Raw genomic sequence first — 144,179 nt, forward strand, 5'->3', positions numbered from 1 at the left:
ACAAAGTTCTATTTTGTTTGTGATAATGAGTAACTTGTTCAGGAAGAAGAGCGTTACCGCTGGCGGTGACTGTTCTGATGTTGTTATTCCAGGCTGGACTAAGAGTCCATATGATAAGTTGGCTCAGGCGTGGGCATGTGGTGCCGGTTTAAGTGAAACATGGGATCAAGGATTGGGAGATGCCGATCCGGCTGATGTAATGGCATGCTTGCAACAAGTTCCAGTAGAACGTGGCAAAGAATGTGCGGCATTAGGTAGACGAGGTTGGATTCTTTTGCATGCTTATAGGAAAATACATCAAATGAAGGTGGAAATGAAAAATGAGGTCTTGCAATTAGAAAGAGAGCTAGCTGCAGAACGGCAGACTGCGTTAATGCAGCAGATTGAAATTAAACTGTTTAAAGATAAGGCCGACACATATCAGGCGGTGGCCGAGAGGGCAGCAGTCAGAGTAGCCCGGTATAAGTATAGGAAAAGACGGGGAGGGGTCAACAAAAGAAAGGTGGCAACTGTAATCGCTACCGCTGGCGTAGACTGGGATCCGGATAAGTGGGATGGTGATATTTTTGATTCAACCAGTCTAGAAAGTAGTTCTGCAGATGAGTCTGACCCCAAAACAGAGGCGAAACAGAAAACAGTGATGGCTAAGCCCGTTAGAAGACGGCGAGCCGGACCCCACTGGCAGAATCCTGCTAGCGGAATGGTGGATTTAACCACGCTGGAGGATTACACACAACAGGAGGTTGGGGAAATTATTACCCGTTTGAGGCAAAAATCAGGGGAAGCTTTACTGACATGGATGGTGAGATTACTAGATGGGGGTGCTGCAGGATTGTTGGTAGATTCTACGGATTCACCGCGTTTTTTACCCCTGTCAATTGACACCAATGTACAGGTGGTCTGAAGAGCAGGACCGCCTCCTGATGCAAATGGTCAAGATACGCAGGTGTCTTTGTTGCACCTGGTAACCCAAGCATGTAACCGTAAATACCCTATTACCACAGATTGGCCCAGTGAAGAAACAAAGTGGTATACGTTGAGAGAAGCAATTCAAAAAGTCAGAGAACATGCTATGAAAGAGGCTATTCACATAGATGCTCCTGATCACATGGGAGCCGTGCCGCTCTCAGTTTCAACTCGAAACATGGGGATTAGAACTGCGCCACCCGCATACAAAAGTGTCATTATGACTTTGCTCATAGGTATGACGGGCAAGGCTACAGATGAGGTAGCAGATGCCATTCGGCAACTTGCAGATTTGGGAGAGTAGGATAAGAGTGATAACAAGCCACGGGAGAGAGAGGGGCGTAGTGAGAGAAGAACCGAAGGCAGGCGGCAAGATAGCAGAGACTCCCGAGTGTCCCGAAAAGACATGTTTTTGGCTTTGTTAAAAGATGGTGTGCCACACGAAGAAATTGATGGCATTGAAACCAGAGTAATGTATGAATTATACAAAAAACAAAGACTTGCAGCCAAAGAGCGCTATAAACAGGTTAAGAAACAAGTAGTCACCACGCCACAGGGGGACACCTCACCTTCTGCTCCCCCTGTGGAAGAACAAGACAAAGGGTCTATGGGGACACCTTCCCCGTACCAGCCAACATACTCTGATTTGAGAAAGGTGGTGAGTGTGATGCTAGAGGCGGAGTTGAGTCACACTCATTCAAAGTTTGACTAGGGCTTCGGCCAAGCTCCGGCAGCATCTGCCCGCATAAAAGTGGATAGGCGGCCTCATGTTGATGTTAAGATTTCTTGGGAGCCAGTAAATACACAAGGGGTGCGAGCATTGATAGACACCGGGCGGAGGCCTCTTTGATTCATGGTAATCCAACACGATTTAAAGGCAAACAGTTTACTATTACAGGTCTAGGGGGAAAGGAGACCCCCGCAGTACAAACGAGAGTGGAGATGAAAATAGGCAATTTGAATAGGCAGAAATACCAAGTGTTGATTGTCCCGATACCTGAATATATAATTGGCTTTGACATTTTGGAAGGGTTAACCTTGAGACTTGGCGGTAAAATGTACCAGTTTGGGGTGAGTGCATTAATCTGTACACCCATTACCGTAGGCAAATTGAAGATGCCCCCAGTGCAAGTGACAGTGGCAACCAAGCGGGTAGCAATGAAACAATACCGCATTCCTGGGGGGCACAAGGAAATTTCAGACACCATCAAAGAATACGTGGAGGCGGGTGTATTACGCCCTATTACCACCTCATGGAACAATTCTCTCTGGATTATCAAAAAGGGAGATGGGTCGTGGAGGATGACGGTGGATTACAGGGAGTTGAATAAACACACTCCTCCCTTAGTGCCCGCAGTCCCAGATGCTATTACATTGATTGAAAATGTCCAAAAGTTTGAGGGGACTTGGTATGCAGTGATCGATTTAGCTAATGCATTTTTCTCCGTGTCAATTGCTGACGAGTATCAAGAACAGTTTGCATTTTCGTGGAGTGGACGTCAGTACACTTTCACAAGGCTATCTATGGGGTATATACACAGCCCGACGATCTGTCACCGGCTGGTGGCAGAGCACTTAGACAAGCTACTGTGTAAACCTGACATACAAATCTCTCATTACATTGATGATATTTTGATCCAAGGTAAGGATGAGCACAGTGTGCAAAGCCAGTTAGATGTCCTTATGGAAGGGTTGAAAAAGGAAGGGTGGGAGATTAACCTGAGTAAAATTCAAGGTCCAGCTGAAACAGTGATATTTCTAGGGATTCAGTGGCATCGAGAAATGGTGCCAAAAGCCCGACAGAAAATACTTGAATTCACCACTCCAACGAACAAAGAGCAAGCTCAGCAGTTTATATGACTGTTTGGGTTCTGGAGACAGCACATTCCTCATTTAGGGCAGATATTGGCCCCCCTCTACAAGGTGACACAAAAGAAATACGAGTTTCAGTGGGGGGAAGAGCAGCAAAAAGCCTTTGAGATGGCAAAAGACACCGTGCAGCAGGTGCTTGATTTATGGCCTTTGAAGGAAGGAGAAGTGGAATTAAATGTGTCTGTACAAGACAATTATGCTAACTGGAGTGTGTGGCAGAAACAAAACAGGAAACGTGTGCCATTGGGATTTTGGAGTTGTAAGTTGCCTGACGCTGGTAACTCATACACTCCATTTGAGAAGCAATTGCTGGCGTGTTATTGGGCTCTTGTTGATACCGAGCAGATGACGGTGGGCCATGATGTATTCATGAGACCAGAAATACCAATCATGCAATGGGTACTGAGCTCTCCTAAAACGCATTGAATAGGACATGCTCAAGAAGCCAGCATAATTAAGTGGAAATGGTATATTCAAGACAGAGCCAAATCAGGAAAGGGTGGAGTGACAAAATTACATGAGCAAGTAGCCAACATAACTTCACCATCCTGAGACAAGACCGACCTAAATCTAGAGGATGTGGTGTAGCCATCATTCATAAATGTAGCCTTCCTATAAGAGTAGCTACCACCATTAGTGTCCCTTCTTGCGAACTACTCTCAGTCAAAGTTCCCATTACCAATGCCCAAACCCTCAACATCCATGTGATCTATCGCCCTCCAGGCCCATTAGGCACATTCGATGAGGATCTTAACACCATCCTATCCACTAACCTAAAAAACACCACACAGGTGCTCGCCCTTGGAGACTTTAACATGGGTTTCAACGACCCCGAAGACCAAGCCGCCATCACCACGCTTAACACCCTCACCAAATTAGGATTTACTCAAAGAAGCCTGAAACCCACCCATGACAAGGGCAGAATACTTGACTGGGTGGCTGACTATAACTGCTTAGCTAACATTACCGACATCTCACCACTAGCCTGGACTGACCACCACCTGGTATTGTTCTCCCTGTCCACCACTAGACCTCCTCCTATGCAGCCCAGTAGGGCCGCACCCACACTCACCAGAAACAAAAAGAGCATCACGGTGGAGAGACTCATCCCTAACCTACTCCCCACACTCAATACACTCCCTGACAACCTGGATCCTGAGACCCTGGTTGAGGAATATAATAAAATGATGTCCACTTCCCTGGACTCAATTGCCCCTCTCAAACTCAGGCCAAGCAAGCCCAAAACGCACTTGAACAAGTGGTACACACCATTCCTCAAATATTTAAGACAACAAAAAAGAAACTGTGAAACAACCTGGAAAAGAGACCCATCAGTAGCCAATAAAATAAATTCACCAAACTAGTGGTCCTGTATAAAAAATAAATCCTCCTAGCAAAACGCACCTCCTTTGACTCCCGTATCTCCCAAGCCAGTTCAAACATGAAGGAACTATTCTCTATTCTGAAAGAAGTAGAAACCCCCATAGCGCCACCAGACACCTGCATTAAAGACAAGAACTGGTGCACTGAAATCCAAAATGCCTTAGCCAACAAAATCGCTACTCTACAAAATAAAATCTCTTGTACAAAAGCATCCTTGAACAACCCTGTCTTGTCCAAGCTACCCGAGAAGCAGGCTACAAGTGAATATACCCAATTCAATTTCACCATAGTGACCATACTCGAAGTTGAAAAAACTATCTTGTCCTTGAAGCCTTCTAACTGTCAGGGAGACCTGTGTCCAGCACAGCTCATAAAAGACGCTGCCTGCGACCTCGCCCCATTTATCACAAAGCTAATCAATGCCTCCTTTTCTACTGGTTCTATCCCAACTAATCTAAAACAATCCTGGGTATTACCATTGCTAAAAAAAAACTACACTTGACCCAGCTACCCCTACTAATTACAGACCCATAACAACTGTACTATTCCTCCTAAAAATCCTAAAAATCCTGGACAAGGTCGCCTATGCTCAAATACAGAAGCATTTGGAAGAACACCACCTGTTAGGAGCCAGACAATCAGGCTTCCGACCCCAACATGGGACTGAGACAGCTATTATCGACCTTAAAACACAGATCGATCTGCTCAGAGATAGCGGCCAAGCAGCCTTACTCCTCCTCAACCTCTCTGCAGCATTTGACCTGGTCGACCACTCGGTCCTACGCACTCACCTACACACGGCCGCCAACTTTTCCCTTGAGGCCATTACATGGATTAGATCCTTTCTCGATGGCAGAACCATGAGGGTTTTCTCGCCTACAGATGCTGCAGACCCCATACCCATCACCTGTGGCGTACCACAGGGTTCTTGTGTCTCCCCTACACTGAACAACATATTTACCAAGCCCCTTTTCGATGATCTGGATCATCTCGGTATCACCTACACTAACTATGCAGATGATACCCAGATCCTCCTTCCGCTTTCTGGAGATTATGGAAAGGATTTGGCCTTGGTGAATAGGGTTTACATCATCATCCAGGCATGGATGGTCACTCATGGACTATGCCTGAATGATGATAAAGCTGAACTCATCACCTTGGGTACCACTGCCAGCCTAAAGAAATTAAGCCCAGCCTACTCATCCTTCATGATCGATGGCAACGCTATCAGAGTGGGACATGAAGTCAAAACATTAGGCTTCTACCTGGATTCCAACTTCTCCTTTAATAGACAGGTAAACTCACTAACCACCTGTCAAGCTGAGATGTTCGTGATGATTGTGTACCTGTTTTCCTTGATGTGGATCTTGTTGAGGCCGCCAGACTGCAGTCTTCCGAACGATGAGTGTGTGACTCGGGGAACCCGCCTCTCCACCACCCAAATGGCACAGGGTGGAGGATGGGCAGACTCCCAGCGCCACGGAAAGCACTCTCCCGATTAACGTGACGATGGGACTGTGCAAGCACAGACAGGAGAGGCTACAATCAGTCTGAAGTGTCGTAACAAGGCGAGATCCAAGTAGAAGGTCGATGCACCAAGCTGCAGGCTGACTTCGGATAGCTGGTAAGAAGATGGAGCACCAATGCACCAGGCTGAGACTGACTGGAAAAGGGGAACCAGATTGGGAACGAGCCAAAGGTCCCAGGGGAATTCAGGGGGGACCCTTGAACCCGCAAGGCGCAGGGCAGAGCAAGGAACCGAGGTACTGAAACAGGGACCAGAGAGACCCAAAAGACCTAGAGCTAACTGGACCCCTCAAGCAGACAAAAGGGTAAGTAAGCAATAAGGCCCTAAGTGGAATAGGGTACCAGCAGGACAAGTAGGACAGGATACCCAGGAAGGCAGTAGGCAAGGCAAGTAGGACAGGCAGGGCAAGTAGGTCAGACAGGGCAAGTAGGTCAGGCAGGGCAAGTAGGTCAGGCAGGGCAAGTAGGTCAGGCAGGGCAAGTAGGCAGGGTGCCCAGGTTGGCAGTAGGCTGGGCAAGTAGGTCTGGCAGGGCAAGTAGATCAGGCAGGGCAAGTAGGTCAGGATTCCCAGACAGGCTGTAGACAGGGCAGGATAGCAGGAAGCTAGTTTTACAAGAAAACCAGGAGCGAGCAACACGAACGAAGCTTCCGCGTTGAGACGCGATTTGCTTCTGTTGCCGCTTCCTTTTATGGGCCGCCGGCGCCCGCGAGGCCTGAAACGCAAGCCGTTTCACCCTCGAGCGCCGGCGGACCCAAAACGAGGCTTGGAAGGCGAACCCTTCCCGATGCACTAGCCTGATCTACGGCGCATGCGCGAGACCGAGACAGTGGTCTCCCGCGCATGCGCCGTAGCCCACCAACAGCGGTTCCTGACGCTCTCCTCCTGGCGGCTCCCCAGACGCGAAAGCGCGGGTAGATCCGCCAGGAAGGAGAAGGAAGAGCGGTCGCCCTGGACCTCGGTCTCCCCCGAAGTGGCGTGACACTATGTTCCCTCCCCGGAAGACCCGGAGCCCCGGGTTTCCAAGGAAACCGATCATAGAACTTCCGCACTAAGCGGGAGGCATGCACATGCTGATGAGGCTCCCAAGTGCGATCACAAGCTGGATACCCCTTCCAATCCACCAAGAATTGGAGCACCCCCCTATGATAGCGGGCATCGCAAATCTCTTGTACCTCAAATTCTGGAACCCCTTGGACTATGACAGAGGCAGGGCGAGGACAGGACCGACCATAGGAATCTGCTACATAGGGTTTCAAAAGGGAGACATGAAAAACAGGGTGTACATGCCAAGAGGGAGGTAACTGAAGACGGAAAGCCACAGAGGATAGCCGTTCGGTTATCGTGAAAGGACCAAAATACCGGGGGGCCAGTTTAACCGGTAAATTGCGTAAAGGCAGATTTTTGGAGGACAGCCACACCTTATGCCCTACTTGTAAATCTGGTTCCGGACTCCTTTTCCTGTCAGCCTGGGCCTTCATCCGTTCCTTCGCTCTCTTCAGGATATCATATGCCAATTCTTGTTGTCGTTGTATATTGGAGACCAAGGCATCAGCAGATGGTACGGTACTAGTGGGCACAGGATGGAACGGCACCAATTTGGGATGTTGACCAGTAGAACAAAAGAATGGACTGATTCCGATGGAGGCATGAATGGTGTTGTTGTAGGATACTTCAGCGAGATCCAAGCATGCCTTCCAGTTGGACTGAGTGGCGTTGGAAAAACAACGGAGGTACTCCTCCAAGGTCTGATTAGTCCTTTCTGTAAGACCGTTGGTCTGTGGATGATAACCAGAACTCAACGCTCTACGTACACCTAGATGATTACACACCTTGTTCCAAAAGGCAGAAAGGTATTGAGAACCACGATCCGAGATTATCTTTTCTGGAAGGCCATGTAATCAATAGATTTCGTGGAGAAAGACGGAAGCCATCTGAGCAGCCGTAGGGATTCTGTGGAATGGAATGAAGTGGGCATATTTAGTAAAACTGTCGACCACAACCATGATGCAAGTGTACCCGTCAGAGGGAGGTAGTTCAACCACGAAATCAGTGGCGATAGTATGCCATGGGTATGGTGCCAATTCAGTGGGTACCAGTAAACCCAGAGGTCGTCTTCTTGGAACTTTACATTGAGCACAGACGGGACAACTCTCGATGAATCCCTTAACCTCGGTAGCCCACCTTGGCCACCAGTATTGTCGAGAAATCAGTTCACATGTTGCTCTCACCCCTCGATGCCCACCAATGGGAGAGCCATGTAACCCATGTAATATGCCTTCACGAACCGAACCCTCGGGAATGTAAAGCCTCTTCCGAAAAAACAGGAGTCCATCATGTTCCGATACGAACTTGCGCCGAAGAATGACCGGTCTTTCAGGATCCGTCCTGGTGGCGTCAGCGATGGTTTGTAGGTGAGAGGACAAGGTCAATAAGAAATGTTGTGGGGAAAGCAGATGCGGATCCACACTAGGCGTTTCTTCCCCTTTCTCCAGGGATCGTGAGAGAGCATCCGCTTTCAGGTTAGCTGTTCCCGGAATGTAAGTGACGTGAAATACAAAAGGGGAGAAAAAGAAGGCCCACCTAGCCTGTCGGGGTGTTCGGCATTGCAGGGAGCGTAGATACTGCAAATTGCGATGATCGGTACGTACTTCCACCGAAAAACGGGCTCCGAGTAGATGATGCCTCCATTCCTCGAACGCGGTTTTTATAGCCAACAGTTCTAACTCGATAACGGCATAGTTTCTTTCACTGGGACTCAGCTTGCGCGAGAAGTAGGCCACCGGATGTTCAACTGAGGTTTCTGGATCTTTCTGCAGAAGAACTGCACCCACAGCAAAGTTCGATGCGTCCGCTTCTACGATGAAAGGTAGATCGTCCTGAGGATGGCGCAGAATGGGGGCGACCAAAAAGGCCGACTTCAAGGTGTCGAATGCCTGGGAAGCGAGAGAATCCCACCTGAAAGTGATCTTACTGCTGGTCAGACGGGTAAGGGGCGCTGAAATTTGAGAGAACAGTGGTATAAAGCGCCTGTAGAAGTTTGCGAATCCCAAAAAGCGTTGCAGAGATTTTACATCATGGGGTTGAGTCCACTCCTGTATGGCTTGTAATTTCTTGGGGTCCATTTCAATCCCATCCTGATTGATCACAAATCCCAAAAACTCAATGCTGGACAAGTGAAAACTGCATTTCTCAGCCTTTGCGAATAGGTGATTGGAAGATAGGCGTAGAAGGACCTCACGAACATGTTTTACATGGTCTTCAATGGATCTGGAAAAAACCAGGATATCGTCCAGATATATCCAGACCGACAGACCAATGAGATCGCTAAAGATGTTGTCCATTAACCGTTGGAAAACGGCCGGGGCGTTGCACAAACCGAACGGCATGACTTTATACTCGAAATGGCCAAATGATGTCTTGAAAGCCGTTTTCCATTCGTCCCCGTTCTTGATACGTACCAGATGGTACGCTCCACGTAAATCCAGTTTAGTGAAGATCCGGGCAGTATGTAAAGTATCCAGGATGGTGCGTATCAAAGGGAGAGGATACCGATCTTTAGCTGTTATTTCGTTGAGTTCGCGATAATCAACACAAGGTCTCAAGGTGCCTTCCTTCTTCTTCACAAAAAATAAAGGAAACCCCGCAGGAGACTTAGACGGAACAATGTACCCTTTTCGTAAGCAATCCGATAAGTAATCCCGTAGCACTTGTTTCTCCTCCCGTGTTAAAGCGTATAGTTTCCCATGAGGCACCACGCAGTCAGGTAACAACTCGATTGAACAATCAAACGGGCGATGCGGTGGTAGAGGTATATCGCCCGGTTCAGAAAACACATGGCCAAACTCGGCGTAGTCCTGAGGAACATGAGAGACAGAACACACACGGACCCCGTTTCCGTTAGGATTCAAGGGGGTCGATGGAGCCCGAGTTGGCGTAGGCACACAGCATTTCTGAGTGCAGACAGCAGAGGAAAAGGTCAGTGTGTGCTTTCTCCAGTCGATCACAGGGTTATGGTATTGTAGCCAAGGTAATCCCAAAACCACTTTGTAGGTAGGAGACTTTATGACGTCCAAAGCGAGTTCCTCAAGATGGTTGGCGATCCGAAGAGATAGACCCACTGTGGATTGCAGGACAGGGCCCGAGGACAGAGGATTTCCGTCGATGACTTGCACGGACAGAGCAGTGGCTCTGGACAGGAGCGGAATCTGATTCACAGAAGCAAAAGTTTCATCTATATAATTGCCGGAAGCCCCGCTATCCAGCAGAGCAAACACCTCCACACTTCTGCCGGGTAACTTAATTCGAATCTTCAGAGTCTGTAGTACCGCAGGTTGCATAGGATGTAGAACCGAACAAAACGCGGAAAGGACTGAAGAGAGAGAGGGACCTGTCGCAGCCTTCCCAACACACGACAGGTCCTCTAGTTTTCCGCCTTTTTCTTCTGAGACCGTAGAGGGCATGTACCCAGGAAATGCCCAGCAGCTCCACAATAGAGACATAGACGTAAAGTTCTTCTCCGTCTTCTCTCTTCCTCTGATAAAGGACCCCTCATAGCCCCTAGTTGCATAGGTTCTGGTCCAGGTTCAGTAGACCCGAAGGATCCGGCAGGTAAACCGGTTGTCCTGGAACTGCCCCTCTCGAACCGACGTCTCTCTGCCTTCCGTTCCGCCAGTCTCTGATCAATACGAAGCACCTGCTCAATTAGTAGTTGAAGAGTCTCGGGTTCGGGTATATGGAGTAACTCGTCCTTATACTCTTCCCTCAGCCCACGGCGAAACAGTGTCTTTTGTGTGATTTCCGGCCATTGGGAATCGGTTGCCAGCAGACGGAATCGACTGATGTATGTAATTACGTCGACGTTCCCCTGTTTTAGATCCATCAACTGGTTCTGCGCAGCGGAGGCCAGGTTGGGGGTCTGAAAAACCTCAAGAAATGCTTTTTCGAAAGCTGCAAAGTCGTTCAGGATTGGGCTATTGGTAACCACAAACGGAGTTGCCCAGGCCAGAGCATTGCCCGTCAAATTACCCAAGATATAACCAATCTTGGCCTTGTCGTTATTGAAATGCGTCGATCTAAAAAGAAAATGGATTCGACAATGATTACAGAATTCTGCTACTCGTCGTGGGTCTCCGTCGAACTTGATAGGCGTTGTGTGTGCCAATGATCCTTCCACCTGTGAGGTACTTGGAACCCCTTGGGTTATCATCTGGCGTAGGGTCTGGTTCTCCTGGCGTAAGGCGATCATCTCTGCCCTGAGTGCTTGTAACTCATTCCGCACTTCTTGCGAATCTTCCATCTCAAGGTCTGAAGGCAGGCGTCTCAATCTGTCAAGCTGAGATGTTCGTGATGATTGTGTACCTGTTTTCCTTGATGTGGATCTTGTTGAGGCCGCCAGACTGCAGTCTTCCGAACGATGAGTGTGTGACTCGGGGAACCCGCCTCTCCACCACCCAAATGGCACAGGGTGGAGGATGGGCAGACTCCCAGCGCCACGGAAAGCACTCTCCCGATTAACGTGACGATGGGACTGTGCAAGCACAGACAGGAGAGGCTACGATCAGTCTGAAGTGTCGTAACAAGGCGAGATCCAAGTAGAAGGTCGATGCACCAAGCTGCAGGCTGACTTCGGATAGCTGGTAAGAAGATGGAGCACCAATGCACCAGGCTGAGACTGACTGGAAAAGGGGAACCAGATTGGGAACGAGCCAAAGGTCCCAGGGGAATTCAGGGGGGACCCTTGAACCCGCAAGGCGCAGGGCAGAGCAAGGAACCGAGGTACTGAAACAGGGACCAGAGAGACCCAAAAGACCTAGAGCTAACTGGACCCCTCAAGCAGACAAAAGGGTAAGTAAGCAATAAGGCCCTAAGTGGAATAGGGTACCAGCAGGACAAGTAGGACAGGATACCCAGGAAGGCAGTAGGCAAGGCAAGTAGGACAGGCAGGGCAAGTAGGTCAGACAGGGCAAGTAGGTCAGGCAGGGCAAGTAGGTCAGGCAGGGCAAGTAGGCAGGGTGCCCAGGTTGGCAGTAGGCTGGGCAAGTAGGTCTGGCAGGGCAAGTAGATCAGGCAGGGCAAGTAGGTCAGGATTCCCAGACAGGCTGTAGACAGGGCAGGATAGCAGGAAGCTAGTTTTACAAGAAAACCAGGAGCGAGCAACACGAACGAAGCTTCCGCGTTGAGACGCGATTTGCTTCTGTTGCCGCTTCCTTTTATGGGCCGCCGGCGCCCGCGAGGCCTGAAACGCAAGCCGTTTCACCCTCGAGCGCCGGCGGACCCAAAACGAGGCTTGGAAGGCGAACCCTTCCCGATGCACTAGCCTGATCTACGGCGCATGCGCGAGACCGAGACAGTGGTCTCCCGCGCATGCGCCGTAGCCCACCAACAGCGGTTCCTGACGCTCTCCTCCTGGCGGCTCCCCAGACGCGAAAGCGCGGGTAGATCCGCCAGGAAGGAGAAGGAAGAGCGGTCGCCCTGGACCTCGGTCTCCCCCGAAGTGGCGTGACACCACCTCCACAGCTCACACGTGTAAATTGATCCGTGCAGCCAAACCTTTTCCATCCGAAACCAGTTGCCTGACCCTGGCCAGAGCCCTCATACTATCCCGCTTAGACTACTGTAACGCGCTTTATGTTGGGTCCTCCAAAGCCACCAATAGCAAATTACAAATCCTCCAGAATAATGCACTCACAGCGGCCCTGGGTATCTCCAGAAGAGACCACATCACAGTACACAGCCAACAGAACAACTGGACCCCTATCATAGACAAACTCTCCCTAAAAATTGCCTCACTCACCCACCAGTCCCTCAATAACGCGGCCCCCATCTACCTGATCGACAGATTTCACAGACAGACATCGTTGAGACCGACAAGGACAGCATACAGAAACTGCCTCTCCGTCCCCAACTACAAACGCTCTACCATAGGAGGTAACAGCTTCCCAGTGAAAGCGGCTAGACTGTGGAACTCCCTACCACCCACTCTTAGAATGGATTTACCCTACCAAAATTTCCGTTCCAAGATGATGTATTGGCTGAAGACAGCCGTTGTCTAAACATACTGAGCCATGATCTGCGTCTCCCTTTTGCCACTTGGACTTACCGTACACACAACTGTTTACTGTATATATGTATATACTCCTTGCTTTTCCTTCATTATTACTGTGTATATTCCATCGACATACCGTACACGCAATTGTTAACTGTATATATGTATATAGTCCCGCTTTTCTTCATTATTACTGTGTATATGCCATGTATATATTTCATTGTCTGCAACTAAGCTTCGCAAATCCTTGTATCTGCTGTGCCTTGTTACCCTAGGGTATTACGGCGCATTACAAATAATAAACAAACAAACAAACATTTGCGAGCCTCACAGTTTCTTCTACTTTTGCACTATGTGGGATGCGCTTCCCTTCGTTTTCCAATTACTTGTAGGTCAAAGCATTTCGACTGTACCAGGGGTTTTGCTAGACCCCTGTATGACCACTTTCACCTTTTCCTTGCGGCTCTCCTAAGGCCTTCTGGTATCGGTAGTGTCAACAATAGGGGAATCAACCAGAGTCTCTCGAGGTAGCTCCCATGTGGTGCCGGACCTCTCTGCAGATGGTTTTCCCCTGAGGTGTTAACAGTTCTTTGATTTTCCCTTATTTTGCCATTCGCTACTTTCGTTCAACACAGTTTGGTTTCTTATCGCTACTCCTTTTGACTCACCGGCTGTGATGAACCGCTTGGCTTTTCTTGTCTTCGGAGTCAAAGATGGTACCACAGTACAAGCATCTCTCCCTGTCCTGGTTATCAGTGTAGGAGGACTTTGTGTCCGTTGACGTCTGCTGTAACACACGCTGGCTATTGTTCACAGTCTTATGATTCCTTTCACGCAGGCTTCGTGGGTCTGGCACAAAAAGGCCAGTTTTGCTTCTCTCCTGGAAGCCCCTTCAGTTTTCGCCACCTTTCTCCTCCTCTTGAACTGCCGCCCTGGGATAGCTATCTCATTGTGCGGTATACCTTGCTCATAGTGTGCTCTTGTGCTCCATCTTTTATCCCTGTAGGGAAGGGAAAGGGCTGTCAGGTGTCTGTGATTCTGGTCAATTGCATGACTCTGCCTGACCTTTGTGTTGGGACATGTCAGGTTAACGGCTCTGGTGTTAGTCCGTTGTCTTTCGTGTCCTGGGAAAGCGTTTGTGTCGGGAAAGGGGGGGTAGAGTTTCTGAGTATCCTATGTGGTAGGATGGGAAAAAGGTGTTATAAGAAAGGGAATACCAAGTCTCACCCGTCAGTGTCCCACTTCCACTCCCTGAGGACCCCCTCATCCTGGTGTTCCCCCTGCACTGTTACACCCCCAGGAACTGGATCCAATAGCGATGGTCGTGCCCTGGCCACAGGGATGACAGATCCCCGGGAACTAATCAGGGAGACACATTAATGTTTCTCACAGTTGTAACATGCATCGTCCTCATCAGTCCAATGAATCTTCTGGGGTTCAGCATTCTATAATTTGTCTGTTAACCTGGCAGTTAACCTATCTGAGAAATGTGGGATAAACCTGTGGTAATAATCAATCAATCCTAGGAATGGCCGGAGGTCACTCTTGATCTTGGACGTGGGCGCATCTAGGATGGATTTCATTTTTTCTTGCTGGGGCTGGACACTGCCATTCCCCACAAATAAGCAGAGGTATTTCACAGCCGATTGAGCGAGCTTACATTTGGATAGATTGGCAGTTAAACCTGCTTCTCTGAGGGTTCTCATAATAGTATAAAGATGAAAAGATGGTATTCCCAAGTTTTACTATAAATGACTAGGTCTTCAATATAGGCCCCACTGAAATCGGAGTAGGGCTGTAATATCCTGTTGTCATGGTCATGAAGTAAGGGGCACAGGCATGCAGTAGTCCCATGCACAGGAGACCTGGGTGGACACTGTTCTGGCGTCTTTGGCGCCATGCTCATGAACAAAAGTAAATAAGAACATCCATTTAACACCAAAAAGCTTTTATTATGGACATAGCACTTCAGATGCATTAACCTTGAACAATCCATCCATTAAGCAGGATGCATTAACCTTGAACATTCCATCCATTAAGCAGCCCCAAGTGTATTCTTGGGTGTGGCTGCTAATGGATTGCCTTCGCACATGCTCACTCTCTAGGAGTGGCAGGGTGTGGCTGGTAAGCCGGCCCTAATGGGCGTGCCCACAATCTCAGCTATATAAGCTGCCCCAATCCTCAAGACAGACGCCTCGCGTTATTCTGCACTTGCAAGCAGCATAAGGCTCACCGTCGCCTGAGGTCAGACTTACCTTTGAAGATACTGCTTCCTGCCAGCATACTTACCAACTGGGGGAAGCTGTTCTTACCTGTACATCTCTTCGGCGAACCAGTATTCATCTTTACACTTTCCGGAACACTGAAATCTTCATCTTGGCACTGCAGCATGACACGCTCCATCGTCGACAGCAGCGCCTGCAAGGAAAAATAGAAGACAAGGTTAGACATTGAAAAAACAGTCAGTTTAAGGTTGTGCTTCAACTTAATTCACGCTTTTCCTTAAACCATGACTTACCTGCTGTCGAACATTGCGGTAGCATCCATCTTCCATCCGGCCGCATCTCGCATCTCACAGCTGCATTGAGGCCGCATTTCCATCTAAGGGAAGAAAACAGAAGAGAGACATTATTGCGGGCATAAATAGGAGCAACATATAAAGACATTAAACAGAATGAACACCATCACAAGAGCTCAAGAAAGACTTACCAATCATAAGGAGAAGCATAGTCACAGCTGGACTGGACTAATCCTTATCAGGGATCAGTGAAGGAACTAGATCCCATTCGACGCGCCCCTGCCAGAAGCAGCAGGACGGAGACCTTATCTTCCATAATTCACAGGTGAGCTTTATGGGCTGGCGTATGCTCACAGAAACCGTACTTTGGGGCGAAGGGTTTGAGAGGTACAACAATCACAGACAGGCACACTCACACACTGTTATCTCCACGCAGGAGCAGTATCACCACGTACCACCGCTCGCAGCTTTTCTACTGAGGGAGAGGCCTGAAGGGGGGATTCAAGTTCAGGGAGGGCTGCAACCGTGCCTCAATGCCTCCGCAGAGACCAGGTGAGCGTAACAGAACGTGAAGCCTCTAATATTCTCTGCCTGGGCATTATGGAAACTTCAGAAACAGATCAGTTAGCCCTCTTACTAGGGGAATTACGGGCTGAAGTACATGCTTCAAGACAGGAAACCAATGCATAACGGAGGGATCTTATTGTAACTCGAGAAAGAACTGACAAATTGGCAAGACAAATGCTACAAGCACAAGAAGGACAGGTTCCACTGCCTGGAGTGACCCATTCTTCTCATTCTTCCACACCACAACAATCAACACCGGTTCAGGTGGTTCTTCCAGGAGCAGTGCCTCTAGCCCCTCCAGAACGCTTCATCAGTGACCCAAACTAGTTTGCTGTATTTATGAACCAATGTCGCCTTCATTTCTTGTGCAGACAAGGAGCCTTTCCCAATGACCAAGCCAAAGTGGCGTTTGTACTCTTGTATTTAGAAGGTAGTGCGGCGGACTGGTCTATACCTTTGGTAAATCAAGATGACCCTTTACTCCGGAACTTTGGGAATTTCCAACATGAGAGGGAGAAATTGTTTGCCTGTCATACTCAAGCTCAGGACAACGAGTTGTTGTCATTCAGAAAAGGGAGTCAAGATCTTAACCTATATTGCAACCTTCAATCGTCTCTTAGCCCAGACCAACTGGCCAGAAGAGAAGAGGACTACACTCTTTAACCGAGGGTTACATGGAGAACTTAAGGATGTGTTGGCGCAAGTGGTGAATCCCCCTGAGAGGTGTGCGGACTACATAATCCTGACAGTGCAACTCGATCATAGGTGGCAGAATCGGAAAATGGATCGAGCTAGATCAAAGGGATGGTCAGTTTACATACGACCTCGTGAGAATCAGACTAAACCACATGAACAGTCTGATCCAATGCAAATTGGTGGATTACAAAGTCCCCTTACCAAAGCAGAAAGGGAAAAAGGAAGACAACAACAGCTTTGCTTATATTGTGGACAAGCAGGTCTCTTCCTCCGTGACTGCCCGGTAAAACCACCTAAGAAAACGGTTGGGGCAACAGATAAAACTGATGAAGAAGAAGAACAGAACTCGGGAAACGCCAATGCCCGGCAAGTGTAGGAGTCCGCTTATCGAGCATGAAAAAGGAATCCGTACAGACCTCACATCTAGTCCTTCAGTGCTTTTGGTGAATCACAAGCAACCATCAAAAATACATGCGTTGGAGGCATATATTGATTGTGGAGCTGTGGGTAACTACATTGACCAAGATCTGGCTCTCCGAATAGGCCTTCCTCTCCAACAGAAGCAGAAATCGTCACTGCTGTGGATGGTTCTCATCTATCATCGGGCCCGGTGGCACAATACACCGAGAAAGTCAAGCTTCTGTGTCAGGACGGGTATCAAGAGGACATTACTTTCGATCTCTTCGGTGCTCCACAGTTCCAGATGATATTGGGAATGCCCTGGCTGGAGACCCACAATCATAGGATTGACAGGCGAAAACAAGTTCTGACATTTCCTCACGATTGTGCCGACACATGTTACAAAAAAGATGACACCAATCTGAAACCGAAGAAAGGAATCATGTTGGGCCTCATCAGCTCCTTACCGCTTGAATACCAAGATTACCAGGATGTCTTCAAAAATGAGCAAACCAATGTTCTGCCCCCGCACAGACCCTACGATTGACAAATAGATCTTGTACCCAAGCCCAGATCCCTTGCAGACGAATTTACGCTCTGACAGAACAGGAAAATCAGCATCTTAGAATTACCTGGACCAGTACCTGGCGAAAGGTTTCATTCGCCCGTCCAAGTCACCTGCCTCCTCGCCCTTATTCTTCATGCCTAAAAAGGAGGGGGACTTAAGAACTTGCATCGACTATAGAGCCATCAATCAGATCACAGTAAAAAATCGATATCCTTTACCACTTATAGCAGAGCTCCTGCACCAAGTGAAAAATGCTCAAATCTACACAAAACTGGATTTAAGAGTAAAAGAGCGAGGTGAGTGGAAAACGGCCTTCCGCACGAAGTACGGCCTCTTTGAATACCAGGTCATGCCCTTCGGGCTATGCAATACCCCCGGGGTGTTCTAATCCAATTCTTTATGAATGATGTATTCCGTGAACTACTGGACGTTTGCGCTCTTGTTTACATTGACGACATTCTTATCTACTCAAATTCAGTGGAAGAACCAGTAGGCCATGCTCAGGCAGTCTTAGAGAAGCTTGAACAACACCAATTGTATGCCAAGTTGGAAAAATGTTTTTTCCATGTAACCGAGGTCGAGTTTCTCGGTTTCATGCTCACACCACAAGGCGTACATATGGATACACGAAAGGTGGAAGCAATCCTCCAATGGCCCTCACCAACATCCACGAAAGGAGTGCAAAGCATGCTCGGATTCGCCAACTTTTACCGTCGGTTTATACCTGGGGTTTCACAAATTGTACATCCGATTACCTCCTTGTTAAAGAAAAATCAAAAGTTCCATTGGTCGACAGAAGCTGAAGAAGCCTTCCAGAAGTTGAAAGTAGCATTCACTACAGCACCAGTCCTTCGACACCCACGACCAGACCTACCTTACATAGTTGAGACAGATGTTTCAAAAATAGCCATGGAAGCAGTATTGTCACAACGAGACCCTGAAACAGGACAACTACACCCTGTCGCATTCTGATCCCGCAAATTTTCAGACCCTGAGTTGAACTACGCAATCACAGATAAGGAATTACTGGCAATTAAAGCAGCATTCAAGGCCTGGAGACATTACCTTCTTGGGGCGAGAGATAAGGTCACTGTCATCACGGACCACCGTAACTTGCAATACTTGAAAACCGCCAAAGCACAATCCTTGCGTCAACTTCGTTGGGCTCTCTTTTTTGCGGAATACTATTTTATTATCACTTATAAACCTGGAGTACGCAATGGGAAAGCAGACGCTTTATCACGCATGAGTGAAGAAAAAGAGGCTTTTACAGCATCCAACCCATGGCCATACTTCCTGAGGAAAGGATTCAAACCAGAATAGCTGCCACCACGTGTGTGGATGACCAAAGAACCAGTTTGCAATCCCCGATGGATCAATCAACACAACAGGAATGGCTGTTAAAAGGTGAACAGTACACCATCGAAAACAATCTACTGTATTTCCAAGGACGATTATATGTCCAAGACCAAGAACTGCAAAAGCAAATCATCACAAATAACCACGATTCATTAGTGGAAGGACACCCAGGAATAGCCAAAACTCAGGCTAAGGTAAAACAAAAACAGGAGCCGATCTGCTTTTTGACAAACGTCGTGACTGAAAGCGTGTCTTTATAGAGGATTTGACAGGACGATGCGGTGGAGGGCAATTTTCAGTTACGGTTTCCACACATCACTAAGGGAAGGTAGAACATTCATGTTAAAACCATTGCCTTGCAAGCCACGCCCAGCAAGGACAACATTATCAGCAGAGGAGTTGCTGCAGAGTTTCTGCAGTCGGAGCAGCAGCAGGATAGAGTCTGTCCTTTGTGCTCTCTAAACATAGGTGGAGCCTTTAAAACCCCCTACGAGGCCGCGGAGCGGCCGCGGAGTTGCTGCAGAGTTTCTGCAGTCGGAACAGTCATAGCAGCGATGGTGGCGAGGGCTGCCAACACACACGCCGATCCACAGCTACAGCGTCAACTACAACCTGAGGACGATTCACAAAGCAGACTGAGGAGTGGTCGTCTAAGACAAGAACTTTTGTCACAAGCAGCCACAAGTTCGAATGCACAAAGTACACACCATAAGCAAGCACAAACATATGCACGAGAAGCTGAGACCAGATTTCCATTTGAAGCGGACAACGATCTAAAGCCAGGAGGCCCATGCAGGTCCCCGGGACAGAGTCGGGTACTGGAGGGAAAGTGGCAGAGAAAGAAAACGAAACCTCACCAAGATCAAACCCGATGGCAAACGAAGGCGGAGACACGGGATCACCCGTTGGAAAAACCTCTCTACCCAGGGAAAAAAGAAGGACGGGAAATACAGTTCACAATAACGATCCCGCCCAAACCCACGAAAGTGAGTACAAGTATGCAGCACTCGAAAGAATCAGAGCGCAAGAGCCCCACCTCTGCTCCTCCGAAGAACCCATATGGGAGAGGAGGGCAAAGGCCAACGGAAATTGCAGAACAGCAGGATCGTGGGCTCGACACCCACTCGATACGAACAATGTCAGACCTAAACATCTTACCAGATGAGTCGGCCTGGTCGGATTCCTCATGTATGATATGAGCACTTCATACACATCAGAAGATGTGACCGACAGCCCACCAACACAAAACGCGGCTCAAACCACAGTCCTCAAACACGAAAATACTGTGAAAATGGGGACACAGGGGACAACGACCCAAAAAGGCCAGAAAGAAGGAAGACAATCAAAAAGAAAAAGGAAAGACAATTCAAGACTGCCGAAACCCATAAGACAGCGAGCAAAACTAAGCAAAGACACAGTGCCGAGTAGATCAAACACCAACACTATCAAGAGCACGAACAATGGAACAGAGCCACTAACAGACAACAAAGTAGGAGGGACAAAAGGGAAGAAACCCACTGGCTTCACATTTGGCCCATTAGACAACTTCTTCCAAAAACAAATGAAAAACACACCCACGCCAACTAAAATGTCGGACGCAGAAATCCTAGAAGGAGCCGAGCTACCCACTTGGAAACTATCATGGACGACACAGGCAGCGGACGGAACCAAATCCAAAGATAGCGAACAACATAAGGAAAGACAGACACCAAACACAGCCACCCAAACTAGATGGCATTTAGGAAAACGAAACGACCTAACCACTGCTAACATCAGTGAAGAGACAAACAAAAGGGAACCACAAAAAAAGCCTCAGACCATATGAAAATACAAGAACAAGGTAGTACACCCAGTAATCTATGCAAAGACCTCAAATTGACACAGATCAACTATCAAGAGACCGGGCTCCCTAAAACAACATTGGAGGAGCCAGATGAACCAAACAAGAGAGAGACGCAAACAAAAACGCCAACAAACAACAAAACCATACAGACCGACAAGAGAGTCTGGAACACAGATACCGCATCAATAGACTCAAAGAAGTCTAGGGAGCAACGCGAAGCAAAGGGGCAGCAAGACAAATCAACATCAACCAACACAGGAGAATTCTACTCAACACCGCTAAAAAACAAAAGACTCAGCGTGATACAGCAATCTCCAAGCCAAGAATCAGCGGGCAAAAGAGCGGACCTGCTCTCAATAATATCCACCGTAGCCATCGCACTGGTCCTTTTCAGCAAATTATATGAGTCGATAAATGACACACTTAAGGGCCATACAACAATGGTGGCCTACATGCAAACGAAAATCACCTATTTAGAAGGTTACCTCACGTCACTAGAAGCGTACAAACAAAATACCAGAGACTGGGGAATCCAAACAGAAGATAACGAGGAAAAAAACCAGGGCAGAGACAACAAACCGAGAGACCCAAACAAAAAATGAGACGGCGGTAGAGTAACAAGAAACGCCAACATCCATCCCTAGCGTAGACATGACCAAAGAAAGCAAAAAGGATCCAAAAAGGAAACTTCCAAAAGACAAAGAAACACAAGAAGAAGCACCAAGTCAAAAGAATTTTTAAAAACGCACCTTGAAAGAAATTCCAACTCTCAAACTAGCCAAGGGGACCAGTCAACGACAAACAAACGAGAGCCTCCAGGTACAACAAGAGAAGAAACAACAAACATTAAAATGGAACATAACACAGAAAGTAAATACGGAACACTCACACCAAACTGAACTTCGACTTCACAACAAACCTAACCATAAAGAGGGGCCTGCTACATCACGAGAGGAAACCCATGAGAAAGCGGAACCAGAAGACAGTGCTGAAGAGTAAAAGGACGCATCGATCACAGACCTACTGAATGTCAGCCAATACCCGATGGAAGAGCCAGAATGGACGCCTGCGGATAACAACCACAAAGAAAACAACGCGGCGACACTGGAAGCAACCAACAACAATGCCCCGAGGGAAAAAAAAACGCCAGCAGTGACATTCGAATCCCCAACTTTTCTAACTTTAGAACAGAAAAGAAATAAAACAAAGCCCCAAGAGAAGCGAGACAATCAATCCCAGCCCAGACACCAAGTAGAGCACAGAAGGAGCACCGAAAGAAGCACCTACAAAAGGGTACACTAACCCCGGACCACACCCACTGCAAACTGCAGACGGGAAGTCACCTACAACAACACCAGAAGGGCAAGACTACCGGTAATATGCACAAGGGACCATAGAGGGTCATATTCCCGCAGCAACAACAGAAGAGAAGTAGGACACCACAGAAGATCGACATCAAACAAAGATCGATATCAAGACAAGTCCCAAGATAACCTAAGACAAGACAAGAGAAGACCATTTTAACAAGCGTTGACCGGAACAACAAAGAAGCAAGAAACAAAGAGAGAAGAAACACAATACACTTCGAGAGAACAAAAAAGATCGCAAATGACGCGAAACAAGGGTTCTACAAATACAAGATTCCTTCAAGCTGGAAATGCTGCTCGAAGAAGGAGGAGAAGTGATCCTGAACAGGAAAACCATGTTAAAGCTCCTAAACCATACTGAAAACTTGAAAAACATCAAAACAGATGATATAGACATCATCGAATTCGTGGACAACAATCATACGGACAAAGTATACCTACACATATCATCTCAGTGGGCGAGAAAAAGACTGGCAGCATCCACAGATCAATTATGTGCCATGGGCTACGACCTAAGACCCACAATGCCCACAAGAACCAGAGGGGACGGACCACAAGACAGAGACGAAAGAAGAAGGTACAAAGACACAACTCGCCCACAAGAGCAAGGAAGGGACCACATAAGCGTCCCCAACGTCCACACAAACAACAACAGACATGTTGACCAAAAGCTACACAGAATGAGGAAATGCTCGGACAGCAGGGCTCATGACAACAACACTAGGCCAACTCACAGACACCGAAGAGAAAGTGAGAGAGAAGAAGTATACAAAGAACATCGAAGAGTCCTCACTCCATCAAGAGAAACAGAATACAAGAAAAAATACACCTCACGAATGGAAAATCAACGAAGGCAAGATGATCACAAAAACCGAAACTGCAGAGAGTACGAAAATCTGAACAATGAAGAAGAGCGCCTGCCAAAAGGACGGCTCCAAAACTGGAACATCACAATCAGCAGTGAATCACACAGGAGAACTCCACCTGCTGAAACCAACTGAAATGAAGCGAGCGAAAGGAAAGGAGAACTAAACAGCTGGGATTGGCTCCCAAAAGTGCTTGCAGAGCCCACAAGATCCTAGCAACGAAAAAAGCTCCGTGAACCAAGACGAATTCAGGCGGAGCAACTAATCACAGAAAAAAGGCAAGAAGTAACAACTCTAGGATCATGGAATACATGTGGTTTCTCCCACCTCATGGAGCCTGGAGAAGTAAACCTGGGAAGCTTTGACCTCCTATGTCTTCAAGAGACTTGGTTGTTAGATCAACCTACTCTGGATGGCTACGAAATAATAGCATCGCCAGCCACCAAAGGCACGAAGGGAAGACCAACAACAGGTTTGCTAATAGGAATAAGATCAGGCAGCGGATACAAGCTGGAGACCATTGAAAGGAAAGACACATTCTTCTTAGCGGTAACAATCTCCGGAAACCAACCGCACACAGCAGAGATGGAAAGGACTAACAACCTCCTACTGTTAATAACGACTTATTGGAATCCAATAGCCCAACCGGACAAACATTACCTAAAAAAACTAGAACGCACCATTGACGAAGCTGCAACTAATAACTGTATTGGTCAAACGGTAATATGCGGTGACATGAACGCAACCAGCGCAGGCTCTCTCAACAACTTGACCAGAAACAAGATCAAGAGCAAAGCGGCTGCCCAGAGGGGAACCAAGCTAGACCGCCTCCTACTCTCCCGAGACCTCCACAACCTTCAAACCACAAGATCAAAAGAGAACCAGGAAATCTCAACCTGGGAAAAAGATGAGATTAAATCTAACACAGACCATATCTATGTTTCAAGATCTATACTGGCACTAATCAAAAACCTAGAGGTCCGAAGAACCGCGAAAAGCGACCACAACTTATTACAAACTAGTTGGGAGATACCATCAACACCGGCCCCCGCATTTTATGAACCAACAAATAGAACCGACCCACCAGGGCAGAAGCCTGAAATTGACTACCCCAGCAATAGAAAATATCGCCGCAAACTATCACAGATTAAAAGGAGCACTAACATCAAATCTGGCGCTAGGTAAGCTGGACTACAGACCACTACTGCATCCATACATGCGAGCAAAAAAGAACAACATACAACCTAAAAACTGTGCACACCTCAGAAATGAGAAACTGGCGAAGACAGGAAAGACCATGAGATATGCAATCAGAACTGCGAAGAAAAGACCGACTAAAAAAACCATAACTGCAGCAACCATGGCCAAAAAAATCTACGAATCCTGGTTGAAACACCACAGATATACGCTGTACCAAGAGGATGCAGAAAAAATGTTAATCAGTCTCAGTGGCAAGAGAACAAAATATTTCTGGTCTCTGATCGACTTCACAAAGCACTGCACACAAGACACACTACTGAATAACGTAGGAGAACAAAAATGGATCGATCACTTCTCCAAGCTATTCCGTAAGCCAGAAACAGAAACCCAGTATAAACAGCCACAGACAACTACACCATGGCACTTAGACTACGACAGAGACTCTATCGAGGAAAAAATAAAAGAATTGAAACCGTCACCTGCGCCGGGGCCGGACGGAATCACAAACCAAGATCGTAAAAAGAATAGAGACCTGGATCCCACCGATAACAGATATTTTTGACACGTGTATCAGATCAAAAAGCTTACCACCTTCATGGACAACAGCCAATGTAGTCCCTATCTTCAAGAAAAACGACAAAAGGAACCCTGAGAACTATCGGCCGATAGCACTCCTAGATGTGCTGGGTATGCTATTCGGATCCTTTCTCCTAGACAGCTTTCAACTTTGGGCAACAGCCTCGGAATGCCGAGATCCCTTTCAGTCAGGGTTCATTAAAAACTCAGGGACACTGGCAAACATCTTCGCCCTGAGTGTAATGAAGGCCAAAATCTTGGAGGGGAGCCCGAGAATATTCTTGGCGTTTGTGGACCTAAGTCAAGCCTTTGACAGAGTAAACAGAGACGGTGTCCATTTTGGTCGACCTAAAACTGGTCGAATGACATTTGGTCGACGCAATTTGGTGGAAAACCAAATGGTCGAATTTTTTTTTTAATTATATATTTTATTTTTCGGGTTTTCGTTTTTTAAAATAAAAAGGGTTTTCAGGAAAAAAAGGGGGTTGGGGGGGGACCCCCCCCGGGGGGGACACCCCCAAAAAAAAAAAAGGGGTGAAAATAAAAAAAATAAAAAAATCGACCATTTGGTTTTCGACCAAATTGGTTCGACCATTTGTCTGGTCGACCAATTTTTTTCGACCAAATGTCTGGTAACCAACAGAGACATACTCTGGCACAAACTTACAACATGGAACTGTCCCAATACCATCTTAGCCCCAATCAAAAGCCTATACTCAGAAACCACCACGCGAGTGTGATTCAGCGGCACAGGCTAGCTCTCAAAAGAAATCAGCACGGCAAGAGGAGTAAAGCAGGGCTGCCCACTTGCACCAGCACTGTACAATGCCTACACTGGAGACATAAGACACCACAAGCAGAATATAAGGATCTTCCCCCCACAACTAGGAAAGGAGAAAATCTTTTGCCCACTGTACGCAGAAGACATAATATTGCTCGATCAAACGGCAATAGGTCTACAATGTAGACTAGACGGGCTACTGGCATTCACAAAGGAAAACGAGCTGGAAATCAACACGCAAAAAACGAAAGTGCTAATTCTGGAAAAACGTCACAAGCCAAAGGAGAGCTTAAAGTGGTCAATTGCTGGACAGAGGGTGGAGCAAGTCACCTCCTTTGCATACTTAGGAGTGACTTTTAACTGCAACAGACAAGAAACACAAATGCAAGAAACACTGTGGGAAAAAACAAAAATGGTGACAGCACAAACTAAGAAAGTAGACAGAAAATACGGCAAGTTCACGCTACAAGCTACAATCAACTTCTACAAGTGGAAAGCAGTCCCGACCATCTTGTATGGCACAGAAGCGATGCCCGAGATACTAGACATGATCTGGTCGAAACTGGACGGTTTCCTCTGGATAAAAACACTAAATCTACCGCAATCAACCTCAATCGTGGCTCTAAGAAGAGAACTCACGCTGGTATCGCTGAAAGCGACAGTTGCACTAAACGGCATGATGCTGTACCAGAAAATCAAAATCTCCAACTTCAAAACTTTTGAACTGATCAGAGAAGAAATGGAGAAGAAAAAAAACAAGATGCTAACAACCTGGGCCAAAAAAAAACTACGATCTCCTCACAGAAATAGGAAGCTCAGAAAAAGAACTGGAAGAAAACCCAAACAAAACAAAAGCAAGACTAAAAACCTGGGATTGGATTAACACCTTAGAAGGTGCAGCAAAAAACAAACTTACCCTGCACCTCCCGCCGAATTCACAAAAAATCAATGAGACGATCGACTACTTGAAAAGATTTCCGGACAAAAGAACGCAAACTGCTTTCCTAAGAATCCGTTTAAACCTCCTGAAAACAAACGAAATACTGGCCATTCGAGGCAAATCACTCAACAACAACTGTCGCTTCTGCAAGACTGAAGAAACGGTGGAAACCCTAAGACATTTACTCCTAACATGTAAGGGAACAGCAAACAACAGAGAATCCCACATCGGCCACCTATTCCAAGACACCCGGATACTAGAAGAGCAATACTGGTGGGACCACTTAATGAGTGGCAAAATGACAAAAGGAGTCATCACAGTAGTCCAATTCTTTGACAGCCTACAACTCGACACACTCACAACAAACTCACAGGAACAAGAATAAACTTCAGAAAAGAATTCCAAACAACCAAACCTAAAGGAATAAAACAAACCTCAGATACTTAAGGACAATTAAAATCTTGTGAAAACTGCAACGTTCAGTTAAACCAAGAATAGAAAAATAAAAAAAATGTTTTAAAACTACTGGTGGCCAACCTGGCGAAAAGATATTGCCCAATGTATTGAAACCTGCGGAGTCTGTGCACAACAGAAGTCTCAGAAACAGAACCCTGCTGGCTTGCTACATCCCCTAACAGTACCGCCAGCACCTTGGCATACCCTGTTGATGGACTTCATTACGGATCTTCCACCCTGCAATGGATACAACACCATATTAGTTGTTGTGGATTTATTCTCCAAAATGGCCCATTTCATCCCTCTGAAGGGACTCCGAAGTGCGTCAACTCTCGCTTCTGTTTTCCTAGAGAAAATTGTTCGATTGCATGGATTTCCATCAATATTAGTATCTGATCGCAGAACTCAATTTGTTTCAGCCTTTTGGAGAAAGTGTTGTACGATTGCCAAAATCGATCTCCGGTTGTCCACAAGCCATCACCATCAAACTGATGGGCAAACTGAACGAACCAACCAAACTTTAGAGCAATATCTCAGGTATATGTTGCAACAGTCCGAGGATTCTTGGAAAAATATACACTGGATAGCTGAGTATGCATACAACAACTCACTTCACACAAGCACAGGGCAAACTCCATTCTACACTGTGCACAGAAGACATCCGAGGACATCAGTATTTGATCCACCCGATATCCTGGAAATGCCAGCCATAAAAAACGTGCATAAAACCATCACTCAGGTTCTTAAGGAGGCGACAGAGCATCTGTACAAGGCTAAGGAAAGATAAAAACTGTTTGCAGATCGACATCGGAAGGAAGCTCCCGCCTACCAGATTGGAGAAAAAGTGTGATTAGCATCCAAATATATTCCTCTGAAGGGGCCAAGAGCTTTCCGCCCAAGATACCTGGACCCCTATACTATAAAGTCCATAATCAATACCATACTGTCGCCATGAAATTTGAGTTACCATCTCACATGAAAATTCACCCCGTATTTCATGTCTCTCTCCTCAAACCAATGAAATCCAATACACGGCTTAGTTCTCCGCCAGAGCCCGAAGTAATAGATGGAGAACCAGAATATGAAGTCAAATCCATTCTGGACTCCAAGGTGGTTCGTTCAAAATTGTATTACCTAATTGACTGGAAAGGTTACGGACCTCAAGACCGAACTTGGGAACCCAGTGCACATGTCCATGCTCCACGTTCAATCAGACAGTTCCATCGCAATAATCCCACCAAACCAGGACCGGTAGGAGAACCACCCTTGAGAGGGGCCTTGAGGGGGAGTGCTGTCATGGTCATGAAGTCAGGGGCACAGGCATGCAGGAGTCACATGCACAGGAGACCTGGGTGGACAATGTCCTGGCGCCTTTGGCGCCAGGCTCATGAACAAAAGTAAACAAGAACATCCATTTAACACCAAAAAGCTTTTATTATGGACATAGCACTTCAGGTGCATTAACCTTGAACATTCCATCCATTAAGCAGGATGCATTAACCTTGAACATTCCATCCATTAAGCAGCCCCAAGTGTATCCTGCTTCCTGCCAGCATACTTACCAACTGGGGGAAGCTGTTCCTACCTGTACATCTCTTCGGCGAACCAAGTATTCATCTTTACACTTTCCAGAGCGCCGAAATCTTCATCTTGGCACCGCAGCACGACACACTCCATCGTCTACAGCAGCGCCTGCAAGGAAAAACACAATACAAGGTTAGACATCGAAAAAACAGTCAGTTTAAGGTTGCGCTTTGCTATACTTCACGCTTTTCCTTAAACCATGACTTACCTGCTGTCGAACATTGCGGTAGCATCAAACTTCCATCCGGCCACGTCTCGCGTCTCACAGCTGCATTGAAGCCGCATTTCCATCTAAGGGAAGAAAACAGAAGAGAGACATTATTGCGGGCATAAATAGGAGCAACATATAAAGACATTAAACAGAACGGATAGCATCACAAGAGCTCAAGAAAGACTTACCAATCATAAGGAGAAGCATAGTCACAGCTGGACTGTACTAATCCTTATTAGGGATCAGTGAAGAAACTAGATCCCATTTGAAGTGCCCCTGCCAGAAGTAGCAGGACGGAGAGCTTATCTTCCATAATTCACAGGTGAGCTTTATAGGCCGGCGTATGCTCATAGAAACCGTACTTTGGGGTGAAGGGTTCGAGAGGTACAACAATCACAGGTTGGCGCACTCACACACTGTTATCTCCATGCAGGAGCAGTATCACCATGTACCACCGCTCACAGCTTTTCTACTGAGAGAGAAGCCTGAAGGGGGTGATTCAAGTTCAGGGAGGGCTGCAACCATGCCCCAACACCTCCGCAGAGACCAGGTGAGCGTAACACATGTCCATAGGTCATTGGAAAGTGGCTGGGACCCCATGCAAGCCAAAAGGGAGGAATTTTAACTTGAATAGTCCCATGGGTGTCGAGAAAGCTGTCTTTTCTTTATCAGGTCCATGTTCTGGGACCTGGCAATATCCCTTGGTTAAATCTAGGGTTTATAGGAATGCGGCATTTCCAAGTTTATCTATTAACTCATCGATGTACAGCATAGGATAGGCATCGAAGGCGGAGATGGCGTTGACCTGCCTGAAGTCTATGCAAAACCTCCAAAAATGATCGAGTTTAGTTACCAACATAATAGGGGAGGATCATGGACTTGAAGAGTGCCCGATAATGTTGGCCTTCAGCATTTCTTTCACTTTCTCAACCACTATTTGTTTTTGGGCTTCTGGAGTCTATATGGTTTCAAATGGACCACCTTTCCCTTTGGAGTTCTGATATAATGATAAGTACCATGTACTCTCCTTGGTTTCTCACAGAATAAATCGGGGAATGCCATAACAAGGTTGTTCAAATGTTCTTGTTTCGGTCTTGACAGAAAAACCATACAATCTAGTGATGGGGGCAATGGGTCACTTGACTCACTTATGTCCCTTTGGGACCTATAAACACAGGGGCCTTGGCTTGACTCAGTCCTAGCGCCTTTGGTGCCAGGCTCAAATAGAGATGTGAGCAGGAACACTTTATTTCAGTGCAGGAGTGCTTTTACTTTAGTTCAGTGCAGGAGTGCTTTTATTTTACAAGAACTGTCCAGGAGCTGAAAGCCTTTATTCCAGAGAACATCCTCATGTGCTGACTCATCGGGTGTGGTTCCCTAGGCCTGGTCTTCATGTGCTGACTCATTGGGTGTGGCAGGATGTGGCAGGCAGGCTGAACCTGCTGGGCGTGGCTTCAGAAGCTCAGCTTTATAAGCTGCTCCATCCTTAAGGCCGGTGCTTCGTGTTACTGTGCACTCAGCATTACTGTGCACTCGCGAGCAACGTGACGCTCACCGCCGCTTGGTGCAGTTTATTTACCTTTGGAAACCAGGCGTTCTCCTGCATACTCACCTCCTTGAAACCGGTGCTTCATCTGCAGACCCATCTTCTGACATCCAGTGATCTTGACCCGGATGCCGTAGCACCGCACTTCGCATCCACAAACTCGGACTCTGTGAAGAAGAAGAAAGACAAGTTTCGCTCCTCATTCCCTCCGGCTGTCTCCTCGAGCTCCGCAGCTTCTGCCAGGCCGGCAACATCATCTGCAAGGAAAGAAAGCAAAAGAACAAACATCAAAAGTGGAACGGACAGCAATACAAGACAATGAACTTTACAATACAACAAAAACAGACGTGGAAAGACAAAGGCAAACAGGAACACTTACCTGAAGTATAGTGTGTTAGTTGCAGCAGGGCTGGACTACCACGTGCAAGGGACCAGTGATGGAACTCGGTCCAGATCATACAAGAGCCCCTGCCAGAAGCAGCAGGACGGAGTGCTCACAAAAACTAATCAACAGGTGAGCTTTACAGGGACAGCACATCCACGGATACCATGGTTTGGGAGGAGGGGTCTGGAAGGGGATCAGGCGCACAAGCTGGAATACTCACACCCCCTATTCTCCACGCAGGATCAGTCCCGAGCAGCATCACCTATTACCACCAGTCACCACATAAGCATAGAGGGTGAAGTCGGACCCGAGCGACCTCACCCCCGGGAGGGCTGCAACCGAGCCCCAACGCCTCCGCAGAGACCAGGTGAGCGTAACAGGTCTAGATAGTTCTTGGGGAATAAACTCAGAGTTGTCTATCTCCTCCGGTACCAAACAAGACCATATAGAGGCGGGGGCAGCGGAAGGATTTTCTTTCCACTTTAAGAGATTTACGTGGTAAGGCTGGGTCTTTTGCTTCCTATCAGGTTGGCTATTTTATATGTACATGTCCCTGTTTGCTCTAGTACTTCATATGGCCCATGCCACTTGGAGACAAGTTTATTTTCAGAGGTAGGTAAGAGGACTAATACCTTTTGTCCTACTGAAGAAGATCTTAAATTCACCTTCTTGTCATAGGTTGACTTCTGTTGGGCTTGAGCTTTTTCCATGTGAGTGTGGACTAGATTCAAACAGGTTTTATGTGCTCTCACAATTGGTTAGCTGTTTGTGAGAGGGGCATAGGTGCCTCCTCTCTCTCTTCCCAGGTCTCCTGCAGCATGTCTAAGACATCTCTTGGTTCTCTACCGTAAAGTAGTTCAAAAGGAGAGCATCCAGTGTATGCCTGAGGGGTCTTTCGTACTGCAAATAGGACCCAGGGGATCATGCAATCCCAGTCCTTCCCATCCTTATCTACCACCATGAACAGTGGTAATGTGTAGCAATTCCTTGACTTCCCCCATGAGTTTACTTATAAAATTGGATACCTGATCTGTTAGAATTTCCTTGGAGAAACCAACCCTAGAAAATAATGGTAGTAGGTGTTTTCAAATTTGCTGGGTTGTATTGTTCCGCATGGGAAAAGCCTCTGGGTACCGAGTAGCGTAATCAACGATTACGAGAATATATTTATTACCCAGTCTAGAAGTTTCAAATGGTCCAATGATATCCATCCCAATTCGAGAGAAAGGGACTTCTATTATTGGTAAGGGGTTTAGAGGGGCAGGTAAGGGAATATGTGCACTGGTTTTCTGACATATTTCATGTGTCTGAATGAAGGTCTTTATGTCAGCATGGATGCCTAGCCAGTAGAATTTCCCACTGATGTGAGCTTGGGTTTTAGATTGTCCTAAATGTTCCCCTGTCAAATGACAATGTGCAATCACTAGCACGATTTTGCGATGAGTTTTGGGAATTACTAACTGAGTTTTACTTACGCCTTCTCTGGAGGTTTCCTTTCTATTTGTCTCAGGAGGATAGCTCAGGGACAATGTGCTTGCCTTGGAAGCAAGACAACACGGTGCAACGCAGGTTCGATCCCTGGGTCCGCGCTTAGAAACCTCTGGGGATTAAGCGCTTTATAAATAACCTATCATATCATATCATTTAGTAATCTTTTCAGTCCTTCCCCCTTGGGAATCACTTGTAAGAAAGCCTCTGCGAGTGCTGGGCCATTTCGCTGGTCTAGATCAGGAAGGAAGGTAGGTTCTTCTTCCCTCTTTGCATCACTGATAGGTGTCTCATCGGCCTCTCCAAAGCCTAAGTTACCTCTCTCAGTTTCCCCTGATTCACTTTCTTCCTTAAAGCACGGAAATAGAGCCTTCTCAAGAATTCCCTGTGCAATTTTGTCCCCACAGTGTATTTCAAATGGAGTTTCACCATGGTTCTGTCGGAGAACCTTTATGTCACCCCGGAAGTTCTGATCTATGACGCCTACTAGGACATCTAGATCAAACTTCCAGGCCAGGCCAGATTTTGGGGCCAATCTTATATAACAACCCACAGGGGGTATTAGGACTAAGTCCGTGGGAATCATCCCGCTTTTCCTTGGAGGGATAGTAGCTTCACTGCAGCTACAAATATCAAAGCCTATGGAGTCTCGTGGCAATAGAAGGATCTGAAGCTGTGTGACAAAGCTTCTGGAATTTTAGGGTCCCCCAATTTGTCTCAATTGAGTCATATCCCACTATTGACAGCACATGTAAGTAAGGCGTGGTATCAAACAGTGAGGACAGACACAAGTAATCACAGTTCAAGGGTGTTTATTGAACTTGATTGGGTTGGATGAATGCCAAGCTACAACCATCAAAGTAAAAATAACACAGTCCTAGTGGAGTCTTGTTAAAAAAAGGGCCTATACTAAAAAACCTATTGCCAATCCTTACTTCTAAATACAAATGGTGTGGGAAAATGATGTATGCAAAAGAAAGAGGCTCGGACCCTCTTCTTAAACAATGTCTCAATGGGTCTGCCTCGATCGGGCTCGGACCCACTTGTGACTTACAACCCAAATAGGCCTCCCTCAGCTGGCCTCCGGCCTTGGTAGGGTTCACTTTAATGAGTAGTTCACTTATATCGAAGACGTTCGATTGTGCAAAGGATCTTTCTCAGACCCTCGCATGACCACTTCGATTTTCTCATATTGGATTTTCATTTGCATTGTCGCTATTCAAATATCAAAGTTTTGCTGCTATGTTTCTTTGTAAGACACCCTTCACCAAAGACCTTCGATTGAGCAGCCACGCAGTGCCAGACCACTCTGCAAACTTGTATCTTTTGTTTGTTTCATAAAACACACTTATCAGCTTTCCGTATTTTACTCGTGTCTTTCATCAACCGAAACTTGTACCTCTTGTGTCAGTGTCATACTTGATATACCATGCCTCCCTTACACCGCGCAGCTCTGCAGGGCCGAGTCTCCCTCGGCCCTGCTGCGCATCGTTCACCTCAACCTCACCGGAGTTCCTCTTCTCCCCACGCCGCCAATCTGCTACAGGCAGACGTTCCCTGTTCTCCCCACCGCTCTTCTCTGTGGGTTTGCCTCTGCCACTGGTCTCGCTTCCTTCCCCGCTCCCTCTGCAGCCTTTCTCCTCTCTCCTTCTCCGATCCTCCAGCTGCAGATAACCTCCAGATGTCCCACTCAGCTGACTTGGTTCCTGACAACTAGACTGCACATTAAACTTAATGTCACATCCCCTTCTCATTGACACCTTGTGCCTGTTCCTCGTCTAAGTACTTGAGGCTTTCTGGTACTTGTATTCCAAGGAAGTTCCAAATGATCTAAAGTTACATTGTTGGACAGTTTTATGCAAACAACAATCACTATAAACATTAGATGTTAGATATGTTCTAGGCTTATTATGCAAGCATGAAAACGGAAATAGGTTTTTGTTTGACCAAAGTAGTTTTCAGAGTTTTATAATTAGATGGTTCTGGATGAAATGACAAAATGCCATTAAAAACTTGGGAATTGGATTCCAAGATGGCCACTGAGACTGCAACATCGTGAGGGGAAGGGCTCCCACCACGTGTCCCTGGTTTTGCCTAAAATACAGCTGTCAACCACCTAAAGGCATCCAGTAATGATGATCAGGACCCCAGGAAGGCTGTGAGAAGATAACATTAAAAGTAGGCGGATGCACCTATAATTCAACCATGATCGGATTGAGGCCCAAGCTGGAGCATGGAAATTCCCACAAAGGATACTGTGTATGAGAGAAGGACTGGGCAACTACACAAACCCCAAAGAATCTTCGGGATCCCGTGGCATTCAAAGGGAGGAGCTGTGATCCCCAGGAAAAAGTGAAGAGGTGACGTCTGCTCTGCTTGTCTGAAGACAGCGCAGCGCTGCTCGAAATATAAACGCATAGGTCAGAGGGGGATGAATTGAGCTCCCAAGCACAGCCAACAGTACTCATAGGCTTTGAAGAAAGTGACCTGTCCTAGTATATTACCAAAAAATCTCATACAACATCAAGGCACGCCCGGACCCCGAGGTGTAATTTAGGGGGGCCTGAGAAAGGAATAATATCTATTCACAAACAGTGGGGGCAAAGCCTTGAGACAAAACCCTTAATATAACGGAGGGGAAGGAGGAGTTTACAATTGAACAACAGTTGATCCCCTGCCCATATGTCTAGGCCCAAAGACCTTACGGAGGGGGTACCTACTCCCAAAATGCTGAAGAAGAAACAACAGGAAGGTGTGCTCCCTAAGTTATGGCGCAAAGAAGAGGAAGAGACTGAAACAGAAGAACGTCCAACACTACACCAAGACCCCAGGTGTCAATCATACACAATAATGGGGGAAGTGAGTTTGACACTCTCTCCCGCATCACAGAAGCCGAATGAATTCGACCCTCAAACCGTGTTTGGCACAGGTACCTGATAGATAGAAAAACAGGTCACCGCGTAGCAGCCAGTGGTGGGAAGAGGGTTAGGGAGAGGTTGTGGATAGGGTGGGGGATTTTAGGAACACCGGATAGAGGGTAAGGGAGCACCTAGTTTGGATAGGACCAGGGAAGTAACAGGGAAAATCCCTATCCTGCCTAGTACCTTGTAATTACCATGTACCATATATTCCTTGTCTAATAACACCAATAGTAAGTGCACCTTGATACGTGTACCTATTTCACCCTCTTACATGAATAACATGCATAGCAAGCAAGATGAAACATACAGCTGGGAATGTTCCCACTATGATAAACAAAACACATGGCCCTCTGGGCTAGCGTAAGCAACACGTACAAACATTGAACATAACTGGTCATTAACATGAAACATAGAAAATATGCCGTTTGCACACTCTGATCATGAATTTTCCCCAAAAACCTAGTTGACAGCACTGGTTAAAGGTAAAATGAGGCACATCAAGAGTTGGAGTACTAGTATTCCATAAACAAAGCACATGCTGGAGCTTTTTCTCCCTGGGGTGTTTTGACTTGTAAATAGTACATGCTGAGCTCACGTGGATTCCCAGATACCGGTATGGTACAATCACAATGCCCCCATATTATAAATGCCAGTTCGCATAAACCATAACGCTAGTGCTGAGCGCATACACATTTCCATTCATGAGACCCCTCCCGCACTTATCTTAGGTCTGGCAAGCTCCATGAGCATTCCCGGACAAAGTCTTGTGTAGCCCGCAGCAGCCGCCAGCGTCCTCTCCGCTCGCCGCTGCAAACTTACACCTGCCGGTTCAGAAAAGCAGTGGATCCATACGTGGGTGTCTCCTTCGTTCCTCTGAAACGGCTCCGCACAGAACACAAAATAAGACACACCTGCCGTGCACCGTTGGCCCTTAATAAACTGTTTGCAATCAATGTCAGCTGGCCACACACGCGCACGGCTATAAACTACCTAGTTTTCCCAAGTACTGCTGGGAAGTGTAGTTCTTAATGTATTTCAGGTCCTTAGCCCTTTCAGAGGCCATGACACGCTCCCCTCCTGCTCCAACCCTTATTCCTGACACCAGGGTGGCCTCACCGTTATCAGACCAGGAGTCCACTAGAGAAATGATACAGCATTGCTTCAACGAGTTTAAAGATCAAATGACTGAAACGCTTCAGGTGCAATTAACACTTGTAAAAGCAGAACTTGCACAATCTCTACACGATGTGAAAGGTGACATTAAGAAATTGGCTGAGCGAGTGGACACAAATGAAACTGCAATACAAGATCTTGCAGAGGACACGCGCAAAATAGACATATTGTCTGACCAACTGGCAGTGGCACGATGGATCTTCGCTGCCTTGGCTTCAGCAGCCCTTCTCCTGCGTACAACGACCTCTGGAACAGTCAAGTATTGCTAGGGTAAGCCCTTGCAATTTGCGCTGCGCATCTATTTCAGAATTTATTCTGAATTTGCTGCTGATGGCCGGGGATTGCTTGAAGAGCCTTATTTCTCCCCACTCTATTTCCATTCTGTGTGTTTTGGTGTTCCACTTTGGTGTTCCAATTGTTCTTTGGCCCTTCCAAGATGGCCGTAACTTTATTGTTTGATGTAGGTACCTTGCCTGGCCTGCACTCCCTCCCCCCATTGGTTTCCTGGACCCTAATAGCCCAATGGGAGCAACCGGGAGGCGGGAGCCGGCACATCCACTGAGGCCCACGACGAAGGCCCTGTCTGCTCCCTGTCCGCATCTGGGGCATTTCCTGACTCGCCTGTGATGACTGAGTGTACTCCCACCATCCCCCTGGTCGCCTGCAAACTTAGGGACCTTTTTATTTGCCTATTGCTGGACTTTCGCATCTGTGTACTGCTGCTGCCCTGTAAGATGGGGTAGGCACCATGTATTTGCCCATTGCTGGACTTTAGCAACTGTGTGCTGCTGCTGCCCTGCAAGTTTGGGCAGGCACCATGAATTTGCCCATTGCTGGACTTTCGCATTTGTGTGCTGCTGCCGTCCTTTAAGATGGGGTAGGTACCATGTATTTTCCCATTGCTGGACTTTCGCAACTGTGTGCTGCTGCTGCCCTGTAAAATGGGGCAGGCACCATGTATTTGCCCATTGTTGGACTTTCGCATCTGTGTGTTGCTGCCGCCCTGTAAGATGGGGTAGGCACCATGTATTTGCCCATTGCTGGACCTTTGCATCTGTGTGTTGCTGCCGCCCTGTAAAATGGGGTAGGAACCATGTATTTGCACATTGCTGGACTTTCGCATCTGTGTGCTGCGGCCGCCCTATAAGATGGGGTAGGCACCATGTATTTGCCCATTGCTGGACTTTCGTATCTGTATGCTGCTGCCGCCCTGTAAGTTGGAGTAGGCACCATATATTTGCCCATTGCTGGCCTTTCGCATCTGTGTGCTGCTGCCGCCCTGTAAAATGGGGTAGGCACCAAGTTTTTGCCCATTGCTGGAGTTTCGCATCTGTGTGCTGCTGCCACCCTATAAGTTGGGGTAGGCACCATGTATTTGCCCATTGCTGGACTTTCACATCTGTGTACTTCTGCCTCCCTGTAAGATGGGGTAGGCACCATGTATTTGCCTATTGCTTTGACACTGCATGTTAGTTGTTGCAGCCTTATAACATGGGGTCAGGCTCAATAATTGTGATCACCATTTATTGCCTTTGCACTTTGCGTATGTTGTATCACCCCTACACGTCCTATGATGTTGTAAGTCTTCTCTTACGCTTCCTTTTCTGTAACCAGAAGCACTGTAACTAATCTAATAAGCTCAAGTGCTGAGATACCCAAGGGTTTTGCGCGCTATACAAATAAATAAACAAGCAAACAAACAAAATATAGAAATTCAAATGGAGAAATGAAAATCGATATAGGAGATCCAATATTAGAGTTAAAGCCCTCCCAGAAACATTTGAGGATCGGTACTTAAAAGGAACTTCGCAACAAGTGTTCGCTGACCTCTTTGACTGGGAAACGGGGAAAGAAGTTCAGTTGGATCAAATATATGGGTGGGCCCAAAACGCAAGGACCCAGGAGCTAGACCCAGAGATGTTTAGTTTAGTTTAGTTTAGTATTAAGTATTAGTATTAAGTATTAAAATATACAGACAAATGGAGGCAATTTTGGAGGCAGCTTGGAAAGCAACTTCCATTAAAATGAATGAAACAGAAATCCAATTGTATCAAGATCTAGCTCAGACAACACTGCTGAAGCAAAGATGAATGGGTCCAGTGGTCAAAGTATTGATCAAAGCTCGAGTCCGATACAGATGGACATTTCCATTTTGATTACTTTTTTCATGGCAAGGACAACAACACTGAATTACCTCTTGTGAAGAAGGACTACGGATTCTAAAGATTGAGGAAGAAGAAGGGTGATCACAAAAGGAAATTGGGGGTGAGTTGGCTCAGTTTCGACCCACACAAATTATTTCTGGGAGTGTAATAGAGCTCAACCTCCATGGCACAACGCATGCAAGGTCAGGGAATAGGTTGGTCTTGTCTGGGGAATTGAGGGGGGTCTAGCAAAGAGGGAGAAAGGGGGAGGGGAGAGGGAAAATATGTGGGGGCAGTTGCTAATGGAATAATCAGTATACTCAAATGTAGATGGAAGGTAAGAAAGGCATCCATATTTTGACCCTAAATGTAAAGGGACTAAACTCCCCTGTCAAAAGGTTTAAGGTGAGATTGTTTCTAAGTAGCCTGATGTGGTGACAATGCAAGAGACCCACATCTGTAGGAAAGATAGCATTAAATTAAAGGTAGCTGGTTATCCGGTTATCCATATATTATACAGTCGAACAACAAGGGGAAGACTGGAGGGGTACTTATACCTCTGAATGTTCAGGTGGGGCAGAACATACTAGCCAGAAAACTGGACAAGGTTGGAAGATATATTTTTCTTAAGATTTAAATAGGGAGAGCACGTTATTCCATCACCACAGTGTATGCTCCAAACTCTGGACAGGATGGGTTCCTTCAGGGGGTACTGGGTAAGCTTTAAAGCTTTGCAGAGGGTCAAATAATATTGACAGGAGATTTTAATTTGGCCTGGGATCCACAAGTCGATAGGAGCGGGGCAAGTCAAACATCGCAAAAAGCCTGCAATCAAAAACTAAAATCTAGCATGGCCCATCTTTCTTTAATTGATGCTTGGAAAGAAACACAACAAGGAATAAAGGCCTTTACGTTTTACTCACATGTCCATCAGTGATTCTCAAGGATAGATTATATATGGGTCTCAGCCTTCTTTTTAGGAAGAATATGTCCGGAATCATCGTTCCTGGAGACATTGGCACGCTTGGAAGTTGCATTGAGCTATATCTCCACCTACAGTCTCCCAAGATGGCCGCCGCGAAGGCACTGTCTGAATCTAGACTGGTCTTGGTCTAGTTCCTTCTTTCTACAGCAGGGGGATCGCAGCATTTAAACACAGCTCCGACTTCAGAACGCAGCGTTGCCACTATTCGTAGCTGCTTCCTGGAAAACTTCTCTCACTTCGACTCATCAATGCTGCTGACACCTCCAGTCCTTCATTTCCCTTTTCTTCCCATCCAGACTATCAGCTGTTCTTTCAGCATTCCCGCTCATTTCCCCTTCCGTGCTTATTCCTATTGACAATTTACTCGGAAAAACCTATCTCCGGTGTGATTCTATGCCATACCATTCAGCCCACTCTCTGTGGCCTGAAGTGTGTTTGCAGCCATGGTTTCCGTTTTCTTTTCACTTCGTTCCTTGTTAACAGCTTGATCTACCGGAGCACTCCTTGCTCAATTCAGCCCTTTCTGCAATTGCTACGTTATTCTTATTTGACCTTTTCCCTTCACCTTTACCATTCCTCGTTCTACATGGACTACATGGAGTAGTAGTCCAAATTCATTGGGAACTGCACGACTCATCTATAACACAGATCCTGAACGTCCAGAACATCAGACTGGGATGACTCACAGGGTTTTTTCCCCGCTATCAAGGGTTTTTCCCCCCTTTCTGCACGGCCATCTGTTTCATTCAGAGGTCAGACAGAGAAGGGGTTATTCCTACTCTCTCCTTTAGAACACGTCTGCCTACCTCAGGTTGGTGAAAACACCAAACCTGATAAATAGCAACGCCCCCAACCATGGAGCAGTTACAGCATCTTGCGAATGCTGTACAAACATTAACCATAGAGGGTCAGACATTAAAAGGCGAGAACATCGCGTTAAGACAACTTATAACCTTGCCTCAAGCACCACCTGGGCCCTTGCCTGGAGGGAAATATGATGGCAACCCAAAAAGGCTCAAGGAATACCTTGACGCCTGCACTGTCCAATTTATGTTCAAAGAAAATTATTTTCCCAATGACATAGCCAAGGTTGGATTTATGATATTCAACTTGGCCGGTAGCGCCCTGGCCTCGGCTACACTGCTGGGTACATCGAACAACCCACTCATGGACTCATATCTCGGATTCCTAAATAGCATGTAAGCAATTTTTGGAAGACAGGAAATTCTTGTGTCAGCCCAGGGGCAATTGTTGGATTATCGTCAAGGTACCCAGGATTTGCTCATGTATATCACACAATACAAACAAATGACAGCTGGAACAGCCTGGCCGGATGATGCCCTACTTACCCTTTTCCGAAGAGGCCTTCATGAAGGCCGTAAGGATAAGATGGCCAGAGTGGCTAGACCAGCAAGTTGCCTATCGTTTACAAGAAAGATCAACGGAAAGGAGGAGTAGAATCACACAGAATTACCCAGAATTGACTAAGCCTGCTCCCAAACCTGCAATGACAGATGAACGCATGTAGATAGGGGCATCAGAGGTCCTCTAATGTCCTCAGAATGTAACCGACATCGCACCTTGGCTCTCTGCATGTATTGTGGATCAAAAGATCATACTGTTCGCGAGTGCCCTTTGGCTCCCCCTAGACGCCAGGGAAACGCAATGTCCCAGCAATAGAGGGAACCATGGCTTGGGAGGAACACATTTGTTCCCAAATTGAGTCTAATCAAACCAATGATACCTCAATGGTGGTCATTCGAGTAGCTCTTCAATTCCAGCACCTGCTGATGGAAAATCTTCCCGCAATAATTGACTGCGGTGCAGCAAACAATTTCATGGATGACCATTGGGCTCAAACTCACCTTATACCAAGAGAATCCAAATCCATCAGTATAGCAGTGGAAGGAGTGGACGGTTCCCCATTGACTTCAGGACCCATTAAAGAACAGAGAGAAATTCTGAGCATGAAGATAACTTCTCATAAGGGATTGCTTTCATTTGATTTAATCTGCGCAGCCCATTGTCCTATCATACTGGGATTGCTGTGGTTATGGTTGCATAATCCTTTCATCAACTGGACAGCAGGATCTTTGTTTTTAGGGTCCGAGCACTGTATTACAAACTGTCTCACTCATGGATCAGTGGGGTTACATTCATCCCCAGACACTGATTCTCACTCTGCTAAGAGTCTATCCATAAGTCTACTTCTACCTGAACATTACACACCATTTCAGGATGTGTTTGAAGAACAGAATACTAGTCATTACCACCCCACAGGAGAGACGATTGTTGTATTGACATACAAACTGACAAATCTCTCCCTTTATCCATTCCCGAGAAGGACACCCTAAGGAAATATCTACAGGCCAATCTTCACCACGGTCTTATCAAAGATTCCAAATCACCAGTGGGAGCATCCCTTTTCTTTATTCCCAAGAAGGATGGCAAAGAACTCTGCCCGTGTATTGACTATAGGGGCTTGAATCAGATTACTATCCCTGATAAATACCCCATGCCCCTCATCACAGAAATTTTGGAGGCCGTCAATGGAGCAGTTTACTTTACCAAACTGGACCTTAGCGGGGCTTATCACCTCATTAGAATGCGGAAAGGCGATGAGTGAAAGACCGCTTTCCGTACCCCCTTTGGCCTTTATCAATACCGAGTGATGCCCTTTGAACTCTCAAATGCCCCAGCGGCCTTCCATCTATTTATGTATCATGTATTTTCTGACTCAATGCTACACACAGTCATAGTATATCTTGACGATATATTGATCTTTTCCAAAATGATGTAAGATCATATCCAGCATGTCCAAGAAGTTCTTTTTTGATTACGGGAAAACCACCTCTACGCCAAATTCAACAAATGCGCATTCCACAAGACCCAAATCCCTTATCTGGGATACATACTTTCCTCCCAAGGAACTATGATGTATCCAACCAAAATACAAGCAGTCCTGGACTGGTCACCGCCGAGAACAGTTAGAGACATACAGCACTTCCTAGAATTTATCAAAAATTCATATCCACCATTTTCTTTCCACATTCTACCTATTACCGCATTCTTGAAAAAAGGAATGAGATTCCAGTGGGACGAGAAGGCACAGACCGTCTTTCAGGAACTGAAAAAGGCCTTTACTATGGCACCCATTCTAAAACTTCCAGATCAGAACAGAGCATTCATATTGGAAACGGGTGCCTCTTATGCAGCAATAAGGGCCGTGCTTAAACAAACAGACAACACAGAGATAGAATACCCTTTTTCCTATCTTTCTAAAACCTTATCCACATCAGAGCTGAACTATACTGTCCTGGAAAAAGAATTGCTTGCCATCAAGAGAGCTTGCAAGGAATGGCAACTCTATTAGGAATACATTTCCCTATTACTGTTCGCACTGATCATTTCAACTTACAGGTTCTTCAGCTAGCCGAAACCCAAAATAGCAGACTTGCACGTTGGGCCTATTTCTTTTCCTCCTACCAATTACCTTTTACCTTTGTACCAGGGAAAGATAATCTGCTGGCTGATGCCCTTTCACGCACCCAAGAAGATAAGACTGATTCCTTCCAATCCAAACCGTTACTTCCTAACGCTGTCTTTGTCTGTCATCTTACCCATTTTGTACAAACCCTCATGCAAGAGACAAAGAACTTAACCCCTGGCCTGCAAGATCTTATTCAAACGTTTGGATTGGTCCAAGAAGACTGCCTCCTCTTGTATGGCAATCAAGTTTTCATACCTTCCCCCCCCCTTCACAAAGAAGTACTAAAAATATGTCATGACTCAGTAGTGGCAGGTCATCGAGGCATACGCGTTACCTTAGAACAAGCACAAAGATATTTTTGGTGGCCTTCCATGGTTTCCGACATACAAGAATATGCGGCAGCTTGCACTGTCTGTCTGCAAACCAAAACACCTCATTTAAGGCCAGCAGGACTCTTGCCAAAACCCATACTTCCCACAAGACCTTGGAAAAATATTTCCACTGATTTTATTGTCGATTTACCAATATCTACCGACAACACTGTTATCATGGTAACAATAGATACCATGAACAAAATGGCCCATTTCATGGCATTACCTCAAGTTCCCTCTGCCATCGAGATGGCTCACCATTTCTTGGAATGCATCTTCTGTTTACATGGACTACCTGATTCCATTGTTTCAGATAGAGGCTCCCAGTACACGGGCTCTTTCATCAGGTCATCACCCTCAACCAACGGCCAAACAGAATGCCTCAATCAGACACTAGAACAGTACCTCAGATGTTTTATATCATCCACCCAAGACAACTGGACCTTTACACTACCATTGGCAGAGTATGCTTATAACAACCCTCTGTGCACTTATGAGTTTCATCCCTCTAGTTTACCATTTCCGATCAAATCATCATGAACCTTTCCTTCGGTGACGGCCTTATGTCAAGAAATTGAAACAGGGCATAAACAAGCTCTGGCCGCCTTTGAAGCCTCTCGAATAAGAGACAAAACAAGGGCAAACCTTAAGAGAAGGCAAGAAACACTGTTTAACATAGGAGATGAAGTATGGCTAGCCTCCAAGTTTCTTCCCAAGAGACTTGTGCCCTCTAAACTCTCCCCAAGATTCTTTGGACCTTTCTCCATTTTGGACAAAGTGGGTCCTGTAGCATATCGTATATCTCTGCCAACTTCACGGTCCCGGGTAAACACTGTATTCCACGTCTCTCAGTTAAAACCTCATCTTCATGATTGCTTCCTTCGTCTGTCTCAGACCAAACCACCCCCTATTGACACCAAGGATGGACCAGAATATGAGATATCAGGCATATGTGATTCCCGATATTATAGAGGACAACTGCAGTATCTCCTAGATTGGAAAGGATATGGACCTGCCGACCGAAGTTGGGAACCGACATCCTCGGTGGACGTCTCCTAACTGTTCAAGAGATATCATCAGCCTCATCCATGGAGACCTGGCCCTAGCTGGACCCAGAGGGGAGATACTGTCAGGAATCACAGTTCCTGGAGACTTTGGCACGCTTGGAAGTTGCATTGAGCCATATCTCCACCTCCACTCCCCCAAGATGGCCGCCGCAAATGCACTGTCTGAATCTAGACTGGTCTTGGTCTAGATCCTTCTTTTCCCAGCAGGCGGATTGCCGCATTTAGACGCAGCTCTGACTTCAGAATGCTGCGTTGGTACTATTCATAGCTGCTTCCTGGAAAACTTCCCTCGCTTTGACTCATCGATGCTGCAGACGCCTCCAGTCCTTCATCTCCCGATCCTGGTAATTCTTTACCGCTCCTCCTCTATTCTTGCCAGTCCCTTTTCCCGTAACTGTAATTAGCGCACCTCGCACATTTCCCTTTTCTTCTTGTCCCGACTATCAGCTGTTCTTTCAGCCTTACCGCTCATTTTCCCTTCCGTGCTTATTCCTATTTAATATTTACTCAGAAGAGCCTATCTCCAGCGTATTTCAATGCCCTACCATTCAGCCCACTTCAGTCTGAAGTGTGTTTGCAGCTGTGGTTGCCGCTTTCTTTTCACTTCGTTCCTTTTCAACAGATTGGTCTACCGGAGCACTCCTTGCTCCATTCAGCCCTTTCTGCAATTGCTACGCTGTTTTTATTTGACCTTTTCCCTTCACCTTTACCATTCCTCGTTCTACATGGACTACATGAACTAGTATTCCAAATTCATTGGGAACTGCACGACTCATCTATAACACGGGTCCTGAACGTCCCAAACATCGGACCGGGACGACTCACATGGGTTTTTTCCAGCTATCAAGGGTTTTTCCCCCTTTCTGCATGAGCATCTGTTTCATTCAGAGGTCAGACAAAGAAGGGGATTTCCTACTCTCTCCTTTGGAACACATCTGCCTACCTCAGGTTAGTGAAAACACCTAACCTGACAGTATGCATCAAATGGACTTGGGGTCTATTAACCTGTTGGATCATGCACCATTGACGTTAAAAATTTTCCAAAATTTGCAAGGGTCATGATTATGGAAACTCCCTGAACACATACTGAGAGATCCGGTATTGTGTGAAGAAATACGGAGTAAGATAAGGGAATACTTTGAATAAATGGTACTCAAGAAACTCCTGAAAGGTGGGTCTGGGATGCCTTTAAAGCAACTACAAGGGTGGAATTAGTAGCGAAAAAAGGCCCTGAGAGAAAATCAATCCATATTGGCACAAAAAGATTTGAAAAACCAATTGAAAATAATTATGAGGGAGATGGAAACTAATAAGGGGGTAACAATACAGAAAGAAATATGGGTATCTTAGGGGGGCAATTAGATTTGCTGCAGACTAGGCGTGCAGAGAAAGCCTTATTATATTTAAGACAAAGGTACTACGCCAAAGCCAACAAGGCTGATCGCCTGTTGGCACGGCAAGTGAGGATGAAGGAAGAAGCAAAGACCATTCATAGCATACAGTATAATTAGCGCAGCCTCAAAAGAAATACTAGCAGCATTTACAGAGTATTACTCAGCTCTCTATTTTATCGACTCCCCGGACTCCCAAACATAATATAATTATTTGGACCATTGCCAGCTGACTAGATTGGAAGCAATTGATAGGAAAGATCACCCTAGAGCAAGTACAAAAATTGTGATAGTGTATTTACCATTCAATAAGGCCCCGAGCCCTGGAGGCTTCACAGCAATCTTTTATAGGATTTGCAAAGAGGACTTGACCCCGGTATTGACCTTTCTTTTCAACTCCTTTAGAGGGGAAGGCACTATAACATCTACGATGGAAGAGGCAAAGGTGGTGCTCTTTCCAAAACCAGGTAAGGATAAAACCCAGTTTGGGTCATACAGACTTATAGCTCTTATCAACATTGATGCTAAGCTTTATACGAAAATATTAGCATCCAGACTGGGGAGACTGATACTGAGGTTGATTCATCCATATCAATCGGGGGTTCGTCATGGGAAGGCAAACATTTGATAATACAAGACGGGTGAGTCATTTAATCGAGAACATTAATAAAGCTGGTCTGTCGGCCGGGGTAATAATGCTAGATGCTGAGAAGGAGTTCGATCGAGTGGAGTGGTCCTTTTTATTCCTCACCATGGAGGCTATGGGATTCGGTGCCAGATTTTTGCAAATTGTTAGGGCAAATTATCATTCCCCAATATTACGTCCCGCAATTAATGGGGATCTTTTGCAGGAAGTCAGAGTAACTATGGGGACTAAACAAGGGGCCACGTTATCTCTGGTTCTATATTCGATCTATCTTGCGCCATTGTTGTCTAGATTAAGGGAGGAGGACACAATTAGAGGTATTCGGTGGGGGAGAGAAGCATAAAGTGATGGCTTTTGTGGACGATTTACTGTTGACATTGACTGACGTGCAGACATCTGTCCCGGACTTGGCAGCAGAACTGGAACAATTTGGGGAGGAGGTGGGTTTAAAATTAACATACATAAATCGGTGATGATGAGATTTCAGGAAGGACAAATATATGGGACGGGTAAAGATGAAGAGAACCAGTTTGCATGGACTGAAAAGGCATAAGATATCTGGGAGTTCAGATAACAGATTCTCTGGACTCAATGTATCGAGCTAATTATCTTCCTTTAGTGGAGTCATTTAATCAGTGGCTTAAGGTACGCAACTCCCTGACCACATCATGGATGAGGAGGATGAACATAGTTAAAATGATAGTGCTCCCTAATCTATTATATTGCTTCCAAGCATTGCCAATTAAGGCCCCCCAGAAATTCTTCAACGTACTTAACAAAATAATTAGCGATTACATTTGGAAAGGTAAGAAACCAAGGGTAGCTTGGAAGGCACTAACGGCACCAGTGCTTAAAGGAGGAATGAGGGCTCCTGATTTTAAGTTCTATAATCAGGTGGCCCAGTTGAGAATTATCAGGGAATGATTTAAAGGGGACATGGAGAAAATATGGGTACAGATGGATAGGGCTGTGATGGGTAAGTCCCTTCATTAAGTCCTCTGGTGTCAAAAACAAGATCGTCCCAGTAATAAGTATAAGAGTAAAATGACTGCTCTGATGGCACAGGTTTGGGACGCTGTGGTTAAGTGGACAGGTATTACCACGTTTCCCCTCTCCTTTTACACCTCTTTTTTGCAATCCCCAGTTCTGTCTGGGATTAGAACAGAGTGCTTTTAAGCAGTGGAAGGAAACGGGATGCTTAAAAATGGGAGACATGATGGAGGATCAAGAGATCAGTACTTTCCTACAAAGTAAACAAGCATTTTCGCTGAATGAAAAAGAAAGATTAAGGTATGCCCAACTCTGACACTGGTTAATGGGAGTAAAACGATTTATAATAAGGGATCTCACCTCCTTTGAGAAATATATCACAACAAACTCAGGGAATAATCATATGATGGGGGCACTGTATACGATTATTGGAGACAATAAATGTGGATCAAGGTAATGGTACAATGGCATCTCACTCCGGAGAAATTACATCCATATTACTCAAATGTATCAGGGTAATGTTGGCGGCATGCAAGGTACCAGGAACTTGGGGTCATATATGGTGGGACCGTCCCAAACTGAAAGCATACTGGTGAAGTGTCAATGCGCCAATGAAAGCAATCTTTAGTCCCTAAATATGCCAAGATATGGGTCAGTTAATGCTGGGTCTGGGGGATATAATGGAGGTTCTCACGGTTAAAACGAGAAAAAAAACATATATGCTTTTAAGTGTAGCATCTTTGTCTCTCATTGGACAAAAATAGAAACAACCTACAAACCCCCCTCCCCCCCCACCGAACAGGATTGGGTATTGAGAATTTGACATTATGTCTCTTTGGAATGGGTAACATATGTGGCACAAGGGGAACAAAAGAAGTTTGAGGACTGGGACTTGGTGCTGGACCTTTTGCTCAAAGACTTTCGAGAGAATTGGTGCCAGCAAAGAATACAAGTATTGGAGTTATTTAACTGAATGTACAAGTGGATTGGACTTTAAAGACTTGATATTCACAAAGAGGGCAGAGGTCCGTGGGGGGAGGTGGGAGGCAATGGGAGTTAGGGTGGGGGGGGGAGATTTTGTATCTTAAGAAGAAGAAAATCAATAAAAATACATAAAAAATAAAAAATAAAATAACTTGGGAATTAAGGGATCTTCCTCACAAGAAAGAGAAGATTATCGCTTCTCTCCTGATGGAGTCATCACTCATTCCCTGATAGCCATCTGCTCCCATGTGATCCACACTCAGAATATCACCCCCAGGGTCAGGATCAGGTACAGACAGCCTTCCCTGGGCACATGGGAGGAGACTTTAGGCTGGGGATCAGTGATGACTCAGCAGGATTCATCACATCTTACTCATGGTAAAGTCAATTGTGAGCCACAGTCCTTGCCTCATAGATAAGGTAAAACAAGTGACACTACAATCTTTGGCAAGTGAGTGGTGGGTGGGCGAATTGGGCTTGGTGAGTACTTTGCAGAATTCTGGGTAGGAGGCATAAAAGGATGCGCTCCTACAAATGTAGGGAATTACAATGAAACATATGAAGCCACAGCAATGATAGTAAAACATAGATATTATTTAATTTAAAGTACATAATAAATGACTGCTCCTAACTTGCTTTGCTCTCCATTTCTTTTGGGAATACTGTATAGCTTGTTGGGAAAATCTCAGAATCACACCCTACAATATCACTAAAGTACACCCCTGAATAGATCCCGCACAGGCAAGATGCTGCTCATGTGGGATAGTGGACAATTTGAGCAAAACTGAAAGTTTATAGGCCTCATTACAGCTTTGGCACTATTCCTTGCAGAACATTACCCAAGGAAAATAACATGTCTACTGGTGCTAATCTAGTTCGACCCAATTAAAACATTACCACTGCTACAGTAGTCGCGGTTTTATTGGAATACCTCTGGTCGTATTCCAGAAAATCTAACTGGATTTTTTTTTCCTACCATGGACACTCTTATGTTGAAGAGGGAAATGGATGGCCAAATTCTCATTAATGTGCGCAAATTAAAAAAGCGCAGAGGATGCGCTATTTAATTCGCACTCATTGCTGAAATGCTGAGGGCTCTCCAAATGGGCCTATACTTTCCTGCCACCGCCTGACTTCTATGCTTGGTGTCTCCGCCCCTGCAATGCTGCCTATGTTTCACCTAGTGTATCTCGCCACTGAATTTAAGGCCAGTTTTTTGCCTGCCGGTGTTGCTGACTTCCGCCTGCTCTTGTGACTGTTGTGGTGACTGTTGTGGTGCTGAACTCATGGTTGCAAACTGGCCTGGCCTGAAGCAAATTTCACCTGTGTTGCTCCCCGATCACTCCAGTTTTTACCTCTGAGACCTCTTCACCTATTCTGAATACCATTTTAAGTTTGTGTTGCATCTTCTGAATTGTTGGGCCCTATTTCAATTTTGGTTTCACTGTATTCTTGAAACTTTAATCTAGCTGTATTTTTAAATCTGCTGGCACTGTTCAAATGCTGCCTTTTACTGTATTGCCTGAATTCTGAATCTAGCTTTATTTTTTAAACCTGCTGGCACTATTCAAATGCTGCATTTTACTGTATTGCCTGAATTCTGAATCTAGCTGTATTTTCAAACCTGTTGGCACTATTCAAATGCTGTCTATTACTGCATTGCCTGAATTCTGAATCTAGATGTATTTTTACACCTGCTGGCACTATTCAAATGCTTCATCTTCTTAAATCAAACCTTGGGTGTATTGAATTATCTGTTGCCCGTGCTGTAGTGCTGCATTTCCCCTGCTTTTGGGAATCCACATCTGTATGTATTTAAAACCTGTTGCCCGGTTTTCTGGACATCTCTGTCACGACCCTCGCCCAAAACCCCCTCTGGCAAACCCATTGGCCAGGTGGAGTCAGGACTCGGGCCTCTAGAGCCTAGCATCCTCTTCAAAAGCCCTCATGGGGCCAGTCCTGGCACCAGGCTCATACACCATGAAAAACAATGTGCTTGGGAACTACTTTATTGTATTGTCAGCTAACATGGAGGCATCCACGTGGCTTGGATCCTAGGAACCAAGCTATGCGGACTAGTGTTTTGGGTGTGGTAGCCTAGGGACTACTTTACCTGGACTATTCTGTTGGGGCTATTTAAACCACACCCGAGCAAGACAACACGCTTTGCGTTACTTTGCAGCTTGCAACGTGACGCTCACCGTGTCCAGCTATTCCCTCGAACCTCGGAGAAGCAGAACCTGCAAGGAGACAAAAGGAACATCATTAGCAGCAGCATCTTACCTGCAGTCTTCATCTTTAAACACTCGCAGCTAGTGAGAACAGCTTCCTCGAATCTGCACGCCTCCCGGACAGAACGACCTGAAAGAGGAAGATTGAGGCAACATTAAAAAAAGCAGTAGAGACATTTACAAATTACGAACTGCTCAAAAGGCTTACCTGGCTGGTCGCCTTTCGGCTGGCACCACTCCGTACATTCCACTCGCGCTGAAGAACACTGCAACCTACAAGGAAGGAAAACACAGGTTAGCAAAGCCAAGTCTTCGCAGGGCTGCGCATAACGCTTACTTACCGCATCGTAGTACTCTTAATGCACCATCATTTACCAGCGGGGCTCAACCAAGCCACTTCGCCACGCTGAAGCTCCGCATACCTAAGGGAGAAAAAAGAGACATTTTAAACAAAGAAAGGCATGCAGGTTAGCAACAAAACTAAAGAACAGCAATAAGACCTACCTGAACAATATCAAACGGGCCGGCGTCAGTGAGGTAACTCGCCCATGAAAGACAACGCGCCCCTGCAAAGAAGGCAGGACGGAGAGCACGCCTAATTCTACCACAAGGTGAGGAGAGGGCGCCAGAGCGACTGAAATCATATGGGGTGGAGGGAGGATACTAACCCCAGTCGGTCAGTCTTGAACACAGTCCTCCTGTATTTTCAGGCAGAACCTTCCCCGCAGACCACATCAGGGCAAAGCTGAGTAGCATACCAGCGAGTAACCCGGCTGGGTGGCGTCCAGGTGAGCGTAACGATCTCTCACGTATGTTGAACCTCAAACCTTGTCTTTTAACAACTGCCGCCTTTGCTAGATTCTTGTTCAAAATACCTGCCTTTTCTGTAGTTGCTAGGCCGCCTGGTGAGTTCTTTCGTGCACTGTCCAGTTCTCTGTCTCTCTCCCTCCCTCCCCATGGCTTCCTTCTGTCCCCCTCTCAACCCGCTACGGTGCTCTCCATCTCCCCTATTCCAACTGCTACTCTATTACCTATCCTCCCTCTCTTTCGAAGCCTGGAAGGAAAAAGTGTAAGAAGTGTCTCCTGGTCTCAAACCCAGGTCTGCCCATTGCTGACACCTATGTCAATGCTCTCTCCAGGCTGACTATCTCTGACATTGGCTTAGTCGTTCCATCTCCTGACCTATAGACTCCCCATATGGTTTCTGTCCTTTCATTTTCTCTACTTCACCCATTAATGGTGGAACCAGTGGGAAGTGCTCTTGGCACACTTCCCATCATCCAGGTGCATCATCAATGTCTACTTGAATGGAACTATCATGGCCCAGGGCTCTCAGCCCAACCTCCTCCCTCTCGACAGGCGCCTTCCTTCTGTCATTAACATCCTCCCTTCTCCTGCCACTGCTCTGTCTTCTACCCACCCTTCCTCCTCGCCCCCTCTGGCAGTGGTACCTCCTCCCTGTACCCCCCTTGGAAAACCTAAGGTGGCAACCAGCTTCACTTAGCTACCCTCAATTCTCGCTCTGCTGTCAAACACTCCTCTGACATCTCTCACCTCCTCGAAGACTTTGACATCCACATCAATGTCCTCACGCTCACCAAGATGTGGTTGAATGCCAGCTCTGTCACTGCTCTTGACACTCTTCTTCCCTCATGCCTACAACATCCTCTCCAGCCTGGAGGCGGAGTGACCCTTGTCTTCCCTGAATGGATCCCTGCCTCTATCACACCCATTCAATCCTACTCCTCCTTTGAATGTCTTGTCTGCAAGCTTTCCTCTATCCTTCCTTGTCGATCATTCTTACTCCTATCTATAGGCCTCCTGGGCCGGTCTCCCTCTTCCTATTGGAGTGGGCCGACCTCACCTCTTCTCTCCTGACCTCTAGGCTTCTCCTCCTCTGAGACTTCTGTTAAGTTGTGATCTCAAGCGTTCAAGGAAGTAAGTTACTCCCCCACTTACTTGTGTGTGAGGTGGCTCAATATTGGTGACAGGGACGTGGAAGCCGGGCAAGGGCGCTGGAGCCTGTGGAACCCTGAAGCATTGCGATAAGCAGCTTGCAAGGTCGCCGAGACCCAGTGTGGTGGCAAAGAGAGATTGAGAATCTGCGTGGCCTCAGTCTGCTGGCAACAGCATTATAAGGTAAAGGTAAAACGCGGCTTACCAGCAATTGGCTGAAGAGTGAAAAATGTAAGAACAGAAACCATATGTTGCGCCGGAGCATCCCATAGCAACAGGAAGCTTCCTTCATGACACATTGCTTTCGGCTATAAACAAGTGTGTGCTGAGTCAATAGGACAGTGAGACTGTCAATAGCAAGCCACATTGGTGTAATTTTAGAGATTCTTTCCATTTCTTCATGGATGTCTGTGGAAAAGGAATCAAGGAGCACCTTTTCAATGTAGATCCTCAATGGACCAGTCTATTTCCGACTCAGACACCCAAACAAGACCTTCCACATCTCGGGCACCAACAGGCAATACAGAAGAAGAACAATCGTCGACCAGGGGAACTGATCTCACAAGGAGACCAAATACACGCTTAACCACATCTCCACAACAACCTTTTTTAGGAACTGACGCAAGAAGAAAAGAACTCAGTGGGGCTACAGGAAAAGGAGTAACCCAGAAACCAGCGGGGAGGTACCAGAGCAGAAAAACCTAGTCATTAATATATCTTAATATATATATTAATATATCCAGACGTGTCCTCAGTGTCAAGGAGTTCCCCCCTTCTCACCTGGGTCCGGTGTTTGCCGGTGTCTTCGATCGCTGCCTTCTTGCGAACGCTCCTGGTCTTGAACAGCGCTGCTCGAGTCTCGTCTGGTTCCAGGTTGCGTTTAGTTCCGGGAGCGCGGAGTCCAGGAATCCGGGAGTCGGGGATAAGCTAGTAATGCTCGGAATCAGGAAGGGGGAAAGGGTCAGGAGCGGGTAATAGCACTGGGACAAAGGAAACAATACCGCAAGCTACAAACACACGTCTGAGGCTACTCTGCAATAGCATTGAGAAGCGCGGAGCCGCGGAAGGCGTGGTCTATAAATAGATCACGCCGCGTTCAGCGCATGGAGCGAGCAAGAGCTTCAGCTCTGGACGGCCATGTTGGAAGTAGTACGGAATGTAAGCCCCATTGAGACAAGGACCAGGAGGTCCAAAAGGGGCGTGATCTGAAGTTCATGACACTCAATCAACCAGAAACCGAGATTCTACAGAAAGGACTCCGTTTTGTACCAATGTATGGTACCAGTTTTTTCAACACCAAAATTGAGATATTTAAACTAATCTGAAAAATGAAACTGAAAGCCTTCTTTGCACAGAACACTATGGAAACAGATGAACCATCTACTGAACATGTTGAGGTCAGGCCCAAAAGCAATTTTCCTCCCTTACCGTATGGCACCATCGATGTGTTCCACGAAACACTCTTGCCAGCCCTGAAGAAAATATCATATAAACGGTTCGTAGTGATCCCATCGACAGCCAAACCATCGACAACCATACCATTGACATTAAAAACATTGAAAAAAAAACATCTAATGCATTTTTTTATGGGGGGTTCCCCTCCCAACCCCCTTTTTTTTAACCTTAAAAACCCATTTTTACTAAACTAAACCCTTTACCATTAAAAAAAATGCATTCAGTGTTTTTTTTCGATGCATATTTTTCAATGGTATGGTCTGTCGATGCTTTGGATTCGATGGAATGACCGGATACCATATAAACCACCTAAGTATAAGAACCTGAATACAAAAGAAATAGGAATCATCAGAAATCTTTTGAAGATGAAAACATGGTAATTCGACCAGCCGATAAGGGAAGCGCACTGATGATCCTTAATGTAGAAGATTATGATGAAGAATGTTCAAACAACTTGAAAATGCCAGTATATACCCAACACGAGAAATCACTGAAAATTTGAAGGTTATTCTAGACATCGCCCTAGAGAACGATGGGATTAATGAAAAAACCTGCATGTTTCTTTTACAAGATTATCAACATACATAAAGGATACCACTGACTTCTTAAACAGGCTCAAGAATATCATTTTCCAAGAGAACAACATTTTGGTCACCATTGATGTCTGCAGCCTGTACGCATCGATTCCACACAATGTGGGACAACAAGCGGTCGAATGGCTGCTTTTGGATGAAGATGAAGTTGGAGCATCGAAAGAGTGGATAATAATCCTCCTAGAGTTTATCTCTAAGAATGTGTACTTTGGAAATAATGGAAAATATTATCTACAAACCAGTGGAACCGTGATTGGGGCCACTATGGCCTCAGCATATGCAAACGCCTTCATGCTCACATTTGAGGACGAGCACATCATTAAACATCCTGTGTGGCACAAATACATCACCCATTGGGGCCGCTACATAGACGACATTTTCAAAGTCTGGAACAATTCCATAGAGACATTGAAAGCCTTTTTAAGAAACCTCAATCTCATAGATAAAAGGGTATAATTTACACATGAGATTGGAAGCCCTGACATCCATTTCCTAGATGTACAGATCACACCAAATGCCCCTGGATTCAATACCGCGTTATATCATAAGCCTACAGACCGTAATAACCTGCTTCATAGATTGAATTTCCACCCTCCATCCACAATAAAGACTTTACCTTGCAGTCAACCCTTACAAGCAAATGCATAGTCAATTTGGACAGAGAATATCATCGATAACAAGAAGATATGCTCGAGAAATTCAAGGAGAGGGGATACACGAAAAAGAACTCACTGATGACAAAAACAAAGTGGCTACTAAGACTCGTGCTTCCCTACTAACACCAAAAACCAAGACTATTACAAATGACAAACAATTAGTCTTCATGAATAAATACAGCACGCAGGCTCCCAGAGTTAAAAAAAAACTATACTTAAGCATTGGAACATTTTACAGTGCAACAACAAGCTACAGAACCTATTTAAAGAGAAGCTGATTTTTGCTTTCCAAAGAAGCAACAATTTCAGAGATTAGTTAGTGAGAACTCATCAGAAGGAAACAAGGATTCAACTAACCAATAAGAAGGGTACGTTCCCCTGTATGTCTTGTAATAATTGTAATTACATCACCAGAGGAGACACAGTTACGCACCCCAGAACAGGGGCTAAAATAAAGCTTCAAAACTATGCAACATCCACCACTGAATGCTCCATTTACTCCATCAAATGTCCCTGTGGTCTATTGTACATAGGCCAAACTAGCCGTAAAGCTAGAATCAGGTGGAATGAGCACAAATCCAACATTAGGACTAACAACCAACTATCTCCGGTGTCTCAACACTTCCAACAAGAAAGACACCAACTATCACAAATCAAATTCCAGATCTTGGAAGATATGAATACAAAAAGTCGCTATATTAATATTGCAAAAACAATTACAACAAAGAGAGGCCTTTTGGATAGATAAACCTGACAAAGTTTCTCCGAAAGGTCGAAATGAAGAGTTGGACCTTTTCTGTTTTCTGTAATGGGCTATCAAAGCACATGTGTATAACAATGACGTACATGTAAAATAAATACACTCTATCATCTGAATTGCATACGCATGCACAACAAGGGAAGTCTGTGCACTTGAGATATTCTAGTTTTGTTACCATCAATACCCTTTTATTTCATTCTTTCGGGACATTGTGTGTCAGACGTTGTGCATATATCCAGTGTAGCCTTTTAAGTGTAAACTTAGCAGACAGTTGAACTTTAGACCATCTGGAAATTGACTAACATCATGTCACTGGCCCTCATTACGACCCTGGTGGAATTCGGAAAACGATGGCGGAAATGCAATACCGCCATCGAATAGCGCTCGGTGCGACTATGACCCGTCACCGCAAAGTACGAAGCCATTAGCGACACCGTAGTGAACGCCAACGCTAACTGCACCAAGCACGCGCGCGCGCGCCATGCCAAACCGTAAACACCACCATGGCGCAAGGGTACGCCAATTCCGACCCTAGCGGACATGTACCTAACGCCATCAAGCATGGCGGAATGTACCATTCCGCCATGGTGAGAAGTACGGCATCGCGAATCAACCGTAAACGGCCCCACTGAGTGCCTGTACACCGCTCCCTGCCCACAAAGTACAACTCCCCGTAGGTGCAATGAAGTCACAATGCAACCAGTGAAATGTACAAGTCACCCATGCATGCCAACGAACAAAAGAAACACAAGAGGGGCCAATGGGAGCTGCAGGGCACAGATGGCACGAATACAGAAGCCAATCCAATGGACATGACCACAGTCCCCCCCCCCCCCCGAAACGCACGCAAACACAGGCACCTGTGACCAGCAACATTCCGAAAATCACATCATTCCACCAGTCCACCTGGCTGACCGGCATCTGTTACACAAAACCCAATCCCCCGCCCCTGAGCATGACAACATTCAAACAGTCATATTGGCAGCCCCCATCCCAGACCTCACTGGGCTTCGTAGGCAAACGCGCCCAGTACAGTACCACGCAACTAAACTCCGAAGCCGGAACCCAATGCAGATCTCCTCACAATACATCGCTCCCCAAATAGGAATATGCCACATCACTTGCAAAGAAGAACGCTACACGGGCCAAATCAGAATAGAAATTTAATGCACAACAAAATCACCAAGCCCATACAGCCATTAGGCCATGAACTCCAAAACACATTTCACCATCGTGGGCTGCATCCGCAAGAAATGACCAGCCACTACTTGTGTGACGCCCTGTTCCATCATGGTACACAGAGCCACATTCACGTACGAAAAGGCAACATGGAAGCGCACAGAACCGCAGGGCCGTCCCAATGGGGAGGCACTAGTCCAGCTGAAAGGCCGAAATGTTGCTCCGAGCCACTAGTACTGCGTAAGGGCATGTGGCCCATTGGCGATCGTCCCATAAGATCGTAATGCTGCTCCACGGATTAACACGAAGCAGCAGGTGTCGGGAGTAAAAGCCATCTGCAGGAGTGGCATACAGATGGCAGTGGCAAAAGGGGAGGAGATACCTGTCAACCAAAAGAAAAGAAAAAGAACAGAATGGCCATCAGAACTACATTCCAACAACTCACTCCAATGATCACACTAAATCCACAGCCATATGCATGCTAGCCCACTCCAAAGGATCATCACCACCCAAAAACCACTTGCGACTCATAACTATCTATATCGAGGTGTAAACACCATCACAAACGAGTGTACCTGTGCATGCGTCTGTCAAAACAGAATCCATCAGATGGGATTGGTAACGTGCATGGACACAAGTGTCTGAGGGCGCGTCGAGACAGGGAGGGCTCAACAAGGCCAGATAGACGATGGTCCCACTATGGCAGCCCTGCATCACATAGCGCAGGGGAGGCGGATAGATTCCAAGAAGCCCTGTACATGGCAAACTCTGTATCAAATCACCTGCCCATGCATCCATTCATCATTCCCTCATCCCGGGATTAAAACGCCTGAATATTTACTCACATGACATTAGAAATATCCATTGAGTCTGTGCGTTATGCAGCCTGCAAAATCCACAGTGCCCCAGCCCGTAATTCCAGTGTAGTGAAGTAACATGTATTTGGGAACGTCCGGCCTCATCGCCCACGTCGCTATTGCGCATCCCAAACCATTCATATCAATCATTGCATCCTCGCCATGGCCCCTGTCTCAAGGACATTGAACAATAGAACGTTATATTTGCAGTCAGACCTGTGGGCATTTCCTCGCCGCTAGCTGAAAACCGAAAGCGCCGCCCTTCGAATTCCTCATTTGCAACATCACGTCGAAGAGGCATCTGTGGCCGTTTGAAATCACTAATTAATCCATCTAGTGCGGCTGTGTGTGAAAATGGCAACTGCCTTCACCCACAAATGGGACGCCCCGCCCGTCGTTGCAACTCGGTACAGTGATGCATGAGGGCCCACCGTTACTCGAGTACTACGTACCACTGACCCTTCACAAGTCTGTTCGCGACTGCACAGATAGTACGTGAAACAATGTGACCACAGCAGAATGAACATATCAACCAATGTTACACGGCCATCGGGTACAAATACATGATTGCAATAGCAAGATGCCATTCCTCGAATTGCAGCGTTGTGTGCGGGACGTGCTCGGCCAAAGGGGAAAGCAGTTTGCACAGGTGGAATGAATCACCACAGGTGGAGGCCATACAGCCTGAAAACACATAAATTGCACACCCAGTCTCCTCCCACAACCACACCGAAATGCTACCGGCAGGACTCGCGATGTTGGCCCTGGGGGACCTGATAGCACTGCAAGTACTCCAACTCCAAGAAGAAGACGAACACCAACTACAACCGGCCGCACGGAGGAGACGCAGGAGGAGGAGGAGGCCAAGGCAGGGCCAGCAAGGGCCGCCAGCACAGCCACCACCACCACGCAGGCAGCCCGCAATCCCACGCCTCCGAGCACATCCGTTCAACCTCACTGATGAGCAGATCCACACCCTCTACCGTCTGGACCGGGACACCATAGCCGCCATTGTGGACATGACACAGGCTGACCTTGTCAGCATGATAGATAGCCCAACCGCCATCCCACCCCTACTGAAGGTGGTGTCTGTACTCCACTTCCTGGCCACAGGCACCTACCAGCACACAGTCGGACAGTTGCATGGCATTTCTCAGCCACTGTTCTCACGGACACTATTGCAAGTGCTCGATGCCCTCCTGCAGCACGCAGACGACTACATCTCTCTACCACGCTCGGAGCAGGAAATTACCAACACAAAAGTGGGATTCCATGCACTTGCCGGCATACCGGGTTGCATTGGTGCCATCGACTGCACCCATGTGGAATTGGTCGTCCCACATGCCATGGAGGCCCAGTACCGCAACCGAAAACAATTTCATTCCCTGAATGTACAAATGGTGTGTGACTCCAACAGGATCATTACACATTGTTGTGCCCGATTCCCTGGATCAACCCATGATTCTATGGTCTTGAGGAACTCTACAATACCACGCTACATGGAGCGACACGCAGGGAACAGATCCTGGCTACTCGGTGAGTCTCATTACATGCATGATAATGTGGGGTATGTGATTCGGCAATGACCTGGCAGGAAGGGGGGGGGGTGTGCGTACGTAGCAATGGCATTCCACATCATACGTTTATCGTCCACATACAGGTGATGCTGGATATCCACTGAAGAGATGGCTCCTCACACCAGTCCGGAACCCACGGGACCAGCATGAGGAGGACTACAACCATGCCCACTCACGTACCCGTGTAGTCATTGAACAGGCATTCGGCCTACTGAAGGGTCGTTTCCGCTGCCTCAGCAGGTCTGGCGGGGCACTCCTGTACCGCCATGAGAAGGTTGCAAAGATGGTGATGGCATGTGTCATGCTCCACACATGTGCGTACGTAGAAATGTGCCCATGCCCCCTGACGCAGAACTGCAAGCACCTGATGATGGTCATGATGAGGGTGGGGATGTGGCAGCACCTCAAGGAGTCTGCGAGGCACCGGAGGGCCGTGACATTCGTCAGCATCTCATTGATGTATGCTTCTAGCACTCACGCCTGGTGGCTGATACATGGACACGGGACTCGTGGCACTGTGTGTGTCTGGGACATGCACAATATGGACTGTACGCCTATGATGGCCTAGTACACAAAGATCAATGTCCACACATCTCATTGGTTGATCGTGCACTGTTTATGGCATATGTGATATCATGTTGTACACCCTATCGACCCGCCACCCAAGTGAGCCCAACACACCCCCTCCACCCTCCTACCTCCCCCCCGAACACCAGTGTCCAAAGTTGCTCATTGTCAGTGGGCAGTCGCTATTGCAAGCCCCCTCTGCGGGTATCAGGGGCACCCCTGCCTGTGGAGCGCAGGTTCCTCCCAGATCTACGTTGGGGGCTGCCCTGGACGGAACTTGCAACGGATGATGTCTCTGCCTGCTCACGTCCATGCATGTCCCTAAGGGTTTGCGAGAGCTCAGTGAGCACACGGCGCACTGCGGCAAGTTCGGCACATACGTCCTTGGACGTCGCATGCAGTTCCCCCCTCAGGCTCTCGGTGCTTCTCTCCATTTGGACTCTCAGGCTCTCGGTGCTACTCTCCATTTGTGCCCTTAGTGTCTCTGTACCTCTCTCCATTTCTGCCCTAAGTGTCTCAGTTGATGTTTCTATGTCTGCCTTAGTGCCCCCACATTCATCGGCATGGTCCTTGAGGAGCGTGGCCAGTTGCTGCTGTTGCACGATTAACTGGTCGAGGGACTGTTGCCTCTGCTGGGCCATGGCCATTTGCGGGGGTGTCACAGAGGGGCTGTGGACCTCATGTTGCCTTGCCACAGGGCTTGTGGGGGATGGCCAGTCGTCGTCTTGTGGGTGCCCCTGCGTGGCATCCTCATGTTGTACGGGATGGGACAGACAGGGGGATTGGGACAGGTCATGGATGGATCTGACTTCGACATCCCCGTCTTCTGTGTCGGAGCATGCTGCCATCAATGGGGTGTCACCTATGGTGCTGCTGCCACCAGAGGCAGTGCCTTCTGTGGCATCCGTTGGGGGGACCTGTGGTGGTGGTGTTGTGGGCATGCTGGCTGCTGGGGTGCCTGTTGATGTTCCCTCCTCTGTGCTGCCACCTGATTTGTGCTGCTGCCGTGTCTTGATGCGTGCAGCTGAGGTGGAGGGTCTTTGGCCGTTGGTCTTGGCCCTCTTTGCAGGTGTGCTGGTAGGGGTGTCCTGATGCTCGTCGTTTGGATCGGACCCTGTGGTGGAGTAAAGGAGGGCGAGGGTTATTGATGGGTCTGTGGGAATTGGAATGGCATTGTATCACATGCATTGGGGTGGTACCTGAGGGTGATTTGGGTCGGGGCCTTGGAGGTGCTTTCATTTGTGTGTGGAGTGAGGGTGCAGTTGTTTGGCAGCCTGCAGTTAGGGTGTGCCTGCTGCACGTGTAGTGCGTGTTTTAGGGGTTTTTAATTATTTATGTATTTATTGTGGGTTTTAACGTGCGCTATCAGGCCGATGTGTGTGGACGTTCTCCTGGACATGTGTTTCTGTTGCACTATGTGGACACATGGTACTTCACATGGATGGACTTTGTGGATTTGGCATTGTTTTATCTGGCCCACCTACCTGAATCTTCGGATGTCTGCACTCCTTTCTCCATCCCTCCGACTCCCTCTATGCTCTCCATTCCGATGGTGGAGGCACAGATTTCTTCCCAGGGGGTCAACTTGATGGGTGATTCAGGACCTCCCCCGGTGGCTGTGGCAATGTTGCGGTTGGCAGAGAGTATGCTGCGGACGCGTATCCGCAGGTCGTCCCATCGCTTTCGGCATTGCTGTGGGTTGCGGGGTGCGGTCCCCACCGCACTTACCCGCTGTGCCACCAGAGCCCATATGGCCTTCTTGTTTGCAAGTGCCGTCCTGGTCATTTGCGTGGAGAAGACGACGGCAGCATTCTCCTGGAGGGTCTCTGTTAGCACGGTGAGTTCCTCACGGGAGAAGTGGACCTGCCGCTTGCGGTCGCACGCTTTCTTCGCTACTTTTCCCATTTTTCTTGGTTTCGCTAGGGTGGATGACGGGTTGGGGTGTGTCTCAGGGTAGTGTTTTTGGTGGTTGTGTGGTTTTAGTGGTTTTATAGGTGTACGGCGGGATGTTTCCCGTTCCGGGCCCATGTTTTTACTTCTGTTTCCGTATATTTACGGTCACCGTACTTTCCGGTAGGCGCACACTGCGGTGTCCGCTGTGATGGGTGGCGGTATTGCACCTAGGGCGCCGTACGGCGGCGGTGTGGGCCGTTTTGGGGTCATTTCCGCCATCGCGGACTTTGCACTTCCGCCATGCCGTGGTGCTCGTGCCCGATGGGTCGGAATGGGCCGCACTTTGCTCCTTCGTGCAATGGCGGAAACGCTATTTACGCTGTGGCGGTCCGGTCAGTCACTTTCCGCCAGGGTCATAATGAGGGCCACTGACTGTAACTTCTTGTACTACATACACCATTTCAGGCCAACACTGTGATGCTCTTGTCATGACAAGTTTGTTTTGTAGTAGACTGAACATGCAACCTGTCTCTGTGATCATTCTTATTGGGCTTTCTGATGATCAGCTGATTCAAATGTATTTTGGATTGTAATCAGCTGTTTCAGCTGACTGTACTCATGTTTATTGTGATGTTCTTTCTATTCATGTAATTCCTATTTGTACTATCATGGAAATTGAACCTTTCTCTTGCACTTTCTGATGGTCAACTGTATGACCTGGGATTAATCTAAGAAATTTCAAATGTATTCTGGATTGTAATCAGCAATTTCAGCTGACTGTACACGTTTGTCATATGTTGGTTTCCTCCACAAGAACTCTGTCCAGTTATTTCATTATTATACTCATACGCACCGGACGACTATTACAAAGTTGCAATACTCAAGGACTGTCGTACATAGGGATCCTGTACTGAAGAATAATTGTGCGAAACCCCAAAAATGTGTCTGAGGATCGGTGCAGGCGTTGGCACTGTGCTGGCACTGCTACTAAATAGGTAGTCAACAAGGCGTCTGCATGATACATGTCAGTAAGGCAGAAATGTGAGATGTTTAAAATTTGCCGTGCTAGTTATGACCACATGTTCTATGTTTTGGCAATCATTGGTGAATACTTTTGTCACCCTAAGGGCATCTCCTGCTCAGCCGACATTAATGTAGTCTGCATTCGAAATGGACGTGTCTTTCGCATTCCACGAATCCCGTTCTTCAGTCTGGCTGGGTTTTTGGCATCGGCTCTGGTCTTTAAAGCATCGAGCTGCTTTTGGACATCATTTCTCCTCATCACCAGACTGCCATGGATCACTGGCACAGATGTGGCATTTCGCATTGGTTGCAGCGTGCCGTTTGACTCTCCCAGGCGGAGTACATTTAGTCCCACAATTACACCAGCCAGACACAGGATCTACAAAGCACACCCAGAAAAGAGATATCAGTGTTGATAATCACTCTCTTAAGTAACATTTGTCTGCGGGCACATAACTCAATTTTTCCTTGCCAGGTTCCATCACTAAGACTACTTGGTCCTTGCCTGGTGCAATGACATCTGCGGGTACCAGTGGGCCACTTGGTCTTTCGACCCACACTTTTGCACTCGGTACCATGCTGTCTGAAGAGCCGAAACCACGATCCCCACGAGTAGTTAACACTGTTGGGGGCTCCCCCCTTTTGTTCATGGACAACTTAACTGGTACAATAATCAATTGGGCTACTCAATCTCCCTTATGAATCGGTAACACTTGGTCTCCAGTGTTCATTAAAATGACTTTGATTTCTCCTTGGTAGTCTGTATGTAGGACCCCTCCTAGCACTTGAAGGCCATTCAATGCTAATCCAGATCTATGGGCAATCCATCCCATTTGTTCTGGTGGACTCTGTACTCCAATCCCTGTTTCAATCACAATTATCCCTCTTGGTTCTAACCTGATCTCTTCATGAGAATGTAAGTGTACCCCTGCTGATTCTGGGGTTGCTCAATAGGGGGCTAAAGCACCCGGAGTAATTTCCCAAAACATTTAAGTCTCTTTTGCTGAATTGGGTTGAATCTGTAAAGCAGGAGTCATTAATCGCAGCAATGGGGTCTCATGGTTATTCACTGGACTATTATTCAACACCTGTACCGCATCAAACACTCGATCACGCCAGTCTGCTAAACTGCCATTGCCATATTTACGGAGCTGTTCTTTCAACAACCCATTCATTCTCTCAATCAAACCTGATGCCTCTGGTTGGTAAGGGATGTGCTACACCCACTCAATGCTCTTTTCCTGACAATATTCCTAAATCAATTTGCTTTTAAAGCGGGACCCTTTGTCACTCTGAATTTGCAAAGGTACACCGTAATACATTGTAATCTGATCTAACAACTTAATGGGGTTCAGTTGTGTAGCATGTTTACATGGCAATACCATCAAATATCCTGAGTAGGAATCCACAATGGTGCATGCATATTGACAGCCTTTGCAGATTGGCATAGGACCAATTTAATCGATCTGCCAGATAACCTGGTAAATTTCCTCTTTGCAACGTGCCCTGGACAATCTGAGGGATGGGTCTATGCTGTTGGTGTTGACACACCGGACATTGCAAAATGATTGTTTACACTACCTCTAAAGGGATACTGGTCCCTCGAGTTTGTGCCCACCTGAGAGTAGCTTTTTCTCCAAGGTGCCCACATTTCTGGTGAGCCCACTTGGCCAGAACCTCCAAATCGTCCTCCTGAGCCTCTGCGTCCACAAATGAAATCTTGGTGTGTTCATCTGCAACAGAATTAAACCACTGTTCTAATGAATCTGTAGCACAATGTGCATCGACATGATACATGGTGACATCACTTTGTGATAATATTTCTACAATATCTTGCCACAGTTCCTTTCCCCACAACTCTTTTGTATGAATTTTCCATCCATTCTTTTGCCATGATGGCCGCCACACCGCCAAACCGTTCGCCACCGACAATTAATCTGTGTACAAATCATATTGACCAGGGGTCTCTTGTTTCAAAGCATGGCAAACTGCATAGAGTTCTGCAAACTGACTGCTCTTTCTTTTCCCTGACATTGTCAAAATCTTTGTTGTCTTGGGATTGTATTGACAGTTTTCCTATACCACTTGGTTCTCACATAGTGAGCCGAGCCATCCGTAAACCAGGCATGCTCTGTCTGCTCTACTGTCAAATCTCCATAAGGTACTCCGCATATCACGGGAGACTCCTGTATTTCAGTCACTTCCTCTGGCATGTAATCTGTGGGTGTATGTGGCCAATTGCTCATGTAATTTTGCAACTCCACATGTCCTTTCTTGACACTCGGGAGTCTCTGCTATCTTGCCTCCTACCTTCAGTTCTTCTCTGACTATGTTACGCTCACCTGGCTCCCACAGAGGCGTCGATCTGAACTGGACAGCTGCGGTCTCCACCAATGTGATGCGTAGGGCCGAGATGACGGACTGGACTGGCTCACCTAGCTTCGTTTGCTTGGCCCGTAGGATTATTCGTCTGCAAATGGAGAAAGGGAATTAACCACCCGTGGAGTTGAGTGTAAATCCCCCACCCCCGCTGTTCTCCCCACAGATCACCTTTGATGTCCCCTCTTATAGTCTCACCTGATGGTTTGAAAAGATGAGCTCTCCATCCTGCATTGAGCACAGGGGCGCGTTGATAACCAGTTGCTTCACTGGCTCGAAGGAATTGGTGAGTTCCAGAACAATATTGACTCCAAGATTCCCGGCAAGACGCCGTAAGTATGTAGTTCGTAAGAGTTCAAATGCCTGACCTGGTCGAAATCGAACTCGGCAAAGAACAATGCCCATCGGAGTTGACGTGACAATTGGGCCTTGACTGTCTTTAAATACTGTAAGTTCCTGTGATCGGTGATCACAGTAATGGTATGCCTGGCACCGAGAAGATAGTGCCGCCAAGCCTTGAAGGCAGATTTAATGGCTAATAACTCCTTGTCGGTAACCGCATAGTTTAACTCGGGTGCCGAGAACTTTCTGGACCAAAATGCTACTGGGTGAAGCTGGCCAGTTTCAGGGTCCTTTTGAGAAAGGACAGCTCCCATGGCTAGACTGGATGCATCAGTTTCCACTATGTATGGAAGTTCAGGGCGCGGGTGCTTTAATACAGGTGCAGACGTGAATTTCGCTTTCAGCTCTTGGAAGGCATTTTCAGCTTCTTCAGTCCACATAAAGCGTTTATTTTTTCGCAAGAGTGCTGTGATGAGATTTACAAGATGTGAAAAATCCGGGATGAATCTGCGGTAGAAATTGGCAAAGCCGAGCATGCTTTGTACACCTTTAACTGAACTTGGTGATGGCCACTTAAGGATTGCGTCCACCTTTCGTGAGTCCATTCGGACTCCCTTTGGGGTCAGTATAAACCCAAGGAATTCAACTTCTGTGGCATGAAAAACGCATTTTTCCAGTTCTGCATATAGTTTGTGCTGGCGCAATTTCTCAAGGACTGCTCGGACGTGCTTCACATGGTCACATTCAGAAGAGGAGTATACTAGAATATCATCGATATATACGACAACACAAACGTCAATGAGTTCAGGAAGGACATCGTTCATGAAGTATTGGAAGGCTGCTGGTGCATTGCACAACCCGAACGGCATCACCTAGTATTCGAATAACCCATACTTAGTGCGGAAAGCAGTCTTCCATTCGTCGCCCTCTTTTACACGTACCAGATGGTATGCCCCCCAGAGATCTAATTTAGTGTATATACAAGCGTCCTTCACTTGGTCTAGTAGTTCAGGGATCAGAGGCAATGGGTATCGGTTCTTAACAGTTATCTGGTTCAATGCGCAGTATTCTATGCACGTTCTGAGGTCACCTTCCTTTTTGGGCATGAAGAACAAAGCTGAAGATGCAGGGGACTTGGATGGGCGAATAAAGCCATTGGCAAGGTACTGGTCTAAGTATTGTCGTAGGTGAAGGTTCTCAGGTTCCGTAAGGGCATAGATCCTGCTGCAAGGGCGTTGTGCACCGGGTATGAGATCGATTTGACAATCGTACGATCTGTGAGGAGGTAAGGTGTTTGCCTGTTCTTTTTGGAAGACATCCTGGAATTCTTGGTATTCTGGAGGTAGTTGCATGACTGCTGTGGTTACTGTGGCCAGGCCTGCGTTCTGATTTTTCTTTGGGTAACAGGTTTGTGCACAATCCGGGAAGGTTATTCTCTTCTCTCGCCAATCAATACAAGGATTATGTGTTTCCAGCCAAGGTATCCCCAGAATTATTTGGAACTGTGGGGCTTTGATTAGATCAAACACAATAGTCTCTCGAATCCCATCCTGACCCAATAGTGTCATCTCTGCGGTGGAATGAGTTACAGGCCCAGAGGAAATTTCAGTTCCATCGACTGTGGTGATGACATCTGAGGTGGTTTTTCGGCAGAGAGGTAGATTCATCCTGGAAGCCAATTCATAGTCCACATAGTTTCATATGGCCCTGCTATCAATATATGCCCTTACTGCGTGCATACGCGATGGCTGCCCTGGATCTACGAGGACCATTGGTATGATGAAATGCGAGGTCTGAGTATCCTTCTTCAAGCTCGGCAAGCGGACCTCTACGCTTGTCGGGTGTGGTCGTTTCCCGAGTCTGACTCCATATGGCTTTTATCAGCAGCTCCTACCACCTTCTTGGGTGGTTTTACAGGGCAATCCCGTAGAAAATGCCCAGAAGTTCCACAATAGAGACGCAATTGCATTTGCCGTCTCCTTTCTCTTTCCTTCTGGGTTAAGGGTCCTGTAACGCCTTCGATTTGCATGGGTTCTGAAGCATCTGCTCCTTTGGGGTTAGCGTGGGTTTTGACCAACACCCGATTCTCAAACTTGGCTCGATCAGCCTTTCTGTTCTGAAGTCTGTGATCTAACTGGACCACTAAGTCCATATATTCAGCGCAGTCTTGAGGTAGGTTCACGACTTGAGTCAAGACATCCTTGAGTTCTCCTCGAAGCCCTCGATGAAATAACGTGATTCGTTTTACCTCAGGCCATCCAGTTTCCACTATCAACCTATTAATGGTCGCGATGTAGGATAGAAGGTCCTGGTTACCCTGTCATAGGGACAACAGTTTGTTATCCAGGGCCTGTCCTTGGGAGTGCCGGCAAATAGTCTTTCCATGCTCGTTTGAAAGCCCTGAAAATCCCGAAGAATTGGGTCATCCTGAGTAACTAGTGGAATTGACCAATTAGCTGCACTGCCGCTGAGATATGACAATACAAAGGCTACCTTGGCTTGATCATTTGGGAAGGCTCCAGGTCTACATAAAAAGTGCAAGCAGCATTGGTTCATAAACACGGCGAACCTTTTGGGATCTCCGGCAAAGCGTTCGGGTGGAGCTAATGGAATATTTCCTGGTAGGTTTATTTGCACAGGGTTACTCGATAACACAGGAGCTGGATTTCCCCCGGAACCAGGTAGGGGTGCTTGTCCAGCCTGGCTTTGCAATAGTTGCCTAGCAAGGTCATCAGTTCGCTCCTTTGACAAAATCAGTTCTCTCCTAAGAGAATTGGTTTCTTGACGGGCGGAATGCACTTCAGCCCTCAGTTCCCCTAGTAATTTAGTCTCTGAGGTATCCATAACGCCCGGGTGGGAATTTGTGGGTAGGCTTCGCGTTCTGTTACGCTCACCTGGCTCCCACAGAGGCGTCGATCTGAACTGGGCAGCTGCGGTCTCCACCAATGTCACACGTAGGGCCGAGATGACGGACTGGACTGGCCCACTTAGCTTCGTTTGCTTGGCCCGTAGGAATATTCTTCTGCAAATGGAGAAAGGGAATTAACCACCCGTGGAGTTGAGCGTAAAGCCCCCCACCCCCGCTGTTCTCCCCACAGATCACCTTTGATGTCCCCTCTTATAGTCTCACCTGATGGTTTGAAAAGATGAGCTCTCCATCCTGCATTGAGCGCAGGGGCGCGTTGATAACCAGTTGCTTCACTGGCTCGAAGGAATTGGTGAGTTCCAGAACAATATTGACTCTGAGATTGAAACTGAAGGCGGCACTACCCCCATGTTCCTGGCCCATCTACGTGAATTGCCTCCTTCATGGCATGCTCTCTGATCTAAGCCTGTCAGTGGCAATGGGATACTTGTGATTACACCCTTGGGCTACAAAGTGCAACAAAGACACCTGCGAAGCTTGACCATTAGCTTCAGGAGGTGGCCCTGCCCTCAGTACCTTCTGTGCATTGTTGTCACTAGACAAAGGCAGGAAGCATAGGGAATCTGTTGCATCTACCAACAACCCTGCTGCCCCTCCATCAAACAGCCCCACCATCCATGCCAGCAATGGTTCCCCTGACTTTTGCCTCAGACGAGTAATGATTTCCCCAACCTCCTGATGAGTATAATCTTCCAGCGTAGTTAAATCTACAACTCCTCCCTCCTGGATTATGTGGATGCGGCCCAGCTCTGCGTCTCGTAACAGGCTTGACTGCCAGTGTCTTTTGATTAGGTTCTGACTTAAATCCTGCATCCCCTCCCAGTTGCTCTTGGAGCCGGTGGAGTCAAAAATGTCTCCATTCCAAGTGTCGGGGTCCCAGTCTACACCTGCTGTGGCGATTACAGCTGCTTGGTTTATGCCCCCTCGTCTCTTTCTATATTTATATTGGGCGACTCTGACTGCTGCCCTCTCGGCTATGGTCTGATATCTATCAGACTTGTCCTTAAAAAGCTTCATTTGCAATTGCTCTATTAGCACAATCTGTCTCTCTGCAATCAACTGTTTTTCCAGCCGTAAAAAATCCTCTTTCAACTCCACATTCCTCTGATGTATATTTCTATAGGCATGTAGGAAGATCCACCCCTGTGTGCCTAAAGCTGCACATTCCTTTTGCTTCTGAAACCTGCTGTAAACAAAACACAACCTCTGCGGGAGAGGCGTCCCCTAAACACTCATCCCATGGCTTACTCAAGCCTGCACTGCATGCCCATGCCTGTGCCAATTTATCATATGGACTCGTGGCCCACCCTGGGATCATGACTTTGTGACATTCTTCGCCAGATTAAGCCCCTTCTCTCTTAAACAAACTATTCATATTTACAATAATTTACAAACCTCTTTTTTACAGTAACTGTACTTCACTCGTGCAATGCACACACAAAGAACACTGATTAATGCAGCCTGACTCTCACTGCCAAACCAAACAAAACTTCACTTGCACTATAAATCTTGCCTACCAGCGTTCAAGCACAGATTCTTGGATGCCTAGAATTTACCATCTCAAAGAATTCTGTTTGTGATGCCATTATGTCTTGCTCGCCAAAAAGTGCACGGACAAACATATATATCTCTTTTTTATCACCAGTACGCTGAATGACAAACCTTGAACACGGGCAAGCAATGATTCACACATACACACGCAGTTAGATAATAAGTTAGCTCTTATATGGCTATTTATTCATGATATGATATTGTATTTATAACGCGCCTACACACAAGTGTTTCAAGGCACAACGAGGCAAGGGAGGGGGAACAAAGGGAAGACAGAGACAATGATCTTACTAGGCCAGGTGACATGGAGATTGCACAAGTGCAGGGGAGAGGGGAGTGGAAAAGTGCAAGGGGAACGGGGAGGGGGCAGTGCAGTACATGGGATCAAACAGTAAAAACAATAAAGCAGGTGGCAAGCGTAAGTGCAGACATCAAGTGTCCAAGTGCTGGTAGGGTAGACTTTAGGGATACAGAAACAGACCCCAAGTGCAAGGGTTGCCAGGGTGCAGTGCAGGTGTGCAACTGGTGGGGAGGGGTCCTGGGCCCAAGATCAGTGGGTAGCCAGGTGACCAGTGCAGTTTCAGTTTCAGCCAGGTGATCAGCAGGGGAGAGGAAGAGAGAAAGCGGAAGCAAAGAGGAAGGTCTTGAGATGCTTCCGAAACCAGAGATGGTTCTCCTCAAGTCTCAGAGAGGCAGGGAGGGTGTTCCAGAGGAAGGCCCCAGACGAGGAAAGAGATCTACCACCAACTCGTTGTTTGGAGAAGCGACTGACCCTGTGGGAGTTGGAGGAGGAGGAGCGAAGAGCCCGAGAAGGAAGATATTTATGAAGAGAGAGTTGACGGTATTGAGGCCCCAGGCACCAGAAGGCCTTGTGAACAATGCAGAGGGCTTTGAACTTAATCCTCGCAGCCACTGGGAGCCAGTAAACAGATTGTATTGCTGGAGAGATACGATCCCTGGGCTTGAGGCCAAAGACACGTCTCACAGTCCCGTTTTGGATGAGTTGCAGAGGGCGAAGAGTAGAAGCAGGCAGATTTAGAAAGAGGCTGTTGCAGTAGTCCAGCCTAGAGAGAACCAAAGCTCTAGAGACAGTGAGCTTCTGGGGGAAGGAGAGAAAAGGAAGAATACCTTTGAGGTGGTGCAGTTGGTAGTGTGGCTTCTTCCTAGAGATGTCAGAGATGCGCGGGGAGAAGGAGAGTATGGAGTCGAAGATGATCCTGAGGTTTTTAGCCTCATAGGTGGGAGCAGGAAGAGGGCTAAGGGAGGCTGGCCAGAGAGTGACAGGAAAGGAGGGAGCAGGTGTGCCAATGAGGAGAATCTCTGTCTTACTGGCATTAAGGGGGAGATGGCTGGTGGCACACCACTCCTGGATAGCGGACAGACAGTCATAAATGAGAGAAGGGGAAGAAGTGGCAGAAAGGAGCCTGAAGATGAGCTCAGTGTCATCTGCATAGCACTGGAAGTTGGGGCACAGAGCGGCAATGCAGTGGGCAAGAAGTGCCAGGTATTGGTTGAACAGCCAGGGAGAGAGGTTAGACCCCTGGGGAACACTACAGTTAGAGATAGAGATAGAGGAGAGGAAGGACCTTAGTTGGACCTGGGAGGGTCGATGGGAGAGGAAAGAGGTCAGCAATGCCAGGTCCTGATCGGTGATACCCAGGTTATCACGAAGACGGTTGAGCAGAATGTCATGGTTGACCGTGTCGAAATCAGAAGAGGGATCAAGTAAGATGATGACACAGGGGGTATTAGAATCGAGGTTGGACAGCAGGACTTCACGGATGTTCAGAAGAACAGTTTCCATGCTTCTGGATGCTCTAAAGCCTAACTCATGGTCACTAACCATACAGGCATGGATGGCACATAATGGATTGTGCCTCAATGATGACAAGACTGAGCTGCTCCTCCTGGGCTCTCAACTCAGGCTTGCCAAAATTAACACAGCATTTCAATCCTTCAACAATGATGGCAATATCATCTCAGTCTCCAGCCAAGTTAAAACACTAGGCTTCTATCTAGATTCCTCCCTCACCCTAACTAAACAAGTGAACGCCACCACCTCTGCCACTTCTTACCCTTGCAAACTGATCAACGCATGCAGACCCTTCCTCTCTACCGACAGCTGCATTGCTTTGGCTAGAGCACTAATGCAAACCAGATTGGACTACTGCAACACGTTATACTCTGGCACCTCGAAGCACAACATCCACAAACTCCAGGTCCTTCAAAATAACGCTATCAGAGCAGCGCTCAACATTCCCAGATCAGCACACATCTCCAAAACCACACAGAAACTCCACTGGTTACCCATTCAAGAACGGATCTGGTTCAAAACGCTCATGTTGACTCACAAATGCCTCCACCGGGTAGCCCCTGCCTATCTTGCAGACAAAATAACCAAAGCCCAATCATCCAGACCCACTAGAGCAGCCTACAAGCACCTCCTTGTCACCCCCAAATTCAAGCTCCAAAAAGCAGGAGGCAGCAGCTTCCCCTCTATGGCCAGCAAACTCTGGAACGCCCTACCTATTCAACTCAGAGTCCAGGATTCCTTCTGGATGTTCCGTAAACAGCTCAAAACACACCTCTTCATTCCTAAATTGTACATCTAACGCACAACACTGGTGGCCCTCATAGCCCCTACCCACTGCACTAAACCCCATTCATGTAGATAATTGTAAAATATCATTTGCAGCAATATGTATAAATTGCAAAAATTTACAAAATATAAATAATGTAAATATCACTGTATGTCTGAAACCTGTGTAACAATTGTGATCTTCCTATGTAAGCAAGTGCCCAGATGCCTTTGGCTTAGCGTGCTATACAAGCAACAAAAATAAATAAATGGAGGTAACCAACCGATTCAGTGTGAAGATGTAACTGGGAGATGGGCAGCTTTTCCAGGAGTTTCCCCAGGAAAGGAGTGATGGAGATCGGACGATAGTTAGCCGGGCAGAAGGGGTCGACTGAGGGTTTCTTTAGAACAGGGTGCACAAGAGAGTGCTTCAGGGTGGAAGGGAAGACTCGCATGGCGAAGGAGTGGTTGCAGAAGTCAGCCAGAGTGGGAGCAAGGGCGTCAATGTGGTCCTTTATGGTTCTGGAGGAACAGGGGAGAACCTGTTTGCCGGGACTTTCATATATCAGAATTACGCCATTTCCCCTCAGCCACCCTGCACTTGTGTTTAAAAGTGACGAGGTCCGAGTCGTACCAGGAGTTGCACTTGGCTTTGGCTTCAAGCGGATCCTCATGACAGGGGCAAGAACATCAAGAGCATCAGATATAGCAGAGTGGAGCATGGAAAGGGAAGGAGGAGATCTGACCAGGTGGTCGATAGATGGTAGCCACAGTGAGCCTGGAGAGAGAGAGCCTTTAGACGAGGCATTCAAAAGAGGAGTAGGCCTGCGTAGGAATGACAGAGGCAGGAATCCACTCCGGGAAGATCAAAGCTACACCCCCTCCAGAACAGTTGGATCTGGGCACGGAGAGGATTGTGTAGCCATCAGGGCGGAGAGTGTCAAAGCTTGTGACAGAGCTGGATGTGAACCATGTCTCAGTGAGACCGAGGACATTGAGGTTAAGTTCTTCCAGGAGGCGGCAGATGTCAGAGGAGTGTTTGACAACTGAGCAGGAGTTGAGAGTGGCAATATGTAGAAGGTTGCCATCCTTAAAAGACGTCTGGGGCGGGGTACAATCAGAGGTATGCCCTGCGGAGGTGTAGAAGGTGCCCGATTGGGGGCAGAAGAGGAAGGGGGAGAGGGTAAGGTAGCCAAGGAGGAGACAGAGGGGGAGGCAAGGAAGCCATGGAGGGAAGGGAGGGGACAGCATGAGAAGAAAGGAAATTAATGATGCGCAGGAAGCGTCTATCAAAGAGGAGAAGGTTGGCCTGAGGGCCTTGGACCAGGACGGTACCAACCATTCAGGTAAACATTAATGATGACCTTGGAGGAGTGGATGGGGGCCAGGAGGGCCTCCCACCGGGTGCCATCATTAATGGGAGAAGAAGAGAAAGGAGAAAGCACAGAGACCATATGAAGAGGCAATAGGTCTGGTGAGGGAACAACAAAGAGGATGTCAGTGAGGGTTTGTCTGGAGGAAGAACTGGTATAGGGGTCAGCGATAGGGAGGCCTGGGTTGGAGACCAGGATGTCCTTTTTAAACTTCTTCCTACCAGATTTACAGGGTAATTCATAGAATTTCACACAAAAGTGGCGCACGCGGCTGGCTCACAGTGTGCGCGTGCGAATGTCTGCGCCAGCCGTGTGCACTAAAATCGATTTCCGCGCACAGCGTATTCATGGATTTTAGCCTCCAAAACCAGCCGTGGCGCAGAGTGGCGCAGCGACACTGCAGCAGCGCCAGTTACGCCCCCAAGAACGCCCTTGCACAAGGAAAAGCCATCAAAATTCCCAATTCCCAAATTGATTGGGCTGGGTACGTGTATCTCAGGGGTGCGCAGGAAGTTCCACGCGCGAATGGCCTGGGTACGTGTATTTCAGGGGTGCGCGGGAAGTTTCACACGCGATTGGGCCTGGGTACGTGTATTTCAGGGGTGCGTGGGAGCTTTCACATGCAATTGGGCTTGGTACGTGTATTTCAGGGGTGCGCGGGAAGTTTCACACGCGATTGGCCTGGGTACGTGTATTTCAGGGGTGCGCTGGAAGTTTCACACGCGATTGCAGTAGGGTAGATGTATTTCAGGGGTGCGCGGGAAGTTTCACACGCGATTGGGCTTGGTACATGTATTTCAGGGGTGTGTGGGAAGTTTCACACGCGATTGGGCTGGGTATGTGTATTTCAGGGGTGCGTGGAATGTTTCACACACGATTGGCCTGGGAACGTGTATTTCAGGGGTGCGCGGTAAGTTTCACACACGATTGGCCTGGGTACGTGTATTTCAGGGGTGCGCGGGAAGTTTCACACGCGATTGGAGTAGGGTACGTGTATTTCAGGGGTGCGCGGGAAGTTTCACATGCGATTGGCCTGGGTACGTGTATTTCAGGGGTGCGCGGGAAGTTTCACACGCGATTGGCCTGGGTACATGTATTTCAGGGGTGCGCGGGAAGTTTCACATGCGATTGGAGTAGGGTACGTGTATTACCGGGGTGCGCTGGAAGTTTCATACGCGATTTTGCGGTCAGAGCGGGGAACGCGTATTTCGGGGGTGCGCGGGGAGTCCTACACGTGAATTGGCAGTGTGGGTCCTCCCAGGTGTCCCCTCTACCCCCTCCATGGCCCCTGCCGGCAGCCCACACCACAGGGGACTACCCCGCACCCCTGGTCATGTCCCGCAGGCAGCACATCCACCATGGGCATGCCCCCCAGCCAAGCCACATGTCACGTTGCAATATGATAACCAACTCAAGTCTCCCAGCACCCCCACCCCCAGCAGTGCAGGGCACCTGCCAGCAGGCCCCCACACATGTCCCACTCATGTCCCCTTGCACCCACACCTCCCAGCAGTGCAGGGCACCTGCCAGCAGGCCCCCACTCATGTCCCACTCATGTCCCCTTGCACCCCCACCCCGCAGCAGTGCATGGCACCTGCCAGCAGGCCCCCACTCATGTCCCCTTGCACCCCCACCCCCCAGCAGTGCAGGGCAACTGCCAGAAGGCCCCCACATATGTCCCCCAGCACCCCCACCCCCCAGCAGTGCATGGCACCTGCCGGCAGGCCCCCACTCATGTCCCCTTGCACCCCCACCCCCCAGCAGTGCATGGCACATGCCAGCAGGCCCCCACTCATGTCCCCTTGTACCCCCACCCCCCAGCAGTGCAGGGCACCTGCCAGCAGGCCCCCACTCATGTCCCACTAATGTCCCCTTGCACCCCCACCCCCCAGCAGTACAGGGCACCTGCCAGCAGGCCCCCACTCATGTTCCACCCATGTCCCCTTGCACCCCCACCCCCCAGCAGTGCAGGGCACCTGCCAGCAGGCCCCCACTCATGTCCCACTCATGTCCCCTTGCACCCCCACCCCCCAGCAGTGCAGGGCACCTGCCAGCAGGCCCCCACACATGTCCCCCAGCACCCCCACCCCCCAGCAGTGCAGGACACCTGCCAGCAGGCCCCCACACATGTCCCACTCATGTCCCCTTGCACCTCCACCCCCCAGCAGTGCAGGGCACCTGCCAGCAGGCTCCCACACATGTCCCCCAGCACCTCCACCCCCCAGCAGTGCAGGGCACCTGCCAGCAGGCCCCCATACATGTCCCACACATGTCCCCTTGCACCCCCACCCCTCAGCAGTGCAGGGCACCTGCCAGCAGGCCCCCACTCACGTCCCACTCATGTCCCCTTGCACCCCCACCCCCCAGCAGTGCAGGGCACCTGCCAGCAGGCCCCCACACATGTCCCACAGCACCCCCACCCTCCAGCAGTGCAGGGCACCTGCCAGCAGGCCCCCACACATGTCCCACTCATGTCCCCTTGCACCCCCACCCCCCAGCAGTGCAGGGCACCTGCCAGCAGGCCCCCACACATGTCCCCCAGAGGCCCCACCACCCAGCAGTCAGGGGAACCTGCCAGCAGGCCCCCACACATGTCCCCCAGCACCCCCACCCCCAGCAGTGCAGGGCACCTGCCAGCAGGCCCCCACACATGTCCCACTCATGTCCCCTTGCACCCCCACCCCCCAGCAGTGCAGGGCAACTGCCAGCAGACCCCACTCATGTCCCACTCATGTCCCCTTGCAGCCCCACCCCCGGCAGTGCATGGCACCTGCCAGCAGGCCCCCACTCATGTCCCCTTGCACTCCCACCCCCCAGCAGTGCAGGGCACCTGCCAGCAGGCCCCCACACATGTCCCCCAGCACCCCCACCCCCAGCAGTGCATGGCACCTGCCAGCAGGCCCCCACTCATGTCCCCTTGCACACCCACCCCCCAGCAGTGCAGGGCACCTGCCAGCAGGCCCCCACTCATGTCCCACTCATGTCCCCTTGCATCCCCACCCCCCAGCAGTGCAGGGCACCTGCCAGCAGGCCCCCACTCATGTCCCACTCATGTCCCCCAGCACCCCCACCCCCCAGCAGTCAGGGGCACCTGCCAGCAGGCCCCCACACATGTCCCACTCATGTCCCCTTGCACCCCCACCCCCCAGCAGTGCAGGGCACCTGCCAGCAGGCCCCCACACATGTCCCCCAGCACCCCCACCCCCCAGCAGTGCAGCGCACCTGCCAGCATGCCCCCACACATGTCCCGCTCATGTCCCCTTGCACCCCCACCCCCCAGCAGTCAGGGGCACCTGCCAGCAGGCCCCCACACATATCCCACTCATGTCCCCTTGCACCCCCACCCCCCAGCAGTGCAGGGAACCTGCCAGCTGGCCCCCACTCATGTCCCACTCATGTCCCCTTGCACCCCCACCCCCCAGCAGTGCATGGCACCTGCCAGCAGGCCCCCACTCATGTCCCCTTGCACCCCCACCCCCCAGCAGTGCAGGACACCTGCCAGCAGGCCCCCACTCATGTCCCCTTGCACCCCCACCCCCAGCAGTGCAGGGCACCTGCCAGCAGGCCCCCACTCATGTCCCCTTGTACACCCACCCCCCAGCAGTGCAGGGCACCTGCCAGCAGGCCCCCACTCATGTCCCCCTGCCCCCCAGTCATGACGATCCTCAATCATGGCCCTTATGGCCAGCCTCCCCAGCCCAAAGACCCAACCAAGTACTGCATCCACCCACATAGAAAAGGCAATTACATGATACAACCCCAATGGCAAGTATGTAAATGAACACATGTCCGTCACACACACACAATGGTTGCAAGTGAATGTGAAAACCCATATCATGACATGCATGAAACCAATGAGATAATACCACACATCGAAGTATGAAGAAAAAAATGTATTAAAAGCAACATGAATGGAATTTAAATTAAACAAACAACAATGGGAATAAAAAAAGAAAAGTTGCATGTCCGTAATATAATGAAAAACAAGAAATCATAATCCAAAGGAAAGGTGTCCAAAGTCACAGTCCAACAAAGCAAATCCAAGGGAAAAACAAAAGTGAAAACCATTGCTCCATGGGGAAATCCAAAAAAAGAGATGAATCCAATAGTGAACTATAGACAGATGAACAATACAGGATCCATGATCCCAACTGAAGAAATGAAACCTATCAAAAATACTACCTAATGAAAAACTATATACAGAAACGTGGTGCATTGTCCAAGCGCAACCAAAATAAAGAAAAACCAAAGGAACACTATCTAACTATTTACAAGGGCAGCGGGAACTCCTGCTCAATGTCCCGGAGGCAGTCCTCTTCCATGGCCCAGAGGGTTCGCAGGGACGACGACATGTTCTCCTCCAACTCCCTACGAATTGCCTCGAGGCATTCGGCCCGCCTCAGGGCCCTCCACATGGAGTTCTCCGCCCTGACCATCGTGAGCCGTGCCTCTTCTGCCCGCTGCCGTTCCCCATCTATGGCATGGCCTGACCGCTGCCACATGGAAGACACTTCCCGTCCTGGGTCCTCCTGCCCTCTGGCTGATGCCTGCCCCTCCGATGACGAAGGCCCCGAGCCATCATGGCTCCCACCTTGTTGGTGCTGCTGCTGTGCCTCTTCCCGTGCCCTGGCTCTTGCTGCCTGCACATCCTCCTCCGGCTGGGGTGTAGTTGTTGAGGTGGCCACCCCTGCTGGACGTCCGACTCCCGACTGTGGCAGGGATGTGTCCTCCACCAGCCTGGCCGCAGGGTCAGAGGCAGCTCCACAGGGCACCCAGGTGACACATGGGTGGGAAGATGGCACGGAGTACGCCTGACGCATAGGGGGTTCAGTTGAGGAGGGGGTCGGAACAAGGCCCAGCAAACGGAGGAATCCGGCCCTGGTGACCTGTCCCAGTAGGTCGACGTGGTCAACGAGCCATTCGAGACGACATACAGTCTCCCCATGAAAAGACTGAATTTTGCCTCGCATGGCCCGTTGATGCAACGCCACACCACCCAGGACAGGCGCAACCCGGTCCCGGATAGCCACGTCCGCAGGCAGAGGAAGTCCAGTTGTCGTAAGCTCATCCCCTGCCTGAAAACGGGTCTGGACGTAGGTATCCCTGCTGGTGCAAGATGATGCAGTCACAGGATCGGGGACAGGATTACACACAGGCACCTCCGCGGCAGCCTGTGCTGCCTCCTGTCCCTGCCCATGCACTGAACCACTAGCACCAGTGGAATCCCCGCCTCCAGACCCTGTCTCTGTCCCTTGCACGGCCTCCTCCTCCACCAAACCCCCCACCAACCTGGATGACTCCGTGACATCTTCCTCCGTCGGGCCCTGTGGGGTCTCAGCTGCCCCTTCGGCTGCCGAGGAGTCCAACTCCGACCTCTTCCTCTTGGACCTCCCCTCGGCAGTTGCGACCTGGGATGCAGCACCGGACTCCTCACTCCCCGACGTGATGACAACATGGGAGGGGAGCCGGGCCTTGCGTCTCCGGCTGGCGGTGCGATCCCTGCCGCTGTGCTCCACAGCCCCCTCTCTGCCCTGTTCATCAGTCGACGCTGCAGACAAGGAGAGATAGGACAAAGGCATCAGGGCACTGTACAATGGACTCATACACACATGACAGTTGCACGAGTGTCATTGTCAAATTTCAGACATGGCATCACAATCCCCAACACACATGTCATTTCAAATCACACACATGAGCTATTCCACAGCCATATCGCAACAGCCAGCACCATCCATACACATACAACAGCATGAGCAGGCAAAGGTGAGCCAGACATCACATGAGACACAGGGAGTGCACTAGACATGGACACACGCCACCACACTTACATGCATGTGTACACCTCCACCAAGTTTCGCAGTGATGAGATCGGCATCCATGTCACATCTGGCAATCAGTCTTCTACATATCAGTCTCACATGCATCCATGTTGCATGACAGTTGCACACTTGTCAGATACACATACATGCACATGTACACAGTGCAGATACATGCAGCTGGAACCAACATCCATGTGTGACACCACAACCTTGACAACTGACATACACAGTCATTCAAACATGTGTGCTCACACATCTGCATTTGGCCTGCATGCTTACCCACAAATACACCATCCATGTGTCTCACACATGAAAGGACTCGCATGTGTCAGCCTCACGGCCTTGTACATACACATCCATACATGGCCCTAAAGAAACCACATGTGCAACCTGCACACTACTGGCACACCACCACACGCACAGCTTCCAATCAGTATGCATGTACACTTACCGCTCGACTCCAGACGGGTGTGCCTCTCAAGGACCTGGACGTGGAGCGCTGGGCATACGCGTTCCAGGACCCTCATTTGGTCTTCCGACAGGTGGCCCTGGCGCCCCTTAGCATCCTCTGTCTTCAAGAGGCGCCGGGCCTTGTTGAGGGTCCTGGACCTGAAGTCCTCCCAGCGCTTCTTGACATGATGGAATTCGCGGACTGCCACCCGCTCCGCGTTGATGGCAGTCACAATGTCCGTCCAGATCCTGGTCCATCCGTCCTTGTCGGCGCGCGACCTTCCGAAGAGGGCATCATACTGCCCCAGGACTTGCTATACCAGGACACCAACTTCGGTGGCAGTGAAGCTGGTCGCCCTCTGCCTCTCTGGCTGGGGGTTGCCAGTGCCGCCAGCGTAGTGCTGGACATGGCAACCCCAGAGGCAGGAGTGGGTGGGCAACTGGGTCCTGGGGCTGGGCTGTGGAGCAATGGAATCCCAGTCGGGAGTCTTCGGTTCCAGCAGGGGTGGTCACAGCAACAGCACCCCTGGCTGACGTGCAGGCAGCAAATGGCAGCAAAATCAGGCAGCAGCAGATGTCAGGTGGGAGCGTGCTCGGGGCTCTGTGGGGCAGTAATTCGGCATTCTGGGCAGGAGCGTGGTCTTCCGTGTGTGAACGCGTGGCCAGCTTGATACGGAGTGATTTGGCATGTGAAAATCTTGCACATCAGCGTGTACATTGAGGAAAGGCCCTTAGCACGTAAGCGCGTCAGCGCACGTACGCGATTTCATTGGACCAAAGGCCCTTAGCGTGAAAGCGCGTCTGTGACGTGACGCGCGCGGGTGTTTCCCTCATAGCACGTGATGACAGAGCACACGTGGAAAAGCTGCACGTCCAAGTGTCAGCATGTGTAATTGGAGGAAAGGGCGCGTACACGCATAAGTGACATGCACGTGTAGGCCGGTTTAAAAGGTACGTGTAGGACGCCATTTCCTTGTACGTGCTTTTTGTGGAGAGCGAGTGGGTGGATTCTGTACTTCTTGTCGGTTCACACACGATTACTTCACAGCGTTTCAAGTTCGTACTCCCTGTTACCTCTGACAGCTTTCATTTTTCTACTTTTTTTGGGCCTGTTTCCTCAAACAGTGTTCACTTCTCCTTTTGTCCTGTCTCCTCAGGCAGTGTACAATTCTTCTTTTGGCAGGGGTGTTGCCAACGCACACACACGCGTATTTTTCACATTCTTTTTCGAGGCAGACGGTGAGTTCCGCACGTACTTAGCAACTGTGCTTGCCCCGTGTGTCGCGTTCCCCTTCAGAGGTCATTGTAGGCTGCGTGTATCACGCGAACGCTTATTTTTGTGTTTCTGGGTGCCACAGCGTAGTGCGGGTTCATTTTTCCATGCACGTGGTCTACGAGGGGTTGCGTGCACGTTTATTTTTGTTTTTGGGCTGCCTGTGCGTTGCGTGACCCGTCATCTTCCCCCAGGGGTCACATACAGCATTGTTAGAGCACTAGGGTACGAATTCCATCTAGTACCCTACCCCTTTGACCCCCAATTGCCCAGGACAATAGTTTACTGCTCCTCCCATACGCACAACAACATCAGTGCCATGGTTGGGAGGCGACCAAGCAGTAAGGGAGGCAAAGGTGGTCGACCTTCAAAAGGTGGACGTGGTGGGCGTGGTAGGGGACGTGGCCAGGATTTGCAGGGTGCCCCTATATCGCCATGTGTGGAGGACCAATCAGGGACACCCATGCCCCCCCGCCCCCATGGTTGAGGGAAACGTGGCTGAGACCATCCCAGCTCAGCCCTTGTTGGACCAGCCCATTGTGGCACCTGACCTGACACAGGATGACTCCCTGGCCGACTTCCAGGTCAGCAAGTCTAAGCCACTTGTGGCGGTGCAAGTTGTCACCAAGCCACGTGGATCTGGGGCAGCTATGTCATCTGCTGCCCCAAGTATGCAGGGTGGTGAGGCTGCAGGGGCAGCTGCAGCTCCATCCGCCCCAGCTCTGACTCTCCCAGCCAGGACAGTGTCGGTCCTGGTCCATCATACTGATGTTCCCCCTGCCAACATCACACTTCAGACAATGCTTGCACCAAGTCCTATGGTCAATGTGCATTCGCACACTCCAACAACCCAGTCCACCGGTGATTCTGCCCCTACTGACCAGAACGGCGTTAGCCACTCTGGCTCCGTTCCACCTTCTAAAAAGAGGAAGAAGGGTGCTCTGGCACGACAGGCTGAGACCCCAGGCACGGCTACACACTCCGGTACCTCAAGGAAGCCTTGCTTCAATGAATCGGAACTTGATGCACTTGTGAGCTGTGTGTTGCAACATAGCCACCAAATGGTGGTGACTGCAGGGTCCAAGACCACACCTGGGCAACGTAAGGCACACTGGCAGACCATCGCCAACCACATAAGTGCCCTTGGATTTGTGAGGCGCTCAGCTGATGATTGCTACAAGCGGTGGAACGACCTGAAACGCAGAGCAAAGGACAAGCTGGCCTTAAGTCATGCCGCTACTCTGGTGACTGGCGGTGGGTCTCCACAAGAGGACAACGAACTCATTGAACATGAGTCTGTTGCTGGGACCTTCATCACAGAGGAACAGATCCGAGGTGTGGGAGAACTACCCGATTATGACACATTGTCCGGTGAGTGCCCATGCGTGTGTGTGTAATGCATGTGTATGTTGTTTGGGTGACGGGTTCTGATTGAGTGCCAGGTGAGGGTGTGTGTGACTAAGTAGTATGGGTCACCCATGTGCTTCATCCAAAACATTCTGCGGCCTTGAATTTGGGTGTGACACTATCCCTTCTGCCCACAGTAGTAATTTAGTGCAACATTGCAGCAGTTGCCCTTGAGATGGCATCATGCAACAACATTGTTTGTATTTTTCAGTGTTCTTTCAGGCTGATTGTTTCAATTCTCGCACTTTTGCAACACATTCCTCAGCCCTATTGTGACATATTTGACATGCTTCTGTCAGTGAAGAACCCCACATTGGCCCACATGTGTCACCTTGGTAGTTGAATGATTTGACCATTCAGGCTGAATGAGAATTGTCCTGATCACATGATGTTTTTGGGCCTGTTTGAATGTGGAACATGCTAGTTGTTTCCTGTCATGTTGAAGTGCACAACCATTCATGTGTACATGGCCCTGCAATCACTGTATTTTTGTACACTGGATGTGTTGCAGTGTGTGGTACATGGCGTATCTTTTCACACTATGTGGCATTTTTCATCTCTTCATGTCCATCTCACATGGATGGGTGACAGTACTCATTCACTGACATATGGATGTACTTGTGGAATGTACCATGGCTATGGTACATGCCATCTGTGTGATGGCATGTGTCATTTATGTGTATAGGACATGCCACTCATAGGCCAATGTGTGATGGCAGTGCTACCCAGAATGCAGCAAATGTGTTGCTTTTCCATCTTGGTGTCATCAGTGTCAGACTTTTGCCTCCCCTTCCAACTCTGTGACAGTGCATGCATGGGAGGGTTATAGTCATGTGGGACATGTGTAAATCATGTACTGGTTCTGTAGCTTGTCAGGCCTATTTGTGTGCTATGGTGCTAATGCCTGTTTCCATTTTTTGTCTTTCATGTTTTTGCAGGGGATGACGCACTTGATGCTGTTGAGGTTGTGGAGATGGTGCAGACCCAGGAGGAACCTGAGGCACAACCGGCCACCAGTGGAGGACGTGGTGTGGTGGTGGGTGAGAACCCACTCTTGCTGCAGACGATTCTGTCCAGGGGTGTCTCTGGGTGCACCTCCCCAGACCTCTATTCAGGTGTTGATTCGGATGATGAGACCTATGTGGCGTCGCAGGTAAGTGTTTGTGGAAGGGGTTCTGTTCTGTCCAACCCATCTGCACCAGGGGTAGAACCCTCTATGGGGATGTCAGTGTTGGTTAGTCAGCCTTTGGCAGTTACGGGTGCAGGGTCACGCTCCACAACATCTGATCCTGTTCCTGGGCCAGCAGATCAGAGGGGGAATGCAGTCCTGCAGCCTCAGGCAGTGCCGGCACAGCAAGGTGTGTGGTGCCCGCCGATGCGGTGGCCGTACGCCACAAGGCAATACCGCATGGGAACAATCCATTTACAGTATGGCAACCCAACAGGCAGCATCAGTTGAGATGATGGCTCAAGCAATGGAGAGGGTGGCCACTTCCATTGTCCCCCCTGAAAGGCAAATGGAGCTACTACAGCAGGCAACACACTCCATTTGCCAATCACACAGGGAGGACATGTTTGAGACTCTACGCCAATCAATATCAATAGAGTCCCAGGGCCACAGGGAAGCCCTGAGGGTAGAACTCCATCACCTCAGGGAGACTCTTGTTGACCTTGAGACTTCCACTAACTTGAGGACAGAACAGCAGCTGGAGCGGCTCACACGTTCGCTCTCAACTGAGATGCAGGCAACTCGGGAGGAGATCCGGGCATCACGTCAGGTGCTGTATGGGGATCTCCGCACTATAATCCTCCAGAACGAGACCTTCCACAAAAAGTGCAGTACATTGAGGACCTTCTCCAGGGGGCTGAGTGCTTAGGAGCAGAGGGTGGGTGATGTGAGGTCATCCTCCCACTCACTGACCAGGTCGAGTATTATGTGAGGTGGAAACCTGTGCCTCCCATACACCTGGTCATCAGGCATGCCAAAAAGGCTGGTTCTGGGTGTGAAATTCTGGGCCTGACTATCCTCCTCCTCCTCCTGCGGTATTCCCATGACCACAGCTGCTAGGAACGGTATGTTCATCCTGGCATCTGAGCTTGCTTGTTGTTTGCGCTCACTTTTATGCTGTGCGGGTCCACGTACGCCTGCTTCCTGCTGGCGTAAGTGTTTCCGGATTAGCGCGTCTTTTTTGGTGTGTGCGTGTGGGCGTTCCGCGCATTTGCCTCCTGTACTTCCCCGACCCACCACAGTAATACACGTACCCCGCTCGCCCAGGCCCAATCGCGTGTCAAACTTCCCGCGAGCCCCTGAAGTACACGTACCCCGCTCGCCCAGGCACAATCGCGTGTAAAACTTCCCGCAAGCCCCTGAAGTACACGTACCCCGCTCACGCAGGCACAATCGCGTGTGAATCATCCCGCGAGCCCCTGAAGTACACGTACCCCGCTCACCCAGGCACAATCGCGTGTAAAACTTCCCGCGAGCCCCTGAAGTACACGTACCCCGCTCGCCTAGGCACAATCGCGTGTGAAACTTCCCACGCACCCCCGAAATACATGCTATTTTTGACACAGCGGGTGTCCGTGTTTGTCGCTTACCTCTTTGCACGTCATTTGTCCTAGAGGGCCACAGTATGGGACATTCATCAGAGCTGTATATACAGGCTTTTTGTTAGCGCAGGGATGCTACCGCCTGCCTTCGTGTGGCGGACATGTGTTGATGTACATAGTTGACTTTTGGTTTGTGTCATGAGATCGCCATTTCACTGCTGGGGGTTGGGGGTGCAAGGGGACATGAGTGGGACATGTGTGGGGGCCTGCTGGCAGGTGCCCTGCACTGCTGGGGGGTGGGGGTGCAAGGGGACATGAGTGGGGGCCTGCTGGCAGGTGCCCTGCACTGCTGGGGGGTGAGGGTGCAAGGGGACATGAGTGGGGGCCTGTTGGCAGGTGCCCCTCAGTGCTGCGGGGTGGATGTGCAAGGGGACATGAGTGGGGGCCTGCTGGCATGTGCCCTGCACTGCTGGGGGATGGAGGTGCAAGGGGACATGAGGGGGGGCCTGCTGGCAGGTGCCCTGCACTGCTGGGGGGTGGGGGTGCAAGGGGACATGAGTGGGACATGAGTGGGGGCCTGTTGGCAGGTGCCCCTCAGTGCTGGGGGGTGGGTGTGCAAGGGGACATGAATGTGGGCCTGTTGGCAGGTGCCCTGCACTGCTGGTGGGTGGGGGTGCAAGGGGACATGTGTGGGGGCCTGCTGGCAGGTGCCCCTGACTGCTGGGGGTGGGGGTGCTGGGGGACATGTGTGGGGGCCTGCTGGCAGGTGCCCTGCACTGCTGGGGGGTGGGGATGCAAGAGGACATGAGTGGGGGCCTGTTGGCAGGTGCCCCTCAGTGCTGGGGGGTGGGAGCGCAAGGGGACATGAGAGGGGGCCTGCTGGCAAGTGCCCTGCACTGCTGGGGGGTGGGGGTGCAAGGGGACATGAGTGGGGCCTGCTGGCAGGTGCCCTGCACTGCTGGGGGTGGGGGTGCAAGGGGACATGAGTGGGGGCCTGCTGGCAGGTGCCTTGCACTGCTGGGGGGTGGGGGTGCAATGGGACATGAGTGGGGGCCTGTTGGCAGGTGCCCCTCAGTGCTGGGGGGTGGGGGTGCAAGGGGACATGAGTGGGGGCCTGCTGGCAGGTGCCCTGCACTGCTGGGGGTTGGGGGTGCAAGGGGACATGTGTGGGGGCCTGTTGGCAGGTGCCCCTCAGTGCTGGGGGGTGGGGGTGCAATGGGACATGAGTGGGGGCCTGTTGGCAGGTGCCCCTCAGTGCCTGGGGCGTGGGGGTGCAAGGGGACATGAGTGGGGGCCTGCTGGCAGGTGCCCTGCACTGCTGGGGGGTGGGGGTGCAAGGGGACATGAGTGGGGGCCTGTTGGCAGGTGCCCCTCAGTGCTGGGGGGTGGGGGTGCAAGGGGACATGAGTGGGGGCCTGTTGGCAGGTGCCCCTCAGTGCTGGGGGGTGGGGGTACAAGGGGACAAGAGTGGGGGCCTGCTGGCAGGTGCCCCTTAGTGCTGGGGGGTGGGTGTGCAAGGGGACATGAGTGGGGGCCTGTTGGCAGGTGCCCTGCACTGCTGGGGGGTGGGGGTGCAAGGGGACATGAGTGGGACATGAGTGGGGGCCTGTTGGCAGGTGCCCCTCAGTGCTGGGGGGTGGGTGTGCAAGGGGACATGAGTGGGGGCCTGTTGGCAGGTGCCCTGCACTGCTGGGGGGTGGGGGTGCAAGGGGACATGAGTGGGACATGAGTGGAGGCCTGCTGGCAGGTGCCCTGCACTGCTGGGGATGGGGGTGCAAGGGGACTTGAGTGGTGGCCTGCTGGCAGGTGCCCTGCACTGCTGGGGGGTGGGGATGCAAGGGGACATGAGTGGGGGCCTATTGGCAGGTGCCCCTCAGTGCTGGGAGGTGGGGGTGCAAGGGGACATGAGTGGGGGCCTGCTGGCAGGTGCCCTGCACTGCTGGGGGGTGGGGGTGCAAGGGGACATGATTGGGGGCCTGCTGGCAGGTGCCCTGCACTGCTGGGGGGGTGGGTGTGCAAGGGGACATGAGTGGGGGCCTGCTGGCAGGTGTCCTGCACTGCTGGGGGGTGGGGATGCAAGGGGACATGAGTGGGGGCCTGTTGGCAGGTGCCCCTCAGTGCTGGGGGGGAGGGGGCGCAAGGGGACATGAGAGGGGGCCTGCTGGCAGGTGCCTTGCACGGCTGGGGGGTGGGGGTGCAAGGGGACATGAGTGGGGGCCTGCTGGCAGGTGCCCTGCACTGCTGGGGGGTGGGGATGCAAGGGGACTGAGTGGGGGCCTGTTGGCAGGTGCCCTGCACTGCTGGGGGGTGGGGGTGCAAGGGGACATGAGTGGGACATGAGTTGGGGCCTGTTGGCAGGTGCCCTGCACTGCTGGGGGGTGGGGGTGCAAGGGGACATGAGTGGAGGCCTGCTGGCAGGTGCCCTGCACTGCTGGGGGGTGGGGGTGCAAGGGGTCTTGAGTGGGGGCCTGCTGGCAGGTGCCCTGAGCTGCTGGGGGTGGGGATGCAAGGGGACATGAGTGGGGGCCTGTTGGCAGGTGCCCCTCAGTGCTGGGAGGTGGGGGTGCAAGGGGACATGAGTGGGGGCCTGCTGGCAGGTGCCCTGCACTGCTGGGGGGTGGGGTGCAAGGGGACATGATTGGGGGCCTGCTGGCAGGTGCCCTGCACTGCTGGGGGGGGGTGTGCTAGGGGACATGAGTGGGGGCCTGCTGGCAGGTGTCCTGCACTGCTGGGGGTTGGGGATGCAAGGCGACATGAGTGGGGGCCTGTTGGCAGGTGCCCCTCAGTGCTGTGGGGTGGGGGCGCAAGGGGACATGAGAGGGGGCCTGCTGGCAGGTGCCCTGCACTGTTGGGGGGTGGGGGTGCAAGGGGACATGAGTGGGGGCTTTCTGGCAGGTGCCCTGCACTGCTGGGGGGTGGGGGTGTAAGGGGACTTGAGTGGGGGCCTGCTGGCAGGTGCCCTGCACTGCTGGGGTGTGGGGATGCAAGGGGACATGAGTGGGGGCCTGTTGGCAGGTGCCCCTCAGTGCTGGGGGGTGGGGGTGCAAGGGGACATGAGAGGGGGCCTGCTGGCAGGTGCCCTGCACTGCTGGGGGGTGGGGGTGCAAGGGGACATGAGTGGGGGCCTGCTGGCAGGTGCCCCGCACTGCTGGGGGTGAGGGTGCAAGGGGCCGTGAGTGGGGGCCTGCTGGCAGGTGCCCTGCACTGCTGGGGGGTGGGGGTGCAAGGGGACATGAGTGGGGGCCTGTTGGCAGGTGCCCCTTAGTGCTGGGGGTTGGGGGTGCAAGGGGACATGAGTGGGACATGAGTGGGGGCCTGCTGGCAGGTGCCCTGCACTGCTGAGGGGTGGGGGTGCAAGGGGACATGTGTGGGGGCCTGCTGGCAGGTGCCCTGCACTGCTGGGGGGTGGGGGTGCAAGGGGACATGAGTGGGGGCCTGTTGGCAGGTACCCCTCAGTGCTGGGGGGTGGGGGTGCAAGGGGACATGAGTGGGGGCCTGTTGGCAGGTGCCCCTCAGTGCTGGGGGGGTGGGGGGACAAGGGGACATGAGTGGGGCCTGCTGGCAGGTGCCCCTCAGTGCTGGGGGGTGGGGGTGCAAGGGGACATGAGTGGGACATGAGTGGGGGCCTGCTGGCAGGTGCCCTGCACTGCTGGGGGGTGGGGGTGCAAGGGGAAATGAGTGGGGGCCTGCTGGCAGGTGCCCTGCACTGCTGGGTGGTGGGTGTGCAAGGGGACATGAGTGGGGGCCTGCTGGCAGGTGCCCTGCACTGCTGGGGGGTGGGGGTTCAAGGGGACATGAGTGGGGGCCTGCTGGCAGGTGCCCTGCACTGCTGGGGGGTGGGGGTGCAAGGGGACATGAGTGGGACATGAGTGGGGGCCTGTTGGCAGGTGCCCCTCAGTGCTGGGGGGTGGGGGTGCAAGGGGACATGAGTGGGACATGAGTGGAGGCCTGCTGGCAGGTGCCCTGCACTGCTGGGGGTGGGGGTGCAAGGGGACTTGAGTGGGGGCCTGCTGGCAGGTGCCCTGCCCTGCTGGGGGGTGGGGATGCAAGGGGACATGAGTGGGGGCCTGTTGGCAGGTGCCCCTCAGTGCTGGGAGGTGGGAGTGCAAGGGGACATGAGTGGGGGCCTGCTGGCAGGTGCCCTGCACTGCTGGGGGGTGGGTGTGCAAGGGGACATGAGTGGGGGCCTGCTGGCAGGTGCCCTGCACTGCTGGGGGGTGGGTGTGCAAGGGGACATGAGTTGGGGCCTGTTGGCAGGTGCCCTGCACTGCTGGGGGTGGGGGTGCAAGGGGACATGAGTGGGACATGAGTGGAGGCCTGCTGGCAGGTGCCCTGCACTGCTGGGGGTGGGGGTGCAAGGGGACTTGAGTGGGGGCCTGCTGGCAGGTGCCCTGCCCTGCTGGGGGGTGGGGATGCAAGGGGACATGAGTGGGGGCCTGTTGGCAGGTGCCCCTCAGTGCTGGGAGGTGGGGGTGCAAGGGGACATGAGTGGGGGCCTGCTGGCAGGTGCCCTGCACTGCTGGGGGGTGGGTGTGCAAGGGGACATGAGTGGGGGCCTGCTGGCAGGTGCCCTGCACTGCTGGGGGGTGGGTGTGCAAGGGGACATGAGTTGGGGCCTGTTGGCAGGTGCCCTGCACTGCTGGGGGTGGGGGTGCAAGGGGACATGAGTGGGACATGAGTCGAGGCCTGCTGGCAGGTGCCCTGCACTGCTGGGGGTGGGGGTGCAAGGGGACTTTAGTGGGGGCCTGCTGGCAGGTGCCCTGCACTGCTGGGGGGTGGGGATGCAAGGGGACATGAGTGGGGGCCTGTTGGCAGGTGCCCCTCAGTGCTGGGGGGTGGGGGCACAAGGGGACATGAGAGGGGGCCTGCTGGCAGGTGCCCTGCACTGCTGGGGGGTGGGGGTGCAAGGGGACATGAGTGGGGGCCTGCTGGCAGGTGCCCTGCACTGCTGGGGGGTAGGGGTGCAAGGGGACATGAGTGGGGGCCTGTTGGCAGGTGCCCTGCACTGCTGGGGGTTGGGGGTGCAAGGGGACATGAGTGGGACATGAGTGGGGGCCTGCTGGCAGGTGCCCTGCACTGCTGGGGGGTGGGGGTGCAAGGGGACATGTGTGGGGGCCTGCTGGCAGGTGCCCTGCACTGCTAGGGGGTGGGGGTGCAAGGGGACATGAGTGGGGGCCTGTTGGCAGGTGCCCCTCAGTGCTGGGGGGTGGGGGTGCAAGGGGACATTAGTGGGGGCCTGTTGGCAGGTGCCCCTCAGTGCTGGGGGGGTGGGGGTACAAGGGGACATGAGTGGGGGCCTGCTGGCAGGTGCCCCTCAGTGCTGGGGGGTGGGGGTGCAAGGGGACATGAGTGGGACATGAGTGGGGGCCTGCTGGCAGGTGCCCTGCACTGCTGGGGGGTGGGGGTGCAAGGGGACATGAGTGGGGGCCTGTTGGCAGGTGCCCCTCAGTGCTGGGGGATGGGGGTGCAAGGGGACATGAGTGGGGCCTGCTGGCAGGTGCCCTGCACTGCTGGGGGTTGGGGGTGCAAGGGGACATGAGTGGGACATGAGTGGGGTCCTGCTGGAAGGTGCCCTGCACTGCTGGGGGGTGGGGGTGCAAGGGGACATGTGTAGGGGCCTGCTGGCAGGTGCCCTGCACTGCTGGGGGTTGGGGGTGCAAGGGGACATGAGTGGGGGCCTGTTGGCAGGTGCCCCTCAGTGCTGGGGGTGCAAGGGGACATGAGTGGGGGCCTGCTGGCAGGTGCCCCGCACTGCTGGGGTGTGGGGGTGCAAGGGGACATGAGTGGGGGCCTGCTGGCAGGTGCCCTGCACTGCTGGGGGAAGGGTGTGCAAGGGGACATGAGTGGGGGCCTGCTGGCAGGTGCCCTGCACTGCTGGGGGGTGGGGGTGCAAGGGGACATGAGTGGGGGCCTGTTGGCAGGTGCCCCTCAGTACTGCGGGGTGGGTGTGCAAGGGTACATGAGTGGGGGCCTGCTGGCAGGTGCCCTGCACTGCTGGGGGGTGGGGGTGCAAGGGGACATGAGTGGGGGCCTGCTGGCAGGTGCCCTGCACTGCTGGGGGGTGGTTGTGCAAGGGGACATGAGTGGGGGCCTGCTGGCAGGTGCCCCTCAGTGCTGGGGGGTGGGTGTGCAAGGGGACATGAGTGAGGGCCTGCTGGCAGGTGCCCTGCACTGCTGGGGGGTGGGTGTGCAAGAGGACATAAGTGGGGGCCTGCTGGCAGGTGCCCTGCACTGCTGGTGGGTGGGGGTGCAAGGGGACATGAGTGGGGGCCTGTTGGCAGGTGCCCCTCAGTGCTGGGGGGTGGGGGTGCAAGGGGACATGAGTGGGACATGAGTGGGGGCCTGCTGGCAGGTGCCCCTCAGTGCTGGGGGTGGGGGTTCAAGGGGACATGAGTGGGACATGAGTGGGGGCCTGCTGGGGGGTGGGGGTGGAGGGGGTCATGCGTTGGTGATCAGTAGTGCAAGCTGACATGTGGCTTGGCTGGGGGGCATGCCCATGGTGGATGGGCTGCCTGCAGGACATGACCAGGGGTGCAGGGTAGTCCCCTGTGGTGTGGGCTGCCTGCAGGGGCCGTGGAGGGTGTAGAGGGAACACCTGGGAGGATCCACACTGCCAATTCACGTGTAGGACTCCCCTGCACCCCAGATATACACGTACCCCACTCACACAGGGCCTGTCGCATGTGAAACTTCCCGCGCACCCCCGAAATACACGTACCCCGCTCGCCCAAGGCCAATCGCGTGTGAAACTTCCCGCGCACCCCAGATTTACATGTACGCAGGCCAATCGCGTGTGAAACTTCACGCGAACCCCAGGAATACACGCACCCCACTCGCGCAGGGCCTATCGCGTGTGAAACTTCCCGCGCACCCCCGAAATACACGCACATGCTATTTTTGACACAGCGGGTGTTTGTCGCGTACCCCTTTGTACGTCATTTGTCCTAGAGGGCCACAGTATGGGACAATCATCAGAGCTGTATATACGTGCTTTTTGTTAGCGCACATTTTGGTGCACATTTTTTTCATGCGCAGGGACGCTACCACCTGCCTTCGTGTGGCGTACGTGTTTAGGCCTATGCGCGTCTTTGCCCGTGTGCTGGTTTGCCCTATTCAATTCCATGAATACGTATTGTAGGCGAGCGTGTGGGCGTTCCGCGCACTTGCCTCCTGTACTTCCCCCGTGACGCCCACATTTTCACGCGTTGTTCCCCATTCCGTGTGTCACGCCCCGTGTTACGCCTACTTTTGTTATGTGCGCCGCACTATGTGCGCTTTCGCTGTGACCATAGCGCACGCCGTTAGATGACCTGTGCGCCGGCGTGCGCCACGCAGATTTTCAGCGCACATCCCAGATTTTACTCGCGCAAAGATTTCCATGAATCAATGTGCGCGGTTTTGCTGCGATTTTCGCACTTGCACTGCGATTCGCACGGTTTCGCCCGCTTGCGCGGGAATTATCAGCGCACATTAATTCCATGAATCGGCCTGTTAGTGAGGAGACCAGGATAGTCGATACAGAAGCAGTTAGAAAAGATAGGAGAGACCGAGAGAACCCTAGAGTAGGTGGGAGAGGAGAGATGAAGTGCGAGGATGGGAGTGCAGAGACACTACGGAAGGACACAGGGAGGGGTGCAAATAGATGAGACAGAGAGGGACGAGACAATAGTAGAGCCAGATCACCCAAATCATGGACAAAGGCAAGCCGGCTCTTCTGCTTCTTCTAGATCTCTCAGCCGCGTTTGATCTGGTTGATCACAAGATTCTCACCTCCCACCTCACGCACTCAGCCAACTTCTCCAAAGAAGCAGCCGCCTGGATCACTTCCTTCCTCGAAGGCAGGGCCATGAAAGTCTTCTCGGACATCGCTAACGCCACACCCACGACAATTCACTGCGGGGTCCCTCAAGGTTCCTGCACTGCACCCACACTCTATAACTTGTTCACCAAGCCCCTCTTTGACAAACTTGACTCATACGGCATCACCTACACGAACTACGCGGACGACACACAAGTACTTCTACCCCTCTCAGGCTCATACAATGAAGACACAAAGGCACTCCACACTATCTACTCCATCATCAAGGCTTGGATGGCAATTAATGGCCTCTGCCTCAATGGTGACAAGACCGAAATCTTGATACTAGGTCAACAGAACACCTTAGACAAACTGGACAAACTGTACACTAACTTCTCAATTGACAACTCCATCATCCCCGTGTCCACAGCCGTCAAGACACTGGGAGTATACCTTGACTCTTCGCTATCTATGACTAGACAAGTCAGCGCTATCACTTCCGCATCCGCACACACCACCAAACTTATAAACGCCATCAAGCCCTACCTCTCTAAACCTAACTGCCTCTCCATAGCGAGGGCAACCATTGGAGCCAAATTGGACTACTGCAATGCTCTCCTAGCAGGCACACCAGCCAAAAACATAAATAGACTACAAATCACACAGAACAACGCTCTCCGGGCCGCTCTTAGTATCCCAAGAAGAGAGCATATCACCCAGGCCAGGATCTCAGCCCAATGGCTCCCAGTCAAAGAACGGATCACCCTCAAAATCCTCACCCTCACTCACAAATGCCTCTCCCTCTCCGCCCCGCCCTATCTTTCAGATACCATCCTCAAACCTTCCTCCACACGTCCCACTAGGACGCAATACGCTAACCTACTCTGCACCCCACGCATCAAAAAAGCCAAAGCCGGAGGTCTAGGTTTTCCCTACATTGCAGCACAGACATGGAACGCTCTCCCTTCAGACATCCGAACGGAAAACTCACTTCCCATCTTTCGCAGGAAACTGAAAACCTTGTTCCTTGCTAAATAACTAGCAAACTTCAGGAAGCCATGTAAATATACTGCCTTGCTATTGTATATATTTCCTCTGTAATTTATGTACTGCTTGTAACTACGGTTTCCTTTGCAACTAAGATGTCTGTAACAAGCGCCACGATGCTTCTGGGCTCAACAAATTTGAATAAATAAATAAATAAATAGTAGACAATTGACCAATACGACAAGAGCTCAGACAAAAGTAAAACAGTTTGCTAAGTGAACAAATTGCTAAGAAGACAAAAACCAGAAACAACAAGGACAAAGTAGTTGGCAATGAGACCCTGGAGGAAGGAAGAGTTCAACTGTCATGCCTGTGCCACTGGCGCACACATTGGCAACCATCATGGACTATTTGGAACTCATTTATCTTCATAATACTCTTTGAACAACCCCTATTCACACTTGGGTCCTTAATTTCCATTTGCACGACTTTGGTACTTTCTCATTTAATTCAGCTAACTACATGTACCATAATGCACCTTGCTACAGTTACCAATTCCTGGCTATTCCCATTCATCAGTATTGGAACCACCATCCCCAGAAGCCCTAGTGATCAGTGCTGCTTCCACCTTCTCAGGACCAGAGAGGGAGGAGGCAGATTACCTTCAGGTGTGCTGCTCCAGGTGCTGCCAACTAGCCTGCCTAAGTACAGGACAGGGCTGTATTTAAGCAGCTGCCTGCAGGAGCTCAGTCTCTTGCATCAAGAGTTCTCCCAGCCCCTTTTTGCCTTGAGCCACAGATTGTTTGCTGTTCCTGTTGCCGTATTATCCTGCTTCTGATCAGTGCCCTGCTCCTTTGGGCTCGCTCCTTGCTGCCCTGCTCCTCTGGGCTCCCTGCCTTGCAGCCTGCTACACTCCTCTGCCTTCAGCCCTGGTCCTCTGGGCTCTCTGCCTCGCTGCCCTGCTCCTGTGGGCTCGCTCCTTGCTGCCCTGCTCTTCTGGGATTCCTGCCGTGCAGCGTGCTACACTCCTCTGCCTTCAGCCCTGGTCCTCTGGGCTCTCTCCCTCGCTGCCCTGCTCCTGTAGGCTCGCTCCTTGCTGCCCTGCTCCTCTGGGCTCCCTGCCTTGCAGCCTGCTATACTTCTCTGCCTTCAGCCCTGGTCCTCTGGACTCCGTGCCTCGCTGCCCTGCTCCTGTGGGCTTGCTCCTTGCTGACCTGCTCCTCTGGACCCCCTGTCTTGCAGCCTACTACAGTCCTCTGCAGTCCACTCCAGTTTGCCTGCACCTTGTGTCATCCGTTACTGCAGCCCTGCTTCCTTGTTTGCAGCCCCCCTGTTTCCTGGCTAATGCTCCCTTGCCCCCTTTCTTGTTTGAAACCCCCTGTTCTTGATCCCTGTCTTTCTCTTCCTTGAGTCTTCTGTCCTCCCTTTAGGTTATCCATTTCAGTTATACTGTTCTACTATTCCGTGTACAGTTTCCGGTCACCATTCCCTACAGTTAGATACTAGGTTTCTGCCATTCCTTTCTTCCGGATTCTGTTCTTAACCTTGTTCTCTTTGACTTCCTTTTCCCTGGATATTTCTGTTCTTGTCTTCACTTGTGTCTTATGTAAATCCTTTGTACAGAACTTGACTGTTGGTTTCCGGCAGGCAACCTCTGCCCCTTCCCTTGTCGCTTTTTCAGTGCTGTCTTTCGTGTCATTGTTTGGTTCCGGCAGGACCCGTACAGGCTTCAGTCTTGTGGAGTACTGTTACCTTGTTCGTGCCTTAGGGTTCAGTTACAGACACACACTGCTGTTGTTTCCAGCCATGAGCATTCAGAGTGGGCCCCTGTAATAGCAATCTGTGCAGAAGGCTGGAGTTTCCAAAGGTCCGTGGAACACTCTTTTCCATTTCTGCATACACCCCAAGAGGGAATCCAGTTTGTTTGTACCTTTGTATTCCCTGCCCCTTTTTGTTCACAGCTACTGTTGCCTATTCTTCTTTCTTGTTGAGCTTCCTGCTGTGTGTGCTTATCTGTCACCTTACATCAGCACAGCCACCCAAAACCTACCTGGGTGCCCTGTGCCACTCTTAACAGAGTGCCATCCTTGACAGCAACAGAACACACATCAGTACAATATAGGACAGGGCAGTCCGTGAGGCGAATACAAAACCCCAAAATCACACAAGAGAGATTGGGGAAAGAGGACCTATTTGAGGGAGGAATATAAAGAGAAATAAAGGCAGTAAAGCAAAACAGGGAAGTCAGTGATGAAAAACAACAGCAATGAGGAGTGATGACATAAGTTGCGAAAGTATGGCAGAAAACAAGACAGTAGGACGAACAGTGATCAGGGCAGTCAAGGCAGACACAGAGAGTGCGTGGGAGAAGGAGGCGCAAGTCAGTGCGTGGAACACGCAGTCAGGGAATCACGAAGAGGTTGCGAGAACACGCAAGGAGGGAGCTGCGAGGCACCATGCAATCAAGGATTGCGAGGGACCATGAGGGCAAGCGCGATGCAATGCATGGGGCCACGGTCAGGGAACGCGAGGAAATTGCAAGGACACGCAATCAGGGAATTGCAAGGTACCACGCAATGAAGAATTGCAAGGAACCACACGGACTGGGGCGCGAGGCAAGCATGGAGCAAGCGGTCAGCGAATCATGGGGAGAAGCAAGGACACATGATCAGGGAGGTTGTGAGGAACCACGCAGTCAAGCATTGCGAGGGGCCGCGTGGATTAGAGCACGAGGCAATGCGCGAAGCACGCGATTCAAAAAAAGCATACATAAATGAATAAACTGCAACAGAAATAAATCACAGAAAAGACAGTAATCTAAAGAGATTACTTCAGCAAACACCTTCATCTTGCCAGAAGCGGCTGGAAAACCCCAAAACAGCCAGGCACAGAGCACACCAACCAACAGGCCCAGAGCAAAGCATCCCCCCTTCGACTGAGGCATTGTCTCTGACCTTTCCAGACTACCACATTTTAAGCCCTCCACAAAGGTTGGGTGGCATTTTCTCGAACCTTCTGGCTTGAGCCTGTGCGCATTGGCGGTTTACTGCGGGCCCCCCGGCAAGAGTGAGCTACGGAAACCTGAAGGAGCAGAGCTCTTCCCTGTCTTAAAACAGCAAAGAAAACCGCTCTGTAACTTATCCTCAACTTTGACAGTGTCCATGGCAACCTTATCAGGTACCACCTTGCACCGGCGAATCTCCGTCTTTTCGTGCACTGTGTCCTTGGATGAGCAATGCAAACCAACATAAGCGACAAATAACGTTGAAAACATGTTTTCCAGTAAAATAAGGCCAACGATGCTGAAAATCTGTGTACAGTTCACTGCAAGTGCAGCTTTCACTGAGGCATGGAGCAAATGTCCATTATGGCTCCAAGCACACCGAATGCACTGCACACCAGCACCATATTTTAGCTCAAAGAAGACTCAAGGATTTGAGCACAACATTAAAGTGAAAGTGGAGGCCATTCCTGTGGTTCACAAAGTGAGTTTGGCTCCCCATCATCTCAGAGGAAAGTTGAAGGAGAAGTTAGATTCATTGTTCCAAATGGGGATTATTGAGAGTGTAGCGAGATCTGCCTGGTTGTCCTGAGTGGTATAGTGTCCAAGACCTACCGGGATCTCAATAAAAACATTTGGATAGACCATCATCCCCTATCTGTTATCTTGGATGTTTTGGCAACCTTGGGCAAATCTAAATTGTTCACCGTGATTGATTTATCGGCAGCGTACCATCAACTCCCTTTGGCTCTGGAGTGTCAGCATCTGACAGCATTACTTTTTTAAATTTTGTAGGATGCCCTTCGGTCTGGCTACAGCGGCTGCAGTTTTTCAAAGAGTAATGGAAAAAGTGCTGGAAGGAGTTCCCAGTATAGTGGTCTTTCAGGATGATGTGATGGTCCACGCGAGGAACATGACAATACATTGAGGACGGTTCTCCATAGATTGGGTTTGGATGGGTTTATTGTCCAGTGCAAGAAGTGTTGCATAGCTGTGGAGAGTGTGGAGTATTTGGACACTGTGTGTCGGGTAAGGGGATCACTCCCGAAGTTAGTCTGGTTGAGGCAATCAGCTAAGCGCCTGAACCCAAAGACAAGGAACAAGTGAAATCATTCCTAGGCCTAGCAGAGTTTTATCACATATTTGTTCAGGGCTTTACAATGCTATCCACACTTCTGAGATCGTTATTGAAGAAGGGTGTACAATGTATCTGGTCCAAGGATTGTGAGGAGGCTTTTCAAAGAATTAAGGAGGACATTGTAATGGTGCCATCTCTTGGGAAGTTTTGTGCCAAGGTTAAAACTGTTCTCACGGTGGATGCCAGCATGTTTGGGCTGGTAGCATCCCTGACTTAGAATAATGGAGAAAAGGATGAACGGATTGTGGCCTTTGCTTCAAGGCCTTTGAGGGGGGCTGAGAAGAACTGTTCGGTGATTGAGAGGGAAACTCTGGCGGTGTATTGGTGTTCTGATCTTGATGGTCGTGCAGATTAAAGATACCTCCGTCCCCAAGTACCGCACAGGTAGAAATACCAAACACTACCTGTGCAATCTTTGAGGCCACAGGTGTAGTGAGCCATCAATCTGGAACCAGGAACGCTGGAAGGACCCCCTGACCACTGTAAGGCAATGAGTGATTAGTCAAATGATGCAATTGGACAATAATGCAGTACAAGGACAAGTCGTAGCAAGGCTTACCTAAGTGTAATGATGACAAGGGCCTTAATGGGAAAGATCAATATCAGGGGTCAACAGCAGCGTCAGTGGAGCAGGATTCCAGCGAGGCTTTGGGTAGTGGAAAAACACCTGGGCCAAGATGAGCTGAACTCGAGGTAATCCTTTAGCAGTCCAGTTAACAGAAACGAGATCAAAAACCAGTAGAATCTAAGAGCCGAAAAGTTCACTTCTGAGGATAATCCAAGTGCAGTCCGGTTAACAAGGATGAGGTCGGAATCCAGTAGAAACAACGAAGTTCAAAGCAATATTCCGGCAGTTGACAGATGCAAGGAGACAAGAGAAAACAATCTGTGTAACGTTCTGTGGTCGTAGTACCTAGTGATCCAAGAATATCCAAGACGCCAAACAGATCTTATGAGAAGCAGCTGTGAAGCACTGTTTCCGTGTTTCCTGATGCTTTTAACTGTGCGATGCAGTCACATGATGCGGGTCACGGGGAGCGTGCAGAAGCATGTGACGTGATTCGTGATGTTGAACGAGGCTGTTGTGAATGCCTCCTCACGTGACGCAGAACTCTCCGTGCACCCGGGCGGCAGCTCCAACCATGCGGGAGTTTCCATGGTAGCTGCCAGCGGAGGGAGGGTCGGAAAACTCCCGGAATGCCAACAATGGATCTCCCCTGTCTGACGGGACGTTGCTGCTGCTTGTGTACATGAGCTTGTGAATCACAAGTGCCCTGGTGGGTGGTGGTCGCTGTATCAGGTTGGTGCAGGCTGATTGGTGTATCCGTACCAGAGTGTGTGCTGGGAGACGTGACAGAGCCCCCACTAAAGGCCCACGACCCCGTGGTCTGGAAGGATGGTCCTGATAGAAACGTGCAACCAGTTGCGGGGCATAGACATCCCGGGAAGGGACCCAAGAGCGATCCTCAGGACTGTAACCCAACCAGTCCACAAGATACTGCAGACGACCGCTATGAAAGCAGGAACCCAGAATGGCACTGACTTCAAACACATCAGGGGAAGATACAGAGACAAGAGCAGGAGGCGTGATGATACGGGTAGGACCATGGCAAGGCTTGAGCAAAGAGGTATGTAAGACCGGATGTATACGCCATGTAGAAGGAATCGTCAGTCGCAAGGCCACAGGATTCAGGACTTTGGCAACCCAGTAAGGGCCAACGAACCGGGGGAGCAATTTGCGACAGCCAGGAATATGCAAATGGCGAGTCGATAACCAAACACGGTCACCCACACGATAATCAGGGGCAGCCACCCGCTTCCTGTCCGCATTCGTCTTCATAGTGACCTGGGCCTCACACAAATGTACAAGGCTCTGGGCATGGACTGTGAGACAAGGTCACAGGTGCAGGCATTGGCAGCAGGAGTAGTAGAGAGAGCGAAGTCTGGAAAAGGAAGGGTGCGGGGATGTTGGCCATACAGAGAAAAGAAAGGAGAGAAACCAGTGGATGAATGCCAGGAATTGTTATAGGCAAGATGTAGTAAATTGAGCCATGTGTCTTGATACTGGAGGGTCAAGCAGCGTAAATATTGTTCCAGGCCTGGTTCACTCTCTCTGTCTGCCCATCGCTTTCCGGATGGTATGCTGAGGAGAAGCAGGCATCAATACCAAGGAGTTTGGTAAGGGCCTGCCAAAAACGGGATGTGAACTGTGAGCCGCAATCTGAGACTATGACCTGTGGCAGACCGAAGAGGCAGAAGATCGATTTGAAGAATAACCGGGCCATTGTAGGAGCTGAGGGTATACCCGTACAGGGTATAAAGCGGGCCATCTTAGTATAGGAATCAACAACTACCCAAATATTGTCATAACCCTGTCTGCGGGGCAGATCTGTGATAAGATCCATGGAAAATGTATGCCAATGGGTACAGGCAAAGGTTGGAGTAGACCGGCCTCTGCGTGATTTGCATTGTGCACATATAGAACAGGTGTTTACATAGTTCTCCACATCGCGTCTCATCGATGGCCACCAGTGCCAACGTTTCAATAGCTCCAAGGTGCAACGTTGCCCCGGGTGACAATTGATGGCGGCATCGTGCGACCAACCCAGCGCCTGATTGCGTACCTCGCTTGTAGGAAGAAACAGTTTTCCTTGAATGATCGGTAGTCCCTCCTGAAGAACTGGATCCCATTCTGCCAATGCATGTGGATGTTGGGAGACCCACTGCCGAATGATGGATAGCATGGAAGAGGACGGAGTGCAAGTACAAACAACATGACCCTTATCTAGTGATGTAACGGGAAACGAAGAAAGGGAATCCCCCCCAGGAGAACGAGAAAGCGCATCCGCCTTCGCGTGGGTTGCACCTGGCCTATGTTTCACCACAAAGTCATACGCTGCAAAAAATAAGTGCCAGCGTACCTGTCTGCTGTTCACGTACTTAAGGGAGGCCAAATCTTGCAGGTTTTTATGATCTGTATACACCATGGTCTGGTGTTTAGCCCCCATAAGATGGTGTCGCCATGTCTGTAATGCGTCTTTTATGGCCAGTAGTGTCATAAACTTCAGATCACGCCCCTTTTGGACCTCCTGGTCCTTGTCTCAACGGGGCTTACATTCTGTACTACTTCCAACATGGCCGTCCAGAGCTGAAGCTCTTGCTCGCTCCATGCGCTGAACGCGGCGTGATCTATTTATAGACCATGCCTTCTGCGGCTCCGCGCGTCTCAATGCTATTGCAGAGTAGCCTCAGACGTGTGTTCATAGCTCGCTGTATTGTTTCCTTTGTCCCAGTGCTATTACCCGCTCCTGACCCTTTCCCCCTTCCTGATTCCGAGCATTACTAACTTTTCCCAGACTCCCGGATTCCTGGACTCCGCCCTCCCGGAACTAAACGCAACCTGGAACCAGACGAGACTCGAGCAGTGCTGTTCAAGACCAGGAGCGTTCGCAAGAAGGCAGCGATTGAAGACACCGGCAAACACCGGACCCAGGTGAGAAGGGGGGAACTCCTTGACAGTTTGAGACGCCACCCGATCGAACCTAAAAACGAGATGGAAGCCGCCGTGCAGGACTTAATGCGACGCATTCAAGAATTATCTACCAAGGTCCAAAATCTTAAGGCGGAAAACGCCGCGCTCAAACAATTGGGCTTATCCCAGGATTCTGCTACAAAGGAGGGTGCCCTGTTGGGCGGTATTGTTGACAAGTATGATGGTTCAGCAAAAAAACTTCGCGGATTCCTGGATTCATGCCTGGTCCACTTTACCTTTAAGCCCTATTATTTCTCGACTCCTAGGGCTAAGGTGGGTTTCATCATATCCCACCTTTCCGGCAACGCCTTAACTTGGGCAACACCTCTTGTTAACTCCGGCGATGCCCTCCTAGACGACTATGATGGGTTCATACAGGCCCTTAAAGGCATGTTTGACCGTCCAGAGCAGGTCTATACTGCCCAAGAACGCTTGCTGGACTTTCAACAGGGCTCCCAAGATATGCTCTCTTATGTGACCAGATTTAAACAATTGGCTAAGGAAGCAGACTGGTCCTCTGAGGCTAGTTTTACCCTGTTCAGGAGAGGCCTGAACGATGAGATCAAGGATGAACTGGCCAGGGTGGCGCGACCAAATTAATTCCAAGCACTAATGGACCTGGCCTTGCAAATAGGAAACCTACTTTCGCATCCAGGGAAGGAAGGCTGAAAGGAAGATTTCCAAGGGAAACCCACCCAAGGCGTCCTTTGAGAGCACAGCCAGAACGGACGTAAACCCAAGTCCAGCCCCAGAACCTGAACCCATGCAAATTGGAGTCTTTCGTGGACCCATATCACCTCAAGAAAGGTTGAGAAGGATCCATACGGGTTTGTGTATGTATTGTGCTTCAGACAAACATTTGGTCAGGGAATGTTTTCTGGCACCTCCTCGGCGTAGGGAAACGCCAGCTCCCGATCTTAAATGGATCAGAGATTCGGGAGAGAGATGTTTGCTCCACATCAATTCCATCCTTGAACTCTCCTGGAAAAAACAGATTGGTCGTTCTCCAGGCATTTCTTTCACCCTCGAAGAGTAAGATCTGCCCCTTTCTGGCCTTGGTTGACTGTGGAGCTATGGGAACCTTCATAGATCAGGAATAGGTTGTCAGTCATCAAATCCCATATTAGGCACGAAGCACCATGCAGCCTGTGGAAGCCATCGATGGAAGACCCCTCAGTTCAGGGCCCATAAGCCTACAGACCAAGGAAATCCAGCTCTCAATAAACCACCATCAAGAGCTAATCAGATTCGATATCATTACGTCCGCCCACTACCCCATGGTATTGGGTATGCCCTGGTTACAAAAACACAATCCGTATATAAACTGGACAGCAGGATAATTATTCCTAGGCTTTGAGTTTTGTATGTCTCATTGTCTGTCCCTGGAACTTCCTCTAACACCCCCTGAGAAACCACCTAAGGAGCAAGAAACCCCACTCATGGTTTCCAATATAATACAGGTCCCGGAGGCCTACCAAGGATTTGCCGATGCCTTTTCCACTGCCATAGTCCAGGCTTTACCAACACACAGACCCGAAGACTGCGCAATTGAAACAGAACCCTCGGCAGTGATCCCTTTCGGTAGGATGTTTATCCTTTCCGAACCTGAGAAAAAGGCCCTCAAAGAATATCTGGATACAAACCTTGAAAACGGTACCATAAGACCTTCAAAGTCACCAGCAGGCGCATCATTGTTCTTTGTTCCTAAGAAAGACACCCAGGAACTTAGACCTTGCCTCGATTATCGTGGCCTAAATCAATGCACTCTTAAGGACCGATACCCACTACCCTTGATATCGGATATCCTGGAGGCAGTAATATTCACCAAATTGGATCTCAGGGGTGCCTACCATTTGATCTGTATCCGTGAAGGAGACAAGTGGAAGAACGCATTTAGAACACCCTTTGACCACTACGAGTACCTGGTCATGCCCTTTGGACTAGCCAATGCCCTAGCAGTATTCCAACGTTTTATGGATAGGGTGTTCTCTGATATGTTGTTTCTCTTCGTCATTGTCTATCTGGACGACATATTGATTTTTTCCAAGGACCCTCTGAAGCATGAAGGACATGTTAAGGCAGTTCTACAAAGACTCTGGGAGCATCACCTCTTAGCCAAGCCTGAAAAATGTTTGTTTCACGTTACCTCTGTGCACTATCTGGGATTTATCCTTAGTCCAGAGGGGATTGGCATGTACCCTTCAAAGGTAAAGGCCATTCTCGCCTGGCCTACTCCCACGCCCGTGAAACAAATCCAATCCTTCCTAGGACTAGCCAATTTCTACCGAAAGTTCATAGCCACCTTTTCCGAGATTGTACAACCTATAGTGGCTCTGCTAAAGAAGGATACCCCATTTGTCTGGTCAACTTTACAAGAAACTGCATTCCAGCGTTTGAAGACCGAGTTCACACAAGCTCCCATTTTGGCTCAACCCGATACAAGTCGACCCTTTTTAGTGGAAACGGATGCCTCTAATTACGCTACAGGAGCAGTGATGAAGCAGAAGATGGAGGACGATTTGGAACACCCCGTTGCTTATCTTTCAAGAACCTTAACTCCGAGTGAAACACACTACTCCGTCCTGGAAAAGGAACTCTTAGCAATTCGCCAAGACTTCACTGAATGGCGACACCTACTTCTGGGATCCAGATATCCTGTCCAAGCCCGTACTGATCATTGAAACCTTCAGATTCTACAGTCATGACACACTCCATTCCGGGCGCCGAGGTATCACCAACACCCTCCGTCTTATTCAGAGACAGTTCTGGTGGCCTAAAATGAAGTCTGACGTACAGCAATACATCCAGGCTTGTATAACCTGTGCCCAAAATAAACATGATAACAAAAGACCGGCGCGTCTTCTTCTACAGCCCACTCTACCCTCTAAACCATGGGAAATCATTGCTACAGACTTCATAGTGGAGTTACCACCTTCCCGAGGATATACTACCATCATGGTCACCATAGATTTATTTACCCATATAGCCCATTTTACGCCACTGATGAAACTACCCTCCTCTTCAGAGCTAGCTAGAATATTTCTGGAACACATATTCCGACTACATGGGCTTCCTTCCAAGATCATATCTGACCGGAGTCCCCAATACATTTCACAATTCTGGAAACACCTCTGTCGGGTACTAGGAATCCAACGTGCCCTCTCTTCAGGATATCACCCCCAAACCAATGGAGCCACAGAACGTGCAAATCAGACCCTGGAACAATATCTCCGATGTTTCGCCACCAAGGTCCAGGATGACTGGTCTCTCCTGATACCCGTTGTGGAATTCTCTTACAACAACTCCGAACACTCAGCGCTACACACCAGCCCTTTTTATTGTAGTCAGGGGTTCCATCCATCGGTTTTACCCTCGGTTCTTCCTTACCCTACACCAGTACCTACTGTTGACTCCTGGATCGGAACTCTTATCAACATTCACCGGGAGGCTAAAGAACACTTAGAGAAAGCCAGATTACAGACCAAGAGGTATGCAGATTCCGAGAGAAGACCAGGTCCTTCCTATACGGTTGGTGACCGAGTGTGGTTGTCATCAAAACCACTCCCCCGACACTTGCGACCAAACAAGCTGCTCCCCACTACTATGGTCCATTTCCCATCAAGGAGATTATCAATCCTGTCTCATATCGAATCAAGCTACCTGAATTCATCCAGTTTTTCACACATCCCTATTGAAGCCCTACATCCAATCCTCTCGAAAATCCAGTAGACCTCCTCCTCTACTGGTTGACAACCAACTGGAATATGAGGTGTCCCGGATTTGTGACTCCAGGTATAAGCGGGGCCATCTTCAATACCTAGTGGAGTGGAAAGGATATCCTCCTAGCGAAAGGACCTGGGAACCTGTTTCAAATATCAAGGCTCCTCGGTTGATCAGAAGATTTCACCTAATACACCCGGGCAAACCTGGAGGAAAAGGCCTTCGGAGGAGGCATGCTGTCATGAACTTCAGATCACGCCCCTTTTGGACCTCCTGGTCCTTGTCTCAACGGGTTTACATTCCGTATTACTTCCAACATGGCCGTCCAGAGCTGAAGCCCTTGCTCGCTCCATGCGCTGAACGTGGCGTGATCTATGCTCTACGTGACGTGTGTTCGTAGCTCGCGGTATTGTTTCCTTTGTCCCAGTGCTATTGCCCGCTCCTGACCCTTTCCCCCTTCCTGATTCCGAGCATTACTAGCTTTTCCCAGACTCCAGGATTCCTGGACTCCGCGCTCCTGGAACTAAACGCAACCTGGAACCAGACAAAACTCGAGAAGCACTGTTCAAGACCAGGAGCGTTCACAAGAAGGCAGCGCTCGAAGACACCAGCAAACACCGGACCCAGGTGAGAAGGGGGGAACTCCTTGACAAGTAGTTCCTTTTCGGTAACTGAGTGGTATGCTATGGGATGCAGATAGCCTGTGGCCGGACAAGGCTGAGAGAGCACCACACCCAATGCAAAAGAGGAAGCATCCGCTTCCAAGATAAAAGGGAGTTCTGTGTCAGGATGCTAAAGAACGGGAGCGGTCATGAACCTGGTTTTTAGGGCTTCAAAAGCTTTTGGATGCTCCGTGTTCCAACAGAACGGGACAAGAGGACTGGTTAGAGCGGTCAGTGGGGCCACAATGGAGGAAAACCCAGCGATAAACCGCCGGTAAAAATGAGCAAAACCGAGAAAAGATTGTAGCTGGTTGAGGTTAGCCGGGGCAGGCCACTCCGTGAGAGCACGGACCTGTGACTGATTCATGGATAGACCTCCGGGTGTTATGTGGAAACCCAGGAAGTCCACTTCCTTAGTATGAAACAAACATTTTTCGGGTTTAGCGAATAAGGATTTTTCTTGAGGTGAGACAGTACTTCTCTAACATGGACAATGGCCCTCATTACGACCCTGGCGGAAAGTGACTGACCTGACCGCCATAGCGTAAATAGCGTTTCCGCCATTGCACGACGGAGCAAAGTGCGGCTAATTCCGACCCATCGGGCACGAGCACTACGCCATGGCGGAAGCGCAAAGTCCGCGATGGCGGAAATGTCCCCAAAACGCCCCTCACCGCCGTCGTACGGCGCCCTAGGTGCAATTCCGCCACCCATCTTAGCGGTCACCGTAATGAGCGGCAATCGGAAAGTACGGTGACCGTAAATATACGGAAACGGAAGTAAAAACATGGTCCCGGAACGGGAAACAGCACGCCGTACACCTATAAAATCAGAATTCCCACACAACCATAAAAAATACTACCCTGAGACACATCCCAACCCGTCATCCACCCTAGTGAAAGCAATAAAAATGGGAAAAGTAGCGAAAAAAGCGTGCGACCGCAAGCGGCAGGTCCACTTCTCCCGTGAGGAATTCACCGTGCTCACAGAGACCCTCCAGGAGAATGCTGCCGTCGTCTTCTCGACGCAAATGACCAGGACGGCACTTGCGAACAAGAAGGCCATATGGGCCCTGGTGGCACAGCGCATAAGTGCGGTGGGGACCGCACCCCGCAACCCACAGCAATGCAGAAAGCGATGGGACGACCTGCGGATACGCGTACGGAGCATACTATCCGCCAACCGTAACATTGCCACAGCTACCGGGGGAGGATCGGAATCACCCATCAAGTTGACCCCCTGGGAAGAAATCTGTGCCTCCACCATTGGAATGGAGAGTATCGAGGGAGTCGAAGGGATGGAGAAAGGAGTGCAGACATCCGAAGAATCAGGTAGGTGGGCCAAATAAAACAATGCCAAATCCACAATGTCCAATCATGTGAAGTACCATGTGTCCACATAGTGCAACAGTAACACATGTCCAGGAGAACGTCCACATACATTGGCCTGATAGCTCACTTTAAAACTCACATTAAATACATAAATAATTAAAAATCCTAAAAACACCCTCTACACGTGCAGCAGGCACACCCTAACTGCAGGCTGCAAAACAACTGCATCCTCAATCCACACAAAAATGAAACCACCTCCAAGGCCCTGACCCAAATCACCCTCAGGTACCACCCCAATGCATGTGATACATTGCCATTCCAATTTCAACAGACCCATTAATAACGCTCGCCCTCCTTTACTCCACCACAGGGTCCGATTCAAACGACGAGCTCCAGGACACCCCTACCAGCACACCTGCAAAGAGGGCCAAGACCAACGGCCAAAGACCCTCCACCTCAGCTGCACGCATCAAGACACGGCAGCAGCACAAATCAAGTGGCAGCACACAGGAGGGGACTTCATCAGGCACCCCAGCAGCCAGCATGCCCACAACAGCAGCACCACAGGTCCCCCCAATGGATGCCACAGAAGGCACTGCTTCTGGTGGCAGCAGCACCATAGGTGACACTGCATTAATGGCAGCATGCTCCGACACAGAAAACGGGGATGTCGAAGTAAGATCCATCCATGACCTGTCTCAATCCCCCTGTTTGTTTCATCCCGTACACCATGAGGATACCACGCAGGGGCACCCACAAGACGACGACTGGCCATCCCCCACAAGCCCTGTGGCAAGGCAACATGAGGTGACCAGCCCCTCTGTGACACCACCGCAAATGGCCATGGCACAGCAGAGGCAACAGTCCCTCGACCAGGTGATCGTGCAACAGCAGCAACTGGCCACGCTCCTCAAGGACCATGCTGATGAATGTGGGGGTACTAAGGCAGCCATAGAAACATCTACTGAGACACTTAGGGCAGAAATGGAGAGAAGCACCGAGACACTTAGGGCAGAAATGGAGAGAAGCACCGAGAGCCTGAGAGTACAAATGGAGAGAAGCACCGAGAGCCTGAGAGTACAAATGGAGAGAAGCACCGAGAGCCTGAGGGGGGAACTGCATGCGACGTCCAAAGACGTATGTGCTGAACTTGCCGCTGTGCGCCGTGTGCTCACTGAGCTCTCACAAACCCTTAGGGACATGCATGGACGTGAGCAGGCAGAGACATCATCCGTTGCAAGTTCCGTCCAGGGCAGCCCCCAACGTAGATCTGGGAGGAACCTGCGCTCCACAGGCAGGGGTGCCCCTGATACCCGGAGAGGGGGCTTGCAATAGCGTCTGCCCACTGACAATGAGCATCTTTGGACACTGGTGTTCGGGGGGGAGGTAGGAGGGTGGAGGGGGTGTGTTGGGCTCACTTGGGTGGCGGGTCGATGGGGTGTGTAACATAATTTCACATATGCTATAAACATTTCACAATCATCCAATGAGATGTGTGGACATTGATCTTTGTGTACGAGGCCTTTATAGGCGTACAGTCCATATTGTGCATGTTCCAGACACACACAGTGCCACAAGTCCCGTGTCCATGTATCAGCCACCAGGCGTGAGTGCTAGAAGCATGAATCAATGAGAATCTGACGAATGTCACGGCCCTCCTGTGCCTCGCAGACTCCTTGAGGTGCTGCCACATCCCCACCCTCATCATGACCATCTTCAGGTGCTTGCAGTTCTGCGTCAGGGGGCATGGGCACATTTCTACGTACGCACATGTTGTGTAGCATGACACATGCCATGACCATCTTTGCAACCTTCTCATGGCGGTACAGGAGTGCCCCGCCAGACCTGCTGAGGCAGCGGAAACGAGTCTTCAGTAGGCCGAATGCCTGTTCTATGACTACATGGGTACGTGAGTGGGCATGGTTGTAGTCCTCCTCATGCTGGTTCTGTGGGTTCCGGAGTGGTGTAAGGAGCCATCTCTTCAGTGGATACCCGGCATCACCTGTATGTGGACAATAAAGGATGTTTGTGGAATGACATTGCTACGTAAACACACCCCCCCCTTTCCTGCCAGGTCATTGCCGCATCACATACCCCACATTATCATGCATGAAATGAGACTCACCGAGTAGCCAGGATCTGTTCCCTGCGTGTCGCTCCATGTAGCGTGGTATTGTAGAGTTCCTCAAGACCATAGAATCATGGGTTGATCCAGGAAATCGGGCACAACAATGTGTAAAGATCCTGTTGGAGTCACACACCATCTGTACATTAAGAGAATGATATTGTTTTCGGTTGCGGTACTGGACCTCCATGGCATGTGGGACAACCAATTCCACATGGGTGCAGTCGATGGCACCAATGCAACCCGGTATGCCGCCAAGTGCATGGAATCCCACTTTTGTGTTCGTAATTTCCTGCTCCGAGCGTGGTAGAGAGATGTAGTCGTCTGCGTGCTTCAGGAGGGCATCGAGCACTTGCAATAGTGTCCGTGAGAACACTGGCTGTGAAATGCCATGCAACTGTCCGACTGTGCGCTGGTAGGTGCCTGTGGCCAGGAAGTGGAGTACAGACACCACCTTCAGTAGGGGTGGGATGGCGGTTGGGCTATCTATCATGCTGACAAGGTCAGCCTGTGTCATGTCCACAATGGCGGTTATGGTGTCCCGGTCCAAACGGTAGAGGGTGTGGATCTGCTCATCCGTGAGGTTGAACGGATGTGCTCGGAGGCGTGGGATTGCGGGCTGCCTGCGTGGTGGTAGTGGCTGTGCTGGCGGGCCTTGCTGGCCCTGCCTTGCCCTCCTCCTCCTCCTGCGTCTCCTCTGTGCGGCCGGTTGTTGTAGTAGTTGGTGTTCGTCTTCTTCTTGAAGTTGGAGTACTTGCAGTGCTATCAGGTCCCCCAGGGCCAACATCGCTAGTCCTGCCGGTAGCATTTTGGAGTGGGTGTGGTTGTGGGAGGGGGTTGGGTGTGCAATTTATGTGTTTTCAAGCTGTATTGCCTCCACCTGTGGTGATTCATTCCACCTGTGCAAGCTGCAATCCCCTTTGGGCGAGCACGTCCCGCACACAACGCTGCAATTAGACGCATGGCATCTTGCTATTACAATCATGTATTTGATCCCGATGGCAGTGAAATATTGGTTCATATGTTCATTCTGCTATGGTCCCATTGTTTCACATACTATCTTTGCAGTCGCGAACAAACTTGTGAAGGGTCAGTGGAATGTAGTACTCGATTAACGGTGGACCCTCATGCAGCACTGTACCGCGGTTCACCGACGGGCGGGGCGTCCCATTTGTGAGTGAAGCCAGTTTGCATTTTCACACATTGCCGCACTACATGGATGGATTTGTGATTTCAAGCGGTCACAGATGCCTTTTCGACGTGATGTTGCAAATGAGGAATTCGAAGGACAGCGCTTTCGGTTTTCAGCTAGCGGCGAGGAGACGCCCACAGGTCTGACTGCAAATATAACGTTCTATTGTTTAATGTCCTTCGGACAGGGGCCATGGCGAGAATGCAATGATTGATATGAATAGTATGGGATGCGCAATAGCGTAGTGGACGATAAGGCAGGACGTTCCCAAATACATGTTACTTCACAACACTGGAATTCCGGCCTGGAGCACAGTGGATTTTGCAGACTGCATTACGCACAGACTCAATGGAAATTTCACATGTTATGTGAGTAAATAATCAGGCGTTTTCATACCGGGATGAGGGAATGATGTATGGATGCATGGACAGATGATTTGATGGAGAGTTTGCCATGTACAGGGCTTTTTGGAATCTATCCACCTCCCCTGCGCTATGTGATGCAGAGCTGCCATAGTGGGACCATCGTCTATCTGCCCTTGTTGAACCCTCCCTGTCTCGACGCGCCTTCAAACACTTGTGTCTATGCACGTTACTAATCCCATCGAATGGATTCTGTTTTGACAGACGCATGCACACAAACACTCGTTTGTAATAGTGTTTTCACCTCGATTTTTATAGTTATGATTCGCAAGTGATTTTTGGGTGGGAATAATCCTTTGGAGTGGGCTAGCATGCATATGGCTGTAGATTTAGTGTGATCATTGAAGTGAGTAATACAAATCAAGTTCTGATGGCCATACTATTCTTTTTCATTTCATTGGGGTGACAGGTATCTCCTCCCCTTTTGCCGCTGCCATCTGTATGCCACTCCTGCAGATAGCTTTTACTCCCGACACCTGCTGCTTCGAGTTAATCAGTGGAGCACCATTACGATCTTATGGGACGATCGCCAATGGGCCACATGCCCTTACGCAGTACTAGTGGCTAGGAGCAACATTTCGACCTTTCAGCTGGACTAGTGCCTACCTAATGGGACGGCCCTGCGGTTGTAGGCGCTTCCATGTTGCCTTTTTGAACGTGAATGTAGCCCCTGTGTACCATGAAGGAACAGGGCGTCACACAAGAAGAAGCTGGTCATTTATTGCGGATGCAGCCCACAATAATGAAATATATTTTGGAGTTCATGACCTAATGGCTGTATGGGCTTGGTGATTTTGTGGTGCATTAAATTTCTATTCTGATATTAACCGTGTAGCGTTCTTCTTTGCAAGTAATGTAGCATATTCCTATTTGTGGTGCGATGTATTGTGAGAAGATCTGCATTGGGTTCCGGCTTCTGAGTATAGTTGCGTGGTACTGTACTGGCCGCGTTTGCCTACGAAGCCCAGTGTGGTCAGGGATAGGGGCTACCATTATGACTGTTTTAATGATGTCATGCTCAGGGGCGGGGGATTAGCTTTTGTGTGACAGATGCCGGTCAGCCAGGTGGATTGGTGGAATGATGTGATTATCAGAATATGGCTGGTCACAGGTGCCTGTGTTTGCGTGCGTTTCTTGGAGGGAGACTGAGGTCATGTCCATTGGAATAGCTTCTGTATTCGTGCCATCTGTGCCCTGCAGCTCCCATTGGCCCCTCTTGAGATGAGCCTGGCTGCTCAGTCACTCTGCCAACTTGTGTGGTACATGCTTATGCTGATGGTTGGTTTGTTTACTGGCAGGAGTACAGGGCTGGTGCAGTCTCCCTCAGGATACTGCTTTGAATGTTGCCTTACACTGGTGTCAGTCGATGGGGGGGCCTGTTTTTGTTTGTCTCATTTTTCTGCTCATGTTGCTGTACTTGAACCTTCACATGCCTGTGCTGCATCAGTGCGGCAATGGTGCCATGGCAAATATGGATGGCCACTCACAAGGCACTTGGAGCCCCTAGATTCATTTGTTCGTTGGCATGCATGTGTGACTTGTACATTTCACTGGTTGCATTGTGTGACTTCATTGCACCTACGAGGAGTTGTGCAAGGTGGCCAGGGAGTGGTGTACAGGCACTCAGTAGGGCCGTTTACGGTTGGTTCGCGATGCCGTACTTCTCACCATGGCGGAATGGTACTTTCCGCCATGCTTGATGGCGTTAGGTACATGTCCGCTAGGGTCAGAATTCGCGTACCATTGCGCCATGGTGGTAATTACGGTTTTGCATGGCGCGCGTGCGCGTACTTGGTGCAGTTAGCGTTGGCGTTCACTACGGTGTCGCTAATGGCATCGTACTTTACGGTGACGGGTCATAATCGCACCGAGCGCTATTCAATGGCGGTATTGCATTTCCGCCATCGTTTTTCGATTTCCGCCAGGGTCGTAATGAGGGCCAATATGTTCCTCCAGGGAGGAAGAAAAAATCAGGTTGTCATCCAAATAGACTACCACTTATACGTCTAGGATATCGCTGAATACTTCGTTGATAGAGCATTGGAAGGTAGCTGGGGCGTTGCATAGGCCGAAAGGCATCACAGTGTACTCAAACAGGCCTTGTCGGGTACAGAACACCGTTTTCCACTCGTCTCCATGACGCATGCGGACCAGGTTGTATGCCCCTCGAAGGTCCAGTTTAGTAAAGATAGATGCACGTGTTAACCTGTCTAGCAGCGTGGAGACGAGAGGAATGGGATACCGGTTCTTAATGGTAATAGCATTGAATCGTCTGTAATCGACACAAGGACGCAAGTCGCCTTCCTTCTTGGGCACAAAAAAGATAGGGCTGGGAGCTGGAGTACAGGAAGGCCGTATGTGACCTAGACGTAGGGCTTGTTGGATGTGTACTTTTAGGGCCTGTTCCTCTGATTGCGACAAAGAATATATTCTCCCCTTTGGTATCAATGCGTCAGGGACTAGATCAATGGGGCAATCATAGGGTCTGTGTGGTGGCAAACCCTCTGCTGTGACTTTGTCAAAAACCATTAGGAAGTCGTGATATTCACTGGGGATCCCTGCCAGTACAGCACCCACAGTATGTGGTGTGTTAGCTGTCGGGACTACATCTTCGATATGGGAAGAGGCCATATCTCCAAGAATGCTAGCAGGAGTGGAGAGCGTCTCAGGTTCCGTTAAAGAGTAATGTTGACAGATCTCGGACTCAAAAGTAACCTGTCCAGTACCCCAATTGATCAAAGGATTATGTTGTCTCAGCCACGGAATGCCCAGAATAATACCAAACTGTGGTGTTGTGATGATATCAAATGACAGTATTTCCTTATGGGTGTCCTGGATCACTACTTCCATATGGGCAGTTTGATGCTTGATCGGGCCAGAAGCGAGGGAGGTACCATCCACTGCCTGTACTGGTTCTGGGTGTTCCTTCTTGATATGGGGTAAGTTGAGATTGTGGGCCAGTGCGATGTCTATGAAACAGCCAGTGACCCCTGAGTCGATCACTATGTGTACTGGGTGTATATAATCCCTAGTAGATTTCAACAGGGCCTGGACTACAATGGGCCTGATAGGACCGAAGGTGGGCTCAGTGGGGTCAGGGAAGTGCTCGCCCGTACCCCCGATCTCAGGGGCGAGCCTTCTGAAAACCCGGATTCTTATTTCTTGGGCGACGGGGGCATTCCTTCACATAATGCCCACTGATTCCACAGTAAAAACAGGCATTGTCTGTTCTCCTGCGTTCCCGTTCGGCCTGAGTTATGGGACTCCGAATCCCGCCTATTTGCATGGGTTCAGGATTTGTGTTTGCCAAAGGCGGTTGACTAGAAAGGCCAGTCTCTGCCCTACGCTCTAACCTACGAGCGTCTACCTGCAGGGTTAGGTCCACTAGATCTGAAAAGACAGAGGGAAGGGACGGAACCACGGAGAGGGCGTCTTTCATGGTATTACATAGGCCTCTGTAAAACACGATGGCTTTTTTGTTCTCAGGCCATGAGGTTTCTGCAGCGATTGATTAAAGCGGGTGATGTATTCAATAAGTGTCTATCTACCCTGGGTGAGATCTAGCAGTTCCAGGTCTCGGGATTGCGCCTTGTATCTAGTGTCAAACACCTTTGCCATTTCGTTCACTAGAAGGTCGAAATCATGTAAAGCAGGGTGATCATTCTCCAATAAGGGGTTCGCCCAGGTAGCTGCCACACCAGATAAGTGGGAAAGGAGAAAGGCGGCCTTAGAGACAGAATCGGGGAATGCTTGGGGCCGACATAAAAAATGGAGTTTGCACTGATTCAAGAATGTGCGGTACTTCCTGGGATCGCCCTGATATTGTCCTGGAGTGGCAAGAGGGAATGGTGTTGGGAGTACCAAGGGAGTGGGAGTCGTGGAGGGAGTGGAAGGAGCCGGATCTTGGGGGGTGGTGTCCCCGAACTCGGCATCAGTGGGTAGAGGATAACGGGAGCTCTGTAAGGCATCAAGACGGTGGTGGATTGCCGTCGTGGCTGCGGCCATGTCGGTCCTAAGTGCCGCAACTGCCTGCATTAGAGCAGTCACAGGGTCCTTGGCGGAGGTATTCATGATCTGGACGACCAGAAAGGCTTCACAGTCTGTGCTGATCTTGATGGTCGTGCAGATTAAAGATACCTCCGTCCCCAAGTACCCCACAGGTAGAAATACCAAACGCTACCTGTGCAATCTTTGAGGCCACAGGTGTAGTGAGCCGTCAATCTGGAACCAGGAACGCCGGAAGGACCCCCTGACCACTGTAAGGCAATGAGTGATTAGTCAAATGATGCAATTGGACAATAATGCAGTACAAGGACAAGTCGTAGCAAGACTTACCTAAGTGTAATGATGACAAGGGCCTTAATGGGAAAGATCAATATCAGGGGTCAACAGCAGAGTCGGTGGAGCAGGATTCCAGCGAGGCTTTGGGTAGTGGAAAAACACCTGGGCCAAGATGAGCTGAACTAGAGGTAATCCTTTAGCAGTCCAGTTAACAGAAACGAGATCAAAAACCAGTAGAATCTAAGAGCCGAAAAATTCACTTCTGAGGATAATCCAAGTGCAGTCCGGTTAACAAGTATGAGGTCGGAATCCACTAGAAACAACGAAGTTCAAAGCAATATTCTGGCAGTTGACAGATGCAAGGAGACAAGAGAAAACAATCCGTGTTACGTTCCGTGGTCGTAGTACCTAGTAATCCAAGAATATCCAAGACGCCAAACAGTTCTTACGAGAAGCAGCTGTGAAGCACTGTTTCCGTGTTTCCCGATGCTTTTAACTGTGCGATGCAGTCACATGATGCGGGTCACCGGGAGCGTGCGGAAGCGTGTCACATGATTCGTGATGTTGAACGAGGCTGTTGAACGCGGAACTCTCCGTGCGGCAGCTCCAACCATGCGGGAGTTTCCATGGTAGCTGCCAGCGGAGGGAGGGTTGGAAAACTTCCGGAAGGCCAACAATGGATCTCCCCTGTCTGACGGGACGTCGCTGCTGCTTGTGTACATGAGCTTGTGAATCCCAAGTGCCCTGGTGGGTGGTGGTCGCTGTATCAGGTTGGTGCGGGCTGATTGGTGTATCCGTACCAGAGTGTGTGCTGGGAGATGTGATAATTGGGACATATTGCTTTTTAAAAATTTTCTTGTGGGGCCAGCAGTTTGTTGTGCGTTCAGATCATAAGCCATTGGTGCAAATGCTTGTGGGCAGAGGTTGGGTTGTTGAATCACCAAGGATCAGCAGGTGGTGGTTGGGTTTGCAGTGTTTTGACTTTCAGGTTTGCTATTTACCGCGAGTGAAGAATGCGCTTGCAGATTGCCTGTCACGTTTGCCTGTGGATATCGTGGAACCTGATGGGGAGGTTGAGGATGATGAGGCTATAATTGCCTGTGTTGACGTGGAGAGTGTTGGACAAGCTGAGTGGGAGCTGGCAGAAGGTGCAGATAATGTATGGAAATGTGTCATGGAATGGACAGTCTCAGGGTGGCCTGGTAGGGAAGTTTTGGACAAGAGGTTTGAGGTGTGGTGGGAGGTAAAAGATGAATTGACTTTGATTGATGGAAGGCTTAGGAGGGGTGGGAGTATCATTCCTACAGAGGGTTTAAGGGTTAGATTGGTTGAGCAGGCACACCAAGGACACATGGGTGTAAACGGGACAAAAAGAAGATTGAGGCAATGCTTTTGGTGGCCTGGAATGGATGGTTTGGTGGAAAGATTGGTGAGAGAATGTGTGCCTTGCTGCTTCAGTGATAAAACCAAGGTGGTGCGAGATAAAAACCAAGGTGGTGCGAGAGACGCCACTCATTCCGGTGTTTGTTCCTGATCAGCCATGGTGCAAGGTTGCTATTGACATTATGGGCCCCATTCAGGGTGTGGTTGGTAGTCTGGAATTTTTGTTTGTGTTGGTTCACTATCATACCAATAGGTATGGATTGGAAGGTGGTTAAATAAGTCACTGCGAGCGAATTGATTGAGTTCCTGGAAGTTATGTTTTACAGGGAGGGATTTCCAACAGCAGTTGTTACTGACAATTGGGTTCAGTTTTGCTCAGAGCTTATGAAGAGGTTTCTGAGTAGTTATGCCATTAAGCATACCAGCACTGCTCTCTACCACCGCAGGGCCAATGGCCTGGTGTAGAAGATTAACAGGTTCATAAAGGGTGGTATTCAGCTAGCCTTTGGCTCAGGTGTGCCATCGAAATTGGTGTTGGGTGATATGCTATGGGGTATCTCACTATGCCTCATTCAGTGAGTAAGGTATCGCCATTTGTTTTGTTGAAGGGTAGGGAGCCTGGTACCAATGTGTGTCCAGGGTGGTTGGGGCTGGCCAACACCGTTTCTGTGGACAGGAGTGCAATGTTGGTTATGATAGAGAGAAAGCCGGCGCAATTTAAGGATGCGTTTGAACATGAGAAGAGTGTGAGGGAGCGTGACTCAGAGGTTGGGGATTAGGGATTAATCTGAAATCCCAGGGCTACTCACAAATATTTAGAGAGTAAATTCATAGGACCCAAGAAAATTTCTGCTGTCAGGAATGGAGTGGTGAACGTGAAGGTGGTGAGGTTTGGTCCAAGAGAAGGTTGGTACCCTGTGGAGAAAGAGGAGCCAGAGAGGAGGAAAAGTGTGGTGAAGAGGAGAGTATGTTGGATGGAGCTGATGCTAGGGATGTAGGACAGGGCCCATTGTTGACAAAGATGGTGAGAAGGGAGCCAATTTGGATGAGAACCTATGTGCATGAGTGAAGCCGATTTGGATGAGAAACTACATGCATGAGTGAGTGTTCAGCCAAGTGAGCACTCATTTTAGTATTATGATCTAGGTGCTTTCAATTTGTTTTATTGTATCATTTACATTTTTGCTATTACTTTTGTTCTAACTGTTCGCACAAGGTGGCTGTCCTGGTGTGTTTTGTAGGATGGGTAGCCACTTGTCTATCTTTGTTCATCCGTTCTTTAGCAGTTTGTTTTTTCAATTGTTTTCTTTGGTTTTCGAGGGGGAAGATGTGTTAGGTTGTGATCTTGAGTGTTCCACAAGGACATGTAGAACGTGGAACTCCGTCCTTACTAACGTTTACCTCTCCATCTCCAACACCCTTGACATCATTGCCCCTGCCATGAGGATTCACATGAAGCCTGCCTTCAAGTGCAACAATTGATATGATTCCTATCTAGCCTCCCTGAAAACAAAATGCAGAGTTGCAAGAATGGAAGCAGTAGGCTTCTCGCACATCCTCTGACAAACTGGCCTGTCTCCTGCTCCAAAGGCATTAAAGATTCTCCATCCGATGCAAGAAGCAGGCCCATATTCAAGCACGCATCTCAGCAGTCTGCAAGGAGCTTGCCAATCCTACTGCAGTCTCTACTTCTCCTCAACCTCCCCAGACTCTCTGCACGGCTCTGGCCTCCCATGTCTGAACCAAAACCGAGGACATCCTGTCCTCACTCTTTTCTACCCCTCTCTCTCCCCCACCTGCACTTATGCCTCCCTTGGCCCCTCACTCTCCATCCCTCCTACTCTCCTCCTTCTCACCTATAACACCTGATGAGGTCACCAAAACTGTCTGCTCTATGAAAGTCTCCTCCAAACAGGTGCTTCCCTGCTCCTGTAGAACTACCAAGGACATTATTGCCACCCTCACTCCCTCTTTGGCTGAGTTCTGTAATCCCTCTTTTGCCGCTGGCTCCTTCCCATTAGCTCTCAAGCCTTCCTTTGTGCCCCCCTCCTATAAATGTCGTCTGTGGACCCTTCCTTGCCGGCAAACAGATTTCGGTTGTTTGACCGAAGTGTAAAGATACACTGCGGAATTGACCGTAGTCAATTTTGCCGCAAATCTTTTTTCACTTTGGCAAAACAACCCAAATCATGCCATACCCCAAATCCCCCACCCCTGTCCCCTACTTAACTTTTTTCTCCTTGCCGCCTCCACCACTCCTCCTGCAACCCTGCAGCATCAGATCTGCCTCTCTAACGCGGATCAGATCCGACTCCGCAGGGTCCCTTTTTCTTTTTTTTCAAATCTTTAAGCGATCAGGTGTGGGGGTACCCGCTGCAACCCCAGGTAACATTATAGTGAACAAGGGTGCGACAGACACCCCTGCAGCCCCCGCTCTCCTTGTTCACTATAATGTTGTTCGATTTGGAGATTTGATCGCAATGATCATATTCGATCAAATCTGCGATCAAATCTATTGAACTTGGGTAATACCCGGTAAACTACCGCCACCCCCCTTCTCTTGGAGAAGATGGTCATCTCCCAACTAATCCATCACACTGAATCTGTTGGCTGTCTCCACGGCAACCAGTCTAGCTTCAGAGCAGCCAGAGGCACAGAAACTGCTCTCCTGAACACTCTGGAAGACTTGCTCTCAAACCTTGACTCAAACTCTTTTTCTGTTCTTAGCCTACTTGATCTGTCCTCTACCTTCAACACTGTCAATCATGTCACCCTCTTAAATTGACACTGTGGTACTCGGCATCACAGACCAGGCACCGGCTTGGATTAACTCTTTTCTGTCAAACCGCCCCTCCCAGGTTCAAATTGGTCCTTTTCTCTCCTCTACCTCAATCTCTACTTGTGGCATCCCTCGGGGCTCTATCCTCTTGCTGTGGCTCTTTACCCACCTGATCTCCACCTTCTCTTCCCATTTCCAGTGTTATGCGGATGACAATCAGCTCTCCTTTAAACTTCCCTCCTCTGCTTCCTCTACTTCCTCTCTCATTCCTGATTTTCTGACTGTTATTCAGTCATGGTGTGCTGCTAACGATCTTTGTCTAAACGCCAGTAAAGCCGAGATCCTTCTCATTGGAACCGCCCTCCCTTCCCCCTACTCTCGAGCCGTCCTCCTTGGGACCCCTCCCCTTGCCCTCTTGTGTCATCTTTGACTACTCTCTCTCCTTCTCTCCTCATATCGCTGACCTTGACAAGAAGGCCTACTTTCAGCTTCACCTCCTCAGAGGCATTCTCCATTTCCTCTATGTGAGGAAGGCATGGTATCAAGCAGTAGACAGAGACACAATAGATACAAGTTTCAAAAACCTTTATTTATGAATTTGCTTGGGATGGTAGAGTTCCTAACTGGCCCTAACTCTAAAATGGAATAATATCTACCATTAAACATTAACAAATACGTCCAAGTCAGTCTAGTCAAAATAAAAAGGCCTATACCAAGAAAACATAACCTTGCCCTCCTTCCTAGAATTACAAATGTGTTATGGGAATACAAAAATGAAAATAGTGTCTCAAAAGGAAATGTCAGAATGGCTTCAGCACCAACTCCCTTCCCCAGGTTCAACCCCACGGGGTCTAAAGACTTTCTCAATAAACAAAGCGTAGGTGGATGGCACAGTCCTATCAGTCTTGAACACTTCCGCTTACTGGTATAGTTCAATAGTTCAATCTTAGGCTTTCAATTCCCGGTAGTTCAATCACTTCCTTAGGCTCAATGTGCCTTGTCATCAATATTCAGATCATTTGCTCTCAATTCTGCACAGGCTTCCCTCTGCCGGGCTCGAGCCTGCCTTGTTGTTCAGGTGGGGTTTCCCTCCCCACATTTTTAAAGATCTTTCACTCTCGACGACTTTCGAAACTGCAAGGAATTTTACATAGACCTCTGCATGACCACTTCGACCTCTCTTTCCATATTTCTTCAATTCACAATAGTCGCTTACAGCACCAATGCCTCTTGGTACTTGTAGTTCTTATTCTATTTTACTTGCCTTCTTGACCTTGCTCTTTATATTTTACCTTTGCCCTCTTAGCGTGTTTTACTTTTGCCCCCTTCAGCTTCCTCTTATTTAACTTTTTTTTCATTTGATCTCTGCTTGTAATATCTTTCAAATATTCCTCAAAAGTTCATAACATTTCACAGAGACTTTCGAATGTGTGACATCCTCTCGCAGGACCACTCTGCTGCTCTGTATCCTTTTCCTTTAACAATTGCTTTCCTCATTGGCGTGTTATTGGCACATGCGCAACCATCAACTTTCAAATCACAGTCACTTTTCACATCAACCAGACTTGTGTTGTGCTCGATAACTCATCGGTTGTGTTAAATTAATGTCTTTCATCTTTTCCTCGCAGCTCAAAGCTGTAACCAACGCCTCCTCTGCGCCTCCCCAACTCTGCTGTTCACCCAGCAGGCTCGCGGGTGGTTTTCTGGCACCATGAAGGTTTCTTTCCTGTGCTGGCTCGGCTCTGCTTTTCAAACACTCACGGCATCCCGAAAGCTTGGAAATCTTGCCTGGCTTTCTCTCGATCCTCTCACTTGATGATCAGTCGTTGGCCTTGTAACTCAAACAGCCTGTTACTTCTCGTACCCAGCCTTGCTCAAAGTGTGTCTGTGCGGCAACCTTTTATTTAAACAGGCAGACTTAATAAGTGGCAGGTGTACATTATTAGAGTTATGTGCCTGACTGTGCCTGGCCCCCTTAAAGGAACAGGGCCAATGCAAGTCAGGGGATGTAATCCTTTTGTCCTCATTCCTCACCTTCCTTGGTGCAGTACTTTTGTCAAGACAAAGTGGAGAGGATTTATGGGAGTTGTAGTTTCCCATAAAATAAACAATGTAAGGGAGGCATGGTACGACACTGACACAATAGATTCAATTTCAAAACCTTCATTCAATTTTCATGCTTTGTAAAAACTCCTACTTTGCCCTATAACTAAGATCGGAGTAGTCTCTACCATCAAAATAATAAAGAAAACAGTCCTAGTCAGTATCTGTCAAAATAAGTAGTCAGAATATGTATGCAAAGAAAAACAGCATCGTAACATAAAGAATTAATGTGACTGAAGCAGCTCTCCTGCCCACGTTGGGCAGGAGGCGTTCTCCGTAAATAAGGCGACACACTCTCAGGTTCTCAAAACAAAAGGCAGCTCAAAACGTGGATCGAGGCCCACCTGGCCTTCCCCATTAAATCACTTCTTCTAGCTTCGCCAGTTCATTTACAATTCAACAAAAAGATTCTCAGTTTCACAAAAAGTTCACAGTTCCAAAAAGGTTCACAGTTCCACAGAAAGATCACAGTTCCACAAAACGTTCACATATGTCTCCCTCGATCGGGCTCAGACCTTTCGAAGTCAAAGTTCACATAGGTCTCCCTCGATCAGGCTCAGACCTTTCAATTCACAACAATTGAAGGGGTTCCCTTCCCCAAGCTTAATTCACATTCTTTAGGGGTTCCCTTCCCCTAATTTATCACGCTTTTGGTCTCCCTCGTTCGGGCTCGGACCCTTTTTCTGATGTCAAAGACTTTCAAATGTGCAAGGCTTTTGCTTCAGACCTCCGCAGGGCCACTTTGACTTTCTTTTTTTAATCATACTCTTGTATTATCTGCCCCAGTGGTTCTTGGTCTGGGTAGTTCAATATCGTAAGCACAAAAGTTTAACCTTCACCTTATCACTTCCCCTTTTGTCAGGATTACTCTTAATCATTACGCATTCTTCAGCACCCGTCTCTCGACATCCACCTTCCCCTCTCCTTTCAAGCACGCTACCATCATCCCAATTCTTCTCAAAAAACCCTCTGCTAACCCCCATCTTGCATCCAATTATCGCCCTATCTCCCTTCTTCCCTTCCTCGCCAAACTTCTAGAACGTATTGTCTATTCTCAACTCTCTATCTTCACCCACTCACCCCCCCACAATCTGGATTCCGCCCTCTTCACTCCACGGAAACTCCTCTCACCTCCATTCTTAACTCTCTCCTATCTGCTCGCTACTCTAAGCACTCTTCTATTCTTATCCTACATGATCTCTCAGCTGCCTTCGATACTGTTGGCCACCCTCTTCTCCTTAACTCTCTCTCCTCATTTGGCCTCAAAGACTCCATCCTCAACTGGTTCTCCTCCTATCTCTCTAATCGCACATTTTCAGTCTCCTGGGGTGACCGCTCCTCACCTATCTTTCCTCTCAACCATGGTGTTCCCCAAGGTTCTGTCCTTGGCCCCTTTCTCTTCTCACTCTATACTTCCTTCCTAGCTCCCATTATATCCTCCTTTGGTGTATCACACAATTTCTATGCCGATGATACCCAGCTCTTCCTTTCCTTCTCCTCCTTCACACCTGACATCCACCTTAAGCTCTCTGCTTGCCTCTCCGCCATTAAATCCTGGATGTCCTCTCACTTCCTTTCTCTCAACTCAGATAAAACTGAGCTCCTCTTCTTCCCTGCCAGTACTCTTCCTCCTCCCTCTCCACCTCCCTTCATTTCATTCCCTCTCTCCCAACTCACCTTCTCCCCTCATGCCCGCAACCTTGGTCTCCACATCGACCCCCACCTCTTTCTTTCTCACCACATTTCTCTCACTGCCAGATCTTGCCCATTCCACCTCTACAATATCCGTAAAATTCATCCTCTTGTATCCTTCCATGCTACTAAACTCCTAATCTCCTCCCTCATCTTCTCCAGACTCTTCCACTGCTCCACTCTCTTCTTTAGACTCCCCTCCTCCCACCTCTTGCCCCTCAAATCCATCTACCACTCCGCTATCCGCTCCCTCTGCCTTCTCTCACCTCACAACTCTATCTCCTCTGCCCTTGACTCTCTAGGATGACTCCCTTTTCACTCCCAGCTTAAATTTAACTTCCTCTGTCTAGTCTTCAAAGCCCTCTATTGTCTTGCCCCTCCCTATCTATCCTCCCTCTTCACTTTCTACACCCCTCCTCGTTCTCTCCGTTCTGCAGATCTCTTCCTTCTTTCTCCTCCTCCTCCACCCTGTGCCCCTTCCCGCTTCCGCTCCTTCCAACTTCTTGCTCCTTTCCATTGGAACCGCCTTCACCTCCCAATCTGCTCTACTACCACCTACCCCTCATTTCGCACCTCTCTAAAATCCTACCTCTTCCATTCACCCCCTAGCTTCTTTCCCTTCCTCCTACTCCATTGAATCCTCCTCCTCCTTCACCTTCTAACCCTCCTCTCTCACTTCAGTCCCCCTCCATATGCACATAACCTCACCATTAATGTAAATTGTTCCCTGTACTGTTTTCTGGTTTGATTCAATGTTATGTATTGCTTGTTGTAATTGCTTGTCCCTCATGTAAAGCGCTTTGGCTTAAAGCGCTATATAAATCTAAATAAATACAAATACAAAATTCAGAGTTAATTTAACTTGTCGCTTTGTAACAAACAATTCACCTTTCGGAGAGACTTTTGACTGGGCTACTTTCTTTCGCCGGGCCACTCCGCTACGCTGTATCGCAGGTCTTTCAACGTTATCAACAATTAAAGGTTCCTCACAGGATTCCAAGATGGCAGACCGCATGGACTAGACGTGCTGTCCGAGGCTCCCGACCCCAGAGCAGTCACTGAGCGGTCCACCACCCCGTTCACTGTGGGCAACGTCTCTGCGGAGTGGCGGGGCTCCCGAAGCCTACGGAGTGAACTGTGAGGAGCACGGAGGTCGGGGCTCGGAATGGCGGAGCCCAGCAACGAGGAGAGCCCGGCTGGTTTCAAGGACTAGAGGAGGAGGAAGTCGGCGCTCCGGCCGCACGGCTGCTGAAGGAGGTCGGGGCTGAGGAGAGGAGTGCTGGGCGGCCCCGGCGGAAGGTGCTTGCCCTTGAAGATAACGGGTGGCGGCCGCACGGGTGCGGCGCCCCGTTGAGGCTTGCGGGCGGCGAGCCGGATTCGGAGCGGCCCAGCTGCCTGGCCAGTACACCTGCCCCGCCTAGGGGAGTGGTGGAGGAGGCACCGCCGCAGAAGACAATCGCCGGCGGCCTTGCTGCCTCCGGTGGGCTGCCCCCTACGAAGGTCTGTACAGGAGGAGTGGGAGCGGGCCACAACGTCGGCGGACATCGGCCCAAGCATAGATCGGGGGAGTGTGGCTGCCCAGAGCCCCGTGAAGCGGCGGAGAGTGGGGGCAGCAGCAGCACGGAGGCGAGCGGGCCCCCTAGACCTCCAACAGCTGTGAAAGCAGTCGGGAGCTGTTGGTAACTTTTTTTTTTTGTGTTTTTTGTGGAGGCTCAGGAAGTGGTGGCATTTACGACCTAGGAGAGCCCGGCTCCCCCCCTTGAGACCAGTGGGCTGAGGTCACCCCCTGCGCCTCGGGGATGGTACTAGCACATGGCCCTGTGGATTCTGCTTTAGAGAGCAGTATTTGGCTGTGATCCCTGGTGTGTGCCTGCACCCGGGAGGGGTGCCACCTGGGGTTATATCTTTGACCCCTACTGCTTCCAGCATTTTAAGTTCACTGGCGCTTGGCCCCTTCCGTTGTCTCCTGGCCACTAGGTTCGGTCATCTCTCTGGAATACTGCGGTGTGGCAGCCAGGTAGAGGAGTAGGTGGCGGAAGTAGAGGGGGGGCCGCTGGAGCGCCAGGTCTCGGCGGGCGTGGCACTGGACAAACCGGGTGAAGGGATTACCCCGGAGGGACGCGGGGGAGCCAAGCACAAGGAGGAGCCACCCCCCACAAAGCAGGCCACAGTCCGGACAGATGGCTACACGCCACAAGGGGAAAAGTGGGAAGGGGTTGCAGCGCCTAGGGGAGCCACAGGGCACCCTCCGCTCTTTATGGTCGGTGCAGGAGATGGGTGAAGGCTCGGATGGAGGCGCTGAGGACTTGGAGGAGGGGGGAGCGGTGGTGGGGGCGCAGCAAGAGCCATCCCAGGCGGCAGGACAGGATGTACTGAGCAAGATTCAAGTGCTTCATGCCAATTTGGCTAAGACACTCCAAGATCAGTTTCAGTTGTTGAGGGCAGATCTCAATGAGGCTCTCGGGGAGATCAAGCGGGACTTACGGCAAATGGGGGAGAGGACTGACCTCCTAGAAAGGGGTCTCCAGGAAATAGACAAGGACACTACTGCCAATAGTGAGGCTATACAGCGCTTGGATGTTGCGACCCAGAACCTTGAGATCCAGATGGAGCATGCCTAAAAAAAAAGGGTGCGAAGAATCAATATCAGAGTAAAGCAATTACCCGAGTCAGTCTCAGACAGAGACTTGAAAAGGGAGGTTCAGGCAGTTTTCGCGAACATTCTAGGTAGAGAGGACCCAGATGCCATCAAATTAGATTGAGTCCATAGGGTTGGAAGGCCCGCCAAGGGGCCCACCTCGAGACCGAGAGATGTGCTAGCTGCTTTTGCGAGGTACGCGCAAAAGGAGACTGTTCTCCAGGCTGCGCGGAAACAGGAGCCAATAGTGTATAAAGAGCACCAGATCACTCTATTTCAGGATCTGGCGAACATCACCCTAATCAAGAGGAGACAGATGGTGCCGGTACTGAAGGTGTTGAAGGGACGCAGGGTTAGCTACAAGTGGACATTTCCATTTGGCCTTGTCTTTGATTGGGAAGGCTCGCAGAAACGGATTACGTCTGTCCAGGAGGGGTCTGCTCTGCTGCGGATCGACCTCGAGGAGGATCCCTCAGGTGGTGCACAGCGAGCCGAAGACAACAGACCAAGGCAGAGGCCGTGGGAATGGTCCACGATGGGTGATAACAAGAGGAAGGGCTAGAGAGGGAACAGCGGTTCTCTGAGGGAAGGGGGAGGGAGTGGGGCGGAGGGAAGAGATGGTAGCAAGGGGAGTGCCTGAGTTGGGTTTGGATATGCAAGGGGTGGTGGACCCTAGAGGCTGGTGGAAGAGCTCGGGGAAGGGGAAGCAACATCTTGGGATCAGTAAGGGCGATGTGGCCCAGTAGGGGGAAAGGGGAGGAGCGGAAGAGGCAGTTGCTCTGGCTCGGTGGGTGGTGGGAGGGAGTAGGAGTCCTAGCCCTAAGCTTGGGGGGGAGGGCGGGACAAACTTAGGGGAAGGGGGGGTCAGGGCAGGGGGAGAGGGGGAAGGGGGAGTTCCCACCCACAGTTGGGGTTTCAGGGTGGAGGGGGGATGGGACGGGAGGGAGGGGTGGTGGGTCGCCAATGGAGAGGAAAGGAACCCTAGACGGGGTGAAACGAAAAGGAAGGGGGCAGGGGATAGGGGAAGAATTCAGTATTTCCCACAGGAGGAGGAGGGAAGGTGCGGTCAGGTTAACATGGGGGTATGGTTGGCAAGCTGTTCCTCTACACAGCTTTCAAGTGGCTGACGCATAATGTGAGAGGATTGAACTCCCCCCTCAAACGTACTAAGCTAGAGTTGTTTACTAAGTCCCAAAAGCCAGACGTGCTGGCGCTGCAGGAGACGCATTTATTAAAACGAGACCAGGGTCGCTTGCACCTGAGGGGCTTCCCATTGATATTGTTTGCATCGGGTCCTACGAAAAGGGGGGGAGTCGCCCTGGCTTTTGGGAAGGGAATTAACTTTTGGCCACATGATATCCTCAGGGATAAAAATGGAAGATACATCATGGTGAGAGGGGAGATATTAGGATCTCAATATACGATTGCCTCGGTATATGCCCCTAATGTGGGTCAAGGTCAATTCCTGCGGGCTATGTTGGGCACCTTAGAGAATTTCGCTAGGGGACAAGTGATAGTGATGGGGGCTTTTAATCTTGCCTGGGATAGGAAAGAGGACCGGTCCCGGCAGGATAGGGAACGGGGCGGCGCCTCTGCATCTCCTCAGTTGAGAGGGAAATGGGAGGAGGCTGGGCTGCGCGATGCCTGGCATGCAATACGGGGGGAGGAAGAGGGATTTACCTTTCTGTCAGATGTCCATAAAACACAGTCCCGCATTGATTACATCTGGATCTCGGCTAGTTTGGTGGGGCAGGTGGAGGACGTGGAGGTGGGCCCCCTAGGGATAGCGGACCACAAGATGGTGCAACTGGACATGCGGCTCGGGAGGCGTAGGCCAGGGGTGTGGACTTGGAGGTTCCCGGAGAAGCACCTGAGGGATCAGGTATTGCGAGAGGAGCTAGGGGACAGAATTCGAGATTTCTTTGAGAGGAATAACAGTTGGGACACTAGTCAAAGTGTGAGGTGGGATGCCTTTAAAGCGACCTTGAGGGGGGAAATCATTGCTATAAAGGCGGAAAGAAGTAGATTGCTGAGAAGCCTGGAAACTCGGCTGGAAAATGAGGTTGAGGAGGCCAGGGTGTGCGTGCAGGAGACCCCAACTAGGAAGGCTTACAGGAAATATAGAATGGCGGAGGGCCAGCTGGGGATCTTGTGCACTAAAAAAGCGGAAGAGGCAATGCTTAGGGTCAGGCAAAAATGTTATGCCAAGGCCAATAAGGCAGACTCACTCCTGGCTCGCCTCCTGAGGGGGCAAAGGGAGCAGAAGATTATAACGGCGATTAGAGATGTGGGAGGATGAAGGCTTACCCAGGCCGAAGAGATAAAGGGGACGCTGGTAGAATTCTACGGGGCGCTGTACTCTTCACAGAGCCCGTGTACTCAGCTACAGAGAGAGTTTCTGGAGGGCCTCGCCCTCCCGAGATTATCCGAAGGGGAAGGCGAAGACCTAGGCTGACAAATTATAGACGATGAGGTTAGGGCTATAATAGCGACGCTTCCCCTCGGCAGGGCTCCTGGCCCTGACGGCTACCCGGCTTCCTTCTACAAGGCTTTCTCCCACCTCCTGGTTCCGTACTTAACGCAGCTGTTCAACACGTTTGGTGAAGAGGGTGGCATCACTCCCTCGATGGAAGAGGCAAAAATTTCCCTCATTCACAAGGTGGGTAAGGACCCGGAGGAATGTACCTCGTATTGCCCAATTGCCCTTATAAATACAGAGGCAAAAATCTTCACCAAAATCCTGGCTAAGCGCCTGGAAAGGCATCTACCTCTTTTGGTCGATCAGGACCAGTCAGGCTTTATCATGGGGAGGCAGACCGCTGACAATATCAGAAGGGTGGCCCACCTGGTGGAGAAATCGCGCAAGACGTCCACTCCGGCGGTACTTTTGGCGCTCGACGCCGAAAAAGCATTCAACCGGGTGGGGTGGTCGTTCTTATTTCAGGCGATGGAAAGGATGGGCCTGGGGATGGGATTCATACGAATGGTCTCAGCTAACTATAAGAACCCCACCTCGCAGATCCTAGTAAATGGGGAGGTGTCTCAGCTGTTCAGATTAGGGCGGGGGACGAAGCAGGGCTGCCCCCTCTCTCCTTTACTCTACGCAATATATCTGGAGCCACTGCTGGTGGCTATCTGGGAGGCGGAGGAGATTCAGGGAATACCATTCGGGGGGAGGCAGCATAAAGTATCGGCTTTCGCCGACAACATGTTACTTACCCTCACGAACCCTAAGGTTTCCATTGGTGCAAGCATAGAACTTCTGACCAGATTTGGCAAACTATCGGGTCTGCGGATCAATTTTTCGAAATCGGAGCTTATGAATCTGTCCCTAGGGAAGCAGGAGGCGGAAGATACACAGGCGACCTCCCCATTTAAATGGAGCCCTACCGGGCTACGTTACTTGGGAGTTAGGATCACACCCTCTTTGGCGGGTTGGTGTGGGGCCAACTATGAGCCCCTGCTGTTAGCTATTAAGAAAGATTTAAGTAGATGGAGCGCTCTAGGATTGTCCTGGTTGGGGAGGGGTGCCGCCCTCAAAATGGTGGTGCTTCCTCGAGTATTATATCTTTTCCAGGCTATTCCCCTTCCGGTCACGGAAAGTTTTTTCAAGAGACTAGACAAGGTAGTCAAAGAGTTTGTCTGGGAGGGAAGGAGGCCGCGCTTATCTAGGCGGCTTCTAGTGGCTTCTAGACAGCGGGGGGCCTGGCATTCCCTGACTTTCGCCGCTATCATGAAGCCGCTCAACTAAGGGTGATCAGAGAGTGGTTTTCGGACGCCTATCTTAAACACTGGGTAAAAATGGATAGAGCTGTAGTTAACCATCATTTGGGGGAGGTGTTGTGGCTCCCGCGAAGACTGAGGCCATCGCATTTATATTTAAGTGCGATCACGAAGGGAGTGGTGGATAACTGGGATAGGGCAGTGGAGAAGCGGGGGATCACGACCTTCCGTCCCCATTCACCCCCATCTTTAATAACGGGGACTTCACACCGGGGCTGGAGCGAGGAGCGTTCGCACAGTGAGAGAAAGGGGGCTGCAGAACGCTGAGGGATATGTTTCGTGGCGATAGGGTGAAAACGTTTGAGGAATACAAGCAAGAATTTGGGGTGAGGGAACGGGAGAGGCACCGCTACTTCCAGATTAGACACTGGGTAATGTCCGGGGAAATAAGGAAGGCAGCAACGCGGGGCCTCACGCAATTTGAGCGATTTCTTACCACTCGGGAGGGTTCCAAAGGGTTGATTTCGGATCTGTATAGACAGCTAGAGCAGGCAGGCCCGGTAACCACTTGGGCGTACATGAGGAGTTGGCAGCAACATCCAGGGCCCGGCATGGGACAGGAGGACTGGGAGAGGCTCTGGAAGTTGATCCCAAGGGTGACAAGGGCGTCCCAACTGCAGGAGGCATGGTATAAATACTTGTTTGGATGGCACTATACTCCGGCTCGCCTGCACGCGATATACCCGGCGTCTGAGGCAAAATGTTGGAGGGGATGCGGGGAAAGGGGTTCAGCGGCCCACATATGGTGGGAGTGTCCAGTCATCAGGCCTTTCTGGAGCGGGGTAGGAAAGGCCCTATCCCAGACATTGGGGGAGGGGGCCCATCAGGACCCGCGGGAGATTCTCATAGGGAAAAGGGGGGTGGGGGACGAGAAAGAAGGGAAGGGTAGAACCAAGGCAAAAGTAATCTTCACGCTGGCCGCGATGGCCCTCATCGCTCAGAGGTGGAAGAGCCCCATGATCCCGACTGAGCAAGACTGGTTACGGAAAATGTGGGACATAGTTTCGATGGAATGGGCATCTTATGCAGTAAATAACAGTCTGGAAAACTTCTCGGCAGACTGGGGAGAGACGCTGGCATACTTGAAAGGGGACTTCAGGGAGCAATGGTGCCCTCAGAGACTTAAGCTTTTGGACATTTATGGATAACTTGGGGCAGGGTGTAGGGTTGGGTGGGGAGATCCATTGGCGACATGAGGGGGAAGGGGGTTTAGTTTAGTTGGTTGCTGCTTACGAATTGTGTTCATTTCTGTGTTTTTTCTCTTGTTATTGATTATGATGATGAAAACAATAAAAAAGAAATAAAAAAAAAAGTTCCTCACAGGCCTGCCTTCCTTCGTGTCACACGTGTGCAGCCTACAATTATGAGATATATTGTTGTACTTTCAATCTCTTTTAAACACGCGCCGACATTTCATGTCGCTTGCCAACTCACCGGCTATGTGCATGCCTTTCTTGTCTTTTCTGTTTCAGTTTGGGAGTCAAGGTTAATACCACAGGGGTGGCCTCGCCTCCCCAACTCTGTCGTTCACCCGGGGGAGACGCTGGTGCCTCGGATACACAATGCAGTCTTCTTGTCTGGGATTTGGCCTTCTCCCTGTATCTTCCATGGTTCTTTGGAGGCAACAACCTCCTGCAGGGATCTCTTGGGTCTCTCTGGCCGTTGCTCTCATGCCTCTGTCGGTCGCTCTGCTCCAGTAGGTTCACCTTTGCCTCAGAAGTTCTGCTCCTTCTCGTGTTTCACCTTACTCCGAGTGTGTCTCCATGTTCCGCCGTTTATCCGTGTGGGGAGAGCTAATGGATGTCAGATGTGTGTAATTAAAGTCAAGTGCCTTATTTTGCCTGACCCGATTAGTGGGTGTGAGAAACCAGAATGTGTTCCACCCGCTAGTCCCCGGGATCTGACATCTAGGTGGCCAGTACACAGCCATCGCTGTTGGATCCAGTTTATGGGGGTGGACCAGTGCGGGAGGATCACCTGGGTGAGGGGTCCTCTGGGAGTGAGAAACCGGATGGTGAGAGGCGGTATCCCTCTCTTCCCTGAAACACCTTTACCCCATCCTACCCGATAGTATATTTAGAAACTCAACCCACACCCCTGTTTTCCTGCACAAATACTTTTACACAGACAGTCCACTCTGGGAGAAAACAGACTCACACTCAAGCCGTGTAACTGACATATCCCAATACTATGGTCAGGCGAGGTCAGGCAATTATCGACAATCACTCACACCTGACTTCCATTAGACTTCCCCAAATGGGGAACGAATTAAGAACACGGTAGCCCTCTGGATTAACAACAAAACCATGGAAGAATGGTCGAAATGATGATCATTCTGGAGCAATTCACCATTTCTCTACCTCCCTTTTTACTGAAAGCAGTATTGCAGCTAAACTGACCTACACTAGTCATGGCTATTGAAACTGCCCAAAATCACTCAGAAGTAGGAAAACATTTTCACTCTGTACACAGAGGTAAAGAACGGAAGGATCACAACCCCACATACCGTTCCCAAACCCAGGTACAAGATAGAGCGCTCCCTAAACCCAAAGAATGTACCCCAAAAGAAAGAATAGAAATCAGAAGACCAGACCCAAGGGTAGAGAAGAAAGCAGGAGAGAAGAATTTAAAGGGATTAAACCGTCACCCCCTGTTTGTTTTTCGTGCAAAGGAACTGCCCATCTGGCTTGACATTGCTCTAAAAATCTAAAAGAAGAACCATTGGAAATAGGGTACCTCAGAGGGGACGAGTGGGAAGAAACAAAGGGTGATCTAGAAACCTTCAGCATATGTCTATGTCAGTCTTCAATTGAATTTACATATGAAAAGCCCTAGAAAATGGAAGGCCAGTAAAGGCGCTAATTGATTCAGGCAGCAAACAGACCGCTATAAGAGCTGATTTGGTGGCAACAGCAGACCTAGGGCCTCATTACGAGTCCGGCGTTAACCGAGGCGGTAAAACCGCCTGGTTAACGCCGGACTCGTATTACCATTCCGCCTCCGTGATTCCCGGAATTACCGGGGCATCACAACCCCGGTTTTCCGGGAATCACGGAGGCGGAATGGTGTAAATCCCCATTCCCATTGAGTCCTATAGGACTCAATGGGAATCGGGATCATGGAACCACCGGCAGCATCTTGTAATGCTGCCGGTGTTTCCTCGTCCGCCTGCAGGCGGGCGGTGTTAAACCCGCCAGGTCAGACCTGGCGGGAACATCACCTCCCGCCTGCAGGGGTCGGGATCAGGCGGTCCGGAAACAACGGTGGCGGCGGGTTTACCGCCACCGTTATTTCCGGACCGCCACGGTCATAATGAGGCCCCTAGAAAATGCAAGTCTAGTTACAGTCACATGTGTACACGGAGATAATGAAATTTACCCGAAGATACCTGTGTACATTAGCATCAGGGGAGAATCATGGCTGGTGTCATCCGCCATTATTCCTGGACTCCCAGAAGAAGCCATCATGCAAAGAGACTTTCCTGCATGTTCTACTCTCTTACAAAATCTCCCAAATTCCCCTAGTGAGTTTGTACCCCAGGATTGTTGGCAACCTAACTGCTGCTCCCAAACCTCTATGGTGTGGGAGTGGACGGAAACCGAGTTTCAGGAACCTACCATTGGCCAAGAGGTACCTTTCAAACCTCAGAAATACCTAATTACAACATCACCACCTCAATCCCAGTTTGTAGGACAAGGCATAAATTAAGCAGTGTCGCATAGCAAATTGCTATGCAATTCTGTTGGTTTGCTAATTAAATTGGCACTTGTTTAGCAAAGCTAGCTATTTAAGTTACCTTTTCAATGAAAGCACAACTCGCCCTGCATTCTGCTCTTGCCTTTAGGGCTCTCTACTCTCTTTTCTCTGTTAGTTGCAAGTTCAAAGGGGCTAACAGAGAAAGAGTGCAGCAGTAATCCTCTCCTCCACTCATAAGTGCCAAAGGCCTGTGTGGGATTGCTAGGCAAGATTTTCCTTTTCAAATAAATGCAAACCACAAGTAATCAGGAGGATACTTTGATTAAGCCAACTAAATCCTGTCTGGCAAAGACAGGTATGTGTTAACTTTACTTTAAAAAAAAAATAGACAGTCATGCATTGTATTCCTAAAAATGCAAGTTGTTACATAATGCATAATTACTGTATTGCTGCTGTAAATGTTTAGGTGTGTGTATCTAAATCTCAGTGTCAACTATATTTCATTTTGTTGGGGAAGATGGCGAGTGAGCACTTTTGAAAATGTACATTACCAAATTCCTTTGATGGCAAGCCTAGTTCTGTAACCTGCTGCTTGCATAATCTGTGCAACTGATACTCAACTCATGAACTGACCCCATTCTCCTTGCCTTATCAACCTGTTGCTATATACCAGCTAACCTGAAAGTGAGATGGCTGCAAACTACAATATTGCATCTAGTTTGCCCATGTTTCTGCTGCCTGCTATGCCATCCATTCTTCTTAGTCTCCTACTTTCTTTCCTCTTACATAATGAATATACAAAGCTAACTAGATGTTAACGCTAAGTATTGATCACTAGTTCCATCCAGTCTGGAACTAGACCACTAGACCTGCAGATCTACTGCACTAACATGCACTGTGGTTAGCCTTCAAGGCTCACTTTGCTCTATGATTATGATTGCATTATATATCAGCACCTGTGGGAGAGAACTGGCCAAACTGTTTTCAGAGCCTTTTTATCATATCTATTTATTTGTGTCCATTCCTGAAGCTAACCGTTTGCATTTTACAGACAATCATCCAAGGCTCCCAAAGTCCTTTTGGCCACTCGCGTAGTCTAGTAGAATGTGTGAAGGGCGAGTACTATTTGCAGGTGATGTTTGAAACTTTTATTTAACATTTACTTTGTTTTCATTAAATGTCAACTAAGGGTTTCACTGCGCATGGCTGGCCTATGTGTGGCAGCAGTGGGCCAAAGAAAGCAGGTTTGTGGTGAAATGCACCATTTTACATAAAACGCATTTACATTTGTTGTCATCCGTTGGCATGGGTCGAGTGCATTTCTCTAAGGTCGAGTATGTAAACTAAGTTACTCGACCTGCAGGTCTAGTGGAATTTTAAAGAATGTCAAGGCATGACTAATGTCTCACTTCAGTGGTACACAATCAAAACTGCTGTATTGTTGCTCATTTTATGTCGTGGGTAAAAATAACTTCTGGTGACATAAAAGATATGAATACAATATTATTAATCAAGTGGGTCTATTTGCTAATCAAGAAAATGTTAATTAGAAAACTTTGATAATCAATTTTTGAAATCTAATGTATGCCTTGTAGGATATATTTAGGAGACAAACACGAACATCCCGCCTCTACCAGACCATAGGAAACGAAATTTACGGAATATGCGACAGCACCTGTATACATCTTTTCCTTGTTCTCTCCACGGTCCTAAGACCTCAGAAAAGACCAAGCATATCCACCTTGCATCGGGGAAGGGTATGTGAGAAACCAGAAGGTGTCCCACCCGCTTGTCCCTGGGGATCTGACATTCAGGTGGCCAGGACACGGCCATCGCTTTTGGAACCAGTCCCTGGGGGTAGATCAGTGCAGGAAGTTAACCTGGATGAGGGGTCCTCAGGGAGTGGGAGTGACTCACCGGATGGTGAGACGCGGTATCTTCCCTTCTCTCTTCTCTGTAACACCTTTACCCCATCCTACCCGATGGAATATTTAGAAATGTAACCTCCACCCCATTTTTCTGCATGAACACTTTTACATGGACAGACCGCTCTGGTAGAAAACAGAGTCACACCCGGGCCGTGTACCTGACATGTCCCAATACTATGGTCAGACGAGGTTAGGCAATTATCGACAATCACTCACACCTGACTTCAATTACACTTCCCGACACAGATAAAAGGTGGACAAAAGGGGGACATATCATTTCTTGAGCACCTTTCTTTTGCATACATTGTTATTCCGCACCATTTTGTATTTAGACGTAAGGATTGGCAATAGGTTTATTAGTATAGGCCCTTTTATTTTGACAGACTTCACTAGGACTGCGTTATTATTATTGATGGTGGTAGCTTGCTCCCATCTTTAGATTTAGGTTTAGATAGGTGTTCTACCAATTTATTGAAGTTCAATTAACACCCTTAAACTGGGATCACTTGTGTCTGTCTTCACTGTTTGAAACCATGCCTTACACAGACATGGCCAATGTAATGTGTAAGGATTAGCCTCTTTACTCTCAGTCGCCCTCTTCCGCGGCCCAGTGTTTGTGTAGAAAAGGGGGGGTTAGGACATTGGAGGACCCTATAAAATAGGATTGGCCATGGGTAAGGAAAATAGGGCAACACCACGTCTCACCATCGGCTGTCTCACCCCCCTCCCCGAAGACCCCTTGCCCAGGGGATCCTCCCGCACTGGTCCACCCTCAGGGTCTGGATCTAAAGGCGCTGGCCGTGCCCTGGCCACCTAAGAGATCCCCAGGGACTCATCAACAAACGCAATGGGATGTGACGTTGCCAGAAATGAGAATATCAAGGTGAAATATGCTCATTTCATTAAATTGGCTTTGGATAACCATGCAAATTGAACAGGACGAATGGCATTTGCCTTTCATAAAATCAACACACACAAAACCAAGAGAGGATATTTTATTCTAATAGTGTTTTTGAAGACTTTAAAAGATGTGCCTGTTTTAAACTCCAAGAACCAATAAAAATGTTTTACCTGGAACTTGCAGTACCAAAATGGGATATTTCACCTTGAGTTGTTTGTTATTTTTTATCAGGTTATATAGTGTAGTGGTGAAGTGTCCGGCCTACAAATCTCTGACTGCCGAGGATGGTTTAAATATCCTCTTTCAATTGATGAATTAAATGTTTCTCATTTTTGCTGGGGGGGACTGAGTCCACCCTCTGAATGAAGTGGGTGGACTCCGTCCCCCCGCGTGTACCCTCGACTTGAGCCCTGGGTAATATTATCCCCATAAATAATGTTGCCATACATATAGTCGCTGGGAAACGGCATAGGTGATATTATGGGACAATATATGGGGTAGATGGGAGCAGGCGTTGCGGGGGTGTCCCCGCTCCCTTTAAAAAAATATGGGCTTGCAGGGTGTCCCCTGCAGGTTCTATATGGTAATATCACCGCAAAAAGTAAAACGTGCCATTCTTGTATGGTGACATTTTTGCAGGGATATTATCACATGGAACCGGTGAGACACCCTTTGGTTTCTCACAACAGGGATAGGAGTTAGATGGGTTGTGGAAAAGGGGGATACCATGTCTCACCATTGGGTGCTTCTCCCCCACTGCTGGAGGACCCCCTATCCAGGTGATCGTCCCTTGCTTGTCCGCCCTCAGGGTCTGGATCCAAAAGCGATGGATGGCCTTTCCCTGGCCATCTGAGTAGGTGATCCCCGGGGGCTAGCTTTTGAAACACCCTCTGGTTTTTCACTTCCCCGTCCCCTATGTGATGTGGACAAATCTGTTTCACAGGGGAACCATGAAAGGAAATCCACATTGCTCTGATCTTTACCTTTCCGATGTTCCACTGTGAAACAGTATGGCTGTAAATCCAGAAACCATTGCATAACGCATGGGTTAGATTCTTTTTCCAGACCAGAATAATCAGTTAATAGAATTAATGTTTGTCCCAGGAGGTAATATTTAAGGTAAAGGATGTCCCACTTGATGGCTAACACTTCCAATTCTAACACTGAATAGTTTCTCGCTCTGGGAAATAGCTTGCAACTGGCAAAGAATATAGGGTGTTATAAGTCGTCATATACTTGGGATAATATGGCCCGTAACCCAGAGAGGCATAACGTTTTTTGAGAAGTCTGCCACTTTCAGTATGGGATTCTGACATAAAGTGTGTTTTAAGTTATTATAACAGACTTCATCCTCATCCTCATCTGTTGTGGTTCAGAGTTCTTTATCTTGTCAGTCAACCAATATGTTTTTTCTGAGAAATTAGGGATAAACCTGTGATAGAATCCAATTAAACACAAAAATGCCCTACGGTCTTGTTTTGTCATGGGTGTTGGTGCATTTAGAATGGCTCTTACTTTTTCTTCCTGAGGCTGTATACTACCATTTCCTACAAAAGAAACATAGGTATTTTATAGCCGATCGAGCTGATCTACATTTGTTTATGTTAGCTGTCAGCCCGGTTTTTCATAGGGATCTCATAATGGCATAGAGATGATTAAGATGGTTTTCCCATGTTTGGCTATGAATAATAATATAATCTATATATATGCCCCGCAGAAATCAGAAAAGGGCTGTAAAATACCATGCATTAGTCTTTGGAAAGTCGCGGGGGCACCATGTAAACTAAAGGATTGGGCCTTCAATTGGAAAAGTCCTATCAGTGTTGAAAAGGCTGTTTTTTCTTTGTCTGGGCCATTAAATGGAACCTGCCAGTATCCCTCTGTTAAACCTAATGTTGACAAGAAAACAGCATTTCCTAGATTGTCTATCAAGACATCTATACGAGGTATGGGATATGCATCAAAGGCTGAGATAGCATTGACTTGCCTAAAATCCATGCAAAATCTCCAAACTTGGTCTGATTTGGTCACCAGTACAATGGGAGATGACCAAGGACTTGACGAAGGCTCAATGACATTAGCTCTGAGCATACGCTCCACTTTTTTCCTTGCCTCTGGGAGTCTATAAGACTTTAAATGAACTACTTTCCTTGGTGTTGTCCGTATGTAATGCTACGTTCTGTGTACCCTCCCTGGTGCATCACAAAATACATCAGGAAATATGGAAAGACCATTCACACTTTCTTGTTTTTCATGGGGGAGTTCTTGGGGTATTAATTCTACATTATCAATTTCTTGAGATGCCAAACAAGAGCATATTGGAGTGTGGGAGAACTCTGGATTTTCCTTCCACTCTTTTGGAAGGTTGATGTGATAGATATGAGTCTTTTGGTGCCTGGTTGGGCTACTATGTAGTTGGATATTCCTACCTGTTCCAATACCTCATAAGGTCTGTGCCATTTCGGGATTAATTTATTCTCCGAAGTTGGCAAGAGAACCAGAACTTTTTGACCCACTAATCATGTTATTAGATTTACTTTCTTATCATATCAGAGCTTCTGTTGACTCCATGTGGTTATGGACTAAAGACCTGACTAGGTACATATGTTCTCGTAACCTATTTGCAGTTTGAGATAGTGGCATTGCAGTCTCATCCCTCTCTTCCCAGGTTTCCCAGAGCATGTTCAAGACATCCCTTGGCTCTCTGCCATACAATAGCTCAAAGGGTGAAAATCCAGTAGATGCTTGAGGGGGTTTCTTACAGCAAAAAATGCCCAAGGAATCATAAAATCCCAATCCTTCCCACCTTCATCAACTAACTTTCTTAGAATGGTCTTCAGGGTCTTATTAAATCGTTCTACCCATCCATCTGTTTGAGGATGATAAACTGAGGTTCTTAATGTAGTGATGTGTAATAACTCTTTCGCTTTTCCCATGAGCCAACTCATAAAGTTTGTTCCTTGATCTGTTAGTATTTCTTTTGGGAACCCGACCTGGGAAGAAAATGGTAGCAGGTGTTTAAATATCTGCTGGGTTGAACTATTCCTCATGGGGAACACTTCAGGGTACCTGGTAGCATAATCGACAATCACTAAGACACATTTATTGCCCAATTTAAAGGTTTCAAGGGGCCCAATGATGTCCATCCCTATTCGGGAAAATGGGACCTATATTATCGGTAGTGGATTTAAGGGACCTACTGTCATGATTACTAACCTCGGGCTCCCATATAAGCCTTTTCCCCCTTTAGCTCTGGCAAGTGCAGGCAGGTGGGGAAGTCGGGTAGGGGCCAAGTGGGTACAGGCCTGACATTCAAAACACTCACATCAGTTACTCAGAACTAACACTCCCATCACATAGGAAGTTGCACACTTGTTTCCTGGTTTTAAATCACTTCCTGCCACTCCAATATGGACATTGTGGAACATCCTGGCATCTTGGAAACTACAGTGCATTCTAGTGTTTGGGCGTGGCTGCCTTTAAAAGCCATGCCTGGAGATCAGCCTGTGCTTCGTGTGCTTCCTGTAAGCTTGAGAGCACAAGCATACTGCCGCTTGGTCTTTAGCCTTCAGTTTCCCGATCCGGCTTCTTCCCTGTGGCCGGAGTTAGCGCTTGCATCATCGGATCTAGTCCTGCAACGAGAAGAAGAGAGAGAAAGCAGTTAGTTGATCTTGAGTTTCACGCGCATGCAAATCTCTGCGCAGCGCGCTTTAAGGCAGAACTGTAAAACGTACCTTACGTACCGCTTGAAGCAGGAACCAGCTTTCCATCATTTCTCACGCACAGTTCACCCGACTCGGGTACCCTGCAAGGAAAAAGAAAAGCAATTAGAACTCTTCCACCATCTCCGTTCACCGCTATTGCTGCAGTCCAGTGCTGTAAACTGGCATGCAAATCAGCAAGCACGACAGCAGATCAGAAATACTATATTTGAATAACCCCAGTGAGGTAACTGGGCAGTCACGGACTTGCTGACTCCACAAACCTAGCACTTACCTGAACTTTACTGAAAACTTAACTGAAATGAAAATCCCAGTGCAGTAACTGGGTAACACAAACTCGTGGAACTAAAGCAGGGAACTGCTGGAGGCAGTTCACAAGAACAGCAACATCCGAAGCATCACCCAGAAAATAGCGCCCCTACACGAGAAGGATGGAGTGCGCACCAAACTAAACACACAGATGAGACACGCACTGTAGTGAATTAGGTATCTAAGTGGTTGGGGAGAAGGAGGGTAGGCTATCCCTTTAATTCAATCCTAACCATTCACTCTTTTGGCAGGCCAGACTTCCCACTAATTGAGGGGTGGTGTAAAGCCAGAGAAGGAACCCGGAGGACTCTATTGCTCCTGCAGAGACTCAGGTAAACGTGACACCTAGTGGAGGAATATTTGTGCTGGTCTTTTGCATATCTCACATGTCTGTACAATGTTTTTAATATCGGCATAGATTCCTGGCCAATAAAACTTTCCACTATTATGGGGATGAGTTTTAACTTGTCCTACATGTCCCCCTGTTAAATGTGAGTGGGCAATTTCTAGAACTATTTTCCGATGGGTTTTTGGAATTACCAACTGGGTTTTACATCTCCCCTCCCCTGAGGTTTCTCTTCAATATAGTAGTCCCTCTTTTAAGAAAAAGAAGGGACCTCCTTTATCATTGCCTTCAGGCTCTGGGATTACCTGTAGGAACATTTCTGCTAGAAATTGTTAATTTCTCTGAGCAAAAGCTAAATCTGGCAGGACAATTGGTTCATTATTATGTCTAGTATTGATGTCAGATCTCTCATCAGCCTCTCCAAAACCTAGATTTCCTCTGTCCATCACCTCATATTCTGTCTCTTCTTTTAACTGGGGTAGTAAAGCCCTTTCAAGAATCCCTTGTGTTATTTTATCCACAGGATGTATGTCAAACGGTATCTCCCCATGATTATGCAAAAGTACTTTCACATCCCCCCTGAAATCCGGATCAATAATGCCTGCGAGTACATTCAAATGAATTTCCAAGCTAAACCAGATTTGGGGGCTAGTCTGATGTAGCATCCAGGAGGAGGTATTAGAACTAAGTCAGTGGGAATCATACTCCTTTTCCCTGGAGGGATGGATATTTCCCTACTACTGCAGATGTGAAATCCAATAGAACCTTTTGTGGCTACAGTGGGATTTGAGGCTCTACCACTTCATTTCTGAAACTTTAGGGTTCCCCAATTTGTTTCAATTGAGCCACGTCCCACTCCTGACACCATATGTGAAGAAGGCATGGTATCGAGCAGTAGACACAGACACAATGGATACAAATTTCAAAAATCTGTATTTATGAATTTGCTTCGAATGGTAGAATTCCTAATTGGCCCTAACTCTAAAATGGAAGTAATCTCAACCATTAAAAAATAACAAATATGTCTAAGTCAGTCCGGTCAAAATAAAAAGGACTATACTAAGATAACCTAACCTTGCTCTCCTTCTTAGAATTACAAACGCGTTATGGGAATAAAAAAAAATGAAAATAGTGTCTCTAAAAGGAAATGTCAGACTGGCTTCAGCACCAACCCCCTTCCCCAGGTTCAACCCCACGGGGTCTAGGGAGTACCTTAATGAACAAAGGATAGGTGGATGGCACAGTTATATCAGTCTTGCACACTTTGGCTTACTGGTATAGTTCAACAGTTCAGTCTTAGGCTGGTAGTTCAATCACGTTCTTAGGCGTCACGTGCTTTGTCATCAATAGCCAGTTCATATGCTCTCAATTCTGCACAGGCTTCCCTCTGCCGGGCTCAAGCCTGTCTTGTTGTTCAAGTGGGGTTCCCTTCACCACACCTTTATTTAATATCTTTCACTGTGGAGGATTTTCAAAATTGCAAGGAATTTTACATAGACCTCTGGATGACCACTTCAACCTCTCTTTCCCTATTCCTTAAATTCACAATCTTTGCTTGCAGCACCAATGCCCCTTGGTACTTGTAGTTCTTATTCTCTTTTACTTGCCTTCTTGGCCCTGCTCTTTATATTTTACTTTTGCCCTCTTGGCGTGTTTTACTTTTGCCTCCTTGGCGTGTTTCACATTTCACATGTTTCAGCTTCCTCTTAACTTTCTTTCCTTTGATCTCCGCTCGTAATATCTTTCAAACGTTCATCAAAAGTTCATAACATCGCACAAAGACTTTTGAATGTGCGACTTCCTCTAACAGGACCACTTTGCTACTCTGTATGCTTTTCCTGTAACAATTGCTTATCTCATTTGCATGTCATCGGCACACAAGCAACCTTCAACTTTCACTTTAACATCACCCAGACCTTTGTTGTGCTCTGTAACTCAACGGTTGTGTTAAATGAATGTCTTTCCTCCTTTCGTCGCAGCTCAAGGCCATTACCAATACCTCCTTTGCTCCTCCTCAACTCCGCAATTCAACCGGGAGGGTCGCAGGATGTTTCCTGGCACCATGAAGGTTTCTTTCCTCCGCTCGATATGCTCTGATTTCTGAACACTTTAGACTTCCTGAAAACTTGGAAATCTTGCCTGGCTTTCTCTCGATCCTCTCACTTGATGATCAGCCCCCTGGCCTTCCAACTCCAACAGCCTGGTTTGCATCTGCCTCGGAAGAGCTGTTCCTTCTCGTACCCAGCCTCACTCAAAGTGTGTCTGTGTGCGTCACCTTTTATTTTCACAGGGAGACTTAATAAGTGGTATGTGTACATTATTAAAGTTACGTGCCTGACTGTGCCTGGCCTCCTTACAGGGACAGAGCCAATGCAAGTCAGGGGAGGTAATCCTTCTGTCCTCATTCCTCATCTTCCTTGGTGCAGTACTTTTGTCAAGACAAAGTGGGGAGGAATTATGAGAGTTGTAGTTTCCCATAAAATAAACATGGACAGGGGTTAGATGGGTTGTGGAAAAAGAGGGATACCATGACTCATCACTGGGTGCTTCTCCCCCACTCCCTGAGGACCCCTACCCAGGTGATCCTCACTCGCTTGTGCACCCCCAATGTCGGGATCCAAAAGCAATGGCCTTTCCCTGGCCACGTGAGAAAGGGATCACAAGGGACTAGGTTGTGAAACACCCTCTGGTTTTTCACATCACCTTCCCCCAGAAACTCAATATCTCTAGAGCTCTGGTTCTCTCCAGGACTACTGCAACAGCCTCTTCCTGAATCTGCCTCTTTCCTCCCTCCGCCCCTTTCAACTAATCCAGAATAGGACTGCAAGACTTATTCTTGGCATCAAGCCCAGGGACTGCATCTCTCCATCCCTAAAATCTCTCCAATGGCTCCCGGTTGTTCAAGGATCAAATTTAAGACCCTCCGCATCATCAACAAGGCTGTCTGGTCCCTTATGAGTCATAACAGTGGCCAGGCCCTCCGTCAACCAGTCTGCTCCAGTACCCCA

Source organism: Ambystoma mexicanum, chromosome 3q (genome assembly GCF_040938575.1).
Source record: "Ambystoma mexicanum isolate Mex_15411 chromosome 3q, UKY_AmexF1_1, whole genome shotgun sequence".
Lineage (NCBI taxonomy): Eukaryota > Metazoa > Chordata > Amphibia > Caudata > Ambystomatidae > Ambystoma > Ambystoma mexicanum.